Source organism: Silurus meridionalis, chromosome 21 (assembly GCF_014805685.1).
Source record: "Silurus meridionalis isolate SWU-2019-XX chromosome 21, ASM1480568v1, whole genome shotgun sequence".
Lineage (NCBI taxonomy): Eukaryota > Metazoa > Chordata > Actinopteri > Siluriformes > Siluridae > Silurus > Silurus meridionalis.
In genome coordinates this window covers 16,170,811-16,303,310 of record NC_060904.1, presented here as the reverse complement: position 1 = coordinate 16,303,310, position 132,500 = coordinate 16,170,811, and the positions used below count along the sequence as shown (strand labels likewise).

The window sequence follows — 132,500 nt, the reverse complement described above, 5'->3', positions numbered from 1 at the left end:
ATACGCCAGTGTTTAATTACAAAGAGCTTGATTAGCCGCGATTAGAGGCGAGACACGTTGAAGAGTTTAAAGAATGACAAGCGTGAGTGACCTTTATTCTTGTTAAGTGACAAAGAGCTCTAAGGCGCAGCTTCCTGCCCTGTATTTTTGTCCGATCAGCAGGGAAGCCACTCTCTGGGATGCCTTGTTTGGACTTCTTGTTTCCTTCCTGTGCTTCCTGCATGAGACTCTTCACCTAGGTGGGAGCATTGTGTGTAAGTATGTGTCTGTGTGTGTGTGTGTGTGTGTGTGTGTGTGTGTGTGTGTGTGTGTGTGTGTGTGTGTGTGTGTGAAAAACAAGACTCAAAAGCTCTAAAACGCACTTTGGCATTTGTAGGAAAGCACTGTGACCCATTGTAGAGCAAATGTTAAGCTAACCGTGGGAGTTTGTGTCCTGAGGAAAAAACCGAAGACGTTTTTTATTGCCCACGCAGGTCTACAGTTAACTCTCATCTTTAATAGGAGTTGTTTCCATATGAGCCATATGATGTCAACCTCAACAGTCTGTGAAGGATTGTTTGATGCTAACCCTTAATAAGTGATGACACTCCACTACTTGATATGGGGTCAAATGTGAAGTATGTGATCTTGGAATTGGCCAAAAGAGCAAATGAGGAGGTGAGGGAGTAATAGGAAAGATGTACCTGTAATGTAGGTATGATTGGATAGTTTTTATGAAGGGGTTGAAGTGGCGAAGATTGGATGGAAGCGTGTGAGTGGGAGGTTGGTGGTATAGTTTGGGGGATAGAAAAGGTTTACAAAAGGCTGTCAAATTTGATTGGTTTGTCAAAGGAAATGTGTTTATCCCAAACCGCAATAACTTATAAGTGTAAAAAGTACCTGAAAATCATATTTGAGTAAAACTATAGCTACCTTACTGTACACCAAGTGGAAAATCCAATATAGCTTAAATAAAAATCTGACTATCTAAACAGAGCTTTACTAGTCCTAAACACCAAGACCCATGAAAATGAAAAGCTAAAAACTGTTGATTTGTGAGGTTTTGTTTACTAAAATACGAATCAAATTCTACACCTCAGGAATGCATTTACTAAGATCAACACAACAACCTTTACAACATGTCAGAATGAAAGAAAAATCAAACAAGTCAATCAAAAAAAGAGAAGCAATATTTCAAAAAAGGTATCTTGAGTTAAAAAAAATAAAATGACAAAAATAGATAGAAAATCAATCGTTTTATATAAAGTAAAACCAAATATTCAGAAATAATTGGGATTTGATGAGCCTGTCAGTCTCAGAGATTATAAAGCTACAAAGTTTAGGTTTAAAAGATGAAGGGAGGTGGTAACTTAGTGGTTAAGGCATTGGACTGTAAAGGTCTTGAGTTCAAATCCCAGCCACACCAAACCACTTCTGGGCCCCTGAACAAGGCTAATAAACCTATAGCTCCTCAGTGTGTTGATGAGATAAATGTAAGTAGCTCTGGATAAAAGGGTCTGCCAAATGTAAATTATTGTTCATATCTTTCTTACAATTTTGTACGAATCAACATCAGTATCAGTACTTTACTTCACTATTTCTTTTTCGGACAACTTTTTTACTTTCACTCATTAAATTATTTACACAAATATCTGTTCTTTCTACTTCTTACATCATACAGTAACAGACTCGTTACTTTAGCTTTAATCTATTTGGAGAAATGAAAAATATTTTTTCTTCTCATTGCACACCATTTTCAGCCCATCAAAATATTTCCTGTCATTGGGTGGCTTTTTTAATTTACCACTGGTGTATGATTTCCTGGCTCTCACACACCACAGACGTAGACTAGTTAACGAAACTAACAAGTCGTCTGAGGTTAATGTGGATGAGACAGAGGGAGTCAGTGATGTAAACATGACTGAGAGCTGACACATTTCTGATCACCTGATCATCATCTTTTATCTGCATGTGTTCTATATGGTGGATGTTCAGCCTGAATACATTCATTAGAGAACAAAAATCTTTTTATATCTATATATAAATTTGATGTGAGGTTTAGTTACCAGCATGACACTAAAACAGGTAGTAATAATGACTACTTTTTACTGAAGTATATGTCAGAGCCTGAACTTCTTTACTTTACTTGGGTGAAAAAGTGTAGTCAGAACTTCAACTTTTACTGCAGTCTTTCAAAACATGAGAATCTGCACTTCTACTTGAGTGAAGAAAGTGTGTACTTTTGCCATTTCTGCACTTAAATAGACTTCATGAATATTATTATTATAAGTTCTGGATGAGCGGTTAACATGACAACAATTAAGTTTTTATTGACGTGATTTCGAACAATGCCAGATGTCTCTGGAAAAAAATCTACCCCATACTTCTCTCAGTTCTTTTCTTTGGTCTTACTGTATATAAACCATATATAACAAATATAAAAAACTATGATTGCCTTGTAGCTAGTTTCAGTCCTGATGAACTGCCTTCAGCTAAATGATTTACATAAACTGATTTGATTGGATAAACAGCAAGTGAGGCTCTACTACAGAAGCTGCAGCGATTCACGGTAGGAAAATTAGAGTCGCCGAGGTATGACTTTCATTCATTTATTTCATTTATTTTCAAATTTTATTGTCCCACTACAGTTGTTGTTTCAAGTATATGGTTTGGAAATGCCTGTAGGCAGTGTTAAATGTAGTACATCACTCGATGACAGCTTTTTTTTTTTTATCAATACTATGTATTATTGTATGCAAATGTTCAGACATCGAAATATTAGTGTGGAGAGAATATTAACAAATTAACAAATTTTTCAGTCAGTGCATGTCTGATATGGTTCTTTTGCTGAAAAATCTTTTTAGAACATTTCTGACAAAAAGCATTCAAAGGGACAAGAGACAAAAATCCATCCGCCCAACATCTCCAGACCTGGCCATGACCATGCTGGGAACCCGGCCCCGGCCGATGGAATTGCCATGGGAACCGGCCCCTTGACAACCATTTCATACAAGGCAGAATAAAAGGCGACAATATCTCTCTCTTTTGCTCACCCCCCTTTCTGTCTCTACCCCCCCACCTTTCTCCTCATCTCTCTTCTCTCCTTTTCTAATTCAGATTTAGCCAGACAAATCATTTCCTGCATTCATCGTGCACCTTTTGCTGGAATATTCCTGCGGCAGAAACAGGTTTTATGCACAGGCACAGAAAAAAAAGTCTATAAAAGTGAGGAAAGAACTCAATAAATGAAAAAGACCACACATAGCTAGTTTCTTTGGCCTAGCATGTGAACATTCCAGTGGAATAATCATGGCATGATCTAAATTTGCTCCCAGTCATGTTTATTTATTTATTTATTTTTTAATAGGGCATGTGGAGGCCAAGTCGGTTTTCCTCCCTCGAACAGGATATTGACATCTCCTTCTTAAACATTACCAGATCAATACAGCTGCAATTACCTTGACCACCCATTAACCATTCATCTTTTGAGAAATATCTGAGGTGCTCGCTTTCCCTTTCATGCTTAACCGTCAGTCGCTCGCTAAACAACTGCAGGCCTACAGCTTCCTCACACCTTTTTTGCTCAGACTGCCTTTTAATATTCCATCTCATGACAAAGTGGCGAGGTTTGCGCCCAGGGCCTCCGTCAGCACGTCGGGAAAAAGAGGAAGCTAATCTTCCCTTGAACCAAGAGAGCATAATCCATTCAAAGTGGCAGGGCATAGCGGCAAGGGGCAGAAATAGCCATTCATCTTCCGTCAAAGCGCCCGAATAAGCCGACTCTTTTTTTTTTTCAAGCCATCTGATCTGAAGTCTGTCTTGTAGGAAAAGAGTCAACTTCATTTTCTGCTGTGGCCGGGCCCAGAGTGAGGAGGAACTCTGCGGGAGAACCTCTGCCCTAATTACACGGACCACAAAAGCTCTCGCCAAGACAAGGGTGGCAAAACAAAAAAAGGAAAAAAATTTACAATACACTGTATATAAAGGAAAAAGGTGTCAGTCATTTCAAAGTCACTTCCACACAGTATGGTATGGTGCAGTACTGTTTCAGATGCCAGCAAAGTTGTCCTATTTAGCTTAATTGGGTGCGAGAGGATTTCTGATCCTAATTGGGTTATCAAAATATTGGAGGTTTCCGAGCGATCCGTTAATCACATGCCTTGGAAAGCAAGGACATCTGCCAAGCTCGTAGGTAACGACGACTGGAATTAATTAGCAAACAACACCAGACTTGTAACGAACAGCGAATTTTTCATGACTCATGGATATAAACCTGAAACAGTGCTGTTAGCCAGAGATGGACAGACGGAACAGGCGGTTAATGGGTTTTTATTGCCTTTGGGTGGTCGGAAGAGACCTTTTATGGCAAACAGTCAAGCTGGCATGCAAGCTGATTCATCAAAACGGATCTCCTACTTTAATTGCGGGAAAATCGATGTTCATAGCGGTGCGTAAGGCAGTATGGGGAATCCGAACTGACGTCACGGACACGTCAAACAGGAGAAATGTCTGAGCTGGACATGGTAGCAGTGAATGTTTTCAACATAAGCTTTTGGAAGATGTATATTTTTAGTATTATAACGTGTTGGCTTATTTTGTGCTGATTTTTTATTTTTTTATGTATACTTACTTACATTTTTGTGTTCTGGTGAGTACATTTGATGGGTTTTTTTGTTATACAAACAGGACATTGCCTTTGGGATTTAATCTTGTACATTAAAAAAGCTACAGTACAATGCCGATTCCGTTTCCAAATGTTCTGAAAGAAAAAAACAAACAAATCTTACCTTATACCTGAAGTTGCACATCATTTGAACACACAGTACTTTGCACCTTTCCTTGGAAAAAGTGTTGTAATGTATTGTAAATGTAGTAACTGTACTTAAGTAGTTTTTTGGCTACTTTTTAGTTTCAAAGCTATAAGCAATTTTCACTCTCTACCCAACGACATTTATGATTCAATATATGTACTTTTTGCTTCGCTATATTTTGACAATTATCGTTACCATTAGCATTTTGCACGGCAGCTGTATCTGCTTTGGCTTGTATTTATTTCACAGAAGAGGCGATATTGCCATTATTTTATTTGTCTATTGAATACTAATGGTTTCTCTACTTTGTAATATTACAGTCGTTTTATTTGTTCAGTGAAGATTTTTTAACGACGTGTTTGAAGAGGCTGTTTTGTTGATCTTGGTAAATGCAAGGATTTATTTCCTCTTGGTTTTTTATGGTTTCCCACCCACATCTCCCCAAAACGTATCAGTCGGTCTTCTGGAAACACTAAATTTCCTCTGGGTGTGATTGTGTATCTATATGACTGATCTTCTCCCCAGGGAGCATGTACAATAGTGTTCACAGATTGATCACAATCCTGATAAATATAAAGCAGTGTTGCCATTGGGGTTGTGCTAGAAAATGGTAGTCGTTTGGGTTTCTACGTCTCTGTAGAAGCTTTGCAAGACTTTACGGAGCATAAAAGATCACCACATTTGAAGCGAGAATGCTTATTGAGTCCAAAATGTCTCACAGCTGACTGTAAAGATGTGACAGCAGTTGACACGACGCTCCAGCAGCACAAGCTCCTCTGTGTGCATGGGTTACTGAGAGCCAGCACGGGCGAACACAGCCTGCCTCGCAGGCAGCTGCTGGAACTGATTAATGACAGTTTGCCCTCTCTTGCCCTCTTCTCTACTTTCTTTCTCTCCACTTGCCCACATTCTCTCACTCTCCCTTTATCATCTTTTTCCAGTTCTCTTTTACCCTCAGCTATTCTTTTTCTGAAATACCCTTGACCTCCATTCTCTTAGCACTAACAAGGGCAAAGTCGACAAGAAAGGCTTGTTAAAAAAGTGAAGAATGAAAAAAAAAATTAAGAAGACCAGCGGAGCAGTCGGGTCTCAAAGCTGACGTCCATATCACGCTTCGTTCATGTGACTCGCCGAGAACCAGAACGTTCTTCTGTGAGAGATTTAAGTGTGTGTGTGTGTGTGTGTGTGTTTTATGTGAGAGTATGTGGGAAGTTATGAGGCTTGTGGCTTGCCATGGCTGATCATCAACAGTGATATGCCCTTCATCGAGCACCTCCCTAATGGTCTTAAGCCTAAACAGATCTAAAAATGTTTCGGATCCGAATGAAATCGGATTAAAACGATCTTGAAAATTGCTCACGCATGGAGCTGGTGTCCAATAATCACTTTTGAAAATACTATTTTATGAAGAGTCGCTTTTTGAGCGTTTCACCCTTGAAGTGAGAGAAAACTTATTTGGGATCTTTGGGTCATTTGCAACTATTTTAGATGTGCACACACACACACACACACACACACACACACACACACACACACCTGCATTAAGCCGTAAACCATGGAAGAATTGTAAGGATTATTGATCAGTGCCTTTGGTATTGCTTTGGATAGAAATCAGAAAAGGGCACAGTTTTATATCTTTAATCCGAATTTTAGTAATTTTGCTGTAATTCTTTAGGACATTCATTGTTAAGCTATAAGACAGCGTGACGATTTTGCAAAGAAAAAAACTTCTGAGGACTCTGAGGAGTCTGAGAAGAATCCTGTCATGCACGTCGAGATCTTACCTGCTTGGCCGTGAGAGATCCACAGGTGCGTAAAGTCTCAGCAATCTGAAATCTTCACCTCCAAGTTCACAAACAGCATGAAGCAGAAAACCCCCCCCAAAAAAACAAAAGAACGTGGAATGACGTGTGTCAAAAAAATTCCCAGGTTCCTTTGTGAAGTTCTGGAGCTCCAGATTAGGAGAGCGAGTCCGTGGTGGGTTCCTCGGTGGGCACTTTTTTTCGTGCGGCTCTGTTCACTCAGAATCCCGCTGGTTCGAGTTGTGCGGAGGAGCTAAGCGGAGCACGGAGAGCTCACTTCTTGCGTGCCTGCGTTGAGGTCATGCTCAAACTATGCCTGCGCTGTGTTCTGCAAGCTCAGGAAAACCACATCCTCTGACATCTCTACCTCCTCGCTCCTGCTGCGCTCCCTCTCTCTCTATCTCTCTCACACACACATACACACACACACGCTCTCATTTACTCGCTCGCTCGCTCTCGCTTCAATCGTTCAAGATGACAGACCACGCTGACCCAGACGTTGCACAGCCCCTCCACCCGCTCTCTATTCATGCTCTATCTCTCTCTCTCTCTCTCTCTCTCTCTCTCTCTCGCTCCCTCTCTTTCTTTCTCTCAGTCTGGCCTCCTCCAGCCGCCGCTGCAGTTCCAGCCCACTGACTGAAGAATACATCTGAGGAGGAGGCACGAGGTGAGAGAGAGAGAGAGCGAGAGAGTGAAGGAGGGAGGAGAGGGGAGACAGGGAAGAGGGAAATGCCTGAAAGAGGAGGGGGGAGAAGAGAGGTGGGGATTTGACTAAGGAATTTTGGGACTCGGTTGAAAGTCCAAAAACCAGTGGAAATCATACAAAAAGCATAGAGTAGCCTGGAGCCAAAACAAATACAAAATCTTCGGTTTGATACGTGTAATGTTTTGAGATTACACACCACGCCACAGGAAGTTCTTGAGGTGAATGACATGCATGCAAGCACGCATACCCTTAGTAGAAACCTCTGCACACACACATCACAGAAGCACTTTCACAGAGTGACCAGGGCTCTTGGGTGGCACTGGGTCCCCTGTGGATGGGGTTGTTTAGAGCAGTGCTTCTTTGGTGCAATGTATTTTTTATAAGCTCCACATGAGACCCCCCTAGATCTATTATTCAGACCAATCACTGAGAGAAGGAGGTCGTTACGAAAAGGCTAAATGGTTTGTTTGATTCGTATGTTGGTGACTGATGTTTAAAATTAAGAACCAGCATGGGTTTGTTAACTCTTTGAATCACATCAACTCTCAAATACACTGATCAGGCATAACATTATGACATTATACCATTAGAACTGGTGAAGTGAAAAACACTGATTATCTCTTCATCATGGCACCTGTTAGTGTGTGGGATATATTAGGTAGCAAGTAAACATTTTGTCCACATAGATGATGTGTTAGAAGCAGGAAAAATGTTCAAGCGTAAAGACAAGTTGGGAATAGCTCAAATTGCTGAAGACGTTAACGCTGTTAATGCTCGAAGGGTCAGGACTGTTTTGGCAACAAAAGGGGGACCAACACAATATTAATAAGATAAGATTACGACTGATCAGTGGCCATAAAGTTATGCCTGATTGGTGTATAACTAGAATTTGTGTTCATTCGGGTGCCAGATGTCCACATACATGCATTTGTCAAAAGTCAAAACAATCAAGGTTTTTACGCATAGAATATTAAGGCTTTTTATGGCTTCCGTTAATCCCAGTTGAATCCAAATCTCAAGTTACAGTCCGTAGACAGTTTCATGTTACAGTAGAGTAAAGCAGAGTAGAGTGGAGACGAGAGCACTTTAATAATTCCTAAGGGTACGTTTGGTGCCACAACAGCCATAACACATGAGCAACATGGAAGATTTAGGCTTAACAGTCCACATGGCTTTAAAAGCACACAAATAAATAATATACACACCGATCAGGCATAGCAATATAACATTACTGTATAACATTATGATTTTGACAAATTGTGAGGTCTAGACGGGTAGTTTTGGAGTTTCTCCAAAACTACAGCTCTTGTGGGATGTTCCTGGTCTGCAGTGGTCAGCGTCTATCAAAAGTGCTTCAAGGAAGGAACAGTGGTGAACCGGCTATAGGGTCTTTGAAGGCTGGTCCGTGTGGTCCGATCCAACAGACGAGCTCCTGTAGCTCAAACCGCTGAAGAAGTTCATGCTGTTAATGTTTGATGGGTCATGACTGTTTTAGCAGCAAAAGGGGGACCAACACAATATTTTGCAGGTGTTCATAATGTTATGCCTGATCAGAAGATGACTGTACATTTAATAAGAAGAAGTAAATTGCAGAATATCTGATTTTAAAACAATGAAGTTACTCTACTGGACTGCATCCCTGCTCCTGTTAACATTCCCAACAAAATAACCGAAACCCGTACAATCTGTACAGTTACTTCCATCGTCAGTAAATGAAACAGAAATGATGTCGTGATGATCATCTGGCACTAGCACATGTCCCTTTCTGGAGCCCGAGGATAACGAGAGGGTGATGATCTCCCAGAGAGTAATTACAGCTAATCATTCCACAATCCAGCAAGTAGTAAAGAGCACTGCTTGTTTTGCTAATTAAGAGTGAACATGTTATGTGCATGACTTGGTGTATGTTGTTACCATGTTATCTGGACCAAAGTGGTGGGAATTAGTAATGGCTCTATTAGGCAGTTTTTCTAAACTCAATGCCAACAGAGATTGTTTTTGTTTTGTTTTTTTACACCAAGTGAATAATCGAATCTGATTGGTCAGAAAGTGGATTTCTTTTCACACAATAGCTGCAGTTTATACTTATGCTAATAACGTTCTAACATGTAATTGGATCTAATAGTAACTCATTTATGGAGCATTACATGGCATTTGTAAACATTTGTTGATATGTTGATAACTGAAGCTTGGAGACATTTATTGAACATTTTTAGAAGGAGTCCCCAGTATCAATTTGCACTATAGAATGTTCTTTGCATTTAACTTGAATTTTGTTTTGGATTCCTTGAATTTAGGGGTATTGAAGGTGCTTTTGACATTGTGATTTATCAAGTGATTTGAGGACGTAAACAAGGATGATGTCCCTATGATTTAGATGTCCCAAGTTGGAAAAATGAAGATTATAAAACACCAGTTTTGTCCTGGGACTCACTTGCTGAAGAGTTGGTTTGGTGCATATACTGTATGTCTACTTAAAAATAATGTGGTATCAGTTTCCAAGATGGCACATGGTAGAAAGTCTGATGCCACACTGCCCCCTAGTGTTTGAAGTTTATAACACCAGGATCTAGCATCAGAACCTCAAAAAGGTATATCTTTTTTTTTTTTTATTATGGAGATGTTTTTTGTTTCAGTTACCTATAGCATCTTAATGACAAATTATATATAAGTTCTGCTACAATAGATCGTACAAATCAAATAGGGATTAAACATTGAGGATAATTTGAAAGGGAAAGTGACGATTGAAAAAATGTTTGAAATAAATCCGACATTGATCCAGAGCTTCAGTTTCCTGGTTTGAGTGTTTTTAGATTCTTCTGCTTTTGTAGCCCATCTGCCTCAACATACTTTTCTGTTCAGCATGGTTGTAAAGGTCTAGCTTATATCTATATGGAGTTAGCTTTGTGCACAGGTTTGGGTCTCCTAGATCAAGTGTACAATTGTGTGTTTCCAACTTTGTAGTATGATTTTGGGAAGAACCACAAATGGCGGGAAAATCACTTTGGTCCATATACTGTTTTTGCCATTTTTGGCTTGGCAAATTTTGTATTGTGATTTTTGTACATAAAAGATTAAGCGAACAGAAACCATATGATGATGAAGCTGTGGTGAGAATGAACCCATCACATATGACTTGGTCTTTAAAAGTAATCATACGGCAGTCATCAATGAAATAACTCTTATTAACCCCAAATAAAGATCTTCCTCCTCAACATTTTCTTGGTTTTAGTTGAATGCTGGAGCCGTGGTTTGCAAAGAACATACAAAGCACGCATGATATCTGGTTAAATATGGTTAATATGGAGAAATAAAATAAATTCTCAACCAAATTAGATGTACAATGGAACACCAATCATTTATATACCATTATTATTTATACAGAAAATAGAGAACCACAGAGACATCACAAATAAACAAGGTCAAGGAAGACACATACCAGGAAGGCTGCTAAGTGGCCTACACCAAGGAAGCTGCTGGAATATCTGAGAAGATTTTTCCACTTTTTCAGGTCTTAAATATCCAATTTGTAATAATGACATCATTCCTAAAGGTATTTTATGGAGAAAAAATAAATGCATATCATCAAAAGAAAACCATATCATCCATAACATCATGCATCATAATTTATGCAGAACTGAGGCTTTTTCTCACAAAAGGTTACAGATAATGTAGGTCTAGTTCAATATGAAATGGAAATTCACATTTCAGCAAGAAAGAGACCCAAAGCATTCAAATCAGCAAAGGAACCGCTCAACCCATAGAGGATGAATATTTTTAAAGGTCTGAGCCAGAACCCAGACCTGAATAGTAGAAAGTCTGTGGGAGAACCTTACAATTTGGGGAAATGGTTGCTTAGTGGTTAAGGCTTTGGACATGTGACTAGAAAGTTGTGAGTTTTAATCTTAGGACCTCCAAGCACTACCAAGCCCATGAACACAGCCCTTATCTGCTCAGTCAAAGGAATTAAAAAATGTAAGTAGCTCTGAATATGTTAAAATCCTTAAATGTAATGGATTTTGAATGTTTTTGTAAGAAAAAGTGGAAAATATTGACAAGGCACGATGAACCGTGCTGATGCACTCTATACCCTCCAGAACTGGTGTCCCTCAGATGAGAATGGATTCCATTTGAGTCTCAAGATTTCTACCTAATATCATCATTGTTCCTTGCCATTAGCGCCAATAGCTCGCTTGTTGGAGATCAACGTATGGACCAATGTATGTTATGACAATCGGTTAAAGTGCGAATCGAAAAACTTTTATTAACCCACAGAAGACTGAGTGAAGAAAAAAAAAGCAACCAGTGCTTGAACAAAGCAATAGTTTATGGGCGTGTGTACGAAGTGGCATCAAAACATTTCAAGACTAGTTTTGTAATTCTCCTACAGATGGCAGCACAGGGCTGCACGCACAGTCACAGGGAGCACCGACCTGTGACCGATGCACAAAGACATCGTCCTGTGTAAGAGGACTATTGTTGACGAAGATAGTGTGTAAACATTGATAAATACTTTCTTGTAAACAGAGCTTTTTAAATTTTTATTTTTAGACAATGTTGTGAAAAAAATGTCCTGACAGGATTTTTCTTGAAATCATACAAACCTTTCATTGGAACAGGGATGTGTAGACTTTTTATATCCATTCAATATCTCGGGGATGAGGATGTTTTTTATAACATCACATCAGAAGGAGATTTAAAAGAAGGATTCTATTGTGACCTTGAAAAGCAATCATAAATAAACCTTCAGCCGTACCATAAGACAGAACGTCCATTTATATGATAATGAAAGATGAAAGGGTTCGGTTGCTGAGTGTAATGTTAGTCCATCTGCGTACAAGCGAACCGCTCTTTCGTCTCGTCGTCGGGTTGTGATCCCTGAATTGATTTCTTTTTGACACCCGACTCGGTGACAGCGCGTGCAATCGGTTGTAAAATTGTCACCGTGGCTTCTGTCAGGTGATGCATCGGTTAAAACACAGACACAGAAAGAGGATTTGGGGAAAAAGCAGAGGATTTTGAAACCCTTTTTTCAAGAAGAAACACATATTGCCACTACAAATAGAATGTTGACTTTGGGAGGTGTGTGATGTCTTTATGAAACATGGAGACTGTACTTTTTAAAGCAGGGAAAAGACATCAGATAAATGTGAATGGTATTATATATGTATCCTGGGCGAAATTAAGATGTAATTTGTAATAAAATTAAATATTGAGAAAAATAAAAAGCTGGAGGATTATTTCTTCTAATATCATATACACTACATGGATGAATGTATTTGGACACTCATCTTTTCCAGCCATATGTGGTCCTTATTCAAACTGTCACCACAAAGATGGAAGCATTCAATTACATCTGGTATGGTAACATGAAATTTTCCTGTGATTTGAACTAGAAAACCCAAATCTGTTCCCACATGACAATGCCCCTGTGCACAAAGCAAGCTCCATGAATATTTACTTTACATGGGTTGAAGTGGAGGATCTGAAATCTGGAAGCTCTAAAATCAATTCTATTGAAAGCCTTTGGAATGAATTGGAACACTGACTTCATCTCAGGCCTCCTCACCTCACCTCTGTTAGTTTCTGATGTTATTAACACTCTTGTACCAGAAGGACCAAAGAATCATTTTAAGAGCCTTGCTCAAGGGCCCAAGAGTGGCAGCCTGGAACAGCACAGCCAGGACTTGAACCCATAACCCCTGGGTCCAAAGTCCAATGTTTTAACCACAAGGCTCCACTAGGCAATGTTTTTAAGATTTTCTCATTTTAAAGTGTAATAAATAGTTTAAATATAAAATTGAGTTTTTCTTTGTAAAAGGTTTGACGTGGTTCACAGAGCCAAACTGAGTTTTTCAGTTTCAGCAACATATTTTCCAGTCGAATTACTTTTCAAAAGATTATTCTAAATCCAATAGCAAAATATTTAATATAAAGAAAAATGTTATAAAATTAAAGTAGAGACTTTGTTTTTCTTCATTTATTTCATGGGAAACACTATAGTGTGCATGCATTTCTAATCTGCAATATGGCTTTTTTTTTTTTTTTAACCATTGCCTGGAACATTATCAACACCACAATCTATTTTTTTCCTCAACCAATATCGTGCAACAGAAATGGTTCTACAATAGATGCACTCTAGATGCACTTATGGTTTCCTTTTGTTTTTTGTTTGCAGAAATTGATTACATGTAATTCTGATTATTTGCTTTTAAACAAGTTCTTGGCTGATGCTGAATGTTTTTAAGCCAAACGCAGACTGACATGGACTTGCTTTGTCAATCTTGGATCTTGTTCCAGGTTGAGCCTTATATGATGTGTATTAAGGAAGCTAGCTGGTTAGGATAATCCACTTAAACAGGTTTCAAAACTCCATCAAACCCTTATAAGAGACACAATAAACAAAGCGAAATAAACTGGAAGGAAAACATTAACAACTTGACAAACTTGATACAGGCGTAAACAGCGATCAAGTCAGGGAGCTAGGCCAAGGGCGGAGATGACGCAGGAGCTGGAAGAATGAGAGACAATATTTTGCATAATGGTCTGGTATTTAGTCTTGTATAATTAGAAGATCAAGTGTCCCTAATTGAAGCCTGTAAAATTCGAAACAAATTTGCATTGGATTAGTTTGTGGTCCTGGCCATGCTCAATTACATCTGCAAACATCTGTTCACTCGAAGGATCAATCCTGACTGACATTTCAAAATATTCTGTCTTTTGCACAGTTTAAGTGCTAATAAGTGCACTTTTAAGGAACATTTAAACTGAGATAATGATGTTTGCCTAGTCTGATTTAGCTGTTTGAGTTTTCACTGTATATCGTAGATATTACAATGGTTTTCAGTCAAAACAACAGCGCTGCTCCCCTCTGCTTTACATATCTCCAATTGTGCTTACTTTTCTTCAAAAATGACATGTAGACACAATGACTAAGCAATCATAATTATTCTATGTGCAAACACATAATTATGCGACAATAAATTAAATGTTACACTCGTGCCTTGAGGATCTACAGTAGTGTCTGAGTGTTTGTTAATGTAGTTTTACACTTAAAATTGTGTTTACAAAAAAATGTCAGAAATTAAAAATGCAAAGAAAGAAAAAGAAAGAAAGAAAGAAAGAAAGAAAGAAAGAAAGAAAGAAAGAAAGAAAGAAAGAAAGAAAGAAAGATAGAACGAACTAATTGGCAAGCAGGATCTACTTTTTGACTTTACTTTTTGACTTCATTGAGAGACATCAACGAGAGACATGAACACTGCTAGAAAGAAAGAAAGAAAGAAAAGAAAGAAAGAAAGAAAGAAAGAAAGAAAGAAGAAAGAAAGAACAAACTTATTGGCAAGCAGGATCTACTTTTTGAGTTTACTTTTTGACTTAACTGAGAGACATCAACGAGAGACATGAACACTGCTAGAAAGAAAGAAAGAAAGAAAGAAAGAAAGAAAGAAAGAAAGAAAGAAAGAAAGAAGGAACGAACAAACTTATTGGCAAGCAGGATCTACTTTTTGACTTTACTTTTTGATTCAACTGAGAGACATCAACAAGAGACATGAACACTGCTAGAAAGAAAGAAAGAAAGAAAGAAAGAAAGAAAGAAAGAAAGAAAGAAAGAAAGAAAGAAAGAAAGAAAGAAAGAAAGAAAGAGAAAGAAAGAAAGATAGAACGAACTAATTGGCAAGCAGGATCTACTTTTTGACTTTACTTTTTGACTTCATTGAGAGACATCAATGAGAGACATGAACACTGAGACTGAACATACAACCATCCACAGAGGTTCTCATTTCTCTTTGAGATCTGAAATTGATTCGGCTATTGAGAAAACTCGTATTTTTTTGAATGCTTTCTACAACAATGCTGCACATTTACAGAATAATTCTTAAATATACGTATGGAAAACCTCCTTTTTAAATATGTTGAACTTGGCCACGTTATTTCAGATCTTATTAAACCTGTGCATGAACTCTTGCAATGTCACTACATCATAACAGCTGATAAGTGAACTATCTACACTGTAGTAACTACTATATTATATGATAATCTAAATGTGTACCTGAGATATCGCTGAGTCACGTGTTGACTCAGTACATTAAACAGGTATGAAAGCACATAATATTCACACGGTTGTTTATATGAAGGTGAATTTAAAAACCAAAGATTAAGAATGCATTCTGTATGATTTACTGATCCATATAGAAACAAATGTACATAATATAACTGAAGCAAAGTATTGTGCAAATACGAAGTTCATCAGAGTGTAACTTCATGATGGAATTTACAATGAAAGTTTAACATGCACTTTGGCAGGTTCAGTGACCTGTGCAGAAATATATAAAGTTTAAGCATGAATGCATGCAAAGTTCATCATTAATCACTGTGAGCTTTTGGGTGTAACTCTGCTGCCATATAGTCTAATGTATTTGTTAGCTTTTTTATCAACGTAATCCACTCACTCTAACTGGGTTAATACTGTACATAGGGTTGGTTTCACGCCCATAAAGTATTTGCTAGAATTTATGCCTGTTGTTTGCTAACTGGGGCCACCTCGCTTTGTGTTATTAAGGGCGGGTCATCTGAATGTCATTTATGTCAAGAAAGCCTGTCTCGTGTGCAACACTCAGCCTATAAAAACTCTCTCTGAAGTGCCAAGACAGCAAACCCTACTCATCTAGCATCACAGGTACTCTTACTACTTATACCTGCATTAACTATTTGTATTAAAATAAAATTAAAGTAAATTTAATGCATATAAAATAATCAATTATTGCTACTGTTATTAGCATTTAAACATAGTGTTCATTGAAAAAGTTATTGTACAATTCAAAACTTATTAAAATTTAAGGTAATTGAAGGATAATATAAAAACAAGTGGTTTCTGTTAAATCAAATTTTAAAGTAACCTTGAGTAAAAAATATTGCATTTAGTTGTTACTATAATGTTTCTTTTCATGTAGAGCTTCAGACATACAATTTACAATAAAAAAAAAAATTGCAAATTTCGACATTTTTGCTGTCCACCTGTAATGTGGCATTAAATGTTACATTTAAATATACGTCATATAACATATTTAAAATTACATACACTTTAATGTAATTAACCTTATGCATTACCCTCTGTGTATAAATATCCTATATTTTTACATCTAAAATACTCACTGTACTATTCTATCAAACATCACTGCCTCTCTCTTAAATTTACCGCTTTATTTTTTTCTTATTGCAATCATACTTTATATTTTGTTCTCAAAATTTTGACTGTTACCTTGTAATAATTTTTAGGTTCAATGTGTTAATAAATGTTGTATGTAAGTAGCAAGATTTTTCATTGTTGAAGTTGAGATTTACCTCAGGTCTTATTTGAAAGCAGCAACATTATTGTGTTATGTTCAATTACACAAATTACATGTACATTGCAAATAACATTCAATGTATGTAAATAATTAACATCTTGATTAGGGGATTATTTTTCTTTTATTATTATTATTATTATTATTATTATTATTATTATTATTATTATTATTATTATTATTATTCTTTAATGCATACATGATTTATTCATTTTAATATACATTTATTTTAATGTGATTTCTGGTTCTGTATAACATGTTTTACAGAAATCACATGTGTGTTCCTGTACTTATAATGTTCCAGCATTGCTTATATATTTACTACTATCTTGGTCATTATCTATAGATTATCAATAGTAATATTTTACTGTAACCTGGTTCTTGCATTTATGCAAATCAGCTACTATATTTTCAACTTAGAATTCTTTTAAAATTTGTATGTTGAATGTTTAATAAAAAAAAGCTGAACATTCCTAACTTTCTCTCATCAGTTAAAAGAAGAAGCATAAAAGTCCAAAAAGTTATAAAATTATATGCAATTATCAATCTAAAAATGTTTATTTAAGCCATGATTTAAAATGTTCCTATGTATACCTGGTGTTTGTTCAGTACAATTACTATGTACGTCAAATCTACATGTCTGTACACTACATTAGCATTGGATTCTTTTTTATCTCTGAAGTTATACAGGGTAAACTTCCAACTACCCTTTTAACCTTCTTTGTGCTGGCTCTATTAGTTATCAGTTGTGCTTCTGCAAGTGGTTGCTTTTCAATGTACCCCATGTTTTAACAGATTTGCAGGAAACTGCATGTTTATATAAAGCATAAAGATCTTAATTTGAATGAATTAATATCAATGTAGGCATTTTTTGCTATCATAAAAAACGTGGTGAAAGAGGCATGTGACTATTCTTAGTAAATGCCCTCTGTGTTAAATATGTGTTGTGTATTTCATATTTAAATTTAAACGCATGTATTTTAATGTTGAACTTTGCAATCTGCTACCTTAGCCAGATGTCCCTTGGGATGTTTGATCTCAATCGGACTTCTTGTTAAAATACAGGTAAAATACGAACAACTACCCTAGTCTCCACGCTACTTTTTGTTTACGGTAATTGAATATCCAACACAACAAGCAAAGTATGTAGCAATGGTCTACAATGACTATATATTGATCTATTTAAATACTGTGTAGTTACCAGTACTAACATACCAAAGTGCTACTGAGATACCAGTGTTGTATGTAATACAATATAAGTGTTGTATCCTAAATTTCATAACACTGTTGAGTAAATCACACATAAAAAGTTATTTTTTATATCCGTTCTCTGCAGGAGTTTGTTTGTAGGATAAAGACATTTGGCAGAATGTTTCTCCGGAGTCTGTGTGCACTCGCTCTGCTTCAGATGAGCTTAACCTGCAGTGTGGTAAGTCACTATAAATGCACTGAAACAATGAATTCCATTATTAAAGACCTTTAAAGAACTATCATAGAACCTATACTAATAATCATATAACAAGGTCTCTGAGTAGAATAAGAAAAATGGTCATAGACATAAATGAAGATGGACAGCTGTATTGTAACTCTTGTTATTAATAGAAATATTTTAAGTCCAATGTTTATTTTTAATGGTAGATTTTTAATGTTTTAAGTTCAGAAATAAAGAATGAAAAATATCAGCTAAATATGGGTACTTTATATACTGCAGTTATCAGACTCTCGAATACTGTGCAGTACTATTACATTAATTTAATGTTATAGTATAGTATGTAATATGATTTACATTTCTTGGGTTTAACAGTAGATTTGGGATAACAAGCTGAAATTTAATGCGCAAAAACAAAACAAAAAATCCTTTTGTTAACATGATTGATTATAAAGTAACACAACCACTATGCACCTCACAAAAAGCTGCATAATCAGATATTATATTACTGATAACTAATAACTTTAAAGAAAAATTTAATGTAAAGAAAAATATTATGGAAATAATGTGAAATGGTACAATATTATAATATGTAGATAATTGTTTTTTTCTCATTCTTGTCCTGGTGGCCTCAACAGCCAGGTAAGCCCTAACCCTACTACTACGACTTACATAATGTGAACTTGTATACCAAGCAAAAGATAACTGAATCAAAGTCAGAATTCTTTGCACAATTTATAATTTACGATTGCAAAAATTGTTGCCAAATTAGCATTCTATTCAAAATATGTATGCAACCATTTGTTGGGAACCAAGTTTTCTGTTGTTTTTCTGTCTCACAGATCAGATCTGTACAACCTTACAGGCAGTGCAGGATGAAATCGTCAACATTCACAATATGTTTCGGAGACAAGTTGATCCACCTGCCAGCAACATGCTTATGATGGTAATGTGCAAGTTCTCATTTTATAACTTTCAGGATTTTTTTTTAACTCACAGTGAAAGTCAACCGACTATATTTTTCCTGGCCATGTTATTAGGAACATTCAACCAAGAATTTTCAATTTTTTCTTGGCCACTCAAGTCATTACCATATTCATGGAACCAGTTTGAAATGCCTGAAAGTCACAATATTAGTTTAACAACGTTTTGTTTCACAGAGTGGGATGATTTAAGTAACTAGTACACATCTCTCCTAACAGAGCTGGAGCTCAGAAGTGGCTGCAATAGCTCAGAAGTGGGCGGACACCTGCTCCATGGAGCACGGCCCACCCAGCAGCCGCATGCTCGGATGTAAGCCCATTACATTTATTTGCTTTATTTTACAGATTCTAAAATTAAAGCACTTAAAGCGTTTGAATCAAACAATCTCTTTGATTGCTCAGATCTATGTAAACAATTTTTTTTAGCTCGGATAAGGGTTACTTAGAGGTTACTTTTAAGTGTTTCTGTTTCACCGAGCTCACATTACAGCTCCAGACATGATGAATTGAGAATATATTTCAAGTTGACACTATTTTCCAGTGGACCATTGGAGCAAATTACTTTTAAGTTGGCCATGGAAAAGGAATCGTAATTGAAAGCTGATGTGAGGGGAAAATGGTTACTGACTAAGAATGAATAGAGTGAAACCAAGTGTATTTCTTTAAAGCAAACAGACTGACTTGATCTGGCAATTAGCTGTGGGGACAAATTTGTAAAAATAGAAAATAATTGATTAATTATAGAAAATTAATGATGGAAATAGGAAATTGATTTGGTTATAATTGTCATTATTGATCGGTTTGAATATGTCTTGCCCTTCTTCTGAATTCTGGTTGTTCAGAAAGACTTGAGACAGCATGTAGTAACTAAATTATAAGCCTTAAGACTTTAAAGACTTAATTCTCATTGTAGTGAAACAACAAATTTAGTTTGGAAGCTCTCAGAGCTTAGCAGCAATAAGAAAATTAAGAATAAACAAAAGAATAAACAAAAGATAATTGCTCTAAATATGAACAATGAAATATATGTGCAGTGGAATTTGGATCTTGGTGCAAACAGTAGAGTGCAAACAAGATTGTCAGATTAAGAACATGTACAAAAGATTATCATTATCTAAACAAGTAACAAAAAAAGATTGTTTATTTGGTAAGGTTTTCTCTCAGGAGATGCTTATTTAATATCACTTCGAAAGAGTCTTCAGTGTCAGAGTGTTGTGAAAGTCAAAAAGTAAAACTATAACGAAATCACAGAAAAGATCAAAAATGTGTTTTCTAAAATCTTTGTAACAGGACAAGTTGTGTTTATTTGTGTCAGTAACCAAAAATGATGAAGGAAATAACTGTTTATAGCTGCTAAAATCAAGCAGAAAAAAGGAACTTGCTTTTTTTGCAGATGTTCTACTCCATTCAATGTAACAACAAACAGATAGAAATATAAAAAAGTTGAGGTTTTTCAAATTAAATATTATAATAATGGTTGGGAAATTAGCTTATATAAGAGCAATTATATCAAATTCGGCTGTTATAGAAATATAATCATGGTAACAGTGACTCCATTCCACATCTTCCCTCAGCAAACTACAAAAAATGTTTGACCATTTTCTTATAACAGCACACCTCTTAGTGTTTTATTTCTCACATACAAAAGATTATCTGTAAATGAGGTAGCCTTAATACAGTACATATTTTTTTAAACACATTAGTATCTTGTTTTGTTTTCTTTGTCTATGCAGCATATGAAATGGGTGAAAATCTGCTCGAAGGCTCTCCAGTCATTTCATGGACTGACGTCATAACAGAATGGCACAGCGAAGTGGCTAATTACAACTATTCCTCAGGGTCCGGCAACGGGAAACCCATCGGCCACTACACACAGGTCAAGATTCTTGACGAAATTTAATTATTGGGTTCGGAATTGAGTTCACGTCTCTTTGAACAATTTTCCCAGGAGCAATAATTGGTATATGGAAGGTTTATTGCACGTATATTTGATCAAACTTAGACGTACACTGTGTCCTCGCAATATTAAAACCAGTCCATTACTATAATGGCTGCAGTTGTGTCGCTATTGTGTATTACAATCACAGTAACAATGACTATTTATTATTTCACTTGATCATCTTGCATTAATATGTATTATTATATGCATATTAAACGTTAATTTCTGCATTTAAACACACAACATTTTTATTTGAGCTGCGTTGCGGGGACAACCATAAGTTTCCATCAGTATACTATACATTCGCAAAAGAAATCTAAGCAGTATTGTGTTTCGGATTCAAGGTGGTTTGGTTCGGTTCCTATCAAGTCGGCTGCGGTGTGGCAAAATGTGGAGGCGCCTATTTCTACGATTGCCAGTACTATCGGCGTAAGTCCTTTCTCCTCTCCATGCACTACATGGACAGATCTGCTCCATCAAAACATACTTTAGGAGTGTTCTTAGCTCAACTGACATTTTGCAGATAATTAGCTTTTGAGGTTTTTATTGTTTGTCTTCTGCAAACAGAGGGAATTACAGAAGTGTGGCACCATACACTATGGGAGAACCCTGTTCGGCCTGTCCACAAGCATGTGACAACAAATTATGTAGTGAGTAACCTGTTGTTGTCTTAATATATATAGATATGGCAAACATATACCCGTGTCAACATACCACGTCAAACCTGTACTTTGATGTATGGATGGACTGGTCATGCTGACTTTAATCCTTATCTTTTGTCTTTTTTTTTCTAGCCAATCCATGCACTTATGTCAACACTACAGCAACTGCAAAGAGTTGAAAGAAAATGCCCCGTGTTACCCGGACCTGAAACTGTATTGCGAGGCTGAATGCTTCTGTACCACCGAGATCGTTCCTACTAACTAAAACTGCCAGGATTATCTACGCTACCTCTCCTTGTCATTTTCTTTAAACTAATCGAGACATTTTATACTTTATTCGGATGTAGTAAGGTGAATTCATATAATATAATTAGTATAAATGCATTGACTTCCAACTGAATTTTAGTTTAGACTGTACGGTTTGAGCAGATTATGACTTGTTTGAGATGATCCCAATAAATCCTGGCTGAAATCTATAATCAAGTGTGTTTTTTTTATATAAATATCCTGTAACAATACATCTACCAGGAAAATCTCATTTCCGAGGTCTGTAAATCAGATTGTTCCAGCTCAAACTAGTTAGCATCCTGAGTTAGCATGACATACTATGTGTTTTTGTTTGTTAGTGTGCAACATTTTTATCTTTTGTTCTCTCTATTATGGCTGTCCTTTGATTTGTGGATTTTTAGGCAAGTGTCATAAATGTGGGTATAAAAATGTCTTGCATTGCACTCGTACACTCGTATTGTAGCTTCAACGGACCACTCGGGTGATAAAAAGGTAATATATGGTTGTTAAAAATGAGAGTTTTTGATGTTTCAGATGTGATTTGCTCAGGTAAAAAGCGTCCTTAAATTCACCATGTTTTTCTGTCAACTCAGTAACACGAGCCACGTAAATGTCAGATCGATTCGTGCAAATGATCTTTATTGTGATATTAAACCAATCCCAGGCTGATTTTCTGTTATTCAGCTATACAGTGCTACAAGATTAACAGTCAGCAGACGAATGAATAACCAATAACACCAATACAATACAATATAATACAATACAATCTATGATAATAATAATAAAATTACATTGACTTTTAGTGCTTTTTAAACATCTCATTTCACAGTTAGTCCCCATTTGCTCTAATAATAACCTTCACTCTTCTGGGAAGATGTTCCACTTGATTTCAGTGTGTGCTTGTGATGATTTGTGTGTGATTCCCTCAGATACAAGATTGTTAATAAAGTCAGGTACTGATGTAAGTGAGGTGAGGAGGTCCGGGGCACCGTCAGCGTTCCCATTCATCCCAAATGTGTTCAGTAGGGTTGAGATCAGTGCTCTATAGCAGGCCACTCAAGAACTTCCTCTTCACACCATGTAAACCATATCTTCATGCTTTGTGAACAGAGGCACTGCCCAATAATTGTGTATATATACTGATGTTTGTACTGAGTTAGTAAACACTTAAATGCTTGATACTTATTTACGATAATGTCTCTAATGTATTCTTAAACTTTGTTATCGACTCGTTGGTCTATTTTGCATAATGGTTTCTTACGCTACACGCAATGAAGTTCAGCTACCTGCTGATGTTTGTGCACTTGTGTCCCCTATACCTCAAGAGAACAATGCAGCGGTACTTTAGACATTCAAACCTGTCCAGCTCTCTTATCTTCTCATTAGATTAGCTTCAAGCTTTAACTTTCATGCTTATTCCACCATGAATACCATCACGCTCATCATCTCGTGAAGTTTTCCGTTACATAGCTGCTCCTCGAAACGAGACTACAGATGTTCTGGATATAATATCGGTCTTCCAGTCCAACCAGGCAAAATATAATTGTGAGTTGTACTGTATAATTAAAACAGAATGCCTGGAAGACAATGGAAATGATGCAAACACAAAGTGCATTTCATAGAAACAGAAACAATCATTTTCTTTGGGAGAGCGGAAGAATGGAATGTGGTGTAAGTAATGACACGCAGGAACATTTTGTTCCCAGTTTAGTGAGTTATTACTGTGTAATTGGTGCATAATAATCGATTGTACTACTGCAGACATCCACCAGATGACCCTATTGCACAAAATAGGATTCAGTCGGGCATTAATGTATACATTAGGGTTACAGGTCTTTACTTGTAATACATTATATTTAATTCTTTGCTTTCTTCTATTAACTCATGGTCCAATTTGCGATCAGCTTCAAATGTTGCCAGTTTTTGCAACGGTACAGAGAACCATAAAAAGACCATGGATGAGCACTTTATTCTTATTTTTTTCTACTGCTAATTGTTCTCAACGCTAAAATTCCTGAAATATTTCAATTTTCCACAATAGCGCCACCCTCAGGACAATCAGGCTTATCTCTACTGCTTAGTGGGGCTGAGTATGAAGTGATTGGGTTTTAAGTCTGATAAACATATTAGTTTTAATAAAGTGGAAGAGGAATTGGAAGAAGAAGAAGTAGAAGAAGAAGAAGAAGAAGAAGAAGAAGAAGAAGAAGAAGAAGAAGAAGAAGAAGCATAGTTGTTGCTTCATTTTACAGGACCTTTGGTTCGATCCGGATCTATCACTACAGTCTCTAAGGAGTTTCCTATTCAAGGTGGTGTCTGACTTTGTGCACATTTTTCTCAGAGTGAGATCTGAATCCATCTCAACCCTGCTTGGGGGCAGTGGTGGCTCCTTTGGTGAAATCTAAAGGTTATTGAAAAGAAGGTCAAGGATTCAAAAACCCAGTCTTTACGTCCAGTGCTGTGGTCTGACCCAAACTTAACAAGAAGCAAAGAAGAGAAGTTCACTGTAAAGTGTATGTGACAGATAAAGGTCACTTTTTCTAGCATGGATTCTGAAGGTGAATGAACGTCATAAGTACTTGGGACTCGAGACAATACGGGGTCCCTAATTGAGAACCATCATTCTATTCATGATTTGCATTGCAATATGGGTTACCATGGGTGCCAACATTCCCCTTACTCTGCTGTTCAACAATGAAATGACAAAACTACTAAAAGTTTCTTGTTGGACTTTTAATCAGAAGGTCATGAGTTCAAATCCCAGAACTACCAATCTGCAACTGCGGAGGGCCCTTCAGCAAGGCCCTTAATCTTCAATTGCAAACTGGTATAACTGAGAGAACTGTAAGATAACTGCACAAGGGCGTCTGCCAAATGTCACAAATGTAAATGTAAAACAAATGCTCTTCACAAACCCATATAACGAACATCACCTTACTCAATTCTGATTCGTTATAATCCTTATTCAGGCAGCCAATCAGCGTGTCAGGAAGCCACAGAAAGGCGGGATCAAGGGTGTGCATTTGCATACTAGATAGTATGTCTAAGTAGAGCCCTAGTCGTCATGACAACGACCCGCACTCGCATACTAGCATACTAGAGAGAAAAAAGAGGAATTACAAGGTGGGCAACGCGTTGGAGTGAGGGAAGAGAGAATTTGTATTTTATTAACACACACACACACACACACACACACACATATATATATATATATATATACACAGACAAACACTGGGCTTCTATTTGTCTTATTTATAGATATATATAATAAATAATTTACAATTTATAAAATTGCAATGTTTCCTTAGAAACTACTCAAAGACTCAAAGGCTGCCGGGTGAAAGTTGGATTTTTACTTTCGGTTTGTCTCAGTGGATCACGGCGTGCGCACGTGAGCCTGTGTTTTCTCTCTTTCTTTCTTTTTCAATTTTTTGGATGTTATTTCCTGGTGAGTTTTATTAATTTTTAGTTGATGTTGCTTGCACGGAACATCTTCTGACGTCTGTGAAATATTAACCATTTTTATAGATCTTGATGGTTAATAAAAAGTGCCAAGTCTGGTGCAACACGGGGCTGCGCGTGCGTCCATATGAAACCTGGACTTTACATGATTAATTGTTTTGATTCGTTTGAAGGGTTTATGGGAAGAGAAAAAAAATGCACGAAAACAAAAAAAAAAAAGTCAGAAAAGCAAAAACAGTGAATTGAAATGAGAAAATGAGTGTTTTGTTGTTTTGGACTCTGGGGGATGAAGCAGGGGGGCTGTTCGTGATCCGGATTCAGCAGATGGCAGTAGCACGGAGACTTGCGTTCATGCTGGATTCAATGCTGCTGAAACAATAAGTCTCACACCAGCACCAGCACCAAACACCAGCAGGAGCAGGAGGAGCAGCAGGAGCGGTGTGGTGAAGGAGAACTATCTATTAAAGGAATAATATATATATTAGATTATATATATTATATGTTATATATAGACACACATCGTATGCATGGAGTCCAGATGCGGCGGCGCGCGCCAGAGGTTCTCCCCGCGTGTGTGAGTCAACGCGAGCGCAGTCGCGAACGCGCCCCGGCGCGTTGGAGATAAAGACCCCGGGCACCGGTCCCACGCTCCCCCCACACCCACCACCACCACCTTCCTCTTTTGCGATCGACAACCACGCCACGGACTGTGGGACTCGTGCCGGGCGTCGGCCCCGCGCTCATGGCGGAGAAAGCAGGAAGCGGCGGCGGCGGAAGCGCGGAGGAGCCCCCGCAGCGGGAGCGAGAGATCACCGGCTCGGTGTCGAACGGCGATTGCGGGCTCGAGCCGGAGATCGGGGGATCAACCGGCGCGGACAACGCGAACGTAGACGGCAAACCTGGGATACCCCGAAAGGCCAGCATCATCAAGGTGATGGAACACATGCTTTATATGCACACACACACACACACACACACACACATGCACACACACGGCGTGCCATTTTGTCTTTATCCTCAGCACCAATGAGTGTCTCTTCTGACCATGATGATGATCATAACCATGATGATGATGATGGGGATGATGATGAGGATGGGAACACCATGCTCAACCCAGCCCTACCAAGAGTGTGTGCATGATTTGTGTAACATGATGTTCTCCTTCGAGAAAAGATCTCACTATTCAGGGAACTTATCAACAACATCGTGGTGGTGGTGGTGGTGGTGGTGGTGGTGAGGGTTGGTGGTGATGTTTCGAGTCCCTCCTAACCTCCTACTAATTATTATTAGATAATACAATACAATATAATGCAGTTCGGCTCAAACAATACAGTGAGTGCTTTTTATCCATTTATGGCTACATTTCATTGAATTACATTTACGTTTTTTTTTTACGATTTCGTCTCCTCATGAGCGTCCCGCTTTCTTTGGAAAAAACTAAATAGAAGGTGCTGATAAACTTGACAACAACCTTAGTGATTAAATAAATAAATAAATAAACATCCTCCGTACCAGTCCATGTGGACCAGATGTTACTACAAAAACACGGTGCTGATGTCAGAATTATACATATAATATTTACACCGATCAGCATAACATTATGACCACCTGCCTAATATTGTGTTGGTCCCTCTTCAGTCAAGGCCCGTCCAGCGTTAACAGCATTAACTTCTTCAGCAATTTAAGCTACTGGAGCTCGTCTGTTGGATCGGACCACACGATCCAGCCTTCGCTCCCCACATGCATCAATGAGCCTCAATGACCATGACCCTCTCATCGGTTTACCATTGTTCCTTCCTTGGAGCACTTTTGATAGATACTGACCACTGTTGACAGCCCACAGGAGCTGCAGGTTCGGAGATGCTCTGACCAGGTCGTCTAGTCATCACAATTTGAAGAGATAATCAGTGTTATTCACTTCACCGGTCGTGATGTTATACCTGATCTGTGTATATTTCTATATAAAATTATTAGATACATACACACATATACACACATACGTCACAGCCGTATTCATAGCCCTCCTGTGATTTTTGCGCCATCGCGTGTCGTCATCCTTTTGGCCGCTTTTAGGCGAGCGCCGCATTTGCTACACTGGCAAAAATTCGTTGCCGTCCAATAATTGTTTTACAGTGACGATTTGATCTGTTACAAATCACCTACTGTTGAAGTGTGTTCATCTCCCTGTCTGCCTTTAATGTACATGTTTGGCGACTCGGGTCGATTTTACGTTTCGTAATATTAATTGAATTTAATATTATCTGTTTTGAGTCGAAGTTTTGTGTGAGGTTCGTACAGTGTTTATGGACGTATACACTCGGTAAGCCAGGAGTGTATTTGTTTGTTTGTTGTTGTTATTTATCCCTAGCTTGAAAAAGCCTAGCTTGAAGGCTTAAAGCCTAGCTTGACTCCAAGCATAATTTGAGGCCTAACCTATGAGAGGATGAGTTGCTGCCGTCATGCATGGTCGGGAGTGTCAGATAATAGTACAGATGGCAGACGTTAACAGTAGTGAGCTTGATCCGGGAAGCAAATGTAAATGTAGTGAAACAAGTAAAGACCTCACAGCCAACCGAACATGCACAAGACAGGAATACAGACACTTTTCAACAGACATCGTTTTCTGAAAAAACAGTGCAAACATTCTCATCGTAGCACCATAAACTCATGCCAGCATTATGGACCATATTACAAGCTGTACTACAAATCAGAAAGGGTTAATCCAGAAGCCTTGAGGTGTCAAGCAGACCATAATCACTGTGTGAAAGTGTCACGCAAGCTCTCAAACATCTCATTGACTGTATCTGGTAAGATCTACAACTGAACAGGGTAAAGGGCCTTGCTCAAGGGCCCAGCAGTGGTTGTTTGGTGGTGCTAGGATTTGAGCTCATGACCTCGAGTCATGCTGATGATTGGCTTTAGCAGATGACCAACATTATAATCTGTTCATTTCAGGAAAATCTTGAAAAATTTTGAGCTCATGATCTTCTGTTTCAAAGTCCAGTGACTTTGAATCGCAACACGGTGCTTCGTTTCAATTAACGCTTTTCCCAGTAATCCTGCCCTCGTTATCAGTCTGGAGTTTACCCAGTCGTCTTTACTGACAAATTCACAGCAATAAATGGTCGGATGCATCTCTAAACTCCTGTCTGTGCGACTTCCAGACCTCCAGCCATTTACACTACCGTATTGTATAAACTATACTGTATTTATGTTTGTGGCAGCAGACGCGTGGGCAAGTTCGCGAGTGGAGGGCGGAGCATACACTGCTACGTTCGCCTGTCACGTGAAAACGTAAATATTTGTACAATTTTGTTGTATCGCTATCGCAAGAACGAAAAATCGTAATCTTAACCTCTATGACTCTAGGGCTACCTTTATTAATATTAATAATATGTAAATTATGCACATTATGCACAATATGTAAATTATAATATTAATGATATGTAAATTATGCACAGCAAATACACTCTGTAACCTGCTTATTTAAGGTTGTAAATCTGTAAAACACTCCAGTGTTATATAGCCCATTTTCTTTTGTTTGTTTTTAATTACTTTCTTTAAGTGTTGTTCCCAATCCAATATTGCTGACAGTGATAGATAATTAGACACAAAAAGTCATCAAGTGTGTAAAAAAAAAAAAAAAGCATCTGCAACGGAAAACAAATAAACCATCGTGTAACGTCGGAGCCAAGCCAATTACTAGGCGTAATAAAAAATATACAAAAAAATATTTTTTTTAATTATTATTTAACAATAAAATCAGATAAACATTATCTTTTCCAACACCTTTTTTAACGATTCGAGCATGGAAAAGTTCAAGGTCGTCGCTCAAAGTTAATTATCGTGCATTTTGTATAACCGTCAGTCAAGAGGCGATGGATGTTAAACCTTGCGGTGCGTCAGGGGAATGCCGGATACTCTCTAGGGAAATATGGCAGGAGCTCGACTTTGCATGGGGTGGCGCGGAGAAGACGCGTTGTTTTCGAGCGGGCGTTCGGCATGTCCGCTATGCAGACAGGAACAGTGAAGGTCAACGCAGGTTATAAAGGAAGTGGTGAAACAATGAAGACAGGAAATACAGAAACACACAGGAAGATGACTTCATTTTTTTTTTTATTTAAACATTACTGATTGAAAACATTTGCAGTATTTTTTGCTACAGGAGATAGCGTGTAGAAGAACGAGCAGTTTTTTCAGTCCGCTCATTTTGCACGCACGTGAGTCAGTGGCTGAGATTGGCAGCGTCGCACGATACCTTAACCGTCGCGATCACTTTTTCAATCATGAGCCATTTGTGGTGAATCCGTGTTGCGATGCCATTCGTTTGCTACCCAGTGTATTGTTGAGACACTGTTTATGCAGTAATATTCGAGGCAGGAAATGTTTTTTTACTTCCTCATGAAGAGCACACGGGTGCGACCTTGAAATGGTGTTGAGACCTACTTCAGCATGTTGTACTCGGGCCTGGTGGAACATTCGAGGCTTTCTAATGTTAATCCAAAGTCACAATTTCATTCAGACATCCTTAAAAAAGCTGTCCCAATTCTCAGATAAATATGATTTATTTTTACAATACAGTATACGCATCTGTACATGGATGCGTTATTGCACAAGCCTTGTGTTGTAACTATGGACTAAAACCCATTAGGGTTGTGATAGCAAAATAAGTTACTGTTACCACACCAAAGTTATGAAATAAGGCACTCACACTTGTGGGTGAAGAAGCAAATCCTTAAAGCCACATTAAAAAATCTTGTGGAAAGCCTTCCCAGAAGAGTGGAGGTTATTACAATAACAAACTGAATCTGGTGTGGGATGTCCACCAAGTACATACAGACGTCGTAATAAATTCTGTGACAACAGTATGGTATTGAAGTTCTAAGAGGTCATGCATTATTCTTTCTTCTTTTCTCCTGATCACGACTTTATTTTCTCATGATTTTGAGAGTTATTTTCTAGTATCACTACATCAAAATCACAATATTACTAATGTTTTCTCGTGATCTCTGACATGACAAAATTAGTTTTCCCGGGTATCACGACTTTGTTTTCTCGTGGTCTCAATGTAGAAAAAAACCCGTTTTGGCGAAAATCTCACGCCTTGTGAATGTTTCTGGTGTATGTCATGGAGTACGTGTTGGTGCCTGAAATCTCCATCAATGTTAATTATTTCTCACAGAAAATATGGACTTTATCTCTAGTTTGATTGAGTGCCTGATAAAAATAAAAGCGATCGCGATCATCCATGGTGCTGCGATGATGCTGTGTTTAGAACACGCTCTTACGCAGAATACACAGAAAAATGAAGTACGGTTCACGAGGAAACCACATATGGTATCCCGATATCGCAAGAAAATTAAGTCGTGATTACGAAAAAACGAGAAAGACAGAAATATTATAATGCATAAACTCTTAGTATGGTCTTCTTGAATTCTCGCATGTGATTGGTTAGGAGCTGTGCATCATTTTAATGCAACACAGTGATACAACATTTTGGCTGTAAGCGGAAAATTACGCAGGTCGCATCGTCTTATATTTTACTCATGCGCAGTACAGGGACGTAATAGTTTTCAGACATTACAATGTGGATGAGCAACTTTTGAGAAGCGATTGAAAAAGAAAACGTTTTTAGACGGATAAACACTTTTCAAATGTATTCGGATTAGTGTAGACAATGTGTGACGCTTTCCTGGCATGGAATGTGCATGGAGTGGGAAAGGGGAAATTAAATGCTGGTGATGAAACAGCTGTTTAAACTGCTATAATGTAAGAAAGAACATGAACCAACTGGTCTCTCGGATGTTACACAACAATATTTCAAACTATAAACCATACAGGTGTTGATTCTGTCGTCGATCGGAGTGCGAGGTCTGTCCTGTGGTATTCTATACTTACAAGAACATGCCAGTCCTGGCTGTGACTTCATATTATTTGTCCTTTTTTTTTTTGTCTGTAAATTTTTCGTTAAATTATAACAATAAAATGTAGCGTGTGTAGTGTAGCGTAGCATTTCTGTTAGATTTAAAAGTGAAAGCAGCTAGTCATCATGTATTTAAAATAGAGTGCTGATACGCGAATTTTGCGGAAAGAATCTGACAAGAACCGTAACCTCCCACCTTTTATGCTCACTTAAAGCGTCTTATATAGATCTTCAGAACTGCATACATTGACGAGCTAGCATGATAGAGATGCAGGACAGAAATGAGATTTCAAACGCAAAGGCCGTGTGTTTCCTCTGTTTTTTTTTAACCGAACCACTAGACAAGAAGAGCTTAGACAAAAACATTTGACTCGTGCAAACCAGGAAGAGGAAATGCTTTCACTGTAGCCGATACTTTGTAGTAACACTACTCTGTTTTCGTAGAGATACACACGGTTTCCTGTGGAAAATGTGTGCGAGCGACTGAAATGTCACATGAGTATCAGGACCGAAACACACGTTTTCACGACGGCCAACCTGATTCGAATATTGATTATAAACAGATCAATAGTTCCCCAGGCTTCTTCATTAGCATAAAACGTGTGGTATATTTCACATTTTATTTTTGATATATTAATTTCTGACACTTTAGCTTTTGCCTCGCAGACCTTTAGAAATGCGATCCTTTCATCTGACGTGCCAAAGGACACGTTAAAATGACCACAACACTGGTTACTTCATCCTTAATGGAATCAATATGTACAACTGTAGAATAAAAAGCTTCTTCCACTCTTGACGGAAAAAGCGAAGCAACTTAATGATTTGTGAATGTGAAAGCAATGATGCGATCGAGTAAAGCCGCAGAACCACGATCTACGTCTTGGCCTCGTCTCGGCTGCTGCATGTTGAAACTCATCCAGTCAGCGCTCAGACAGATGTGGAGTATCATTATCACTGATGTCTTGTAAAGCCCTGGAAAGCTTGAATTGATCTTTTCCATCAGGAGAAAAGGTCTTGACAACAAGCCACATTAACTTGTTTGAGTGCTTTGCTATATAAATGCTAAGTTCACAGTTTTGAACTTAGCTCACTCATTGAACCAGTCAAATCTTTTCTCCCTCTCTGACTCGGTTTCTTCGGTTTACTTACCGACTTACTCACTCAGTCACTCAATGACAGACTCACTCATTCCAGCATTTAAATCTTACTATGACTTCAGGTATCATATGATAATGTTAATGGAGACATGATCAAGCGCCAGATGGCGTTGGTACGGTAAATGATCTTAATGCTGTTGAGAACAGAAAACATGCAACAAGTAAAGAGAATACACACAACATAACTATTGGATATGTTTATAAAATACTACACAATATACACCGATCAGGCATAACATTATGACATTATAACATTAAGAATGGTGAAGTTAATAACACTGATTATCACCTCAGGGTTGATGTTAGAAGCAGGAAAAATGTAGCTCTTATGGGATGTTCCTGGTCTGCAGTGGTCAGTATCTATCAAAAGTGCTCCAAGGAAGAAACAGTGGTCAACCGGCGACAGGGTCGTGGGCAGCCGAGGCTCATTGATGCACGTGAGGAGCGAATGCTGGTCCATGTGGTCCGATCCAACAGACGAGCTCCTGAACCTCAAACTGCTGAAGAAGTTAATGGTGTTACTGCTCGAGAGGTCAGAACTGTTTTGGCAGGGAAAAAATACAATATTAGGCCGATGGTCATAATGTTATGCCTGACTGGTAGCTATAAAGTTATGCCTGGTCTGTGTTTTTTTGTAGTGCTGTGGATAAATACTGCCTGCAATAAATCATATTTAATGTATGTAATCTGTCCTTAAGAGCAGATCAATTCTGAAACTTCTCAATGAAACAGGTGAAGGATCTGAGTTTTTCAGCCGTGTGATGTCAACATGATGCTCACATGTCCGTGTGCTGATTTGCATGTTATCTCATCGCTTTTTGTTTTCAGTGAGAATTCAGTAGCGGGGACATAAGTTTCTTTTTTTGTTTGAACGATATAATTATTTATAGGTTTACCCCCTTTTTTTTTAATCCTACATTCATTACATGATGTGAATAAAATTTTAGCTAAAAATCAGAGTCTTTCAATCATGTGAATGTCCTAGCAAACGCCATGGTAGTTGAATGATTGATATATTTGAATGTTTGCATCCTTGTGCAGATTCAGGATCAGGGTGATCAAGCTTGGCATCTATCTCTTTGAATTTTCTACCTATATCTGCTCCAAGGGCAATTTTAGCTAATGGAGCAGATTGATGCTTTTGTTGTCGCTTTCTGTATCTTTTGACCACATTTAAAGCCACAGCCGGTCCTCTTAACCCAGTACTACATGATGATTATGGATCTACTCAGTGGCGTTTCTGAGTAAAAACTAGAATGGTGATTTGCATAAACTCTAGCGATTAGGGAGTTAATGTAGAACTGCGGGTGTGCCTTCGGTCGGTCAATATGTATCAACATCGGTAAAGTTAGGCTGTAAAGCTGATGTACGAAGCAGCGGAAATTACGAAGCAACAGAAATTGTGGCTTTTTAAAAGTCTTATCAAAAGTTCTTATCAGAAATCATGAAAGAACTGTTATTTTATTAGTTTTAGTGAGGTTCAGGTTTCCCTTATGTGTGCACTTTTATGAAACATTGTGAATCTTTATTTAGTCAGATCTGCTGCACAATGTAAAAGACCTTAATATAACCATCTAAAATTTTTTGGGTAGGTTTTAAATCTTCAGGACAGAATAAGTCTAACTATTAGAGGTCGAACGATTCATCGTTTTTGCTGATTTATCTGCACCAATAGTTGATTTATAGTTGAATATCCATACAGATAGTTTTTCAGGGTAGCATCCATTGCTGGAGGGTCTGAGAAGGTCCAGTGTCATTATGAAAGCGGCCTCTAGAGGTGAATGACTAACATCATGCACTGTTTTTTTGTTTTTTTCGGACGTGAGGCTACACATTGTATGGAGAGCGCTATGTTATATTTTATTTTAAATATATTACTTATTTCACTACATTGATTAATATTAAGAATATATCCATATTTCTTCAAATTAGCACATTTCACGATTCAGTTCTGTTCGGTACTATTTTACTATGTTGGTTTTTTTTTTAATTCAGTATCTATTTTAAAAACTATCAATTGATTATTCGGGTATCAGCAAGTACTATCAGAACTAAATATCAGTAAAATCCATTATTGGTCAACCTGTAGTAACTATAATTGTTTATAGTTAAGTATAAACCATAATGTTTTAGTAAATGTGAAATTCATTGCCACATTGCTGTAGCACATGCGGAATAGTGCTACTATTGGAAAATATCCATTCCAGGGCAGCAACATATTTATTTATATCTGCATAGGTGATTATTACTGCTACCCTAGATTTCCTTATCTCAGTAAACCACCATCTTGATACATTACCATGTTGCCATTTTGTTTATTAATGGTCTCCAGGGATGATATTCACACCTACTGTCTCTGTTCAAGTCATTAAACGACAGAAATGGAAAGATAACCGTGTCGGAAAGGAACAACAGGCCTGACCTTATTGCGGAGTTCAGGAGCCGAGCGAGCTGAGTGAGTTAGAGTTTCTAATTAAAGGAGCAGACATGGTCGAGCAAGTCGTTTGTCTCCCGACTCAGAACCGCATCATCCTTATCAATATCCACGAGAGGATGCGACCATGACACGTCTTCTTACCAGACACCTTTCAGAAGTGCGGTTTATTTTTGGATTAGAGTAGATGCAGGTTTTGGCAACAGGAGGACAGATTTAATTGGAAAATGCAGCCAGTCTTTTGTAATAACACATTTTTATCTGACACGGTAATAATTTTCCACTGGATTTAGTTTCTCAAACATTAATTAGCCAGCGTATTGATCCGGTGCGCATGTTTACCAGGCATAATGTAAGTAAAGGAAAAATTGTTAACACTTCCTGTTCTCACCAAATGAGTCATCCAAAAGTCTTTCTTCTTAAGAAATTTATTTCAGCCTGAATCAGAGTGTTGCCCAACAGAGGCAGCCAGAAATTGGAGGCTTTTTCTTGAGCCATGACCATACCGTAATCTTGACTAAATCCTATGTTTGTAACTGAATTGCAGAGTGCGTTTTTCTTTTTTTTTCATACTGTAACTCTGCACTGTAAAAACACAGCTTTAGCCTAAAATTGTCTTGGCACAGCTATTGCGATAAAGTAAAAATACCCCTGCACTCAAAATGGTAATTACTAACTGGTGACTTTGACTCTGATTATATTGATTGGTATTTGGGTCATGCTCGTTACCACAAGGTCCATTTTCGAATATTTTCCACGAAGAACCGATTATGCTGCTGAGAAATTGTAAGGTTCATGTAAGGATAATGTTTCCTCAGTCTTGTCAATCATCTTGAGAGAGTCTCGTAATGAAAAATTAATCTGAGATCCGAACTGTTCTTCCCGTTGTGTCCTAAATGGATGTGTCCTAAATGGGTGGCTTTGTTTGGCCTCATTTGTCAGAACCACAGTCTGAATGCTGACCATGCAGAAAAAAAAGAAAACCTCCAGAAATATTTTTAATGTGTTTGAAGCAGCATGTCCTCATTTGGAAACAACAAAATGTCTGTTAATGATTCAAATATTTTTTACATAACAGTTTTACAATTACAAATGTACATCATATGAAGTTTGTGGACACCTGAGCATAAGCTTAGCATGTGCTTGTAGTACATCCCATTCCATATTTAGTCTCCATTTGCTCTTATAATAACCTCCACTATCCTGGGAAGATGTTCCACTAGATTTTGGAGTGTGCTTGTGGAAATTTGTGCTCAGTCAGCCACAAGGGTGTTAGTTAAATCAGGTACTGTTGTAGGTGACATGAGAAGACCTGGACTGCAGTCAGCGTTCACATTCATCCTAAAAATTTCAATAGGGTTGAGACCATCATCCACTTTAAACCATGTAAAAGCATATCTTCATGCAGCTTCCTTTGTGAACAGAAGCAGTTTGGGAAAGAATTTCAAAGGTTTTTTTTCTCTGTATTATATCAATTGTATTAATATTGATCTGATCCTGTAACCAAAGTAAATTTTGAAGTTAGCGGGAAGTGGGAAATGTAACATAAATTTACTTGTTTTTGTTGTTATATTAATATTCAGTTGTATTTGCAAGTATTTATTTTTTTTTTTTTGCATAAAAGCAGTTGTTTCTTTATTTTATAGGTGCTGTAAAAAGGCCATTTTGGTAATTTATTATTTTTTTTAAACTATTAAATGATTTGAGATTTCAGCTAAATGTTTTAATTTCAGAATCATTTCAGAAAAGTAAAAGTGTTTTTTCTAATCACATTTAAAAAAAATTATTTTTTTAAGTTAGCAGTTTGCTTAAACACAGATCAGAAGAACGAAGGCTTTTTGTACAGGTGCGTCTCATGTTTCGAGTCCGTGTCGCTAGTCAGAAATGGTAACATCAACAAACCAAAACATAAGCGATGGTTAATTTATAGACAGGTTTCATTGCGAATAAGTATTTCAGGTAGATCCTGTTGTCTCCACGCTATGACGCTAACACTGGGTAGAACCGCGATTTTCTCCTAAAACAGGCTTCCACGAGGTATTGAAAAAGTTCTCTTGAGAATTTTGACAAGATTGTATCACATGATCAGTGCCGATTCATCATCTTTAGTGTTGAACCACATTCCAGAGTTAGATTTATATCTTGTGAATGGGGAGGCTGCTAAGACTTATTGACCTGATCATAGAACCAGTTGGAGAAAATGAAATTAGCTGTAGCATTCAAACCATGCCTGATTTGGGTTTATGAGCCTCATGTGTCCTAAGAAACTACCAGCTCCAGCCGTTATTGCTCACAGCTAGCTTGGGTCTATGGATTCATGTTGCTGATGCCAAATTCTTGTCAAGTTTTTTTTAATCTTCAACTGGCAAGACCTCAGAGTCCTGCTCTTGGCTAGTTGGAGATATATACTTTTCTACTTTTGCATTCCATCCATCAGTTACGACATACTTTGGTGGCTGAGATGCTTTTCTGCTCACCACGTCTTTATAGAGTGATTATTTAAACCAGTCCGGACGTTCTCCTATAGTCTTTCTAATCAACGAGGCATTTTAGCTCACAGAACCACTGTTTTTTTTCCCCCTCGCCAGAAACTGTGAAAAATCTTGTTTTGCAGAGATTTCATTGAATCTCTTGACATATCTATGCCACTTGATTGGTTGGAAAGTTGTATAGTGTATAGTGTTCCTAAAAATGTAAGTATTTCACTTATATTACAGGTTCTTTTTACTAAATCTATTTTTGTGTCACACATTTGTTGCTGTTTAAGCATTTCAGATATGTCAGGAATTTTTTTTTTTTTTACACAGAAAACACGTGACAAGCTTGATGCTGGAGATTAAATTTGTCTCTATATGTGCATGTAGGTTAAATGGTTCATCCTTCACTGTCGTTTATCATTAGCAAATATACATTTCTGGAAGTGCTGTGTATTTTTATGGCATGTCAACCGTTTGGTGTTTTTTTGCAATTCCACACTGTTTCCTCCTGTATCCCGGGAGCCACGTGTTTGAGCCGTATTTGGACCCTTCATCCCTACAATCCAGGAGCAACCAATTTTGAGCTTCCATTTTAATAACCTAGCCATATTTTACACAGTATGTCTTGTCAAAGATGTCATGATGGTAAATTAATTTCTTGCTGCCACTTAGCAGATAAAACTCTGTGGTTAAACCGCATAAACAGCCTTCAGTTAAAACCGAACCGCACTGGGAGCGCTTCCTGAACGACCCTTTTTCTTTCCCTCAATAAATAATGTACAGCCGTGAACATCGTGTTTTTTTCCATTTGCTGTTTTTGTTTTGACGAATGACAAGCAAGAAATAAAGTCATTTGGCGAAACTGTGCACCACGGTTATGTTGACACAAAGTCCCCTTGTGTTCAGCTTCCTGTAAGTAAATATGATGGCGATGTTTGATTTGATTTGATGCAAAGTGACATTAAAACGTCATGTTGAGCTCGTTTTATTCTTAGATTTTCCTGTTCGCCCCCCCAGGTACCACCCCCGGTACCACCCATGTGGTTCTACTTTCTTTCCGTTCGGTTGTAGAGCAGGGGACGCAAGAGAATGATTAGATCTGATTAAATCTCTGGACCACGCGTTATTTTATTTCATTAGGATCTCACGCCCTAGGAACTCGGGCTTAATGAAAACCTGCGATGTTCAGGTCTAACAGGGATTTCATTTTCAGCCTCGACTCACACGCCACTAATAATAAACCCATCCATGCGGTGATTTTAGGTTAATGAAACATAGTGTTCTTTTTTTTCCCCGCCGGGTAAAAATTAAAGGCCGTTGCTAAAAACCGTAAAATGACAAGATGTGATGAAGGTCTGAAAGAGCTGCCTTGTAAAATCTACCTAATTAGCAAGTTTAGTTTTTTATGAAAATATGATGTCATAGCAACTTATTGTGATGTAAAACTCAACCGGGGCATCATAATAATTATAAAAAGAACGAACTCAATTGTTTTTACAGTTTTTAGCACTCTGATATGTTGCACAACCCGAGCAGCAGTTTGAAATGATGCGCTTGGCTGACTTCACGTGTCTGGGATTACGCTCGTGCTAGCTCCAGTTCAGCATCGTCGCTGACTCGTGGGTGGAAACTGGCCAGGACTAAATTAGAGAGAAAACATTCAGGGGGAAAAAAAGCACACACTTTACTGTATGATGAATAAACAAATAGTCAAAATTGTTTCCAGAACAACAACAGGTGTTTTTTGCATTCATCAGTAGTGCAGTGGAAATTCATTAAATCTGCACTTCGAAGGCGATGCATTTGCAGAGATTGTGAAGAGAAGCTTATGCAAGCTGCGGTGTTACATTTCGAGTTACTCTGTGGGAGAGAGAAGCTGCGATGCTTAGTGCTGTGCCAGTCACTGGCCAATGCTCTCAGCTCTAGACTCGGCGTCCTCCTAGATTTAATGAGCTACTTCTGCCCAGAGCAGGACCCAATTTGGAGCGGATACTAGTGCACTTTAGGCGCATTATGAGCCTCTAGAGAACCCCCTCTTTCGGCTCAGGTGCGTCCAAGGCAGCTGGACATGTTCATCAGTACCCAGGTTAACATTCCTCATGGGAGTGAGAAGGATTTTTCTCTTTTTTTGTAAGAACTTACAGTGCATATGAGGCCTCAGTAACTGCTGTTCAACCTTATATAACCTAACGAGATACGTACTGATGCACTTAATATCACCAACATGCAACAGCCAATCAGCCTTCTGTAATTATCACAAATCTTTCTCAGATTGTACCACAAACCTAAAATGGATTTTATTTTTCAGCTATGCGGAAGTGCGAGTTTATCAATACTCAGCTTGAAAAAGATGATGTCCTGATATAGGTCTTAAATTTTATTTTTGCTGCCCTGAAAAAGGTCTTACATTTGACTTGGTGGAACCTGCAGAAACCCGGTTTGAAAACAAGCAGCTTCTCTAGAAAAACAAATGCATGACGTTGTCCTGGTGTAATTGATGCCTTTATCTCTTATACCCATGCTCTAGATGCACATTCGATGCACTTTAGTGTGATTACGGATGCCCAGTGGACATTAGAGGCAGATAGACACTAGTCCCATGTGAATTCCTCAATGGACTTTGCAGCGAGCCGGAAAAAAAACAACTCTCGATCCATTAGGAATTTTAGAAATGGTCTCTCATCAGTGTTCCCTGCGTTCCCAGTACCCACTGGCTTTTTTTGTCATGCTGTGTTCAGCTGTTGATGGGTTTGATGACACAACATCCGCCATGCCCCCCTCCCACCACCCTGGGTTTGCGTGCAACATTATACAAGGTGCTTTCTTATTTTGCTTGGAAATTCATCTCAATTCAATGTGAAATTTGGGAGTTTTTTTGGTTGAGAAAAAGAAGAAGCCAGGAAACACCAAACATGAAAATGAGCCAAAATAACTTAGCAGTTAGCCGAATATTTAAGGCAGTTCATTTTGAAAAAGTCCCAAGATTAAACCTCTCAATCCCAGCCACTAAGTCAAAAACACTACTTAACACTACTCAAAAAGACCACACTGTACATTCAAACGATTCCATACTGTTACTTACATTGTTTCCTACGATGTCTGTTACTGTTGCTGCCTGTTATTGTCGCAAATCGTCTTAGTGTTGCACAAATTACAACACTTTACCTCATGTTGCCTTTTTGCACGTATCTGTACTACTGAGATATAGTAGTTGAAAATCAGGTTTTGGGCTCATGATCATTTTAATATCAATCAGTGTTTGAATAATTTATATCATTCTATTAATAGAGCGGTGTGCTGAGAGTCACATTAGAGTCAAAAAATGAGTTGATTAAGTAAAGAGTCTTATGACAAAAATGATAATAGGAACATTATAGCCATAATAAATCATAGGACTTTGGATACTTAAGAATATTTGCAGGCAAAGACTTTAGTACTTTTACTCAAGTGAGCACTTTTACTGGAGTTTATCACTACTTTTACTCACGTACATGATTTGTGTACTTCGTCCACCACTGATACACAAACCTCATTCCAAATAATGCCCTTCTGAGGTTAATGTCACATTTGTAACTTGTACCCTATTCTTAGGCAACAGCATTGAGCTGGACCTGTACCTCATACTTTGCACTTGTACACTGCACAATGACATTAAAGTTGAATCTAATCAAATCTAATCTAATTTAATCTAATCTAATCTAAATTACCAGCAAACCCGATAAGTAGGCCATGTGACACAGGGTCAAGCTACACAGGTTTCTCACCACAATTTCCTCTTAACTCCGGCTTCATTACCAGCTAAAATAAAAATCAGACTCAATGCAGTGATGTGGAAACAAAAAGCTCTATATGCTATGGCTATTGTGTTTTAGTTTTTGGACACCTGGCATGTGCTTTTTAAACATCCCATTCCACATTTATTCCCTATTTGACATTATAATAAACTCCACTCTTCTGAGAAGATGTTCAACTAGATTTTGGAAAGTGCTTGTGGAGATTTGTGGGGAGCTTGTAGAGCATCCGAAAGGTGTCTAATAGGGGAGAGGTCAGTACTTTATAGCAGAAGATCTTTCACTCCATCCCATGTAGGAATATCATTATGGAGCTGGCTTTGTCTGCAGGTGCACTGTCATGCTGGAAGAGGTTCGGATCTCCTAGTTCTGATTCTACTGTAGCACATCCAAAGACTCTCTGTGCAATTTCAAAATTGTGGAAGAATTTACAAAGCAGGAATGGGATCTTATTATTTAAAGGTATCAATCAGTGGAAGAGAATAAGTGAATTACCAAACCATTAAAGGCACAATGGTAGAAAATTAAGCTCATCATCAAGAGGAGAAAATGGCCCAACGCAATGAAGTACCCGGTGTCTTCTCTTAAGAACAAATCTACCAAATCCTGGTCACTTTCTCGGCACAATTGGAAAACTTACACTAAAAGGACAAAAGTATTAGAACACCTGACTTTTCCAACCAAACATTATGGTGTTTTGCACGCTCTACACACACTACGCAATTTTACCACTCTATTTCTTGTTAAAACAACCCCGGTAGCTCAAATACCCCGGATTCGCTTCATTGTTTGTGTGTTTTACCACTTCCTGTTGTGCTGTCCATGCGACGGTTGTTAACATGCTGTTGTTTTTCTCAATTTGACCTTAATGTAAAACTGAAATAATATCACTATTGCACATGTTGAATTTTACACACAATAAACCTGAACGTTATCACAATGTTATCAGAATGTTACCACAATGTTTAAATGATTTATTTAAGGAATAAATTAGGAAAATAATGAACAAACTTTTTTTCAACTGAGGTCTAAAGTTAGAGACTGGAGTCTCATTTTCAAAATGTGTATAACATCACAATTTATTTATTATTAGATTTGAATTGGTATTTTAAATCCGTAATCATAATAATTATAAAATTCATTAATGTTACATTTGATTTTATATGAACTCATTTGTTGCCTAATAATTATTTTAAGTGATTTTTTTTCATCCGTAATTGTAATTATTATTAATTTCTTACACATTGATTTGATATCAACTCATATTTTGTCTATTCATATTTCTGGATTTTTTGCATTGATTTTATAATGAATATACAGTGTTTTTCCAATACATGGTTTATTTATAGATTTTTCCTCAGAGCTGCATTTAATTGAAAAAACTAAAAGTAAAATGGGGTATATTCTTCTATCAGAACGCAGACTTGAGGCAATCTTTACGCTAGGGCTGTTTACAAAGCAGGAGATTGTGTTCACTTGGCTAGTAACGAAATCACGCGTGTAATCCGTTCCCAAATGCAGCGCTTATGTAAACGTACAGAAATAGCCTTTTTGTTAATAATGAAATTGCTGTGAGAACCATAGGCTGGTTTTACAGCATTGTTTCTTGAGCCCAGAGACACAAAGGCTTTCTTTAGACGCCATGAGAGGAAATCCTAAGGAGGACTCCTAATGAGGAACCAACACTGCTTCCAAATACATGGCCGCAAGTGAAGGTCCATTGTTTAACAATGATTTCAAAAATTTTATTGTTTGAATTATAAAAAACGTCCGAGATACAAACTATTTTTGCTGAACTAAAGGTTTTATAGAATTCTCAGGATCTTTTTTTTTTTCTATTTAGATTATTTAGGAAAGTTGCTCTGAAAGGGAGTTTCTGCTAATTTGTGTAAAAAATACAGGACAAAAATAAAAAAATGAATGGTGTGGTAACTGAGTGGGTCAGTGAACATGTTTCGTGTTAATTTTGACATAATACTAAAAGAAAAACGTGTTTATTCTAATATCTCATACATTATATGAACAAAAGTATTGGGACACTCGTCTTTTCCCACCATATGTGGTTCTTTTTCCGATCTGTTACCACACATTTGGGAGCAATTGTACCTGGATTTTCCCACCACTTAAATCTGGGGACCCAAACCCATTCCAACATGACAATGCACCTGTGCACAAAGCTAACTTTTGGTTATTGGTTGGAGTAGAAGATCTCTTTCTATAGACTGTCAGCTCTATTGAAAAACCTTTGGGATGATTTGGAATGCTGACTGCACCTCACCTTGATCTGAATTTACTAACACCCTTGTACCTACAAAATCTAGTGTAACATCTTTCCAGAAGACTGTAGGTTATTATAAGTGCAAATCGGGACTAAATGTGGAATGGGATGATTAAAAAGCGCATATGGATTTTATGTTTGGGTATCTATTTACTTTTTGAGGGTAGATTCTATAGGAACATAAAATTTTTTATAAATGTTCATGAGGTGAAGTTTTCTGTGAGAAAATATGAGTTCAACATCTTAGAAAGACATCTCCTGTGTCAGTGCTGTGTGATAAAAAGTTTTCAGGACAGAAGAAGTTTAACAGTAACTTTGCCTGATGCCACTGATGATTTTTTTGTAATTTATGAATAAATTTTGAAAAGTTTTAAACGACTTTATCTAAAAGAAATTTTTTCCTTCACAGTATCCGGTCACATGTCTAGTCAAAGGTTTTTGATCTTTTCTTTACTGCTTCTATACAGTGCCGTATTTGCAAATTGAAACCCTTCATATTTTTCCTCTGTCATTTGTTAGCTGCTTGTCTTGTGGTTTGCTCGACACATGCCAAAAGAGGATTTCAACACACCCTTTAACTTTAATCAGAATTCTTTGAAGAAACTAGGCCAGATGTTCGCCGTGCTATTTCAGTGTCTTTTATGACAGACTGCAGCAGCCCAGATTGCAGATGAAGGTTCGGTTTTCAACGACTGATTTTGATCGAACAAGGCTTAAGTTGTGTTGCATTGGGATTCCTTCCACAGGGATGAAAAAAAGGTGTTTCACCAAGCCTGATATTTATTTAAAACACCATTCTGAAGGGAAAAAAAAAGTAGAACAGCAGTTTCTGAAGAGATTTGTGCAATGTTGACCGAGTTCCTCTGATGAAGCTTGTTGGAAACAGGCTCTGAGCAAACGTTATCTACGCGGATCTGAGAAAATGCTACCTCAGACGGCCGTGGTTTGACACGTTTGGCACACATTGCCTTTTTTGACTGCTCTGATGAAAAATAAGGTGCTTGTATAAGCTTTTGGATTTTAGGTGTAATGGGGATTATATAACTGTTATGGAACCAGCCAGCCTTTTTCTCCACAACTCTCATTCCAATTACAGCATTCTATCTCATATTCTACCTTTAATTCAAATGCAGGCTACATTTGAATTAGAGAATTTCCAACCTAGGAATGAAACAAAAAATGAAAGAGTTTAGAAACTGACGTCAAATCAAAAGCGCTGAGCGACCCTGTATATGCTAGGTTTTTGTTTTGAGATCGGCAAACTAAATTTAGGATACAACATATTTATGTGAAATGTTTTTATCATTCAAAGGAGAACATATGATATGATAAGAAATATGTAATTCCACATAGAATTTGAACAAGAGAACATTGAGGCAAACTGTTGGTTTGGACAAAAGACAAATTCCTTTTTTTTTTTTTTTTTTTTTATCAAATATAGGGATATGATAACTCAGTGGTTAAGGCTTTGGGTTGCTGATCAGAACGTTGGGGGTTTAAACCCTGGTTGCCAAACTGTCACTTTTGGGGCCCTTGAGCAAGGCCCTTAACTCCCTGTTCTCCAGGGCCCTGCACTCTGCCCAAAGTACATTACAGCAAAGTGGGCTTTATTTACTTATCCAATTCCCTCTTATGATCCTAAGTACAATGAGAAAATTATTTTCTAAACAGAATTGATAGAAAATCTTTACTCCCAGATTGATCATTGAGGCCCATTGCATGAGCGAAATTAGATCCCAACTGCATACAAAATGCATAAAGAGTAGAAACCTATTTTATAGCTGCATACTGTTTTTTTTTTTACTCTACCAACTTTGCAGGAGGATAATTTTGTGTCCTTGCATATCTATAATAAAAAATCCCAGGTCATGGGTCTACCTGAGTCAGCTGTATCTGTGTTGACAGAACCCGGGGCACCTGGAGATAAAGATTCATTTCACTGCCATCTGAGGTTGCTGAGATGAAGTCACTAGAGGCGTTTGGCTAAAAGCAATTAACGGATGAGCTGAATCACTGGTTGCTGTCGGACCATGACAATGATTATACACACACATACACACATAGATTTGTTAGCTATTTTTTAGCCTACCTCAAAAGAACAACAAGATAAGATTTTCATCAATGCAAATGCAAATTATTTTCAAAGACCTTTTCTATTAATAAATGCCATCAGATGCTTTCGGATTACACGTCTAATCCCTGTGCTAATCTCAGAAGGTGATTTCTAACAGGAAGTTAAGACTTCTTTTTCACTCAGCCAAGTGGGTTGGAACACACATGCTTTTGTTGTGGGCTATTATTCTCAAGCCTATCACATGGACAGCCCAAGGCTTCGATGGTGACTTCTTACCATGGAGGACTTTTCGCTCACAAAGCCGTACTTGTTTTGCTCGAGGTCGGTGTACAGCCTTTTGGTTGATAAACACTTACCTGAGTACATATGCAGAAACCCTGTACTAATTAAATGCCACAGCCGGAGGTGCACGAATGCAGTAACTTTATTGTCCGTTATAGTCCTAAATTATACATGGCAAATAAAAGTGGTGCAATTTGACAAACATGATTATATGTTGACATGTGTAATCATGAGAAAGGCTGAGTTTACGGTTACTTCTACAAAAAAAAATAGTGAAAAATGGAAAACTCAAATGAACAATTATACAAATATGCATTACAATAATGAACGCTTGAGACCATGGTCAGGATTTTAAGCCCCAATGTCGCCAAGCTGCCATTTTTGGGGCCCTTAAGCAATGCCCTCCCACCCTATCATGGCTTACTCTGTGCTCTGCTCCCAGCTTCCTCTGGGATATACGAAGACAGAATTTCACTGTGCTGTAAAGTACAAGTAACAAATATAAAAGCTTTTTTTTTCACCTTACATACGATCATATTATCTACAATATTTCTATCTAGCGAAAGAATCTTAGAATCAGGTGTCCATGTTTTTTTTGTCCATATGGTGTGTATTGCCATTGTGGTATATATAATATTGGTAAGGTTTAATTCCATTTATTTATTTTGTATAATTAGTGTCGGAATTTGGGATACACAACCCCTGTTTAGGTTTAATTTGTTTCTTCAAAATTCACTTACAGTCCGTTTTTCCTCAGCGGAGAGTAAACAACGTCTATACGAATAAACATGAACATTACCACTTTGTTGTGTGTAACGACTGCCCGAGTGCAAAATGAAGAAACGATGCTGGATTGCATGAAGTATTGAATCAAAATTGCGCTTTTAGTATGGCTCGTGTGTGTGGGTGTGTGTGTGAGAAACGCATCACTTCGCGCTTTTGGGCATGTCTGGATGAATGGTCTTTATGCTCTGGATGGAGACTCGTCATGCTTTAGTCATAACTCAGTGTGACAGGGACACTAAGTCAAGGCTATGCTTTTTCTCTTGGGAGACCTTCTACTAACATCACTGCATGAAAGAGAGGGACAGAAACAATAGAAACTATTTTTTGTAAGGTTTATTTGGATTTTAAATGCAACCAAATGTCAGTCAGGTTATGAATAGTGCAGCATGTGGAGGACGTATGTGTGCTCATCTCTTCTGAAATGTGAATAAAAAATTTCTTGCTAGAGCTGGACAACTTGCATCTCAAAACGGTTCTCAGTTCTTACGAAATGCATTAATCATTAAGTAAAAGTTATGTGCAGATGATCCCTGGTTATGATGTTACGACTTATTGTTATATATACTATAATTACTGTACTATAGACTATACTTATATTTACATTTATCAGCATCTGGCAGACACTCTTATCCACAGCATTTTAATAATCACATTTATACAACTGGCCAGTTGAGGGTTAAGAGCTTTGCTCAGGGGCAACTTGTTGGAAGATTTGAACTCTCACAGAAGAATTTCGCCCAGAAGACTAACATCTTAACCACTGAGTTACCACTTCATTGCTTATGCCTTTGAAATACGGCTTGGATTTCAATCTTCTTTTTGCCACAGCTGATTATCCTTCTCCATATCACTCTGTCCTCCTACATGTCTTCACTCACCACATCCATGAACCTACTTTTTGGCCTTCCTCTTTTTTTCCTGCCTGGTGACTCCATTTTAAGTGTTCTTCTACCCATATACCCCGTATTCCTCCTCTGCACATGAGCAAACCATCTCAATCACGCCTTTCTCACCTTGTCCTCAATTTGACTGCATGTGTATATTTAAATGAATGAACTGCTCTTTGCTATGCACCTGCATCCACCTGACCTCTCTTTATGCAACATTAACACTATGCTGAAGTCCTTACTTAATGTTTAATGTTGACTTTTTGAACGTGTGTAGGTGTCTAATCCCATGAAAGGTCTAATCCTATGACTCATTCCTCACTCTAGAATCTCATTAGGTCTGATTTCCACCTAAAGGAGATTATTTGATTGAAAACTAAATTATAACCTTCTTTCAGAGCCTCCTTATTTTCCTTCATATCCCGGGAGATTAACTTTCCTATGAGCACTCACAGCTTGGTCCTTGAGGATTAAGTTACTTACATCTGTGAAGCTATTTTAAGTAGTTTATAATAAATATAAAATATTTGTATCAATATTAATAGCATTGATTAATATTACTAATAATATCAAGAAATTCAGTTAATATAATTGAAATTATGTATACTAATAATGACACCATGTAATTATTTTCTTCATCAAAAAGAAATGAATACATTGTAGGTAATATTGGTATATACACACACATTTTTTAATATATATTAAATAATTATAACAATTTCCCTGTGGGATCAAGAAAATATTCTGATTAGTAATTTAGATTTTTTAGTCATAAATCATGGTTGATTAAGAGAATAGAAAAATATTTTATTAAAACGAATAAGCTGCAATTCAAGAGTTTATTGTCATATTTACCAGAAATGTCTGTCAAAACACAGAGTGAAATTTTTGAGGCAGCCTACGGCATAAATTATTAAGGAAATAAAGAAAAAAGACACGCCGTAAATTACAATGAAATAAATTGCATATACAGTATAAAGCATAGCCAAATGTATTTGTTCTGGCTTGAATCTACTGAAATATAATTCCTATTCTACACTTTAGATAATGAACCTAAAAAAGAATTTAAGTTTAGCAGTATTAGCAATATTTGTGACTTGATTCATTCGTTTAAGCATTTGAATAATTCTGAGATGAAGTTTTATGACTGCAGGGGGATTACCTAATCAGGAGAATCATGTTTTTTTTATATACAGACTCTGTTTGCTTGGCGTTTCTTCTTTGAAGGCTCAGTAAACTATAGAATGTAGCTGTTGATGTAATGCTACAGCTACAGTAGGCAGAAACAAAGCTGGTTCCACTTACTAGTCATACTTTCACACTAGTATGTGTATACAATATGTTTTATACAGTAACCGATTTACACTTGTCAGTGTCACGGAACTTCAGATGACTATTTTGGTTTCTACTTTTTTAAACAGAACCAACTAAGTTTCTTAGAACATGATTTTGGAAGGCGCCTTAAAAAACAGGAACTGGAACAATTTGGTACAGGATTTGAAGGCATTGGACTTTTTCTGCAGAAGTTTGTGGGATTGTTTAAATTGACATTTATGACATTCGGAAGACAACTTTATCTATGCGACTTACAATTATTGCATTTACACAACATGAGGATTAAGGGCCTTGCCCAAGAGCCCAGCAGTGATACCTTGGTGATGCTGGGATTTGAGCTCACAGCCTTCCAAACAATAAACACTGAGAGTGTGTGATTGGTTAAAATTTGATCAGAATTTTATGCTGGAGTCAGCTGAGTTGAAAACGATCTAATGCTGGAGTGTGTAGGATTGGCCAAGAATTTGTTCTGAAGTGGGCTGTGTTGGTCATAATTTTATCCTGGACATCATAGGATTGGTCAAAATGTTGTGCTGGAGTGTATGGGATTGGTCGTAGTTTCTTAGGAGTGAACAGGACTGAGCAGAATCCTACATAAATTAGAGCTACATTAACTGATGAATTGATTCAGCAGCTGGAATCAGGTGTGTCTCTGCTTAGTTTGGATGAAAACCTATAGTCATGTAAGAGCATGTCCACACTAATACGTTTGAGTTTGAACACGCATAATTTTCTCTCCGTTTTGGCTTTCCGTCCAAATAGCTTTTCAAAAAGGATCAGTTTGAAAGCCGATATGTGGACTGTGAAAATGAAGGCTTTCCAAAATGATGACGCATTTTTAGTCATTGCCGCGTTTCGTTAAGTAAATAAACGGCAGGCGGAAATGATGCAGGTCGATTCATCTTACCTTTTGCTCATGCACAGTACATTGAGGTAAGCGTTTTCAGACATTCCAATGTGGATGAGCAACTTTTAAGAAATCATTGAAAACGGAAGTGTGGGTGTGGAGCGTTTTTAGACAAAAACGCCGTTTTCAAATTTACGGAATAGTGTCGATGTAACCTGGGAGGTGGTAGCTTAGTGGTTTAGGCATTGGACTTTGGATCTGAAGGTCATGAGATTAAATCCCAACCACACCAAGCTGCCACTCCTGATTTCCTGAGCAAGGCCCTTAACCCCATCCCTGCTCAGTTGTATGAATGAGATAAATGTCGCTCTGGATAAGGGCGTCTGCCAAATGCCGTAAATGTTTTCTATGCTGATGGAACTGTTATTGACAAAGAGAATGTTTTGTACAGCTTGGCAAGAGTTGGAAATTCTGTTGAGGAAATAACAAAACTCCTTAAGTCTGTATTGTCAGTCTCGACGGTTTGCAGAAAAAAATGGCTAATAAATATTGTCATGTGTATCAATATGAAGGCAAGCTCTTTTTTTAGTTAACTATACTTACTGTAAACTCTGTCTTTTTACAGGATGGGTCAAGACAACGCAAAGAGAGAAAAAAGACCGTCTCGTTCAGCAGCATGCCCACAGAAAAGAAGATCAGTAGTGCTAGCGACTGCATTAACTCCATGGTGGACGGTTCCGAGTTGAGGAAAGTTCGGTCCAATTCCAGAGTTTACTTTCGCTACTTTCTGCTCGATGCAGACATGCAGTCTCTCAGGTGGGAGCCATCAAAAAAAGAATCAGATAAAGCAAAAATTGACGTAATATCCATTAAGGAAGTGCGAACTGGTAAGAATACGGACACTTTCAGGACCAACGGTGTTTACGATCAGATTTCCGAAGACTGCGCATTCTCGATTATTTACGGAGAGAACTACGAGTCTCTGGATTTAGTCGCAAACACAGCTGATGTAGCTAACATTTGGGTGACAGGGCTCAGGTACCTGATATCTTACGGGAAACACACCCTGAACATGATTGAAAGTAGTCAAAACAACTTGCGCTTTTCTTGGCTCGGGGACTTCTTCAATGAGGCTGATGTTAGTGGCAGCAAAAGTATAAGTTTTTGCATTGCTGTTCAGCTGATCAAAAAATTGAACCCTGGACTGAAAAACGTGAAAATAGAACTTAAAATCAAAGAGTTGCATAAAGCAAAAGACAAAATCGGGTCTCATGTTACAAAGGAGGAATTTATTGAGATCTATCATGACCTTTGCACAAGGCCAGAAATATATTTCTTGCTCGTTCAGTTTTCTAGCAACAAAGAATTTCTTGATACCAAGGACCTGATGATTTTTTTAGAGGCAGAACAAGGCATGGCCCAGGTTAGTGAAGACACAAGCTTAGAGGTTATTCAGAGGTATGAGCCATCAAAACAGGGCAGCTTAAAGGCTGGCTGTCATTAGATGGATTTACAAACTACCTTATGTCCAATGACTGCCACATTTTCGATCCGGAACAAAAGACAGTATGCCAGGACATGAACCAGCCGCTATCACATTATTACATTAACTCATCTCACAATACTTACCTAATTGAGGACCAGTTCAAGGGTCCCTCCGACATCACTGGGTACATCCGTGCTCTGAAAATGGGATGTAGAAGCGTGGAGCTTGATGTTTGGGATGGGCCTGACAATGAGCCAGTGATTTACACTGGTCATACTATGACGTCGCAGATTGTCTTCCGCAGTGTTATTGACATTATAAACAAGTACGCCTTCGCAGCCTCTGAATTCCCTCTGATTCTGTGTTTGGAGAATCACTGTTCCTTAAAGCAGCAGAAAGTAATGTTTCAACACCTCAAAAAAATCCTTGGCGACAAAATTCACACCGATCCGCCCAAACCCGAAGACGGCTACCTTCCCTCCCCCATTGACTTGAAAGGCAAGATTCTTTTGAAAGGAAAGAAACTAGGGAGTGCCTGCACAAGCTCTGAAGGAGAAGTGACTGATGAAGACGAAGGGGCCGAAATGGCCAAACGAATGAACATTGAAGGAGGGGAACAACAGACTGTTACTCAAGCTAAAAAGTTCCAGCTTTCCAAAGAACTCTCTGATCTGGTGACCTTGTGTAAATCAATTCAGTTTAAAGACTTTCAGACAGCATTCCAGAGCCAGAAGCAATGGGAGCTTTGCTCGTTCAATGAGGTGTTTGCTAGCAGGTGTGCTAGCGATTTTCCGGGTGAATTTGTAAATTACAATAAAAAGTTTCTTGCTCGGGTGTACCCTAGTCCAATGCGAATCGACTCAAGCAATATGAACCCTCAGGACTTTTGGAAGTGTGGTTGCCAAATAGTTGCAATGAACTACCAAACACCTGGTCTGATGATGGACTTGAACATTGGCTGGTTCAGGCAAAACGGCAACTGCGGCTACGTGCTTCGTCCAGCCATAATGAGGGAGCATGTGTCTTATTTCAGCGCAAATACTAAAGATTCGGTGCCCGGTGTATCGCCACAACTTCTTCACATAAAGATCATCAGTGGGCAGAATTTTCCCAAACCCAAAGGCTCAGGTGCCAAAGGGGATGTAGTAGATCCTTACATATATGTCGAGATCCACGGCATCCCGGCTGATTGTGCAGAACAAAGGACTAAAACTGTCCACCAGAATGGGGACAACCCCCTATTTGACGAGAGTTTCGAGTTCCAGATTAACCTTCCCGAGTTAGCAATGGTACGCTTTGTTGTTTTGGATGACGACTACATCGGGGACGAATTCATTGGTCAGTACACTATTCCAGTCGAGTGTCTACAGCCAGGTTTTCGCCATGTTCCCCTTCAATCATTAACGGGCGAGGCGCTTCCTCATGCCTGGTTGTTCGTCCATGTGGCCATAACCAACCGACGTGGTGGAGGCAAGCCCCACAAACGAGGGCTGTCTGTGCGGAAAGGCAAACGGAGTCGAGAGTACGCCACCATGAGGATACTGCTTATCAAGGCGGTGGATGAGGTCTTTAAGAGTGCCATTCAGCCACTTCGAGAAGGAACTGACCTCAGAGAGAACATGCAGGTAGGAAATATTTCCATTTACTTTTTTGATGCAGTGGGCAACTCCAAGCTCTGAGCTCATAAATGATGGCTATAAAATTTTGAAGAAATATGAGCTGCAAGGGAAGTAGGAATCTAGTAAAAGTCTTTGGATTTATGTGGAAGCCAGTTTCTCTTTCCACCGTGAACCACAATCAATATTTATTCTACTAATATGTCTAATTCAATGGCATCCAAGATTTATTTTAAGATTAATTTCTTAGTTGGATTTTTTCTGGAGCTAGCTTTTTTAGCTTTTGTGCACATTGTCAAGCTGGAACAGGTTTGGGTCTCTTAGTTCAAATGAAGGGGAATATTTTATGCTATAACATCTAAAGACATTGTATACAATTGTGTGCCTACAACTCAATTACCTAAATTTTCTTATATTAATAATATTAATCATTTTTAATAAACATGAGCACCTGGTATTATATTTAACCTCGTTGATATTCTGTTACAGTTTTTACATGAAACATGTGGTTAATTTTAACAGCTGTTTACACTCTCCGCATCCTGTGAAAACAATTGACTCGCCTCGAGACTATAACAAATCCAAGGTGTCCAGTCGGCTGCTGCCAAGCTTCCTGTTATTTATTGGGAACAACTTGGCCCTGCTCTTGACGCAAATAATGTGTTTGCAAGCTTTGTATGTTCCTTTTACGTTTAGTCACAGCTTTGCTCTGAGAAATCTTGCAGGTAACCTACTTGAAACCACTTCCTGTTGCAGCTGTAGTTTTTACTTTCATTTAATTCACAGACAGTTCAAGATGTTCAAGAGTTTACTTATTGCAACAAAAAAAAATCAAGAATAAGGACAGTCAGGTCGTTTTACTGTCTTATTATCAAATGCATGTCTCTTGCATGCAGAACTCTTTACCATGTGACGTGGCCTTTGTGTGTTTCCCCAGAACTCGATAGCTTCGTTTAAAGAGCTGTGCGGTTTGTCAGCAGTGGCCAATCTGAAACAGTGCATCCTGGCCCTGTCTTCTCGTCTCACGGGTGCCGACAACAACCCACTCGTGTTGTTCAACCTGAAAGAGCAGTACCCCATCTTGGAGGCCCAGGGGCAGCTTCCTGATGTTCTGAAGAAGATGATGGCTGCATATGAGATGGTGAGGATCCTTGCAGTGATTTGTGAAACTGAATAAAGATTCAGGTTAATTGATCCATACTAATTTTACTCATCCATGCTAGAAATACCCTTTTTTTTTTTAAGATTTAACATCAGATCATTAAAAGGCTGCCACCATTAATAATGCAAGAAGCCTAAAAAACATAAGTACACAAAGTCCTTTTTAAGGCCATCTAAAGATGCCGCAGAACCACAGAACAAGCTTTATTCTGCAAAGAATGAAACCAAAAAACAGGCAAGGTGGTCATTTACACCTATTTACCTCAAGGGCCTATGCAGAAAAGCACTTCCTCATTCTTCTCGGTGTCATCGCAGAGGCCCTGACATTTCAGGCAGATCTGAAATTACCAAGCACCAGTGGATGAATCTCTTGCCTCAGGCACCCTGGAACGAGCAGATTACATGTCCAGGGTATCAGTTTTTCATTCTCGGTTCGAGTAGATTCAATAGGCTGTTATTAAAACCAGGAACAGCTTGTAAACCTGGATTTTGGTGCAGCAGGGGGACATTAATCACAACATCGCTTAGAACGAAATGAAGTCGAGATGTTAGAATCTGTACCAAGGTCCAGTTTTAGACCTACTTGTGTTTAATACAGCAGTTGTTTTTTTATAATGTTTTCTTAGTGTTTGTGAGGGAAGCGAGGTAGTTACACAAGAGTACAGCCATTATGCACTCTATAACCCTCTGTAAACTTGAACACAATCAAGATGTCATCGTCATCATCTTCAGTAGAGATGTTATCGTGAGAAGATAAATGTGTTTGTTGTGACTGGCTGCATACACCAGACCAGGCTTAACTTTCAAGCGACCAATTAGGCATAACATTATGACCACCTGCCTATGTTGGTGACGATTTTTGCTGCCTCGTCGCACATTAAGAGAGTTAACTTCTTCAGCAGTTTGAGGCTACAGGAGCTTATCTGTTGGATCGGATCACACGGACCAGCCTTCGCTCCCCAAGTGCATCAATGAGCCCATGGCTGCCCACGACCCTGTCGCAGGTTCACCACTGTTCCTTCCTTGGAGCCCCTTTTGATAGATTCTGACATCAAACTCGTTCAAATCCTTCTGATTGCTCATTTTGACTGCTTCTGACATCAACTTTGAGGACAGAATGTTCACTTGCTGCCTAATGGATCCCAACAGGTGCCTCATGATGAAGCGATAATCAGTGTCATAATGTTATAAATGTTATGCCGGGGCAGTGTATAATGCAGCTGGTTAGGTGAGGAGGTGGTAGCTTAGTGGTTAAGGCTTTGGATGTTGGATCTGAAGGTCATGAGTTCAAATCCCAGCTGCATCAATGATATAAGTCACTCTGGATAAGATCTTCTGCCAAATGCCATAATTGTACCATAAACATAAAACAGATTTTATTTTTCAGCGATGGGGAAGTGCAAGTTTAGTGATACTCGGTTTGAATTTAGGACTCGGTTAAGGCCAGTTGCTTACAGCGTATTTGTGTGGTGTTGTTTTTTTTTTTATGTCAAACAAGGTCTTACATTTAATTCGTAATGGTCTTGAAAAGGTCATAGAAGGTTTTAAATTTGACTCGGTGAAACCTGCGGAAAACCCTGTAATGAATTCAGATCATAAGTTATGCAACTGATTGATTTTATATTTAATGTAACATTCGAGCCACTCCAGTATCGATCGCTCCTTCCTTTCAGATGCCGGGAACGAATTTGTGCTTTGTGGTAGCTGAAGGTAGGAGAGATGTGAAGGAGGGATATTAGCATAGCCGTAGCATGACTTGTCAATTATGTATTGCTTTTAGGACTTCCCAGACTTGGAACTCTTGATGCATTTTCAGTCCTGTCAAAATTAACCCATAGACATTGCCCTAAGCCTTTTTTTTTAAACAGCCCAACAACATACTTAAAAAAAAAAAAAAGCTAGCCTTGGGCATCAACTTTGATTATTAAGTAGAATTTTGATGTGAACAGAGCACTCTAAATCCATTTATCACAAATGCACAGTTGGGACTAATATATGGATGTGATTTCCATTTGAATAATGCATTTAAGCAAATGCAAAATGAAATCCAGGCAGAGTGCCTCATATTTTGTATTGTTCCCAGTCCCAAAGTTGCTCCTGGAATGCAGATCTACATCAAGCCATTTATATTTGGCATGAATGTCCTTCTTCACAAGTATTTGTATATATGCTATAAAGAGAAAAATCTGTGGACACCTCACCATAAGATTTGTATGTGGTATTTGTAACATCTTATTCTACATTTAGACCTCATTTGGTGTTTTTGCACTGCAACTCGTTGCCTTGTACTTGTACATGTGTACTGACATAAAGTTGAATCTAATCTAATATATTCTAATCTAATCTAATCTAATCTAATAACTTCCACTCTTCTGGGAAGAGGTTCCACTAGATTTTGGAGTGCGCTTGTGGAGATTTGTGAAGATTCATTCAGCCAAATGGGTGTTAGTAAATTCAGGTACTGATGTACTTGAGGTGAGGAGACCTGGGGTTGTGTTCCAATTCATCCCAAAGGTGTTCAGCAGGATCTCTATAGCAGGAGATCTACCAGGGAAAGCATATTTTCATGAAGCTGGCTTTGTGCACAGGGGCTTTGTTTTGCTGGAAAAAGGTTTGGGTCTCCTAGTTTAATAATTGAATGAAAAATGTAATACCACCGAAAAAGGCTGGAAAATGCAGGTGTTCCAGTACTGTCCATATATGTGTTTTTTCTTCTTGTAATTTCGGCAGTAATTTCGACATAATCTGTAAGTAAAACAGTTGAGCCACCCAAATTGCAAACTTATCAGCAGTTAGGTGATGTAATAAAGGAAATGTTTCACAGTGATGAACTCTGACTTGGTATTAGCTTCACAGAAAATCATTTATAGTTCCTAGTGATTAGCAATACATATTCGCTTATATGAGAGTTTAGAGTCTGTTTTAAGATGTCTGAGTTACGAGTGATATGACTTCATTTTGCACTAGATCAGAGGCAAGGAGCAGTATTAATGCTAAACTGCTAAGCTTAATATATCAAAACTATGGAATGCCAATCAGGTACAATGTTAAATACATAGATATGACACTATTTATTGCTAAATAGTTAGCTAAATATCATTACCAATGTATTTATTTCACTTTCACATTGAAAGTGACCATTTTAATTTAAGAGATGGACTGAATTTTAATGATCACTTGTTTGTCTGGTCAAGATTAACATGAGATTGGCCGAAATTGTGTATGTTATATCCCTTTTAAGTATCTTCATCAACCAAATCTAAATATGAGAAACATTCTCATGAGATTATTGACTTCCCCAGACACAAGGCCGACAGATTCCCAGTTGCTATTAAGACTTCCAGTTAAATGTAAAACACATTTTTTGAGGAAACATGGGCTTTTCACCTCCCAACGGTACATTTCTAAACAATCCCACAACTTTAGAAATAAAAAACAAAACAAAGAGATAAATACAAAAGCAGTCTAAAAAAAAATTTCCAGTCAGACATCAAGCGCAAATATCTCTGTTCGTAACCCATGAGTATAAAAAAGCAACCGCTCATCGCTTTCAACATTCAGATTTATACATCCCTGAGGATGAGCTGCTCGCATTGTGCTTTTATCCAACTTGTGGGTCAAACGACAATTGCAAACATAACCCGTTACTTCTCCTTTTTTTTTTTTGCAGGGCCTCCAGTGTAAGACGTGCCTAGGCATATATTTTTTTCCGCATTCTTTCGTAATTTAATTAAGAAGAATGATGAATTCGTGATTTTACAATCAATTAGATGATTCATTTTCTTATTATTGCGTAGTTGTTAAATCATATGCACATTAGTGTGACCTTAAAGCCAGTCGTCTTTTTTATAGTTTACCAACTACAGAGACATGCTTCCATCCCCTCCTCCTTCATCTCCTCCTCTTCTTGCTTAAAGTGTCCTGTGCTATAAATACCCTTTGCGTACTGCTGGGCCTGCCACCAAGGCTGTAATTTCTGCAGTCATTAGAAACCTAATCGCAGTAGACACGTCGGCCTCGAGACTGTCGCTGCAGCTGTGGAATGTGACTAAGAGCAGCTTCCATGCCGCCCATCGCTCTCCTCGGCCTCCCAGCGTGACTGCTGGGAAGGAACCACATCAGACACTGCAGATCTGGAGACTGCGGTCCTGTTTGAATCAGGATCAAGTCCGGGTTGAACGACGCAGTTGGGAGTTCTCGGTTGCGAAACCTCACCGTTAACAGTGTGCGCTTCTGTCGTCTTGTTGGATTTGGAGCCGATAGCGTGCAGTTTTTTTCTGTGCCAAACAAGAGCAATCGTTGCCGGTTAACTTGCGGATCAAGAGGCCGACTGTGGTCCGTTGTAGCCTCGCCAGAGACTTGACAAAGTAGCATTGATTGATCCACGAGACACGTCGAGAGCAGCCTCTTGCTTTTGATGGGCTGCCGCAGAGCCTATGCTGTAGAACAGCTGCTTTCCTCTCTCTCTTTCTGCTATTTCTGCTAGAGACGTTCTGCTATTTAATAAGCAACCTTATTATGCTTTTAGCCACTTTGGGAATGTACAAGTCAATTAGTCTAACCTGAAGATCAGCCCCCCTGGCACTAAATGAAGCGAAGTTAAAAAAGCTCCATGTCAGAGTGGAAACGAATGCCTGCTCCAGTTTTGTCTAATGCACCATTTCTTATTCCAGTGACGTTAATTGCTCAGGACAGTAGCACCTAATGCCCCGTAATTAATGTCTTGCCACCACAAAGCACTTTCTTTTCCCAGCTGTAAATGAACCATTGATAGTCTGCGCGATTGATTATTATTGTTATTATTAATAATAATATTATTTTCATTTTTTCGCCTGGGTGTTACAATATTTCCAGTTTCTGTCTCACCTAAGGTGTTCAAAAACACTAGGGGCGAAAAAAAGCTCCCTGGGCACAGTTTAACGGCGATCATAAATTCGCGCCTTCCATTTTTTGAGTAATTCCCATGCCAGGGTAAGAAGCTTGCTTTGTCAGCAAAAGGGAGAGAAAATAATGCCACCATCTGTGTCGCCAGATGCTTCGATCCTAATAAAAGTGCTTAGAAAAGAAAATATATTCTACAATATAATATATAGTACATGTCATGTGGGGTACTGTACAGTATATCTGAGGAGTAAAGCCTAAGTGTACATTATGTTATAGGAAAATAATGAGCAACAACAGGAGGATGTGATGCAGCCAGGTACTGTTAGTACTGCATTGTAATTTTGATCTATTTACGATTGCTTTTAATGTGGTGGAACATCTCACAAACGGGTTAGTGCTAACGAGTAAGTACAGCGCACATGCACTGAAAATCACAAATGTATTTACAAATTGAAATCAGAACCGTTATGTACCTTTACAGAATATCCCAAACATTTAACATATTTAAATATTGTTAAATATCATAGAAAGTGAAACTTTTGTAGGGGGGTTGGATTTATTCACACGTTAAAAATATTTATTTATAAGTCATTGAGCACCCCCATATTACCAAAATGGCATGGTCCTCATTTTAAAACACCTTATTAGGCTCTTTTCTTTTTTCTTTTTTGACAGATAAAAAAAACAGATTCAATCAGACAAACCTCAAACACATTGGTGATTGGTGGAAAACACTGCTGGGCCCTTGAGTAAGGCCCTTGACCCTCAACTGCTTAAGTGTATGAATGAGATAATTGTAAGTAGATATGACCCTTCAAGAGCCCCTGCATTTGGCACAGCCTGATCTTAAATGAGGTGGTATCAAATCAATTCGAGACTAGTTTTGTATCAGATGGCAGTAAAAGGCTGCACTCACAGTCACAGGGAGCACCGACTTTCATAAGTTATTGCGCCACAAGATATCAGTGTGCTCTGTTTCAGTCCAGCGTTGCAAATAAAGAGCCTCAGAAAGAGAGCCTCCAAGCAGAGACGAGTGGAAGGGTCGCTGAACAGTAATTGAGCGCGGGCAGGCGCCAGAGAAAGGCGTCCCAAAACCGCAAGACTGTGGGTGGGCCGTGGCGTGGGAGGAAAATAAAAGCTCCGCTTGGTCTTTCTTTCTTCCAGCGCGCAACCAGTGGGATTTGTTACAGACACCATTTTGAATATCAGCGCAAATCGCAGAATGTGCTTGACACGCTCTGAAAAAAGACTTCCAGGACACGTTCCTGAAGTGGCAGGAACGCTGGGAGCGCTGTATTGCAGTACTTGTATAGTCAAGGCGACTATTTTGAAGGTTGATAGTGTGTAGATAAATAAAGTACTTTCTTGTAAACAGAGCGAGTCTCAAAACTTTTTGTTACCACCTCGGATATAAACAACCAGCAACGCCACCCAGCCAAACTATACTACACCACAGCACAGCACACACACACACACACACGTGCACACACACACCAGCAACTGGTCCGCAAGAATATTTTCAAAAAGAAACCGGTTTGTGGTGTACTAAAGTTTAGAAACCGCTGGTGTACCGTTTGCTTACACATCGTTCTCATAGATGAGCAGGAGCAGCACTGGTATCTTTCTACATCAAGTAATAATGCAACCTCCTCGTTGTAGGCTCACAGCTAATGAGCCACCACTGTTTCCAAAACCGCTGTGTGACAGTTTGATTGTTGTGATGGGAAAAAAAACCAGATTACTTTTTTTTTTTTTTTTTTTGTATGAACACGGGCACTTAATCTGCAAGTCACCGTTTTTATTCCAACCATTGTGGGGTTTTTTGTTCGTTTTTTTTCGGCAGTTGAATTCTGTAAATAATAGAGGATTGCAGGTAAATATGGAAACATCGACGGATTTCAATATTTCTTAATTCGACATTTATTAGCTGAATATTTCTGCTCTATTTCTGTTTTAGAGTTTCTAAACGTAAAGCATCTTAAATGTCAGACAGAAATGCTAAAATATAGCACTATAATATAACCACAGGAAGACAAACGGCCATTGGCCCTGGATCGGGTTGCTTGAAGTGCATCTCTCTGAATAAGCTCTTAATATCGAGCATGCGGAGGATTATGGGTAATTAACAGGGTGTGGTGCCTCTTTAAACAAAGCAGCATTTTGCACCATGCATCTCATCTCACTTTCTGGTTTCATTCAGACTGAAAAACATGCCTGATTTGATCACTGTTCTCTATAACCCTGGACATTTCAGGCTCAGTGGCATCAAATGTAATTCGTTACTGTACTTAAGTAGCTTATTCACGTTTCTGTACTCGAATATCGTACTTTTCACTCAACTAAATTGTCGAATTCAGTTTTATTTATGAGGATAAAAACGTAACTGGTCAAACACACAGCGATCTACCAATCAGGGTCGAGCGCTCGCTCTGTTTTAAACTTGTTTTGATTGGCGCTCACACATCAGCATCAGTTCCACAGCAAGCAGAACATTTAGACAGGAATAAATGATGAAGAAACTCCGGACTCGAACTCGCCACAACTCACGTGATCTAATTTACGCAGTCGGTGTGCTGAGAGTCACAAAGTCTTTTCACATAAACTGAGTTGAGTCTTGTGACAGAAATGATAATAGGAACATTATACCTGTAATAAATCATAGTATTTGGGATACTTAAGTACATTTGAAGGCAAATACTTTTGTGCTTTTATTCAAGTGAAAGTTTAAAGGGACACTTTTACTTTGCTGGAGTCACATTTTACAGAGTGGATCTCTACTTTTACTTTTCTCACCAGTGCTCGTCACACCCAGAACAGGAAACCACTGCTATCTTAACCAACTGTTCGACACACAAGCATGACGTTGCACTGAAGTGGTTTTGCTCTTATTTTTTTTCAGATGATCCAGACGAGCCGGATGCTCTTGGAGAACTCAGACGGTGTCTACGAAAGGATACACCAAGTGCAGAAAGCAGGTGAGCGTAGGGAATTAGAGTGAGAGAGGAAGAGAGACAAGAAACAACGTGTTCCATGACAGGGCACTTTTCCCAGAGCGCTAACGATTGCCGTTCCAAGAGTGCAGAAATGGACAAGTCCACACACAAACACGCGCACACACACACACACACACACACACACACACACACACAAGCACAAAGTTCAACAAGGGGGTAAAGAGAAATCTAATTACGCTTCATGGTTTGTTATTTAAGCTTTCTTTCCTTTTTATGATCTTTTCCTAATAGAGTGATGACCTGCTTTACAACGTTTCAGAATTCAGAAGTACTTCTTTTCCCCTCTGTTGTCTAATTAGGGTTGCAAAAGGGTAAACCTGCATCGCTCGAGCAGGCGCAATGCTATCAAAGCCACGCAAACCTGCGACGAGTTGAACAGCTGCAAACCTCAATCGGCCGAGGCGAGCTCAAGTCGTGTTCACATGAAAGGTGACTGACGCAGAAGAAAGGCGCAGTGCCTTTTATTGGCCGTCCGTTTCGTTCCTAATCGCCTTTCATGGCCTCTAGGGTCCGGTTCGCGTTTCGACCTCTTTCACGGGCTTCGCTTGTGGTTGTCAATGTTGTTGTTTTTGTTCTTTTGAGCTGCAAAGAACAGAACAAAAACGTGATGAATAACGGAGCGAGGAAATGGCACGCTAGCACTAAAGCTTGCGCTCCGGCCGTGCCGTTTTGTAAAGCGGTTAATAACAATAGCCTGGGGAAAATTTCTGTTGGTGTAAGACGTGGCTTGACACGTTGGCCTGCTGCAGCACCACATTAAAGTAGAAACATGCTTACGGGATTGTGGAAATTTCCTCTTGTACGAAATGCAGTACTGTTTAAGGGAAAGATTAATGTACAGATATTACAAAAAACTTCAAATGCAAAATGGTGAGGGAATAAGTGCTTATAGAGCTGCTATAATGTACGAGGTGGTTTAGAAAAGTTTTAAGACTTGCTCTGTTTTTCAAGAAAGTACTGTATTTATCTACATTTACATATTATCGCCTTTAAAACAGCAATACAGCGCTCCCTGCGTTCCTGCCCCTTCTGGAATGTGTCCTGGAAGTGTTCTTTTCAAAGTTTTCCAAGCACCTTATGCGATTCACCCAGGATCTCTTCACTGCGTCAAAACAATGATCTCTCAGCTGGATCTTTGTCTCGAAGTCCTCGGATGTCCTCAAATCTGGCGAGTAAGGTGGGTGTGGAAGTGAGACCTTCGCCGATCATCATGCATGAGTTGCCGAATGGTTTCGACATTTTCGGGGGTTGAGATCGTTGGTCTTAAATTCTCGTCGTCTTCCAGTGATGTTCCTCCGCTCTCAAAGACACCAAGTCTGCAGAAGACGCCAAGCAAAGTATGATGATGAGACGCTCAGCCGCAGTAAGACATTCGAATGGTGTAAACGTTTTAAAGATGGCCGTACCGCCATCAGTGATGATCCCCGTTGTGGTGGTTCCCAGGCCACTGCATTATTTTCTTGTGAATTGACAAATCTTTTTATGCCGAATCTTTCTGTTAGTTAAACGCTGGGATAGTTTAAAAATGCATAGAATTTTTTTCCTTTATTTTTATAAAACTCAAAAGTCCCAGTTTGGCTTGAATGTCCCTTTTTAAAATAAATACATTTGTTCTTTTTTTTTGCGTATTCCTATCAACACACCACAATTCGAAAAAACATTCCCGCATTAGCTAATAGACTGATCTGTTTACAGCATCTGAAGTTCATGAGCAATCCCGTTAGACAAATGAGTTCCTTTACTAGAAATAAAAGGAATAAACAAATGACAAGTGAACCGTAAGTCTGTGCTGAACATTACAGAGTCGAAGTCTGTCAAAATATTCAGCCGCATTCAGTTCCTGTTTAACACTTTGCACATGTACGTCGCGAATAATTGCTTAATAAGCACTGGTCCAAGCTGACGACAGTGAGCTGTAAATGTGTTTGTTATACAGAATGTAAAACAGAAGGCGTTTATACAGGCTTTTATCGCAGCTTCAGAGTCCATGGTCTGAGAGAAAAAAATGTGCTTTGAAACTCTGCCAGTGGTCAATAATGTAAAATAAATGATAAATAAAACCTGTAAGGAAAAGCCGGTTTTCTACAACACAAGCCTGTTGGAAGACTGTAAGACGTACATCTTCGTTCATCTGATAATGTCTTGACTTAGCCTTGTCAGTGGAGGAGCACCAGCCAAGAAATAACACATCACTACCTGGTCGACTGTTGCTGTTGCTAGGTTACCGTGACTGGCAGCTGATCAATCCGACAGGTCGGCAGAGGTTCCCATCGATTTAGGTTGATGGAACTGTCAGAACCGATTAAGCGTTCACACATTAAGCTCTTTTTCTACCGCGAACCCAGACATTTCTTTTGTTAATCCATTTTAATTGACAGGTTTTACCATTAAAATCTTCATCTTTCAGTTCATTACATTGAACTCTATTAAAAGCTACTCACATACCAACCTTTTCTCCGGTAAACCGTGCCACTCTCATTTACAATATAACTCCATGTCTACTAAAGAAAGACAAATGCTGTTGCTGATGTTTATTTTTCTACTCCTTTACACAATCACCTTGAAACTTCAGCCGAGAAGGCAGCAACAGAAATGCAAACGAATGCCTTTTCTTCCATTCAGATTACATTCTTTTTTAATCCATTAACTAAATAGAAGACAAGCCGAACCTCGTCCATTTACGTCGTATGGTATCAGACGGCCTGTCAGTCTACCGTGCTAGCGTTCACTACAGAACTTCTGGGTGACCAGCGAACACTGAGAGTAGGAGTGATGGTGTGTTAGATGTGCACCAGTCATGATGCAGATGGAATGCATTAACAATGTGGTACGGTCTCTCACGGATAGCACGATCTACCTAAAAACTTTTAGGGAATTGTTTTCATGGAGCTTTATGTTGAAATAATTATATTTATTGATTAAAATATAATTATTATAAATTGAAGTAAAATGTTAATACTGCACAGTACTGTATACATAGCATTTTTGGGGTGGCGTCCGTATATCATGGGCAGGTTTAGAACGTAACCACGGCGATAAACTGGGAATTACTGTAATACCGGTAGCAGTATTAGTAAAAGTTCTTGTAGTGGTGGTATTTCTGGTAGCAGTGTTATTTTTTTGTAGTAGTAGTAGTAATAGGAAAAGAAGTAGTAATAGTAGTTGTATTACTGGCAGCAGTATTAGTATTATTAGTTGTAGTAGTAGTATTGCTGGCAGCAGCAGTACAGGTAGTCCCCAAGTTACGATGACTCGACATTTTTACGATGACGATAGCGATTCGACAATACAAAAGTTTCATGCCAAAAACAAACGTAACAAAGTATAAGTGGTACAATATGTTGGCACTAATGTTTTGCTAAATTATGTACTGTAATTGGTTTAATCATGAACCAGTGATGGTACACCACCCCATACTGATCATCATTTTTTATGATTCCTGAGTAGGCTAGGCCACATTTCGACTTACAATATTTTCAAGTTACAATAGGATCATTCTAACGCATCTCTATTGTAAATCAGGGACTACCTGTAGTAGTAGTAGTAGTAGTAGTAGTATAACAGGCAGTGTTATTAGTAGTAGTAGTAGTGGTATTACTGGCAACAGTATAAGTAGTAGTACTTTTAGTTGTAGTACTAGTTCATGTAGACCAGCAAAGATCTTTGGTTAGAAGGACCTGGTAGACAACAAACATACAAAGTTTTTAATTTATATCAGTAAAGATTATTCAGTGCAACCTCAAGGGTGCAACAGTGGCATTATGAGTAAGTAAAAAAACGAGCATCTTTGTGCTATTTGAAAAGGAATGTGATGTTATGTAACCTTGGGAATTTAACTAATGCCACATCAGTAGTTCTCCAGAGGGTAACAAAGCAATGTCAGTATTACACACTTGTACAGCTTTGCCTCTCTGAGTGATTCAGAAGGCCCTCGGGGTAATGTGGAATGCCAAACACAAGATACACTTGTTGCGCCGTAATTTCATTTGGATGCCTGGTGTCTCCTAAAATAATACTTCAGATGTGTCATTTGTAAGAAAGCTCTCTAATTCAAGCACAAAATAAAATCAATCTCTGCCAGCACTTTCGACAAAACGAGACGTTTCAGACGGCGTTTCATCAGTTCACCGGAGGAATGGGTTAGCAAGGCTTGTTTTCACGCTAGCTAGAACCGCCTGCTTAATTACAGAGCAGTTCCAAACGACATGACCAGTGCATAATGTTCTATGGTTGGAATTCGCTGGAAATGTTTCATCAAGGGCTCAAATGGAGTTTCGTTTATAATGCTCAGGAAGCACAGATCGCCTTAACGACTTGCGCTGTTCAGCATTACTTCGATTCAAGGATGTTTTTGCAGGACCTGAGTAAAATGCAGGAAGCAGGAATGTGTCTGAGGTCCATTTTAATCGACTTTATAAGAACTTTTTGAAAGAAAATGCTAATTATCCTGGTTCCATTAACTGCTTCTATGCAAATGTTGTGCAGAGTGAAAAGAAGATTAGATCATTGAAAGAGCAGTATGCAAATAGAAGAGCTTCCTTCTGAATTAACACTTTGATTTGTGCAGTTGTTTTTTTTTATTATAATTTTATTATTATTAAAGTACAAAATGTTTTTATTTATTTTTAGTTAGATTTCATGTTGTGAAATGCCCTTTAAAACAAGCTAGTTTATGTTGTCACTTACATTACAGCAGCTGTAAACAGCCATTCCCATATCATCCTTAATTTTCCTTCAGTCCTCTATCCTGAAGATGTTCCCAGGGTGGAATCGTAACTTGAAAATAAATATGTAAAGAGTAGTATAATGTCATATATTAATAATTTAGCTAAACAGAGCAATTTGCAGTACCCTACTGTAACTATACAGTATATATATAAAAACTATAAACTACTGTACAAATGATACAGTATAAGTGTATAAACTATAAACTACCGTATAAACCATACAGTAGCAGCGGGTGCGTGGATGAGAGGGCAGAAGACAGGAAAAGTGGATGGAAGGATGGAAGGAAAACAATAGACAGGAAAGTGGAAAAAAGGAGGGCGGAAAGGAAGGAAGGGAAACAATAGACAGGAGAAGTGGAAAAAGGAAGGAAGGAACGAAGGAAAGAATAAAGGAAGGAAAACAATAGACAGGAAAAGATGAAAAAGGAGGGAAGGAAGGAAAATAATAGAAAGCAAGGAAGGAAGGAAGGAAAACAATAGACAGGAAAGTGGAAAAAGGAAGGCGGAAAGAAAGGAAGGAAGGAAGGAAGGAAGGAAGGAAGGAAGGAAGGAAAATAATAGACAGGAAAAGTGGATGGAAGGAAAATAATAGAAAGGAAGGTGGAAGGAAGGAAGGAAGGAAGGAATGAAGATAAAAGACAGGTAAAGAGGAAAGAAGGAAGGAAATAAATAGACAGAAAGGAAGGACGGATGGAAGGAAGGAAGGAAGGAAATAAATAGACAGGAAGGAAGGAAGAAGGAAGGAAGGAAGGAAGGAAGGAAGGAAGGAAGGAAAGTAGGAAGATAATAGACAGGTAAAGACGAAAGAAGGAAATAAATAGACAGGAAATGTGAAAGGAAGGAAGGACGGATGGGCGGACGGACAGCTGGTGTTGTGAAGCAGCGAGTGACACTAGACATACAGTACTTCAGAGTATAAGCTCTTATAGTTCTATAGTTATTATGCTGAGAATCTCAGCTGATTTTCTGCTGGATTGTACCACAGGTTTGGTTTGGACACTTGAGTTCTTCAGAGCGTCAAGGTGAGACACTCGGCGTGCGACGAATGATTTTAAAAACGTGTCATCGATTTAATGCAAATCTCTGATCTAACTTTTCGCAATTTCCATTTTGTGAGAGTTTCTCAGTTTTCCTTGGATGTAAGCGTCTCTGTACAGAGCATGCATTTACTGCAGAGCTGCGTTTGAATTATGCGTGGAGTATTTCCCACCCTCGTCCTACAGTATGTTGCTAGGCAACTCCTGCCACGAGAGGCATGTGCTGCCAGTCCCAATCCTCAGCACAGTCATGCGCTATTAAATCCGGCAACACCTCTTCTCGCTTATACACATCGCAGAGGTTAACACACATTAGACCCGATCAGTAATCATGAAGCGTGACATTCAGGTTCCCCCGATAACGTCTTCATCTTGTGAAGATGATAAATCACCTGCCCTCAGAGAGACCGCGGCGTCATTGATCAGACTTCTCAGGGACAGCGTAGAACTCGTTTATAGCACAGTGGTCAAGCGCCTTGAGTTTTGAGATGCATTTTGTTTTTTTTACTTTTTCAGTTTTTTTTCTAGTCCTCCACACTCACACACACACACAGACCGATTTTGACCCAGACGCATTAAAAAAGATTAGAAAGCATTCTCTCAGCATCTATCATGTACAACTGAGAAAGAAAGGATGAAAAGGTTAAAAAAAAAGGAAATAAAACTCTCTAGGTGACAAAGCCGTTCTATTTTTCCTGCTTCGTCACTAATACTGTCTGAAAGGATTCCTTGTCTTTTCTGCTGTGTACACACTCTTTTCCTTCTCTATGCTTTTTCTCCATGCTATATTCCTTTTTTTGGTCGTGTTTTCTTACCGTACGAGTGTATCAGCTACCCTTTTTTTTACATGTCTTCTTTGCCTGAACACTCCAGATTTTTCACCTCCATGCTGGATTTTTTAAACAGCAAACACAACATGGTTGAGTGGAGACACATGACTGGCGCTAATCCTAACCAATGTAATAAACTTTTTTTTTCTGTAACACGATCGGGGAAATGCAATGCCATACAATGTTCATACAAAGTCATGCTGGATGCAGATATTTTTATTTATTTTTTGGCTCAGCTGCCAGGAGAGGTTTTACAATGTCTATGGGAAGTGAGGTGGGTGCAAAGCAGCCGGTTTTAAACTGCTGATGCTGGCATTTTTGTTTTTGGTTACAGCGGAGCTTCGAAAACCACATAAGAGAAATCAGTATAGATGCATTAGTGAGATACACAGATTTGCATTGGTGCATCGGCATTAAAGTTTACGACGCGATGCATTGATTTTTCAAAAGTGTGCATCAGATACACATTGGCATTTGTATCACATTGCATTGTTTCATATATCTAATATATATATATATATATATATATATATATATATATATATATATATATATATATATATATACAGTACAGACCAAAAGTTTGGACACACCTTCTCATTCAAAGAGTTCTCTTTATTTTCATGACTATGAAAATTGTAGAGTCACACTGAAGGCATCAAAACTATGAATTAACACATGTGGAATTATATACATAACAAAAAAGTGTGAAACAACTGAAAATATGTCATATTGTAGGTTCTTCAAAGTAGCCACCTTTTTCTCAGATTACTGCTTTGCACACTCTTGGCATTCTCTTGATGCCTACTTTGAAGCACCTACAATATGACATATTTTCAGTTCACTTTTTTGTTATGTATATAATTGAAAATAAATAAAGAAAACTCTTTGAATGAGCAGGTGTGTCCAAACTTTTGGTCTGTACTGTATATATATTAGATCGATATTAGATCATACATCGAAAAATCTGATGTGAAGTTTAGTATTTAATCAAAATCACACTGTTACAAATGAACACTCAATGTATGAGTATGTTGTTGCTAAGGCAGTCGTTCGAATAAAAGTAAGAAATAACGTTCCTGTTTTTCTGCTTTGTTTTTTCCAGCTATGGAGTTCCATGAGAATCTTAATACCATGGCAGTGAAGGAGGGCCTGAAAGGCAGAAAGCTCCACAAGGCAGTGGAGAGCTTCTCCTGGAACATAACTATTCTAAAGGTGAGCACTGCATACACTGTATCTCTTTCTTTCTGACCTTTTCTTTTTTTTCTTATCTTTACTCCCTATTTACTCCCTCAGGCTTTTTCTTTACGCCCCCTCGTTTTCTTTTGCTCTCACTTTACACTCCTGTACAACTGAACTGCCCAGGGCTACACATTCCTTAAGTTACTGCTACCTCTTCTGCAGTATGCTACCTGCCACAGGTATTATTTATGGGAAGTTGTCTCCCAATAGGCAACACGAACCAGAGGTTTGAGTTATTTATTTATTTTACAAGAGAGTTTTTTTTCTTTAAGGGTGGATTAATTAGGTTTCATGTTCAAGATATTAGTTGAAACCCCTTGTGGCCTGGCATGGAACTGGCCAGCAACCACCCAATGCATGATTTGTTGTTACAGTAGCTGGCTTCCTAACTTGGAGCGAAAACATACTCAAGCCGTAACACGGCGCTTTGCCGTTGTGCCATTCATCTAAACCGTTTATCTGACATTTCACACACTTCTGTCGTAAGACGCTTTCAGATTCCGACGATCCAGCTCGAGCCGGTCTGAATGATGAAGCAGATCTCTGTTTTGACACCAGGACAAACTAACAATGATATCCCCAGTCTGAAATAAAAGAACCAGCTGCTTTCTGGGGTGTTTTAGGATAATGCAGGAAAGGCAGCTGTTTTATCACAGCATTTCAATGTGTCATAATAGATGCAGATGTAACGTGGACAGTGAGTGGCCGTGGAGATTTGGTTCACTCGAAATTGAAAGTTTCAGTGGTCTGCCCTGTAATTAAATCCACTTAATGATGAATATATGAGACCTTTCCACTGTAATAATGACTACTTAGCCCTAAACACAAATCGCATTTGCATGTGCTAATTAAACATTACACTACGTGCGTAAGCCACCCTTCGATTAAAGCGCACTCGTTTTCCCGGAAGGTCATTCCTGTTGTTTATCCTGGCAAAGAACTTTACATAATTAATTGGAGAGCGTGGCCAGAGAGAGCGAGTCAGTAAATGGTTTTCAGGTTGTTCACCAGTGAAATCTGTCAACTTCGCAGAGACTTTAAGTGCTACAGTGTCTTGTTAGATTGGATGGATGTTCGAAAAATCTATTCCTTCGACAGTTTCAGTATGTAATGTGCCTGAAGTTCAGCACTGATGGGTTTTTTCCCCTCCTTTCTTATTGAATTACACATATTTGTTTTTGCATAGCCAGTTTGCAAGCTGCATTCTGTTGCCATAGGGATACACAAAATTTCAGTCATTACGACTGTTCTTGCTAGTGTCCTAATAGAACAATAAAAAAAAAAAAAAATTTCATATCTGGTTGTTTTTAATTGAATTTTTTTCTTCAGTAGAAACACTAATAATTTAATCAAATGACAATTTTAGCCTTTTCCTGATTCCGTGTTCGAGTAGCTTTGTATGCGTCTTGCATTTCTCCATATGTATTGCTGAAGTCCTGTTTCTCCATATGTAATGCTGAGCGTTTCGCTGCTGTGTCTCCAGGGTCAGGGCGACCTGCTGAAGAACGCCCGGGACGAGGTGCTGGAGAACCTGAAGCAGGTGCATTACGCTGCACTCGCCTGCAACCTAGCCAAAGGGGCAACTTTGTCGGGCTCTGAGTCCAGATTCCGGCGCAGCCTGGGAGCCATTCCAGAGAGGGTGTCCAGAGAAGAGGACGCCAGCGATAATGAGGAGAACTGAGGGCTTGTCAAATTTTTCCAAAGCCCTGCTGAGATTGTGACATTACAGGAAAGAATAGAGTGATTCAGGGATCAAGAAGAAGCCAGGCTGTTAAATAATCGGTATCTCTTCTACACTTTTTACAGTATCATTCCATACGTTGGGCCAAAGTGCCTCAACAAACTTCACCAAATCCTGCCCCAATCCCCAACCCCAAACCTCAATCCTCAGGACAGGATAAAAAAAAAAAAAAAGGACTACTTTTCTTTCCAGAGCCTGCTGATTGCCTTGCTAGTGTGCTGGCACAGTGTCGCGATTCACTGCGGTGTTGAACTCAGATGTGCACTTAACGGAGCCTCGCTCCGGGACCTTCTCGAAGCACAACACATTTAGAGGACCCAAAACTGGAGCCGAGAATGATTCGAAACGAGAGAATTGAGAGTCGAGCTGTTTACAATGACAAACTAATTCATGTTCTGTCTGCCAAAAACAGTATGTGTATGTATATAAAATATAAATATATGGAGATCTTTTATGTTTTTTCTTTTTTTTTTTTTGCTACGTGCACCATTTTAACGGAGGAGATTTATTTTGTTAAGATGAACAGCGTTGTAAAGAGAATATTTTATTTGTGCAAACACGTGCGAATGTGGAACAGAAAGACGAAGGTGTGCCACTCATGAGTCGGTTGACGAAACACACAATACCATCAAACACAACCGACTAGGATACAAAATGTGTTATAGGTACGTGGTTTACTCCTAGTCACTGTTTCTGGTAATGCTTTGCCTACACGTTTGCTAGAGGAAAACATGTTCTCCGTGTGTTCTGCCAATGCTAAGCCTGCCAATCCCCGGTGTGCATCTCCGGCTCATTTCGTTGGTCGTGCCGATCTACTGTTGCACCCAGTGAACCACTCCCGTTCCGATTTCATCGCCCTACCAGAACGCCAAGAAACGGAAAACAATTTTGTTCGATTCGTTTCCGTGCTGTACGAGTCAGTGTCTTTTTAATTGTAGTGGGAGAATCGGGTTAGTTTTGAAACAAACAAACAACAAAAAGCTGTTTTGTTTTTATGCCGTGAACTCCTGAAAGCTCTGAAATAAACCGTGTTGAATACATCGCCTGTGTCTTACTCTTGACTCCATGTATCTATCTAACAGTAAAAAACATCACATTGAATTTTTGTTGTTTTTTTGTATTGTTACACAGATTGTGAGTAATTGGTGATTTCTTTCTTTCTTGTCGAAGTTGCAGTGTGGTACTGATGCAGGTAAAAGGTTTGCTCTCTCTGTATTTTTTTTACTTTGCTCAGATTGACTACTTTCTGTTTAACCAAAAGTCTAGAGCTGGATAAAGTTTCCATGCAAATGTTTTTTTGGCTCCATTGAACCCAGCTTCATGTCATACTGTTTGGTTTGGTTTTACAATGCTTATAATTCAATTGGATGAGGTGTGTGTGGGATGGAAAACATACTCATAAAACTCTTTCATTAGTCAGGAATACGTTACTGGTAAAGAACGTTCATAGACTTTCGAAAAGTGGGGTTTTGTGAGACAGAGGATGTGGAACCAGTGCTGAATTACTGAAGAGGTTATTATATAATAAAAAAGGTATAATATATGCCGATCAGGCATAACATTATGACATTAGAACATTATGACTGGTGAGTGAATAACGATGATTAACTCTTTATCATGGCACCTATGGGATGGGTGGGGTATATTAAGCAGCAAGTAAATATTTTGTCCTCAAAGTTGATGTGTTAGAACCAGGAAAAATGGGCATGTGTTTGTGACAGATTGTGATGACTAGACGACTGAGTCAGGAGTATTGGTCCAAGGAAGGAACAGTGGTAAACTGACGACAGGGTCGTGAGTGTCCGAGGCTCATTGATGACGAAATTGTTGTTAATGCGTGACAGGTTAGGACTGTTTTGGCATCAAAAGGGGGACCAACGCAATATTAGGCAGGCGTCATAATGTTATGCCTGGTTGGTGTAAGTATTTTAAAGCATTTTGTTATCATAAGAGTGGTAGCTCATTGGTTAAGGCTCTGGGCTACTAAATAGACCCCGCCTTAAACTTATGTTCTGCAGGGGTGCTGTATTATGGTTAACCCCAGGTTCCTAACACTGCTGGGGTATGTGAAAAAAGAATTTCACTGTGCTGTAATGTACATGTGACAAGTAAATAGCTCCTTACAATTTTTGGGAGGTGGATCTAAAAGTCGTGAGGTCAAATTCCAATCACACCAGGCTGTCACTCCTGGGCTCCTGAGCAAGGCCCTTAACCCCATATCTGCTCAGCTGTATGAAGGAGATACATCACTGCTCTGGATAAGGGCATCTGCTAAATGCTGTAAAATTGTATTTTTTGCTTAGAAATTCATCTAGTTGGAATAAATGCAGCTCAATAATTCTATCCAATTTTTGCATGTCAGTTTGTCAACTCGGGTCTACAAGAAATGCTGCAACGTTTCAGTCCCTTCTTGCAGATTTAGTGTCAACTCGCTTTCTCATTAAAATCAAGATAACTTGGAAAACCCATGTCAGTCAGGACCGTTTGTTTTGTTTCACACCTGAGTGTTATCGCTGCTTTCTCACCTGCATGAAAAACCACACTGAGGGGAAAAACACACCAGGGTTTCATTTACCCCGACTGAACCTGTAGAAGGTATGTGTGAAAGCCCTCTAAGATACAGACCTCTCTGTATGCAATCCAATCTTGGCACACGAGTCGATTGAACTTGTGACTACTTGCATTATAAACTGGGAAACATGTGGCACAAGTTTTATTTTTGTACTTCAGTACTGTAACGAGAAGGTCGAGATCAGCCTTGAGTACAAACGGTAAATGGCTTTTATTTTTGAGTACTTGTCAAGGATGGACGAATCAGAGGGTCTTTCTTTTGAATGCAAACTGCACTAAGGAAGTTGGACAATAAAATATTTAAAGATGTATGGAATAATAAATTCTCCTCATGAAGTACGAAATCAAAATTGTAAATCAAGTCGAGTCAAAAAGCTTTTATTGTCATTTCAACCATATATTGTTGACACAGTACACCCCTGAATAGAACTTGAAATAAGTTTCTCCAGAACCCAGGTGCTGCATAAAACAACATAGAGCTATATCACACGGCATAAAGTGCATCGTATGCAACCTGGTGCAAAGAGTGCAAGACAAAAGACTAGACAACACGAGACAACCAGGAGAGAAAACAGAGCACTGCTGTCAGCGTTTTTAATGTTGTTAAGCACTTGGTGATGACACCTTTGAGAAATGATGCACACATGCACACACACACACACACACACACACACACACACACACTCCACCTGGCACACACACACACACACACTCCACCTTCAGGCATTTTCGCTGAATAACACTTGGCATGTACATGTGAGCTTGCAAAACTGCCGTAATAAATAATAGATGCAATGAAAGTCTCAAACAGTTTACTGTCATCCAGGTGAAAGCAAAACGAGCCTTTTTTGTGTTTTTTTTCTTTCCCTGAGAGAACTGAGAGTTCTACAACCTTCACACAGGATCGGAGTGGATCTGGCAGGACAAACACGGCTGCTATTGACCGCAGCGCTGTTCACGGCAGGCAGTGGGGGAAAAAAGCCTGAGGGTGTCTGAATATGGCTTGCTGTCACTCCGAATAAAATCACACTCTTGCTGTCGCCTGTCCTCGGCCTTTATGTGCCACTGAGGGAGACTTCACCTTATTTATGTGGCTACACAAACCACAGGGACGGAAAAAACGGTCGCTGTTTCTTTTGATATCCAATACCAAGGGTTAAACCTAAACCTAAAGATGCTTGGAGGAGACACTAATCCAGCACTGTTGTACTCTCGAAACATGCTCTAACCTGTGATCGACTGGAATCTAAATAATTGAAGAAATTATTTATAGGGTTGGGGACTATATTGTATGGTTTTAGATATAGTGGCATTGAGTAAAAGACAGGAGGTGGAGCTGGAGGTAGCAGAGCTGAAGATGTTGAGGTTTTCGTTGGGAGTGACGACGATGGACAGGATTAGAAACGAGTTTATTAGAGGGACGGCGCATGTAGGACGTTTTAGAAACAAGGTAAGGGAGGTGAGATTGAGATGGTTTGGACATGTGCAGAGGAAGAACATGGGGTATATCAGTAGGAGAATGCTGAGGATGGAGCCACCAGGAAGGAGGAAAAGAGGAAGACCAAAGAGGAGGTTTATGGATGTGGTGAGAGAAGACATGCAGGTAGTTGGTTTAAAAGAGGCAGATGTAGAGGACAGGGGGGTGTGGAAATGGATGATCCGCTGTGGCAACCCTAATAGGAGAAGCAGAAAGAAGAAGAAGATTTGTAGGTTTGGAAAAATTGCAAATAAAATCATGTTAGCTTTACCAGTCCTGTTTTTTTTTCCTTCTGTTTCTCTGCAAGTTTCCATCAGCTTTTACTTACATTTATGAATTTGACAAACATCCTTATCCACAGCGACTCATAACTGAGCAGTTGAGGGTTAAGAGCCTTGCTCAAGGGCCCAGCAGTGGCAGCTTGGTGGTGCTGGGTATTGAACTTGTGACCTGCCTAGCCAGAGTTGACTGCCTTAACCACAGAGCTACCACCTCCCTTTACACATCTGAGAAACCTTGAAGAGGGCTTTTGCATGAGGCAGTTGATTGATGGGAAGGAAACGAGAGGGCGGTGGTTGGTTGCATTAAGGTGGCCACAGTTTGTTTTATTCTGGTACAAAAACAAAAAAAAACAGATGAGGCTTCCACAAATAACTTGCATTGCACAATCAAATACTACAGTACAAACTGCTTGGATGGTTTGAGTTTCTGTGAATAGTTTGGTGGGAAAAAATCACGGTGGAACCGTTTTTCTTTTATTTCCCTACTGTATCTGTGTAGAAAATCAGAGGTGTATCTAGGAAAGCTTGGCCCTTTTTAAAGCTTGTTAAGGTGGTCAATTAAATAGTCGTTTTGCCTTTTAGATGATCGGCAGAAGACAGATGCATCCATCAACTGATCTCTTTGGTCTCCTGATCTTTTCAAAATCATCAAAAAATTTTCAGGTGATATTTAAGTTGAATATTAAAAAAAAAAGAATTAAAACGAGCTAAAGAAAGAAAGAAATTTTTATATTATAATCCAGGCACTAAAAAGAGGTCCAGAATTATTTTTTTTCCTTTATGATAAATGGGTCTGTCCCTTTCTAAATGTTATTACAATATGAGACTCTAAAGCTTATAAGGATGACTTTGAGGAACACTCGTAGCCGGCTGGTTGTCAGTGTTGTTTTCGAAGTGGACTAAATTAGCAAGGCAGAGATTGTTCCTGACTGCAGGTTTGGATTCTGCATCGGATCAACGCAGTTGAGTGAGCGGAACATTAACAGAACCGGCCAAACACTTGATAACAACGTGAAATCTTATCCAAACACAAAGAGTGCCAGGATGTAGCTCTGCCAAAAAGGCCCGAGTCTGATTTTTCACGTGTGTGTGCATGTGGCTGGACGTGTATATCTGCTGGCCTAAGTGAATTCTGAACATCAGTGGGTTTCATGCCTGATCCTGAATATCCGCACTGGTGTGCTGCAGATTATAAAACTAAGCACGTGTGCGTGCGTGTGTGTGTGTGTGTGTGTGTGTGTGTGTATTCTCACAGGCCAACACTGAGCATATTAGTCAAGTCTAGGCACATAAATTCACATGCTGACCTGGTACCCAAGCCAACATCGATCTCACAATACATTCATTTTATAGCATGGCTTTGTGGTGGCTCGATGGCATGCTATAAAATGAATGTATTGTGAGATCGATGTCCAAACTGACGTCCGATCCTGGGACCTTTTGATTCTACTGCTGATAGTTTTGATTCCCTCATAAACTCAGACTCTGTTACAATCAGCCTCTTTTTCTACGAATCACACTGCCTTTTGTTTAAAAGCCTGAGTCCCTCCCCACCTTGTAGTCTGCCCTTGCTGGCTCTTAATTATTACCATGGCTTTCTCCGTGAATTTTCCCGTTCCCTTTGACTGAAGAGGAGCTGCCGTAGCATGTCATTCAAATCTCCATGTTTACACTTTAGAGCCCTAGAGGCAAACGTTAGCTGTTTTAGATATTTATTTATTTTATTGAGGAGTGTTTCACAATCGGATCGCTGTTCACCTGAACTTTCTTTGTCACCCTGTCTCTCTATGATGTTCAACTTTGAATGCAAACAGCCACCAAGTAAATGCCTAAACATACTGTTAAATAGTGGTGATTTTTATGCCTTTTCATTCCAGGATAAAAAGTCTTTTTGGGCAACTTCTACGCCTTAAAAGAAAAAGCCTTAAGTGTGTGTGTCTGGCTTTTTGCAAGCATAATAAAGTCTCTGCTTATGCTTGTCACTTCATAAAAGGTTTAATGTGGCATGAGTATGTGCAAACATCCATTTTCTGCTTTTAGTGAAAAGCGCCATCCAAAGAGTCGTCATCCTAAAGCTCTTTTTCGAACTCACAGTAAACTTGTGACCCCACCAGCGGAGAAGAATCTGGGACAGGAATCGGATGCCTCCAGCGCAGCATTCTTTTGTGCTTTCCCTGTTCGAACACCAAACTCGAAATAAGCATTCGAAAGAACCGTTAATGCCGGGAACACCCACAACAAAGCGTGTCTTCTCACCAAGACTGGAAATACCCATTCTTTACATATGCTTTAAATATGTTGACTTAAAACCGTAATCCTGTGGGGGTCAAAAATGCATTTCAGCCTTAATAAAAAAAAAATCTAAATGAATTATCAGGGGCACCAAATCTCATGCCATGATTTGTAGCTTGTAAAAGGCAAGGGTCCCAATGCCAGCTTTAGTGCATGATGGTAAAAATCATCACCGGCAGTTTCAACCAATTAGGTGGCGCAAAACCAGCCAAAACAAACAAACTCTTCGATTTAGTGACTTCACGTTAACCCTCTGGGCCATTTTTCTTCTAAAAATGACAGTCCAGGGATTGTACTGTAGCAAGGAGGATGTTTTAACCAACAGAGCCACAGATTAACGGATGGATGGAATTTCTCAGTCAATAATACAATTCTTCCTTGTTTTGGAAAAACAGTACGGGTTTCATTTTTGGGAGGAAGCTACAATGCTTCCCTTTGCAGCACAACAGAGCTCTGTTTGCTCTAATGCTGCCATGGTGGTTGACATCAAAACAAGACTAGCCTCACCTGATATCCTGGTTAACAGAGGGCAGAATGAATTTAGTGGCTTCTATCACTGATCTACTGTAGACCAAAGATCTACTCGATCCTGATGTCTGTCTCGTCTTTGTTTAATCATTGGCGAACAGCGGTGGACAGTATTGAAGTAAATGTAATTGGTTACTAAACTAAAGTAGCTTTTTTCACGTATCTGTACTTGACTGAAGTATTTCTAATTGGGGAGGCTTTTACTTTAACTTCACGACATTCCAAAGTCAAATATCTTCCTTTTTACTCAAATACATTTTGCTAAATCAGTCGTTTCTTTTTATTCATAAGCAAATAAAAACGGAAACGGTTAAACATGCAGCGTTTGACCAATCAGGCTCTGTTTTGAACTTGTTTTGATCGGCGCTCGGTGTATCTACTGATCACCAACATACAGTTCAGCATCAGTTCAACAGAACATTAAGAGGGGAATAAATGATTAAGAAACTCCAGACTCGAACTCACCACAACACGTGACCTCGTTTTCACAATTTTTTTTTAAGATGTTGAAAAGAAGATTTTGGGCTCATGATAATTTCAATAGAAATTGAACAGTGTTTGTCTTTTTACATCACTCAGTCTTTTTACATCAAGTCATATGACAAAAATAATAATAGGAAAAATATAGCCATAATAAATTATAGTAGTTTGGATACTTAAGTACATTTGAAGGAAAATACTTGTGTACATTTACTCAAGGGGACATTTAAAGGGACACCTTTACTGAAGTTATATTTTACTGAGTATCTCAACTTTAACTCAAATACATGGTTTGTGTACTTCATCCACCAGTGTTGGTGCAGCATTTGAATGAGGAAGGATGTTACTGAGGTTACACAAACAGTGATAGCATGTATTTTGGGAAAGTCACCAGACTTGCTAAGCAGTTTTTATTTCTAGCGTTTCCAAACAATCTGGTGGAACAGCACAGCATTTTTTTTTTTTTGCATGGTAGCTCAAAAGATCTCTGTAGAATTCTACAACAGAATGTTAGAAAGGGCCCACTGTTTCCACTGAGGCCTTTTTTTTCACACACTTTCTATGCACTGGAACGAGAAGAGGCTTTAAGGTGGCCACTTTTGAAAGCATTGCTTGTCCGGGATTTAAAAAAAAACGTTGCAGACCTTTTAGCTTTTCAGAGCAGCTATGAGCACCTAGTGACGTCTAGCTTTATTTAACCTTCTGACCAATCAGGTCACATGTTATGGAGCAAGCAAGAAAAACAAACACAGAGGACAGACGGCCAGTGATAAATGAGTCTTGGGCTATTTTTGTGACATTTCACTGGTACACACCCTAGTCATGTAAAGTATAAAGTCAGGTTAGATTTTCTGCCCCAAGAGCTACAGTGAACGCAAACAACCATCTTATAACTAAACTTTTCATGTGTGTTAATGATATTAATGAAGCCAATCTACAAATCAAGGTATATTGTATCCATTTTTGTGTGGGTGTGTGTCGCTTTTTTTAATCATATCCCACATTCTGAACAGCACTTCATTACAAACAAACCAGAAACTGTGAAAACATGCTCAAACAGCATTACAGTCTTTTTCACTATCGTGTCAGGGATCAGATTAGGTGTTAGCATACAGTACGATTAGCAGTGTTTTAGAAGCATACAAGTTTTACCATGTGAATGAAATACATCCTTCTAACAGAGAACTATGAACTGAATCCTGACTGGTAGTGGACTGGAACTTCTCCAACACATTGTCAATCTACACCTCATTCATCGAGCATTATTAAACTCCAATTTGCACCTCGGTAAAAAAGCGAAAGGGAATGCTGCGGAGGAATCGTGACACTCATGTTTGCCTACAGCTCGAAAACACTTCCCACGAGAGGGAGGCAAGAGCAGTAAATGTTAACGTGCGAAGGTTCAACCCTCTGTTTCTCGAAAATCAGCTCTGAGTCACTACAGGCAGGCGAGAGTTGGCTCGGATCCATCGGTTTTTCTTCGTCACTGACCACAGGACATATGAAGATGCGGCCCCTATCTACACCTAGATCTACTGAGGACCAGACTTCAGTGGAAAAAAAAAATGCTTGCACTAGATGATGCTTTTCAGATGGTTTCAGAATCACCAATGCTGCTTTTGCTTTTGAGCTTTGCATGTAATCCAACTGTAAGCAGCTGCAAGGTGGGCGAATGAAGGACCATAAGCAATACTTGTAAAGTTGAAACATTTAAAAAAAACGCCAAGTGGTTATCTGTTTATCTGTTTCTGGTTGGGAGGCAAGCAAGAAAAAATGACAGACAAATTGATAAAGTAAATCCAAAAAAAGTCACATTATTCTGAATGCAACATTTTTCATTTTTAGTTTTTAAATGATGCAGCTGTAAACAACTGAAACGTTTTGGAAATGTTTGCGAATACTGATTTTAACTGCATCCAGTCAAGGCAATGACAGATTTTACTTTTTACTTTTTCTCCCTCCAAAGCCATAACTAAGGCACAGATTTGATGAAGCCATTTAAAAAAGTGTTAAACCATTAACTAGAACATTAAGTAGGATAGTTTGTTAATCAATTCTAACTAGGAAGAGTGTTGTGATACCAACCTACCTTTTTGTCATACCGGAATTAAAATGTATATATATATATATATTTAATTAAGAATTGCTCATGCTGTGGATCTTGGTGTTGAGTATGACGTTGGAAAAATCCCGTTTGTGTTTTCTTTCCCATGCACAAAGTTCCAAATGCTGACCCAAATGAACCCAACTATTTAAAGTAACAGCTTTGGTTCAAACAGAATTTGATTTAATTTGGAATGGATTTGATGGATCCACAACAACAGCCTAAAGATCCATGAAATTACTGAGAAACTCAAGAACTTGGATAGACCTGAACTCTAATTAATACCAACCGTATACTACAATGGCTCAGGACCACAGGTTGGACTTAATCACTTATCACTGCACACAACAATAACAATGATTAAACTATAATGAAAGGACATTCGCTTCCACCCAGATGAGGATCGTTTTTCTTTTAAGTCTGGATCCTCTCAAGGTTTCTTTTTCATGCCATCTCAGGGAGCTTTTTCTTGCCACAGTTGCTACTGGCTCACTCATTACGGACAAACTTACAATTATATGGGACAAACTTATACATTCTTTTGTAAACACTTTATCTCTGTAAATCTGCTTTTTAGACCATTTCTATTGTTAAAACTGTTTAAATATGAGGCCTGGGGTGCAGTTAGTGTTCCAATTTATTCCAAAAGTGTTCAGAAGGGATGAAATCAGAGCTCTATAGCAGACCACTCAAGATCTTTCTCTCCAAAACATGTAAACTATATCTGAATAGAGCTGGCTTTGTGCACAGGGTCAATGCCATGCTGGAACATATTTGGGTTTCATTCAACTTATATTATACCACATTCAAAGGCGTCCTACACAATTGTGTGCCTCCAGCTTTGTGGTAACAGTTTAGAGCAGAACCATATATGGCAGGAAAGGTCAGAGGTCTCAATACTTTTGTCCATATAGAGTATATTTTGCTACCACAATGTTCTAAAAAAATGTATTGTTTCTGGTAATCTGGTATCTGTTTTATAGCAAGAAGGACCTGACATTCTGCTAGTTTTTAGATATTGGTGTATAAAGAGGTTCTTGTGGATATTCTCCAGTCCTGACAGAAGGATTAAGACAAAGACTGTGGAAAAGGGTTCGAGCAAAACCACTACACTGACTGTGGTGTCTAAAGTGCAGGTTCAGATCATCAGTTGTTATTTCTATTCTTGCCTTAGCTATGAATATAGCAATGCAAACCCTCAAATATCCCTCTGTCTGTCTGTCTGTCTATCTGTCTGTCTGTCCGTCTGTCTGTCTGTCTGTCCGTCCTTCGGTCTTTCCATCTGTCTGTCTGTCCGTCCGTCGGTCTTTCCATCTGTCTGTCTGTCGATCTCTATGTACATTATGGGATTTTGAGGTGATCTATGATGTGATTCTTTTGCGAAAAAAAATAGAGGAGTACATCATGACACATAGTGAAGCATAAAATAATGCAGTTTATACACAAATATGTAATCCCATTGGATACCAAACATACAGTCCCATGGTGTCCAGCTTCTACTGCTCAGGAGGGATCTTGAATCTTGAAAAGACCCCTTAGAAGGGATCTTTATACCTTTAACCCTTTGAGCTAGCATAGCTGTCAATCGGTTTTCCTTTTTTTTAGGGCATTTATCTTCCATTTAATGGCTCTACCAATGGAGAGAAATGACTACTAATAAAACACACAATTAGAGAAGCACATTCCAGGATTTGAACCATTATTATAAACCTCAGAGACGCATTGGTCTTAAACCACTGAGCTACCAGTGACAATAGGCTTCTTTTTTATTTGTTTTAGGGGTTATCTTTTGTTTTACACCATCTGCAGTGGGATTTACATAAATTGTGTACACGACACGACTCAAACCTGAACACTGCAACAGAAGAAAACACACACACACACCCTGCTCACCGAGCCACCAGGGCTTTTAGATGTTTAGTCTCTTTTCGAGGTTTTATTCTACAGCCTGGGACATGTGTCTTAAAACTCAAGATAATGTGAAGGACAGAATTCCTGAGTGTCTGTTCACAAACCATGTGTACACAAGGCTTAAACTGCCCCTACGTAATACACAATACACAATACACACTCACCTACCAGGTTTTTACTATAACATTAGAACACACCAAACATAGTGAAAAATAAAGCTGTAAACAGGAGCCCAGGCACCAAGACTCGGTAAGGCGCACATGCTCCAAGCGTTCCCGCCACTTCTTGAATATCTCCTGGAAGTCTCCAGGAGTCAATGTGTCAATGATGAAAGCGCAGACGTGGAAATACACTGGCACCAGTTAGCACCATTAGTCTCGAAATGTTTTGATACCACTTCGTGATGTTTGGACTCCATATGCAGTGGTGGAACTCTCTTACTGTAGAAAGAAAGGTCTAGAAGAACAAATAGGTTGTTAAGATGATATATGTGAGGAAAATTGGACGTAATTTGGTGGAGGAGAAGCAATAATGCCAATTTTACTTCACATTAACAGCATGCTATTGTATGTTTTAACCAGTAGGTGGCATTTGTTGCCTAGCCTCAGGTCATGAGCTGCTTAGCAAGTTTTGTTGTAGCATTGCAGGATCACTTCCTGTTTGGTTGCTATATTTTTTGGATTTGTTTGCCTATTAATTTTATTTTCTAAAGTATTCAAAATGATTTAGATAACAGCTTACTTTGAAGATGAGGTGCACCAATATTCGTAACAATTGGAAAAGATGTATAGGAGGAGAAAAAACAGTAGCGTTTTTTTTTTTCTTGAACAAAATCCAAGATGGTGGAAAACCTTATTACACATAATAAAGGCACAATAAAGGCAGAAATTGGCACAATCGATTGTCTAAATCTGGACACATGACCCAAAAGCTATAACCGATTATATATTTATAATTAGGCCCAAATTTAAGCCACAAAAGTGTTAGCAGACTTGACCAAATATTTGGTCTAAATGTTTCTTGGATTCTCCACACAGTGTCAAATTTCACAACTTTTTACCAGATTTGTTGCCAGAAGATGAAGAAAGAAAAGAAGAAGAAGAAGAAAAGGTACAGTAACAATATGGTACTTACTCACCATTGGTGCTTGGCCCCCTAATTACTTACGCACAGTATTTTATGCATATAAAAATAATCTCTTTTTAATAGAAAGTATTTAGAATTATAAAATACATTTTCGATAAATGTGCTGAGATTTTTCTATTTAAATTTAAATGTTAATTGCCATCTAAAGGTTATTCAGTTGTTCTTCCTGCTTTCAGTCAGTATGTGAAACACCTTTTCACTATAACCCAAATATATAAAACATATATATATATATATATATATATATATATATATATATATATATATATATATATATATATATATATATATATACACACATACATACACATTTTTATTTATTTTATTATTTTTTAGCAGTTTGACACAACGTAGCTGATTTTTAGAACTTGTCTTTTAGCGCCCTCTGCTGGTGTCTAAACGAAACCGCAGGTGTCTATTTACCTCAGAATCCTGTTGGTAACTTCTCTCTACCACAAGGTTTGCAGTGTTGATATGCTTTCCTGCACATTTGAGTTAGTGTAGCCTTTCTGACAGTTTGAACCAGTCTGGCTGTTCTCTGGCCTCTCTCAGAGTCACAGAGAAGAGTATACTGCTCCAGAGTACACACGAAATGGACAAAAAATAAATAAATATGGACACTAGACAACAAAATGTGTGTGTGCTTTGTGTACATCCCATTCCACATTTAGTTCCAATTTGCTCTTATAATAATAACCTCCACTCTTTCGGGAAGATGTTCCTCTAGATTTTGTGGAGATTTGTGGAGATTCAGGGTTTTAGTAAAGTCAGGTACTGATTTAGGTGAAAAACTCACCCCACAAGTGTTTAACAGGGTTGAAGCTCTACAGCAGGAGATCTTTCACCATATCCCAACCATGCAAAGCATATCTTCATGGAGCTGGCTTTGTGTATATGGGCATTGTCATGCCGAGACAGCTTTGGGTCATCTTGTCTAAGTGAAGGTAAAATTGCATGCTGCAGCATCCAAAAACATCCGATACAATCATGTGCCTCCAGTGGTAATGGTTTGTGGAAGAACCACATCTGGCTGGAAAAATACGTTTGTCTTCATAGTGAATTTGTCTGCTTTTAGAAGTGATTTGCTTCTTGTTCAGTAGAAGTGTTTGCATGGAGTGTGGGAGTGGAGATGATTGTGCTGCAGTTCATTTCTTATGGTTCCTGCTGCTTTCAGGTTGTCCTGCAACTGTTTTCAAGCGATCAGTAGTTTGATTTGGGGATCATGTTGTTAAACCTTGTGCAGGGAAAGTAGTCGAGTAGTTGAACAGTTTATGGTTGAATAGTTGAGTAGTTGTAGCACCATGAGATGTTTAGGAAGCTCTTTCTGCTGTCATATATACGGAACGATACGTCTGTATATAAAATATAACACAGCAATACTGTTGATCTTATTTTCTTTTTCTCCTCCATCTGCTTCTTTTTTCTTTTTCTTGTTCTTATCTTCTTTTTCTACTTCTTCTTTCCCTTTCTCTTTTTCTTTATCTTCCTCTGCTTCTCCATCTTCTTCTTTTCTTTCCTCTTCACAATCGACTTATTTTTTCTTCTTATCTTTCTTCTTTTTCTTCTTCTTCCTCTTCCTCTTCTTTTCTTTCCTCCTCTTTTCTTCTCTATCTTCTTCTTCTTCTCCATCCTCTTCTTTTTCTTCTTCTCAATTTACTTCTTTTTATTCTTTATCTTCTTCCTCTTGTTTGGTTCTGAAACAATTCTTGTTTGTAGAAAAAACATTAGAATATAATCACACATTCGATGATCGGTCCGTTTTCTGCTCCACTAGATGGCAGGTGGAGCTCAGAGAAAGTGTGATTTTGTGTGTGTGTGTGTGTGTGTGTGTGTGTGTGTGTGTGTGTGTGTGTGTGTGTGTGTGTGTGTGTTTCACGGCGCCCCTCCTGAGTGTTTGTGTCTAATTATCTCTGTGGTCCACAGAGAGACGAGTCTGACACCTGTCTGTTCTCCCAGTACACTCTCTCTCTCTCTCTCTCTCTCTTTCTCTCCTGCAATCCCTTTATCATTATTCACGCTCATCACTTCAACACACACACACACACACACACACACACACACACACACACCAGTATTAAAAAGATCAGACTGGGTTTCTCAAGTTTGACCGTCTGTAGGAACACAATTAGAACATTTCTTTCTTTCTTTCTTTCTTTCTTTCTTTCTTTCTTTCTTTCTTTCTTTCTTTCTTTCTTTAATTTTTTCTTTCTCTCTCTAAGTCTGTCATTCTCTCTCTCTCTCTCTCTCTCTCTCTCTCTCTCTCCCCCACCCCACAGAAGCTGCATCCCTCTATCCCCATCAACACTCATCTCCTCTACGAATGCTACGTTTGCAAAAGCACGCTTCACAGAGTAACCTTTTGGCGACTCCCCCAGCCTGCCACGCCTGCCCATGTTTTAGCTTCCTAATCATCTTAATTACCTTTTGTCCTGATGACAAGACGTGCTTTTATTTATTTTTTCTTTTTTTTTTTTTAATCCTTAACATGACCTTTGACCTCGAATGTGCGATGGTGGGAAATGAGCGACGGAGGGAACGAGCGTCTAGTTGACGAGATTTGACCTGAGATTGTCGATCGGTGGCGAATCCGCGCCTCCGTTCACTTCGAGCCGGAGAACATTGAGTAAATAAATAAAGAAATAAATAAATAAACACGCTCACAGAGTCCATTAAAATGGAAGGCAGCGCCGGGGTGACTTTAGCTCCTAATTAAAAACAGATGTGTCCATTTAATATTCTTAATACTTGGAGGGAGACAGACAATCACTGCAGAAATATCTATTTGCCTCATTAAATTGAGAGGCTTGATCATGATGAGGGAGAGAATAATGAATGAAGACGGGCATATTTACCAGGTTGTCTAAATAGAGTTTGCCAGGAGAGAAGCATCGTGCTTCATAGAAAGAGAGAGAGAGAGAGAGAGAGAGAGAGAGACAGAGACGTACACGCGGGCGGCCTCGCAACGAGAGGGAGAGTTAATGTTTATTATGACTGACATAATGAAAGCAGAGCATGCTGACGAAACAGAAAGGACATGTTTAGGTAAATCACGTAGCTGTCAACGAACAAGCTAACTCCTGCTTTTCATTTAATTGTAAAGGCGCGAATATGTTGCATACAAACCATGTCCTGCTCGATGTCGGAAAAGCGTGGGAAGCGAGTTTCTCTCACTGCTGCCAATCAATCAATCAATTATCATTGATTACCTGGTAAAGAAATGGAGTTGGGTTTTTTGAGAAATCTTTCCTTGAAAAATCTAAGATGTGGTTTAGGACAAGACTTCCTGATAGATAGATAGATAGATAGATAGATAGATAGATAGATAGATAGATAGATAGATAGATAGATAGATAGATAGATAGATAGATAGATAGATAGATAGATAGATAGACAGACAGACAGACAGACAGACAGACAGACAGACAGACAGACGGTGGGAAGTGATGATCTGGAAATACTTCATTACTGTACTTAAGTCGATGTTCCTGGTATCAGTACTTTACTTCCCTTTTTTTTTTACTTTCACTCATTACATTGTTTACAAAAATATCTGTACTTTCTGCTTCTTACATTACCGAATTTTCCAAACTATAAGCCGCTACTTTTTTCCCACGCTTTGAACCCCACGGCTTAAACAATGAAGCGGCTAATTTATGGATTTTTCTGGGGTTTTTCCCGGTTTCACAAACTTCAAGCCAAAAAACTGAGCCCCAGAACATTAGACCAATAAAATTGCTGAACAGGTTCAGGTGAACCAATAAAACTCTTAATATTAAATCAGATGCGCTCCCACTGAATCGGGCCGCACCACATCATAAATATGGATGATGTTCCTCTGACGTTTGACCTGCCGCTCACTCGGACTGTCTACCTTTTCACCTGTGTTCTGAGCTGCACGGCATTGGGAGAAAAGCTTCACCGATGGTGATTTTTAAACGCACGACGATGCCAAAAGATAAACTTTCGAGAGAAATTGTTGTGAAAGGAAGGAGGAAGACAGTGAACAATGACTTTCTTGGTAGGCTACTGTTTAGATACAAGCCGTGCAACAGACACTGTCTTTCATTAAAGCCTGTGTAAAGTTCATTAGTTTCAATGTAGACAGGTAGACTGGTGCGGCGTATTTATGTTCAAAATAAAAATCTTTGTCAAAATCAGTGGGTGCGGCTTATATATGGGTGCGCTTAATAGTCCGAAATTTACGGTACATTTTTTCCTTTTCATTGTACCGTCTTCAGCACCTCAACCTATTTTTTGTCATTGCAAGAAATCTACCACTGGTGTATCATTTCCTGTCTCTCACACACTACAGGCGTAGGCTAGTTTACGAAGCTCACAACAAGCAAAGCAGAAGACAACAGAAGTCTGAGGTTAACGTGGATGAGACAGAGGGAGTCAGTGATGCAAACATGACTGAGAGCAGAGACATTCCTGATCACCTGATCATCATCATCATCTTCTCTCTGCTTGTGTTCTATATGGTGAATGTTCAGCCTGGATACATTCATTTGTTACCAAAATTAAACATTTCTTTATATCAATATATGAATATGAGGTTCAGTTACCAGCGTGACACTAAAACAGGTGACTACTTTTTACTTAAGTACATGTCAGAGCTCAAACTTCTTTTCTTTGCTAACTTGAGTAAAAAAAGTGCAGTCAGAACTTTAACTTTTACTGAAGTCTTTCAAAACCTGAGTATCTGCACTTCTGCTTGAGTGAAGGATGCGTGTACTTTTACCATCTCTGTGATAGACAGATAGACAGACAGAGTACTTTACAGCTTTATTTAATCTATTAAACGTTCTAAGTGCTTTTTCCACAGCAACTCCTCATTTGCTATAATAACAACACACTCCACACTTTTGGGAAGATGTTCCACTAAATTCTAGAGTTCGCTTTTGGAGATTTGTGGAGATTCATTCAGCCACAAGGGTATAGGTGAGGTAAGGAGTCCTGGGGTGCAGTCAGCATTCAGTAGGGTTCTATAACAGGAGATCTTTCACTCCAATCCATTTTTTAATTCAATTTAAGCTGAATTTTTGGGGCCCTGAGCAAGGCCCTTAACCTTTAATGCTCCAGGGGGCGCTGTATCATGGCCGACCCTGAGCTCTTACCCAAGCTCATACCTTTCTTCACTGGGTTATTTGAAGAAAGACTTTCACTGTGCTGGAAAGTACATCTGACAAGTATAAAGCACCTTTTTGTCTTTTTTTATACATTTTCTTTTTAATAGCGCCACCTGCAGTACCGGAGCACTTATATACGTGACTGCCAAACAGAAACAGCAGCTGAAAACCCCTCCCCCCACTCCTCTAGTGTACTGTATGTGGTCACTCAGGTGAAACGTCCAGGTTATAAGAGAAGCTTAGATAAGGTCGTGTTTCAAAACGCTGAGTAACCCACACGTTGGTCTAAAAGGCAGCCACGACACTGCATCAAAATATCAATTAACGGCAGCGTAATAAATGTCAGAGCGGCACATTAGGCCGGACAGATGAGAAGCGCGAGAGGCCCACCGCCGTCTCCTACCATCAGCTAATGTGTCATTCCATCTTCAAAACACCTCAGCGTGCGATCTGAGGATTAATAGGCCTAATTGCCCTTCGGATTATGACGGATAATTAGTCCGGTAGATGAAAGTGACACTCGTTAATTTTCACACACCTCCTTTGTGTACTTCTTCGATGGATGAAAACACACAAACACAGAAATTGCACTGGAATGTTGTGATGTGTCTTGACACTTGACACAGAACGCCTGTAGACACACGAGCAAACACACACACATACACACACACACACCCATGTCGAGGGACGTCTTTTCACATCTGTCTTACTGGCATCAGCAGAAACACTGAAGATTTTGGATGAAAGTGTGAAAGCTGATAAATATTCAATTTGAATTGTTCCTCTGTCTGATGTTTTATCGTTTCTATAGTAACCTTGTATGATAAATACTCTGTAATTGTTGGTAATGATAGGCTTATTTGACATTTATGAAAGGAGTCTCCGGTGTGAGCGCTTTGTGACGATCAGCTGTGAAGGTTTAACATTGTGTTCCTGTAACACTGCTGTAACATGGCGAACCCTGCGCTCTGACCCCCTGCTTCCTAACATCACTGGGATATGCGAAGAAAGAGTAAAGTACGTATGACAATACTAAAGCACCTTTCTTCTTATTTCTTATTCTTTTTTCTTATTCTTTTTTTTATAGCGCCACCTCCTGTACTGGAGAACTTATATGTGGCTTCCTAACATCACTGGGAGTTCTTTTTTCTCTCTCCATAATATAGGCATCATGGATTTTCTTCATGAAGATGTCTGATGTGAGCTTTAACTCAAGCTCTTCTGCATCTTCACCTTACCTTGACCTTATGAATCACGCTGAGGCACCATGCTTGTCTCATTGGATAACCGCATACATGAGCAAGTATACTGGTGCTCCTGTTGAACTGGATGGTCAGTATATATTCAATATTCCTTATAATTGTTGCTCTTTGACTCACAAGGGTGCAAACAAACTAACTGGTATTTTTGAGTTGTTTAATTGTGTATTTTTTTCTTCTGAAATGACAAAACTCTTGGGGGGGTTTTGTACACTTTTACGTTCCCATAAGAAAATATACTGCTGAGAGTCACACCATCTCTAGAGAGACCAGGTTCATTAGCGAGCCTGTGTCTGGAGGTGTTATTATTAGAATTTGAACCCTCACACACACACACACACACACACACACACACACACACACACACACACACACACACACACAAACACTGCCTCCCCTTGGTTGTGCACAAAAACCCTGAGGCCCCTGTAAAGCAGCTGGGGTGAAAAACTAATACCTGCACTAATACTGAGAGTCAGGATGAGCTCATGTCCACAGAGAGAAAGAAAGAAAGAGAGAGAGAGAGAGAGAGAGAGAGAGATCAGAGTGCTGCAGGGCAGAAAGGCATCTGCACTTGATGGCTGTAATTAGTAGCCTGTGACAACAGTGCACACCAGAGATGAGCATTCAGAGATGCAACACAGGGACATGGCACGCCTGACACACAGCAATAATTATTAATAATGCAAACAATCATCACATTAAATTTTTTCTATTAATGAACGACCTCCACGGGAAAAAGGGACTCGACAAGCATCTCAGCGGGTTTAACGCTGCGTTTTACAGCACTGTTATGCATCATATCAACACCTTTGGCAAAGAATAGTATATTCACATAAACTTTACCTTGTCGCCCATGACATCACTTCCTCTCTCTCTCTTTCTACATGTTTGATTCCCAAATGTTCTATAAAAATCTTATGACACGTGAGAGCACACATCCACATTTTATTTCTTAGTGTTGCTCAAGAGCAAAGCATAGCTTTCTGCTTCATAATGCACAGAGGCTTATGATTGGTCACTGTGTTTGACAGGAAGATAAGGTGTATGCCTCTCCCACCCAGAGAGCTCTCTTGGACTTCCTGGCTTTGGTGTTCTCCATGACCAGGCTGATGATGGATTGAACACGGTTCTGTTGTGAACATATTCATTTCACAATTATTGATGTTTTGGATTATTTAATTATTTCATTAAGACTCTGCGTAGGCTGTTGATGCCACTTTAAATCTTCCACTCCAAACAATGTATAGCATTAGCTTCATGGAGCTGGATTTGTGCACAGGGGCATTGTCATGCTGGAACAGGTGCGGGTCTAATAGTTCATGGATAGATAGATGAATAGATGAATAAACAAACAAAGAAAACATCTTTGGCCCAATTTATTTTTCTGGAATTTTATATAGGTTTATATAGCTATAGCAGAAATACAGTATGATGCACAATGCGATTTCTATGGCATGTTTTTGGGACCCTGCAGAAGTTTGGTGTCTGAGGATAACACAGTTTTACTTTTATACTCAGGAGGAAATATGATGGAGGAAACGGAATCACACCCTTGGTCAAGCAGACAAGAATGGCATTTTTTCATCAACTTCAACGAATCTAATAGATGAGCTGAATCAGCACTCCGGGTCTTTCCACCCTAAAAAAAAACAAACGCCGACAACAACAACAAACAACAAACAGAAGCTGGAGAAAGGGGATCGCGTTCATGAGGGACTCGGCTGCGACACAGTATCAAAAGTCGAACCCTCATCGCATTGCGCCATGGGGCTGATGGGATATCTCTTGGGAGCCATTAGCGTTTTCGATCGGGGAAGAGGCTCAGGGGAGCAAGTGCAAATCGCGAGAGTGTGAGAGTGTGAGAGAGAGGCAGAAAGAGAGAGAGAGAGAGGAAGAAAAAAAATCCGCTCGTAACACACTAACAACACCTGTCACCCTCCGCACCTAATGAGGGACACAATTAGCAATTAACAGAGTGATCTGTCAGCAGTGATACCAGAGTCCCCGGTGTTCGGCCTGAGCCAACTGGGAGACACACAGCTCTTAATCAGCGCTAGCACAGATACACACACACACACACAAACTAACACACATACACATGCTAACCTGCTCAGCAAAATTGTTGGTTTTCAGTTGTTCACAATACAATTAAAGTAAAGAATAAAGTAAAATAAAATACATCAATCAGGTAAAGCATTCTGAGTGGTGAAGTGAAGAACACTGATTTTGTCATCAAAGTTGATGTTAGAAGCAGGAAAAGTGGGCGAGCGTAAGGATTTGAGCGAGTTTGACAAATTGTGACGTCTAGACGACTCGGTCAAACATCTCGAAAACTGCAGCTCTTGTGGGATGTTCCTGGTCTGCAGTGGTCAGAATTTTTTAAAAGTGCTCCAAGGAAGGAACAGTGGTGAACCAGCGACAGGGTCGGGGTCAGCCGAGGCTCATTGATGCACGTGAGGAGCGAAGGCTGGTCCGTGTGGTCCGATCCAACAGACGAGCTCCTGTAGCTCAAACTGCTGAACTGCTGTTGATGCTCGACAGGTCAGGAGTATTTTGGCAGCAAAAAGGGGACCAACACAATATTAGTTTTATATTAAGTAACAATGCTGTACAATAAATGTATTTAATCTTAACAATCATCTTAATTATCTTTATTATTTCAAGCATTTGTTTAAAGGGAAGCAAATGTATCTGTAAAATTTTAAAATCCCATCCCAGATCTTGTCACCATTTCCTGTTAGACTAACCACCACTCTTCTGGGAAGATGTTTTACTAGATTTTGTGGAGGTTTGTACTCATTCAGCTACAAGTGTGTTAGTAAAGTCAGGTAGTGATGTAGGTGAGGGGAGGAGGCCTCAGCATTGACATTCATCCCAAAAGATGTTAAATAGAGTTTGAGCTCTATAGCAGGAGATCTTCCTCTCCAACCCATGTAAAGCAGATCTTCATGGAGCTGGTTTTGTGTGCAGGGACATGTCATGAAGAAAACTCTGTGGTACCAGTTTGGAAAAAAAATACTTATATATATATTCCTTATAGTTTAATACAACTTTTTATTTTGCGATCAAAACAGCCATGATTGACTGCAGATCCTGCTTTTTTTTTGCATTTTAAAAACATAATTGAAGACTATCAGGAATCTCGCTCTACCGTATAACAAACATTATGAAGCTGGAAAGCTTTAGGGAAACAGAAAGATCCCAACTATGTATGTGCAGAGCCTGACTCAGAGGCACAAGCACCTAGGAGCGATTGTATCGAACCCCGGCCCATGCGACACACACCTCCGGCATGGCACTCGTATCAGCCGGCGAGGTCAATAGGGAATCGGGTTGTTGAATCCAATTTCGAGTTTGTCTTTCTCGTATGGGAGAAAATGCCATATGCTGCGTTCCCCGATTCCAGCGGATGAATATGGATGAGCTCCGAATGAACGCCTCTCGCTTCTCCGACTTTAAAAGAGCTCGGCATTCAGGAGAGGGAATAAACACTCAATCCTTTCTCGGTGTTCAGTCAGTGCAGGATGGAATTTGATGCTCTGAGTCCCAAAAAGACAGTCCTGACTATACATCAGCATATTACACTAATTAATTAGAATTAGGCATACGATGATCAGTATGCAGTAATGGAGAACAGGTAGAGCAGGTAAGAAATAAAACGCTTTGAAATGGGATGTGAGATGGGATGGTTTGATGGAGCAATGTTACTGTTACTACCTGGACGTTGTTTACTTTCCAATAACTGCACTTTTAATTTATTTCATACTACAACAATGTGTCTTTAAACAATTCTAAAACAATTTGAATATTTTACAATCCTTATTTCTCTTCTCTCTCTCTATCTCTCTCTCTCTCTCTCTCTCTCTATCTATCTACCTACTGTGGTGCCAGTGGCCAGTTCTTCTGCCTCTTTCTTTTCTTCAAATCCACCCAGTTTCATCCAGATGTCCATTCAACAACCTAAAGACCTGTGAAGTTCCTGAGCAACTCAATAACTTTGAGGATGGATTTAGACTGTAATTAATATCTACAGCCTGCTTCAAAGTTTGGGACCACAGTTTGCATGAACAGTTCTGTATTTAACCACCAATCACTGAACAGCAATGAGACTTTTCTTTTTCATGCCATCTAACCTTCTGCTATTTTTCCTTTCCACATGCATTATGAATAACCTGAAGGAACAAACTGATAGGCACTAAATGTATACGTTCTTTTATATAACTTTATGACCGCTTTATATATGAATTATATGATATATGTATTAAATTTATTTATATTATAATATAAAAATTATATATATATTTACTAACACCCTTGTGACTAAATGAGCACAAAATCTCCACAAATGCGCTTCAAGATCTGGTGAAACATCTTCCCTGAAAAGTATTACACTGGTCTACAAGGAAAAAGTCTCGGAGATGAAAGAATTGAAATTTTACAAGAATTGGGTAACTAAATAAAGAAAACGTGTGTTAATTGGTTCCAGTTTCCAAGATACAGCTTGATGTGAGATTCTCCAAAACTTCTGCAAAATGTGCTATAGCAATGAGAATGATGCCACACCAATCATTATAAAGCTATCTATTTATACCAACAACATCAATTTCTATTAATTTACTGGGTTTTTTATGTAAAATGAATTGTGGGTGGGTTGGTCCCATTGCTGTGTAGCTTCCCAAACTATTAAGATACAACCCCAAAATTATAACATTTTTATAACAACTTATAAAATAACACGTAAATATCAGACAATGGCAGAATACAAGATCAGATGACAAGGTTCCATCTTTATTCGGTATCTAAACAGAAATTTTGGGCAATGACACTTTCACAAACTACCACATGTTACTGTATGATGTGTAGATCTGAAAAAGACAAATGTACTTTGCTGTAAATATGCAATTAATAATATTCTTAAAGTAAAGATAAATTAAAAAATCTTTTGAGAGGTTATGAGGCATCATGGTCATGGCAAATATTCTCGCCTGTGTATAGATAATATAGATAGTTATCATGAAATATCTTGAACAATTTTGCCAACCAGCACCTTTATCACCTGTATTCTAATTTATCTACCGTATTTTTCAGACTATAAGCCGCTACTTTTTTCCCACGTTTTGAACCCTGCGGCTTAAACAACGAAGCGGCTGATTTATGGATTTTTTCTGGGTTTTTCCTAGTTTCACAAACTTCAAGCCAAAAAACTGAACCCCATAACATGAGACCAATGAAATTTCCGGACGGAAACGAAAAAACGCACCTCACCTGTGTTCTGAGCTGCATGGCTTCGGGAGAAAAAACTTTTTTTTTAAACGCACGACGATGCCGAAAGATAACCTCCCGAGAGAAATTGTTGTGAAAGGAAGAAGGAAGACAGTGAACAATGACTTTCTTGGTCGGCTACTGTTTAGATACAAGCCGTTGTAACGTGTTGAGTCTGGGTGAAGGGAGAGCTCGCTAACTCCAGTTGCAACAGAAATCATATAAGCACAGACAGGTTTCCAGGACTTGTGCTTTTTTATTTTTCTTGGCAACAGCGTTACGGGTTAGTCAAAGAAACTTGTAAATGAGCATCAGAAAATAATAAGGACATATTCCTCGGCCTTGCACACATGCAGTAATACCGGAAAAATGCAGTTCCAGGCTATTCCCAAAATACAGCTATGCTCCTAAAGGAAGTGCAACATATTTCACCCATTACACCATGTGTAACGTGTATTTCGTTAAAGCCTGTGTAAAGTTCATTAGTTTCAGTGTAGACATTTGTATTTGTAAAAAAGTGCGGCTTATATATGGGTGCGCTTTATAGTCCGGAAATTACGGTAATCATAATATGTAAGAAAGTAATACAAAATTGGAGTAAATGTGGAATGGGATGTTCAAAAAGCACGTATCTTACTGTCGGGTGTCATTTAGAAATGGTCTTGGATTCAGGCCCATCGCAAGTCTGATTGTAAAATCTGATTCAGTGACATTTTTAAACACAAACATACACATTACAAGTCAAACAAGTCCAGAGCTGGTCAGTACTTGGAATAAAAGCTATGATTTTGTTCCTCCTCTCATTGTACAGTAAGTGCAATTGCTCTGTTAATCACTCCAGCACAATAGAAGAGGTGTGGTTTTGTCCTTGATGTGCCCGAGAGTTGGGGTGTCAGCTGCTCCCTCCCCTGTAGTGTTCACTGCATTAGCAGGGCGTTGTGTGCACTCGAGAGGAGTATGAAGAGCAGCAAGCCTCTCTTTCTCTCTCTTTCTATCTTTCTCTCTCTCCAAAGAACAAGGAGAGCACTGTAGCCTGCAGGTGCACCGCAACATCTGGTGAAGACAAGGAAAAAAAAAAAAATGAATATGCTTGACATTCGTCAAATGACAAGTTTTAATTGGGCTGCGTCTATGTGTGTGTGTCTGTGTGTGCATATGTGCATAGCTGTATGAGCATGCTTTAAATTTGCCACTGATAATAAAGTGGGGATTTTTAGAAGCATTGCATACATACATGAAGATGCAATATAATTTTTTCAGTTTTTTTATACTTTTTTAATAAAATATACCCCGCAATCAAATTAGTCGCCGAGAATAGCACAAATCTCACCCGTGCATCATGGAGAACAATTATCCAAGGTGTGTACTGCGAGTGTAGCGTGTAGTCTCGGGCCTGGAGGTCATGACTGTCATTCCTCTCAGTGTGCCACTTCTGTTGATGAATATCCAGGTAGCCGGGACTAGCAGTGAACAGCTGACTGAAAGCAGTGAAGATAAATCCTGCCCCCTTCTGCTAATGAACTGCGTTTAACAATAAACTGCGTAAAAAAAAAACCCAGAACGTTTCATTTTTAAGAAGCTCAATGGCAGCGACGCTACTCACTCACTCTCAATGAAGTGCCGACGGCCTTGAGTTTCCGGCTGCCGCGCTATCAATCATGCGATGGAAGAACAAGCAGATCGATCAAATAAGCTGCTCGGGTGGGAAGGGGAGGGGAATAAAGCTAGTCATTCGTGGAAAGACGAGAAGGGAGCGAGTGCAGTGTTCTCAGTGTGAGACTAGTGAGCTTGTGAAAGCCAGAGTGAGTGATTACGACCAGGGTCAGGAAGTGCTCCATCACCTCTGCCTCTGTCGGAGAGAAGACATTTCATAATTTCAGGCATCTGCTTTCATTTAGTGAGCAGTCGTTTATTTCCAGAGCACCCATGTCATCTTATTTTTAAGGTGCACAGCTTTAATGTTTCCAGTGGATTCCATGTGACAGGAGTCTATGATAGTACCTTCACTTGATCACTGCTTAGTTTTCTACTCTACTCACAACCTTCCTCCTCATGTCAATGTCTGCTCTGGTAGAACTTCTCACCGTTAAAGTTTCACTGTACCTTTGATCCAGCATTCAATCCCCATTGCCCAATCCATTCTTTGTTATTCTCAATCTGTTCATCTCAAAACCTCGAAACAGGATAATACCTCATTTTGACGTATTCAGCACCAAAGCCCTGACATGGATCCTTTATCTTGTCCTTATACAGCACCAAAGCCCTGATATGGCACAATCCCTCCATCTTTTTATACAGTACCAAAACCTTGATATTGGTCAATCCTTCTACCTTGTTATTTATACAGTTCCAAAGCCCTGATATGGCACAATCCCTCCATCTTTTTATACAGTACCAAAACCTTGATATTGGACAATCCCTCCACCTTGTTTTTTATACAGTTCCAAAGCCCTGATATGGCACAATCCCTTCATCTTTTTTATACAGTACCAAAGTCCTGATATTGGACAATCCCTCCATCTTTCCTTTATACAGCATTTGCGGCATTTAGCATCTGATGTGGGTCATTCTGTCAAACTTGTAGTTATACAGCTAAATTATGATGTCATCAAGTACACCTGGGCATTTTCAATAATTTTCTGTACCCAACCCCTAGCATGGATCAGTCTCTCCAAATTCTTCCTTTCTGTGCTTACAGTACTAAAATCCGAGTACACATCAGTCTGTCCATCTCAATTATTCTTTCAGTCTTTCATTGCAGACCTAGGTGACTTTTTATTCTGGTCTGAAATCTTGATATGTGGTATCTATCCATATCTATATCTCATCTATTCTTTCTTTCAAATAATATCAATCTCTGCATCTCCTCTACTCTGTTAATCAAGATTCAAGACCTCATTTAACTCTCTATTCTCTATTTTAAATGCATCACCTATTTGTTCCTAAGCCCCAAACTGGCACCGCCAACGTTTCTTATTAGGTTACACTGGGTCATTTTAAACATATTCCCAACTGCACAGCATATAGGTCCCATTTATTTCAATTGACCACCGTGTCGACTGATTTTTCCATGCAATTCTCTTCAAAAGTCTATATTAAAATTCAAGATTTTATTGAGTGGATTTAAACAGCCTTTGACTTGAAGATTTCTGGAGATGCTCCATCAGCTTCATCTTAGCATTAACTGCCTGAGGGTGGCTTTGTTTCAAGAGCTATTGGTGACAATTTCAACATGTGGAAACAACCTGAAGAGCAATCACAGACATATGCTTCTGTTCAGTTCACATTCTGAAGCACCGTGTAGCATGGCCAGGGCCAGATGTTACAGCTTCTCTGATTAACTGTATCCACGACATGGCTGCTAACATAATTAACAATTAGACAGCAAAGAGTTGCAATGCACCAGACACAGTAGGTCCAACTGCACATTAAAAAAATGGTACACAATTGAACTGAGCAGTTGTTACTGTAGTTAAGGGCATTGACCACTTGATAAAGACCAGAAGTGGTAGCTTGGTGGTGCTGGGATTGGAACTCACAAACTTCTGAAACAAAATAAAAACTGACCAGTACAACTACATCAGTACTATTATGTCAAAATGTGTTATCATTTACGTAATGTACACTTGTGGTCTACGGTGGTTGATCCGTCTGATGCTGAGAGCCAAAGACACTTGTCTTGTGAATCTGATTCATGTTGCCTGTGACGAGTTGCATGTAATGTTCTGTAGTATCAAAGGTCAGGACATGGAATGCCCAGCTTTTATTTTATGGGATTTAAAACAAAAGTAGGGGGGCAAAAGTATAGGAACAACACTTTTCCAGGCATATGTGGTTCTTCCTCAAAAATCTACCACAAAGTTTGAGGCATGCAATTTGATAGGATGTCTTTGGATGCCGTAGCGTTAAATTTTCCCTTCACTTGAGCTAGTAGACGCAAACCCTGTGCACAAAGCCAGCTCCATGAAGATATGCTTTAACAAGGGTTTGAGTGGAAGAGCTTGTCTGGTCTAATAAAGAGCTCGGATCTCAACCCTATTGAACAATTTTGGGATGAATTGGAATACTGACTGCATCCCAGGCCTCCACATCGCACCAGTACTCATTATAACCTGACTAACACAATTGAGGCTGAATGAGCATACTCCAAAATCTAGAGAAACATCTAGAAAGTGTAGTGAACTTAAAGTTGCAAATGTCAATGTACAAAACATTGTAGGTTTTTTCTTTTTTTTAATAATACAGATAACCTAGGTAGTAGCTTAAGCAGATGTCTCAAAACATGATGCTAGAAAAACTGGATTGCTTGTGTGTTTTCTTAGGTCTCCTGTCAGTCTTTATATAGACACAACCCACACACTTACCTGAGGAAAGGAGCTAGGACTCAAGGCTTGACTAATATTGATGTATGCACCTTTATAACACAAGACCCTAAACTAGTACACATGCTTGTTGCGGCTGTTTTATTCCAGTATATTCAATCCTATATGCTATCAAATAATATAGAGGATGCACTGCAGTTTTGAGACTGCATACAACTGATTGTATTATCGTGATTGATTTAGTAGGCGCATTAGTTTTCAGTCAACATTAGGTTATAATAAGGGGATTTTTTTTGTACTCCATTATGGTTTTTTAACACCGAGCAGGGTTTTGGAAGTGCAGGTTGTAACCAGTAGGTGGTATACTTCTCACATAGTACAGCTTGCAGAGTCTCCTTGGAAAAAAACACAGTCTCTCTGATCATAATGAAAATTTCAAAATCTTGTTCCGTCATTAAAAATAAAAACTAACATCTGTTGCGAAGATATTTGGATACATTTGTGTCACCTTTGGGATTTTTACTGGCTAGAAATCCTTAACGATTAACGACAGCGTGAGGCCGCTAAAGGACTGCGCTCGAGCCATTACGGAGATAATGGAGATCAGTCTCTGTTCTTAACAGCAGTGTTAATATGCCTGCAAACCTGCTCTCTCTCTCTCTTTCTCTTTCTCTCTCTCTCTCTCTCTCTCTCTCTCTCTCTCTCTCTCTCCTGTACTGAGAAAGATGCAGCACCAGGAAGAGAGAAGCATTATTTTACTGCTAATATACCATACCAACACCCACAGGGACAGATGAGTGCAGGGAAAATGATAATACACTGCACATTTCTTCATTAAGATGCTATAAGAGGCTGGCAGACTTTTTGATTATACCAAGGATGTGTGTTACCATTATCAGATTCCTACTTCGAATCATTTTTAACCCATATGTTCAGTTTAAACCAAAACTGACCCATTTTATTAAAGTGTAATTGGGCTCTAAAAGTAAAACAAAGTGGAACAGTGAAACCTCTATGTTCTGCTTAAAATCACATGCCACTCATTTGGAGAGTGAACCTAAGGACTAATGCAATCCCTAAGAATGTCCTGTGCTCATTTATTTGCATATTCCTTGGTCATATACATATATAAATAGAGTGAAATAGAATTTAATCATATGTTCAGGTCATTTTCGACATGAGTGCTTGCCCTTACCACCTGTATATACTGGTTATATCACCATGAGAGAAGGAACTATACAATTACTATTACATTACATTTAGGGCATTTGGCAGACACTTTTATACAGAGTGACTTACATTTATCTCATTCATACAACTGAGCAGCTACAGGATTAAGGGGAGGCTCAGGGGTCCAGGAGTGGTAGCTTGAAATGGCTGGGATTTTAACTCAAGACCTTGGGATACAAAGTTTCTTTAACCACAAGCACTTCCATGAATACATCATCAACATAAAAACATTATCCATTTGAATTCCTGGTCCTCAGGAAGTATTTGTTCACATGTATTTAAACAATGACATAGGACAAGGATTCATCCTTAGTACCTGCTTGGTCAGGGCCAAGATAGCTTTAGATAGGACATTGGAGTGTTGGAGAAACAGACAGGTCCAGACAAATATAGGTGGCTTTAATGTCCACTTCAGGTTGAAATCCAAATACAGACATAGATATGGATATTTAGAGCACAAAACAAAATAAAGATAGCGTCATTGCACCATCACACCCCCAATTACCAGAAAATTATAAAAAATATAGATAAAAATGAGAGCCAGTGATTGATTTTACAAACTAAATAGGCGATATCTATTGTAAAATAGTCAAAAAGAACATAAACCTGGCAACCATGTTAGTCTAATGCAGTGAAATAAAAAGGATTCATGAGTAAATTGTTATTGGAGTGACGATAAGAAGTGGTTATTAAGGAACTGAGCTGTTATGCTACCTACTGGGCATCGACCCTCCGCCCTCAACATGAAAAAAAATCTACTCATCCTCGAACGAAGGGCTCATTTATTAGTGCTAAGCGTCTCAATGACAGTCTAAATGGCGAAGACGTCCATGTCACCCAGCTGGCTGTCTCCGCGGTAACAGGCCCCCGAGAGGAGCGCTCGGGTCACTCGTGTCTTTGCCGTTATCATTAAGCACCATTGATTTAATGAATACATCATTTACGGGTGCTTGGACCTTCATGGCCTGCTGCCTCATTATGTGCAAAGCAAAACTAATATGGAGAGCAACCTCGAGCTCACCTCCAGAGACACTCTTCTTTTTTTTTCTTTTTTCTTTTCCCAGACATCATTCCATCCGATCGTGATTAGTTCAGTACAGGAGAGAGCACATCGTCTTTCTTGCTCTAGCGCAGGTCTATTTGGGGGGAGTAGATGATCAAATTAAAAAGCGCCCGTCCAATAACTAGCTCTCAGAAGTGGGTGGCAGTGTGATGTGTTGCAAATACAGAAGAGTCCAGAAGTATGAGGCAAATAATGCTAAGTATTGTAGGCATTTATTGATAATTGATACAATTTCATCTACTTTTTTTTTCAGAAAATAAAAGTGGGATTGTTAATGGGCTCTTGGAACCTTCTAAAGGAGAAGCCTCTGTAATATAGTTCTAAAGCAATCTCAGACTTTTTCTAATCAGGAACCTTTTTAACTGTGAAAGAAGTTCCATAGACCTAGAGCACAATCCAGCTATTCAATACTATAACATGTTGTCTATTCAGTGTTGGTTTTTATTTGACCTTTCTTTTAACTTTCACATTCACATTCAATCTATGTTGACATTTTCAGGTCAACCAGACATAACGTCTAATTGAATTTCAAAAACATCTCACAGCCACCCACTGGCTATACCTGGCATTCCATGCAACCGATCTGTAAAGCATTATAATAAGGGAAAAGACAAAGAGACACTTAAAGAGACAAACAATTTTTAGGACATATTTAGACATATTTAGAACCTATAGACAGATTCGAGTTGACTGAGCTGATTGACTTTCCTGTCTGTAGTTTTGGCTCACTTTAATAGTATGCGTTTCTGATATAGCATTACTATACCTGCACGTCTGATTTAAGTATGAACTGACCAAAAAAAATATATTCACTTTGAATTTACTCTTTCTATTGTGCTATTGCTGTGACTTTGATTGATACACTCTATTGGCTTGATAGTCAGTTTATTCCCTCCACTCCGTCTTCCTTTCGCTGTCTTTGCCACTATTTATGCTGAGAGTAAACTGAGACTTCTGTGCCTGCATGTCTGTAGACGTTGTGGAATGAAATCTCCATTCATGTCCCCTTGGTACCCCCCCTCCTCAATTTCTAATCTGGTTAGTGCCAGCGCTGCCCCCACTCTTGGCTCGGGCTCTGCCAAGGCTGCCCACCTTCCGTCTTCCTTCTCTCTCCCTGGAGGGGGGAGGATGCTCGGGCCCGTCCTAATTCCCCTCTCTGCGGGGAAACAATTAACGCCTCCGCTCTCAGCTTTATGGTCAGAGAAGCAGCTGCTTTGCTGCCTTCCCTGGGCACATTTATGGCTGGAGAAAGAGTGAGGGAGGACAAGATCAGCCCTATCCACGCCCCGTTTTTTTTTTTTTTTTTTGCTTATGCCACGCCAGCGCCTACTTACTCACCTCGAAGCATGGCTTGTCACCGCGCAACGGCCCTGCGTGGACAGACGAATCCCACTGACAGACCCGCCATGCCTTCATAAAGAAGATCTATGAACGTGTGAAGGTGTGAGTAATGCTTCACATGTAGGACACAGAACCTGAAGACGTGCCACAGAGCAGCAAAACAAGGAGTGCTTATAAAATAACTACAGATTGGCTGGGCTTGTTATTGTGAGTCTACAAGATTTATGCCGGTGATTTCACAATCATGAATTGGAAATGCATGCAGGACTTGTAATACCGGCGTTGGCTGTGAACGCTGTTAGGAGGAAATGATGCAAAAAAAAGCAACGCACTATGCGTGCAAATCGGAAATCTGATCTAATTGTGGCCAGTAATGAGCATCTTAGCCATATTATAGTTGATTTATGATTCCATAAGAAGACAAAGCATCTGACCTCAAGCGCAAACTAAGTAAAGACTACAGGAGCCTGGTTGTTCTTGTGTGTCTGCTAGGAGTGTATCACAATGCCACTATCTGTTTCTCTTTAATGCCCCAAATATTGATATCTGAATTTGGATCTAAACACGGTTTGGGACGTGGCCTAAACCAGAAGGCATTTTTATTTGTTTGCAATTTCAGATGTAGAAACGTGTGTGAATGATCTCTCAACTCTCTTCTAGTTCCTCAAACCCATCTACATCACTTCAGTTCATTATACATCCCAACATATAAACACATTAGTAGAATAATTTTGACCAAGATGAGCCTGACCAGGCAGTTACTAAGGATCAATGGTTGCTGCAAACTCGTTGCATGCAAATGAATGTGAACTCGGTTTGTCCTGCAAGATCTTAAGACTCATATCATGTTCACACGGACCTCCTCCCATTTCCTTCGCTTACATAAATCTTTATCCTATCCAGCAAGACTGTTACATTTAAAATCTCTGGCATTTTGGCAGACGTCCTGATCCACAGCAACATACATTTATCTCATTTATACATCTGAGCGGCTATGGGGTTGAGGCCCTTGCTTAGGGCCCCAGTAGGGGGTAGCTTGGTGTCGCTGGGATTGAACATATAACCTTTATCAAGTCGAATGCCTTAACCACTAACAAACAACCTCCTCACCTGCTGTCAAAAGTCACAAAACAAATAGAAAACCTACTAATTGTTTGTGTGTCTCTTTAGAACCGAATCTGCAAGAAGAAACTATGATTTACGGTTAAAAAGCTACAGCACAGGAAGCAGGTTTTACACTGAGCCTCCTACTGCAAGGTCTTTGTAACCGAGATGTCATTAATAATCATTGCAATATTTCACAGGGCAAACTGTAAACAACACTGCACAAAGAGGTGCCATTAGTGAAGAGACTTATGATAGTACAGTATAAGACAAAAATAGGCTAATGTGTTTAAAATGAGTTATTTAGGAGGATGTTTCTCTTGTCCTTCTTGGTGGGTGTGTAAGAGAGAGACAGAGAGAAAGAAAGAAAGAAAGAAAGAAAGAAAGAAAGAAAGAAAGAAAGAAAGAAAGAAAGAAAGAAAGAGAAAGGAGGGGCTTTCTCCATCTAATTATTCTAATTATCATGGCACACTATGAAAACGTGATTAATAACACTGAAGATATTGTTGTGGCAATTAGCCATATGGTGGTGGGACCCTGCTCTGTCACGATTTTGCCATTAGCATCTCCTTATGTTTGTCAGGAGCATGCACCCATGACGAGCTCGACTCTGGCTCACCTTCCTCCATCCACCTGGGAGAAACGCACAGGCCTCCGAGCTTCCTGCTTTGCTGAATTTTTTATGCAGAATCCAGTCGGATTGGGGACAAACGTCACACAGAGCTAAGGAGCGAGAGCCGCCGGAGTCAGCAGTTCCCAGATTTGGCGCTTTTGTTTTGAGCTATCAGAAAGAGATTTCCTAGTCAAACAAATTGGATGATGATTATTGCCTTATTGGGATCCTGAAGATAGTCATGGAAATGCGCAGTGTATGTTTAGACAGAACGCTAAAAAACCAGCTGTACCTTATTACCAGCGTCTGGTTCATGACTCAGAAGAGGAGGGGAAGAAATGTAAAATATTGATCCATGACTGTAACTTTAGAGTAAATACTCATATTAATATGATTGTAAAGCTATCTATGCTTTTTACAGGCAGGACCAGGTAAAAGTCTTAACAGAGATGAGGATGCAGGTTTAAATGGAAGGTTCTAGAGGTTTTTGGAGGTGGCAGCTCAGTGGTTAAAGCTCTGTGTTACTGATCGGAAGGTTGGGGGTTCAAGCCCAAGCTGCCACTCTTAAGTCTCTAAGCAAGGCCTATAACCTTCTGTGCTTCAGGGGTAAGGACTGTAACATGGCTTACCCTGTGCTCTGACCCCAGCTTACTTACATCGCTGGGATATGTGAAGAAAGAATTTGTAGGTGGTAGCTCAGTGGTGGAGGTGGATCAGAAAGTCACAAGTTCAAATCTCTGCAAGGCCAAGCTGTCACTGCTGGACCCTTGAGCAAGGCCCTTAACCTCCACTGCTCAGTTGTAAATCACTCTGGATAAGGGTGTCTGCCAAACACCCTTGTAAATGTTCTGGGGAATTGTGTTGGTAAAACCAGGTGGATGGTAAGTGGCTCCACAGTGCTTAGGCATTGATCCAAAGAGAGTTGAGAGGGTGGAGCAAGGTGCTAACAAACTAGTGGTTGTGAGAGACACTTAAAATCTCCTCGTTTCAAACCAAAATTAAAGTCCAGAGTAGACCAATAGCTTGGTGACTCGACGAGTCAGTCAGGTAAGGCCCAGACTTTGCACTGACTGAGTGAATGCAATGACTGGATTCTTTAGAGTGTGCAGGTGATTGGAAACAGGTAAATGCAACTCATAGTACGGGGATGCAGAGAAGGTGGATGAGTCAGGTGCCTGGGTTTCAGCCATGTTGCATTACAGCATGGAATTCTGTGAAATTTAAATCCTGCCATGATGTGACAAATATGAGAATGTCTTCTTTTTCTTTGGGGCATGATTTGATTTATCCGCTGCAAGGATTTCAAGACGGTGGTTTGTTGAACTATAAAAAGCAGGTCCACAGTTTTCACCTTCTGAACAATCATAGGTTTAGTTGTTCAGTCTGGTTTGTGTTCATCATCAAATTATTGGTGAGAAAATATTCAAAAGCAGCACACATCTGTATTAAATATGGGTTTTGTGTCAATGAACATCTTAATGACATCAGAATAAAAATTGTCATTGTTAAAAAAAAACCCAAGATAGTCAATATGTTTATTAATGTTGTCAATATGATGGCACATGGTTTCAGTGATTTCCTGATGCAAACTAGGGTTTGGATTACAATGATTGAAAATACACAATTTCTTCTGTATGTCATCTATGAATTTCAACAGCATAAATGTACACATTACTGTATATGGGATATTGATTGCACGAGACCAGACATGAATTCAAACTTTTACAGTTCTTCTCAGTTGCTTTGGAGCGTTTTCAGATCAGAAATAAAATACTCAAAACTACTTGTTCAACCTTCACATCATTTAATCATTTGTGCATAAAAGCAAATCTAGTGATCAGTTGTGATCACAATATATCATACCAGTTTCACCTGAATAGTCGTAACCCCCAAAACAGTTAGAGGTTTGTGAGGCTAATAAAAACAAGGCTTAAATTTGATAGGGAGCATAAATATTGGACTGTGGAGCAATGGAAAAAGGTCATGTGGTCTGATGAGTCAGATTTACCCTGTTCCAGAGTGATGGGCATCAGTGTTAGAAGAGAGGCGGATGAACAGATGCACCCATCAGGCCTAGTGCCTGATGTACAAACCTGTGGGGGCAGTGCAATGATCTGGGGTTGCTGCAGTTGGTCAGAGTGAGGTCAGCTGACTACTTGAATATACTAAAGACCAGATTATTCCATAAATGGATTTTTATCCCTGATGGCATGGGCATATTCCAAGATGACAATGCCAGGATTTATCGGGCTCAAATTGTGAAAGAGTGGATTAGGAGCATGAGATGTCATTTTCACACATGTATTGGCCATGACCTTAACCCCAATGGGAATCTTTGGGATGTGCTGGAGAAAGCATTCCGACTCTCCCAACATCAATACAAAATTAATCAATATTAGAATGTGTGACTTTTTTTTTTTTTTTTTGGACGGGCAGTGTATTCAAACGACACAGACTTTTATGATGTGCCCTACGAGTGACTACATGATGTGGAGGCTGAACAAGTAGTTCTGAGAGTTTCATTTCTGATCTAAGAAATTCTCCTGAGCAACTGAGAAAAACTGTATTACTTTATGGTTATTAATTGAACAATGTAATATGACAAACAACGGAGATCTGTATTTCTACTGTAGATTTAAAACCTCCGAAAACCTCAAACCGCTCTTTCACCTTCGAAATCGTTTCATTCGAGCTTCACCCAAGGCAGAGACAAAGAATTTCCTCCAAACCCCTTAACGACCCTGACTTGCCAACATAAACAATACACACGGAGCACAGAGAGGGGAGGAAAGAAGATGCGAATGGCAGATTGAAATAGTTCCAGACCATACCGGGGACTTAATATAGGCTTCAAAAGAGGACTGGGAGATGGGCTTTTCATCGGATAATTAAAACAGCAAGATGGATTCTGTAATTGAGTGAAAAAACAGGATCTGAACAACATCTGTGCAATCCACACAAATCATTTCAATGAGAAGCAGAGACTACAATAAAAACGCTCAGCCTTGAAGTCGGAGAAGCCGTCAGCTCCATTCGGGCGCAAGAATAGGTGCGTGATAACGGGCCACCTTATAAACTTCCTCATTCACCTTCATATTCGGAGCAGAGTGATTCAGAGGTCACAATTTGCATCATTTCACTTATCACTCGTCAACAAAAATTCAAGTCGGTGCATAATTATTCAAGTTTCAGTTGATTAAAACTAAAACAAATCCATTTTTTATATGAAATTGTTTGTTTGGTTCATTATTTCCCACCTTGTTATGACATATATATCTCATTTTAATGCCACCATATGTAGCCCCATAGCACAGTGCTAATTGCTGTCATCTCTTCTAGTCTTAATTAACACTATAGCATGAGGTCCATTACGCTTTGAGCTCTTTTATACCACATTCTCAAATCTGATTGGTCAGCCACAATAGGTGTTGATTAATTTTCTATAACAGCAGTTAGACATTAGTCTCAGCTGCGAGACAAAAATTGCAGGTTTTTTTATTCATGTGCGTGTTTTAATATTATTGTTTCTATAGTAACATTTTACACTTGACTTGCATGCTGGATGCTACACATAAAAAAGAATTAATCGTTTAACTAACTTTAATGATCGCACTTTAGATTAATCTCACAGGATGCGATGTTGTCTGGAGCGCTGCTTCCTCACAGCTTTGGGATCTCCAGTTCGATCCTGAACTTCCTGAGTGGAATAATATGGACAAAAGTATTGGGACACCTCACCTACATCAGTACCTGACTAGTAACACCCTTGTGGCTAAATGAATCTCACACAAATCTCCACAAGCACTCTGCAAAATCTAAACATCTTCACAGAAGAATGGAGCTTGTTATAGCAGCAAATGGGGACTGAATGTGGAGTCTTATGGTCATGTGTCCACAAACATTTGTCCATAAAGTGTATTTTGTAAAACTCAATTATTTTTATTGCTACAGGTCTATGCTTGTGTCTTCTTTCTTCAGCAGTGCTAACTACAGATTATTTTACAGTATGTATGCATACTGTATATGTGTGTGTGTGTGTGTGTGTGTGTGTGTGTGTGTGTGTGTGTGTTTCTGGTCTCCATCACAGGCTGTGATTGAGAAACCCTTGGTAATACAGCCAGTAAATCTTTTCACAATAACACCAAACTAAAAATCACACCCTCCACGTTTACCTTCAAACCCTGATGTTTGTCCCCATGACGTCTTTCGTCCCCGTGAGGTAGACGTGTGAAGGTGGTGATGTTTCCATAAAGCGATAAAAATACCCCCCTGCACTCTCCTCTCACACACTCCCACACATTTCTATACACTCCCACACATGCACACTACAGTATTTCATACTGTATTTACAGGAAAGTTTCCCTTTGACTGTGTATTACAGTAATTCTAAAGCGTATTATCCGGCGTTTATCCTGGAGCAGGTGCTCTGACAGATACAGTGAAGAAAACAGCATGGAACAATAGTGAATTATTTCATTAGTGTAATAGTCCAGTTTGCTTAGACAGGAGCTACTGTATGCTTCTCTGGAATTTATTAGTTTTACCATAACATTTGCTTTTTCAAGACCTGACAATGTGTGTGTGTGTGTGTGTGTGTGTGTGTGTGTGTGTGTGTATATGAATTATTCTACAAGGACCATAGTTGATCTTCACCACCAAAAATTGATGAACAGGTGAATTCACTTTAATAATGAAAAAATTGGGATGAAAAAACATCTAGTCCATCAGCCTAGGGGAAGTGGTAGGTCGGTGGTAAAGGCACTGGGTTACTGATCGGGAGGTCAGGGGTTCAAGTATTGCCAAACTGCCTCTATTGAGGCCCTTGAGCAAGGCCCTTAACCTATTCTAACATTGCTGGGATCTGTGAAGATGAAAAAGTCTAGATATGTTGTGAGATGCTTTGCTGCACACCATGGTTGCACAGAGTGGTTATTAGTTCTTTGACCCCGTCTGGTCATTCTCAATGGACCTTGGGATGAAATATATAATTTGCACTATTCTGTTTAAACTGTAAGACTTAAATCCAGTCATCTGAATGCAGTAGCACTGTCATGGTCAATAGTCACTGAAAGATCTTTCTTTCCTATTGTAAAGTTTAATACTGAAATAAAAAGATGCTCGTGACCTACTGTATATCAGTATCGCTTTTATGCATTGTGGTTCTGAATCATGACTGGCTCATAAAATGCAGCTGGACAAGCATGAATTATACTTCTAAGTTAATAGATAGATAGGCAGACAGATATAGACAGAAAGAACATATACTGCAATGAAACATAGTAGCTTTGTTCAAATGAACAGTATTTTACTAGGCCATCTTCGATATTCGTTATTTTTTACTTACGATGGGGTTGTCGTAATGTATCTCCATCATAAGTAGCGGACTACCTGTATATATATATATAGTAAATAGCAACACTTTTAGCAGTAAATATGTGAGCAAATAACAGTATGTATGGTTAAGTTCTCTGTGTTATAATTCAAAAAAAAATTTATAGTTATAAAATAATGCATCTATGTAAAAAACAATAGTTCATATGCTATACAAGCAAAAGACCAAATTCTGTGAATTGATGAAGAAACCGTTTTTTTAGAAAGATGTTTCTCTTCAATATTGTAAAGCGGTCTTTGAGACTGTAGTGACACACATGCTCACATTGAAGGTCACTGTGTGGCCTGTTAGCATCTCCACACACCGCGCTGCAAACAGCCAAGTTTTTCATGTTCAAAGGGTGTAAACGCATCGATTTCCTGAGAAGCGCCGAGACTGATCTCTCACTGGTGTTTCAAAATGCTAACCACAAACTGTCAGATTACACAGTGTCGCGTCTATAGTGCTCAACACGTGCCTAACAAAGTGCTCGTTAAGACCCCAGGCTTGTTCTCTCTCATAAACATGCTACGTTTCGCTGCAAACCATTGTGCGGCCGTTGAAAAGCCGTGATGGAGGGTTTTCAGTTAAGCGGCCGTCAGGTGATGCATTCCCCGCTGTCACAACACACAATCCACCAATCAGTGCTGCACATTATGCAGGAAGCACATAAATACAGTAGGGATGACAGATGAAGTGTATCTGGATAATTATTACTCAGCGTCCTGACGGTTCGTCGTTGGCGTGATGAAGCGTCTTGGCCCAGGAAGTGAGGAAAAGCGTATTAATAAAACACCCGGCAAACAGGGACGGCGCTGTTACGTCAGATTTAGAAAAAATTACTGTTTGAGATTTTACTAACAATTTACATCAAAACTAGCTGAAATGACTAACAATAGTTTGGCTACAGGTTTTAATGTGCTCTCGTTTCTATAGTAGCAAACCATTTACACTTGTAAAGCAGATGGCCTATACAGTATAAACCTTTTCTAGTTGTTGATAAAGTAAAGTTTATTGAAGGTGTCTCCAGCGCTAGAGCAAAAAATAACTTTTTGTTTTATTAACTTGAAGAAAAGGGAAAAAGAAAGGCTTGTGAGGAAACTGTTTAAAGCAGCTTTAATATAAATGAAGATGCAGCTTTGGTTTATATATATATATATATATATATATATTAGTGAAAGTGAAATGGACAAAACTTTGTGGGTTAGTTTGTTCTTTACGAACATCCCTTTCCACATTTACTCTTTATTTTGTGTTATAATAACTTCCACTCTTCTGGCAAGATGTTTAACTAGATTTTGGAGGGCGCTTGTGGAGATTTGTGCTCATTATACTACAAGGGTGTTAGTAAAGTCAGGTACTGATGTAGGTGAGGTGAGGAGGCCTGAGGTGCAGTCAGTGTTCACATTCATCACACATCTCAGTAACAGGTGATCTTTCACTTTAACCCATGTAAAGCATATCTGCATGGCGCTGGCTTTGTGCACCGTCATGCTGGTACTGGTCTGGGTCTTCTAGTTTAAGTTAAAAGAAAATGGATTGCTACTACATCCAAAACGTCCTATACAACTGTGTGCCTCCAACTCTGTGGAACAGTTTGGGGAAGACTCACATATGGGTGGAAAAGACAAGTCTCGCAATACTTTTGTCTATACAATGAAGATGTAAAGATAGCTCTATAGATGATAGATAGATCTAAAAGCTCATGTTTCTCTCCTCAATATATTACAATTGTTATTTTTGGCACTCCAGGGTGAGAAAATGTTTTGTAATGTTTGAGAGAGTATATTTGACCACCATCACCACCGGGGCATCATCTCAAAATGGTTGAACCAAAAAAACAGCGAAACAGCCAATCGGTCTTTGTGGCCTTTCGAAAAATAAATAAATAAATAAAGTCAGACGAAAATGTGGTCTAAAGTAGGGTAATAGGAAACGCAAGACAATGTATTTCTTAGTAGAGAGGCCACACACACTCTAACACTCACTTACATAACCGTAAATAGAGATATAATATATAAATATATATATATACACATGAGGACACATTTACATACATCATATGGACATCGTATTTCACACCTTGGTAAAGAAACCACAAGGGTTTGTAACTTTCCGCTGAACATGCAGTAGTTCGGTTCACCTTTCACAGCTCTTAAGAAGAACAGGAAGAAAGAGCTGTTGCATATATTGGTCATGCTTTTGTCTCTTTTTGTAACTTGTAAGACTTGAGGCTTGAATATATTTTTCTGGTGTTGTAGTCGATAGGTCAAAACTTTGAAATAAAAATTGGTCTTGATATCTCAGTTTATTAAATTTTTTACTTCTGAGAAATATTTCAATTTAATGAAGGACCTGACATTTTGATCGAAGCAACAATGTACTAGACTATGAATGTGCTGTATATTCATCCTGTAGTTTATAACGAATATTAAGCATGCTTTGAGAAGTCGTAGCATTGCTGTTAAGGTTCTATGCTAGAAAATGTACTCAGAAATTATTGAATCAAAACTATACATCACGTGTTTTCCTTTATCCAGTCAAAATGTACTCGAAGTGAAATACTTGCCACTGTTACGTGAACTCGTGTCATGAAGTCAATGTTTTTCATGTGAAATCAAAACACGTTCCATCTAAAAATTTCCTCAATGAGCCACCGAGAAACAACTTACAATCTATGTTCATTTGCTTGACTAATGCTAAACTTTTATGCTAGCGAACAAATCCAAAGTAAAATATCATAAAAATATTTACTGCTAGCTAGATTTTGATTTGAGCAGCCATGTTTGCTAACGGAACTAATGCTAGTATTAGCAAAAAAACAAACAAAAACAGTTTAATTTAGTAAGATATAGCTAGTGAGCTTGAACAGTTCCTCATTATAGTTTTTTAAATAAGATGGAGTTCATGGCTATTATGGAGGTAATCAACATACTATATGGATAAAAGACTGTATTGGGACAGCCATATGTGTGGGTTTTTTTTTTTTTTTTTACAAACTGTTACAACAAAGCACACAATTGTATAGGATGGCTTTGGATGTGCTAAAAAATAATTTTCCATTTACTTGTAGTAAAAGACCCAAACCTGTTCCAGCATGACAATGATGCTAAGCACAAAGTTAGCTCTATAAAGATATGGTTAACATGGGTTGGAGTGGAAGATCTGCTCCAATGGAGCTCCAGGCCTCCTCACATCACCTACATCAGTACCTGACTTGTAGCTAAATTAATCTCACACTCCAAAATTTAGTGGAACATCTTCCCAAAAGAGTGGATGTTATTATAAAAGCAAATGGGGACTAATAGGATGTTCATAAAGCACATACCAATCTTATGGTCAGGTGTCCACAAATTTAGTGTTTTAGGCTGATTAGGATAAAAGAGATGATCTAAGGGGGTGAATTCTCTCCAGGTTTGACCTGGTAAGCACGGTGTAATCCAGCTTTATCACTCAGACCAGATAAGAAGCTTCTAAATAAACTCCTAGCTGCAGTTCGTAAACTTGCAGAACTGTTTAACCAATAAGAATAATTTAAAAAGCAAACTTCAACATAATGAACCATTTAATCATAAATGACAGTTTGGAATTGAAGGTATTTTGCTGTGTCTAAAGATAGGTCAATGAGGAGTGAGTGACAACTTCTGATGTCAAGTCTAACAAACGCTAATAATGTGAAGAGCAAAGATGGACGGAGAATGGTAATTTAATATTTCTCCCGAGAAGTAAATATCAAAACGAGGTCAAACTTGCAACATATATGGTATTTTTGTCTTTCCTGACAGGCAGTATATATATATATATATATATATATATATATATATATATATATATATATATATATATATATATATATATATATATATATTCCTTGCATCTTTTTTATACCATAGTTATATTGATACAGTTAATGTTTGTAAAAGAATTCTAAAAAACTGTTTCTATTACTTCTGGGAAACAAACAGCCAAAAAACATGTCCAAAGCAACTACCAGCATTCAGCCATTTCCAGTCACTGAAATTTTAATGTAATTCACCTGTTTCCTGTTATGTGTGTTCTATTTTCCTCTTTATAAACGCTCTTGTTGTAGTTCCTCTTTGTGAGGTATACGCTCAGTTCCCTAGGTTCGTCACATTATTTCCTAGGTGTGTACTTTCTGGATTTTTACTCTGCTTACCTTGGATGTCCCTGTTAAGCTTCCGATCGACCATTGCATGTTTTTACTCGGGTTTTTGCTGTGGATTCTCCAATGTGTGTGTGTGTGTGTGTATGTTCCAATACTTTTGCATGTTCCAATACTTTTGAATATTCCTTATTTTTATGACTTGTTACTTGCATTCCGTGGTTTTTGTAACATTCTTTTTGTCTATGTCTGTGATGGTTTGGTTAATAAACCACCAAACCCTGTAAATCTGTGAGCTTCTGAACACTGAATATTATATAACTATATTTTAAAGTTCTTTGATTTGTTTTACTGTTTAAGAACTCTGCACAAAAAGTGAAATATAAACTTATCAACACAATGAATACAAATCACTCAAATACAGGTCATGAGCTTTGGGTAATGTTTACATCAATAACAGAATAAAATTATTCTCAATAAATTTGACAGTAGCATTCTTGATTGTGCCAGACGGGCTGGTTTTAATGTTACAGAAAATCGTCTGTAAAAATCTCTTGTGTTTATAAAGAATGGTACATCCAGCAAGAACAAACCAGGAGATCAGACAGAAAACACCTTGCTGGTAAAATTTCGTGGGATTTTTACGTCAGAGTCTTGATAGTTTATAAGAAAATTGCAAATAAAAGAATAAATCATCCAGAAAGAGACAAACAGGTGGTCAGAGGGAAAATGGTATATTGGTGATTCGAGTTGACAGAAGAGCACCACAGATGCCATATTTGCTTTGAGAATGTTGATGGAGAAGTATAGAGAAGGACAGAAGGAATTGCATTGTGTATTTGTGGATTTAGAGAAGGCGTACGACAGGGTGCCAAGAGAGGAGTTGTGGTACTGTATGAGGAAGTCAGGTGTGTCGGAGAAGTATGTAAGTGTGGTGCAGGACATGTATGAGGACAGTGTGACGGCAGTGAAGTGTGCAGTAGGTACGACAGACTGGTTTAGAGTGAAGGTTGGACTGCATCAAGGATCGGCCCTGAGCCCTTTCCTGTTTGCAGTGGTGATGGACAGGTTGACGGACGAGGTCAGACAGGAGTCTCCTGGACTATGATGTTTATGGATGATATTGTGATTTGTTGTGAGAGTAGGGAGCAGGTTGAGAAGAGCCTGGAGAGGTGGAGATATGCACTGGAGAGAAGGGGAATGAAACTCAGTAGGAGTAAGACAGAGTACATGTGTGTGAATGAGAGGGAGGGCAGTGGAGTGGTGCGGTTGCAGGAGAAGAGCTTCAGAAGGTGGAGGAATTCAGGTACCTGGGTTCAACAGTGCAAAGTAATGGAGAGTGTGTTAGAGAAGTGAAGAAAAGAGTGCAGGCAGGGTGGAGTGGGTGGAGAAGAGTGACAGGAGTGATTTGTGATAGTAGGGTATCTGCAAAATTGAAAGGGAAAGTTTATAGGACTGTGGTGAGACCTGCGATGTTGTATGGTTTAGAGACAGTGGCATTGAGTAAAAGACAGGAGGTGGAGCTGGAGGTAGCAGAGCTAAAGATGTTGAGGTTTTCGTTGGGAGTGACGAGGATGGATAAGATTAGAAATGAGTTTATTAGAGGGACAGCGATGTAGGATGTTTTGGTGACAAGGTGAGGGAGGCGAGATTGAGATGGTTTGGACATGTGCAGAGGAGGGACATAAATTATATTGGTAGAAGAATGCTGAGGATGGAGCCACCAGGTAGGAGGAAAAGAGGAAGGCCAAAAGGAGGTTCATGGATGTGGTGAGGGAAGACATGCAGGTAGTTGGTGTAAAAGAGGCAGATGTAGAGGACAGGGTGGTGTGGAGACGGATGATCCGCTGTGGCGACCCCTAATGGGAGCAGCCGAAAGAAGAAGAAGAAGAAGAGGTGATTCGAGTTGACAGGAAGGTTTATAGTGAAATAACCACTATTTATAGCAATGAGGTTCTACATTGTGTATTTAAACCTCTCCAACAAATGTTGTGTCCATAAGAAGAGTTTGGAAACACAGCATAGAGTTTTGAAGGTCTCACATAATGAGACACAGCAATGTCTAAAGCACAACTATTAAAATATACCTTATATAAACCTTAAATGTAAGATCTTCAGTGGCCAGATAGAGCTCTGAAGTCAACCCTACTGAACGTCTTTGGGATGAATTGGACCCCTGACTGCACCCCAGGCCTCTTTACCCTACATCAGTACCCGACTTTACTAACACCCATGTGGCTGATGAACACAAATGTCCACAAGCACAATCCAATCTAGTGGAATATCTTCCCAGAAGAGTGGAGGGAATTATAAGCACAATATATACTGTATATTTTGAAGATTCTACCAGAAAATACGTGAGCAGTATTCATGCTTAGAGTCTATTAAATGTGTCTCCTGCTGACTAACTACTTGACCATTTTGACTAAACCATAAGGTTGCTGTCAAAAAGTTCCCAAAGAAGTGTGTCCGTAATGTCTCCTTCCTTATGTGCCTATAACTCAAACGTAATGAATTGCTTACTATGTATAGAGCTTTTGCAATTTCCCCCAATGATTCATTACATCTTACTTTTAAATGAGCTCTTACAAGGCAGATGAGACTTTATGACTGTTCTCGAGACTCCTAATATTGTTGACTCTAGAACAGAAGTTTTGGTTGTTTATATTGGCTTTTTCTCCCTCAATTTTATTTATGATTTATGGTGGCATTGTAATTAGCCTGGAGGATGCACTAGTGGTTTATGGGAGGAATCGTTTTTATATCCTTATATAAATCAGCACACTTATAAACCACCATCCAATTAATGACAGGCCTCTATATGAATGAAATCTCATTTTAATGTGCCCAAGTGGGCGTCGATGCTTACTGGAAGCCTGCGGAGCTATTAATAATTGTAATTGTAATCATTTTAAAAAGGGGGAGCCGTTTCTCAATCAGAAATTCGTCAATAACCCATGTAACCCCGAGCAATGCGTAAGCCTATCATGGGAAACAAGAATGTATACCGCATGTTTATCTTGGGATAATTTCTGCACAGCTATCGGCTCTTCCTTTTTCTTTCTTTTTTTTTTTTTTTTTTTGCCTTGTATGCGAAAGCACAAAGCATTCAAAGCCGCCATCAATACACTCAGAGCATATGTGCTTTGATTCGCCTCTTTTGTTCACGTGTGCTTTTGTCTCCTCATTGAAGTTTTGCCAACTAAATCATCAGGGGAGCAAAAATATCGCATTCCTTCCCTTTAAAGTAATTGTCCTTTCGAATTTATCAGCTGGCAACATGTGGCAAGGTAAAGAGTCACGTAACGTACCGCATCGTGCGTACTTCTGAAGCGACGTGTTTACAAGCCCTGTGTGATTGTGACGTTATTAATTCATTAACAGTATGTACTGTCCCTTTATATTGCATCAAAAAGAGCATGGAAAACGTCGTTCATTTACAAGGACTAAATATTTGATGGATAAAATAATACATTTAGTGAGCTGGGAAAGTAGCGAGAAGGTTTCGTTTTTTTTTTCCTCAACCAATCAACATGTTTAATTACAGAAGTGCACTTTTACCCAAAACAGTGATATTTTGTTAATGTTATTGTATAATGTCATAGAATACCTCATATTCTGTATACTGCACACATTACTCCCTGACCTCCTTATGCTACATAAATTTGTGCACACAAGTAACAAGTAACTGTTTTGCATAATACACTGTAAAAAAAAAAAGCGTATAAACGTATGCTGCATCAAGTGATTATTTTAAAAGCTTATACATAACAAGAGATATTGTTAAATGAAACCAAGTCATTAATAACTGAAACCTGTAGTTTTTAACAACCTTGAAGGTATTCCCAGAGGTGTTGAGTACTTGTTGGCTGCTTTTCCTTTACTCTCCTCTCTGACTCATTCCAAACCATCTCAATTGGATTTAGATCGGGTGATTGTGAAGGCCAGGTCATTTGAAGCAGCACCCCATTGCAGTGGGTGTTGTAATAATTATAGGTAGTAAACTAGTGTTAATCATGCATAATGTATTGACAAAATGATTTCTATTTATTGAATATTTATGCCATTTGGCAGACTTCCTTATCCAGGGCAACTAACAAACTGAGCAGTTAAGTGGATAAGGGCCTTGCACGAGGGGCCAGCAGTGGCAGCTTGGCGATTAGCAGTCTTAACTTGATTAGAAGTCTTAACCACTGAGCTGCCACTTCACCAGTCATTTTTTAGGGTGGTTTTCTAGAGATCATTAAAAAATCTTCTCGTTTCACAGGAAATCTGTTACAACTTTGGAGATATAAACTATGCACTGGTATATTTACATAAACCAAGTCTGAATATGTATAACTTTCCTTTGAATATTTATGTTACATATACCCAATTATAAAGCAAAAGTACAACAAAGGACAGTCCTGAACCTTTTTGAGGCAGTACATTATTAGCAAAGCTACTAAATGTACTAGCTAAACCAATAAAAGGAAAGAAAAGGAAAAGAAACTTAACAAATTAAAGAATTGGTTTTGCTTATTTGAAATGTATGTCTCAATTCTACAGCTTTTTAAAAGCCTTAAAATGTAAAAAAAAAGATAAATAAAACAGACAAAAAATAACCTGTTTTCTTAGTATTCAGTTGTTTCTTCTTTTTTTCCTCTTCTTCTTCTTCTTCTTCTTATATATTTTTTATAGTATACATGGGCCAGGATTTTAGTATCCAGTGGCCAAAGGCTATATATTTTATAAAAAAATCTGGTGCTATTATTTGATTATTACTTATAAATATTCATTCAAGTATTTCCATAATTTCCAGCACTATTTCAATGTTTTGTACATTAACTACAGCAGTATAAAATGATACACCATACATCACTTTAAGTACTTTTAAATTGCCGGAAAATGTTTTTTCAAATGTGATCACAATTAATTTGAAGTTTATCCCACAACAGGAAGACACGAATGAGTGGGGAAAAAAAGGATTTTCCGATTAACAAATGAGAAACAGGAAGAAAGACCGAGGCAAGACATCGCGAAAGATCAGAAATGTGCTCTTTTTCCTCCCGTTTTTCCTCCACCGTCGTCGTTTCCAGCAATCGCTTTGGAAGCTGATGCTCTGTATTGGACCATTAATCCCCGCCTGCCGGATCCTGGCCAGGTAATTACTGTTTAAAAATATTTCATCCCATTCTCTGGCTTGGAAACAAAAGGAAAGGACAAAGGCGAAGCAGTTGCAAACAACGACAAAGGCCCGCGTTAAATGCTCTGCCGGAACCGGGCGCTATTGTTTGCACAATGTACAAGGTGTCTGAAACAGCAATCGTTCACTGTTTCATATTCAAATGGTGCAGTCATGCTCCGGTTTCCTGCACTCACTAGTTAGGCCTGTTTCATTGTGATGAGAAAACACACACAAACACAGGAGCCAATTCTGCTACAAAAGTTCATCTTTTGGGTGATTCTTCGATCTGGGTGCCATTTGTTTTCCACAGCATTTTTGTATTACTACACCATAACTACACTTTACCTTGAATAATAATCAACAACATACCGAAAAGCTTTTTAACATTAATGTCTGGATGCATTTAACTCATGCCCAAAACATCCTTTTCCACAACTCACCCATTATAGATCATTCATTTGCACATTCTATTTATTTAAATAAACTTGGACACAATTACCCCCATGCAATATTTTGACTTTTCGGGAAAACTGTTGTAACCTTGGACTACACGTGGGCATATTTACATAAACCAACTCTAAATATGCGTTACTTTGCTTTAAATATTGATGTAACACATGTCCCAAATCCGACTCAATCATACACAACAAAAAACTGTCTCAAACTTTCTCTAAGATGATACATTCCTGGCTAGCTACAAACTATACTACAGTAGCTAAACTAACTGTCATTAAAATAAGGAAAACAAATGAAAAAATGCATTTGCTTTTTAGTAAAGCCCCGAATCTTAAACTTTAATACATGCAGCTTTTTATTTTATTTATACCTATTCATTGGACACATTTACCCTCTATGCAATATTTGGTCTTTTCAGAAGTCACAAGTTCAACAGGAAGTTGCATCATCCACATTTCCTTTTGATAACAGGAAGGAAGAAACGTTCTCTTAATTGTGTTTCTTAGTTGTCAGCAGTATTGTGAGATTTAAACATCAATTTTAAAGTAAATATATATAAAGTAAAATATATTAAATATATATATATACATATCTATATGTTTCAAATAGCACGACAGTCATGGAATCACAATTTAACAACACAATATGATTTTTAAGTAGTCATCAATAAATCAATAGTAATTATTCAGAGAAAAATAGATATTAATACGTTTAGAAATTTTTATAAAAAAATATATAATACAGTAAATCCTGTAAATTCTACTATAATTTTATTACAATAAACATTTTTATTTGAATGCTAATTGGTTAATTTAGGTTGTGTTCTTTTTTTTTTTTTTTTTTTGCAATAAATGCAAAATATTTCAAATATGCCTAATTTTTACTTTCTTGGCATCTTTGTTTTTAGAACCCGGATGTAAATTTATAAGTCGTCCATCAGCGCATAATCCATCACTGGTTTCATCCAAAATTCTCTTGCAATGTTATTCCCTGCAAAAAATCTTCAGATGCTCAATGCAGTACATCTCTGCCTTGCCCCAGCATGCCCTGCCCCAATGCACCTTGACCCAGCATGCCTTGCTCCAGCATGCCCCGCCCCACACCACACGCCTAACCTTGCTCTTCCCACCCTGCAACTCACCACACATGTTCTACTAGATGGATTGTGATCTTTGAATATGTTGCTTTAGTTCATATCATATTAATCATCATGCTTATCATGTGTGCCACTGGCTCCAGAGTCTACGTTTCTTCCTAAGAAAAGACCACCAATTAAATTCACTTTTTACCACCAATGAAATTAGCTTTTTGATTTGGATGTTATATTAGAAATCTTGTGCCTTTAGGCCATTGATACTGTGAGATTTTGATTGCTTTAATTTGTGTGATTAAACGAATAGAAAAACATTAACAAATAAGTCGTTTTCTCTTTCTTGTTTGTGGCTCAGAAACTATAAAAAGCAATTTTTTTTTCTGCTTTCATTATTAAATTCAAGAAGGAATCAAGCCATCATAATTTACATTTAGCTTTTCAACTGTGGTATAAAAACAACAACAAATGAACGTCATAAATGGCCCCAGATTCTATTATAATTCTTTTGTCATCTATATTAAACAATTTTTTTATTCTATTTTATGTCATGACAAGTCGAATAAACCACTCTTACTGCATGGTTGTATATGCGACAAGAAAATGCGAATGAATTTGCATTTGTGAACATTCTGTTTGCTGGTGTTATTTCTTGCCGCCACTCGATATATTTCATTTAAATGTAGCCCATTAGCACTCGGTAGTAATTGTTGTCTCTTAATGTCTAACACCTGATATTCACTCAATTAGCCCGGTCCCTTTATACCATATCATCATTCCGAGAGCTTTCAGCCAACAACAACAACTTTCTGTTCTCCGACAAGTAAATAATAAAGGAATTCTGTTCCGTACATCTCATTAATATATTAAATAAACACAGCTCATGGTAGTGGACTTCACAGAATCTTCAACAATAAACATTAGAACAGTTTAATTGTATGGGATGTGACAGTACGTGTGTTGCGAATGACCTGAGCCTTTTCGCTGACTCAAAGATCTGAAGCTAAAGTTTAAGAGAGTGTCTACAGGTTTGAGTCAGTCAGCCGAGGATTTAGAAAAAGTTCCACATTTTATTCGTCTAGTGAAAGAAGGAATTCTTGCTTACTAGACTAACTTAACCAAACCCTGCTAGCAAACTAGCTAGAAATTACTGTGAAAAAAAGCACTATTTAGCTTAACAAACAAACAAAAACAAACGAAAAACTAAAAGTATTAGCCTGATGATAGCTATCTGGCTAGCAAACATGCGAATTTTGCTAGCAGAAAATACATGAATGCAACAATTAATCTATTGATTGATATCTGCCTAGCAAACATGGGTTTGCTAAAATTAAAAAAATGCAAAAAGAATGAAAAAGAACTCAAATAAAACGATTCACCTAATGTCAGATATGTGGCAAATAACCATGCTTCTTTTGCTAGCAAAGAAACAAATAAACCAAATACTCCTAAATGGTTTAGCCAAATGTTAGATATCTGGTTAGCAAACATGCATCTTTTAACTAGCAAAAACTAAAAAGTTTAGCCTATTGTTATATTTATGGCAAGAATTATTATTATTATTATTATTATTTTTTAAGACATAAACTTAAGCTAGATATCTGGCTAGCTTTTTTTTTTTTTTTTTTTACTTAACATACATGAGTCAGTTTGTTAGTTTGCATGTTACATGGCTGGCTAGCAAACATGCATCTTTTAACTAGCAAAAACTAAAAGTATTAGCCTGATGATAGCTATCTGGCTAGCAAACATGCAATTTTGCTAGCAGAAAATACATGAATGCAACAATTAATCTATTGATTGATATCTGCCTAGCAAACATGGGTTTGCTAAAATTAAAAATGCAAAAGAATGAAAAGAACTCAAATAAAACGATTCACCTAATGTCAGATATGTGGCAAATAACCATGCTTCTTTTGCTAGCAAAGAAACAAATAAACCAAATACTCCTAAATGGTTTAGCCAAATGTTAGATATCTGGTTAGCAAACATGCATCTTTTAACTAGCAAAAACTAAAAGTATTAGCCTGATGATAGCTATCTGGCTAGCAAACATGCATCTTTTAACTAGCAAAAACTAAAAGTATTAGCCTGATGATAGCTATCTGGCTAGCAAACATGCATCTTTTAACTAGCAAAAACTAAAAGTATTAGCCTGATGATAGCTATCTGGCTAGCAAACATGCATCTTTTAACTAGCAAAAACTAAAAGTATTAGCCTGATGATAGCTATCTGGCTAGCAAACATGCAATTTTGCTAGCAGAAAATACATGAATGCAACAATTAATCTATTGATTGATATCTGCCTAGCAAACATGGGTTTGCTAAAATTAAAAATGCAAAAGAATGAAAAGAACTCAAATAAAACGATTCACCTAATGTCAGATATGTGGCAAATAACCATGCTTCTTTTGCTAGCAAAGAAACAAATAAACCAAATACTCCTAAATGGTTTAGCCAAATGTTAGATATCTGGTTAGCAAACATGCATCTTTTAACTAGCAAAAACTAAAAGTATTAGCCTGATGATAGCTATCTGGCTAGCAAACATGCATCTTTTAACTAGCAAAAACTAAAAGTATTAGCCTGATGATAGCTATCTGGCTAGCAAACATGCATCTTTTAACTAGCAAAAACTAAAAGTTTAGCCTATTGTTATATTTATGGCAAGAATTATTATTATTATTTTTTAAGACATAAACTTAAGCTAGATATCTGGCTAGCTTTTTTTTTTTTTAAGACATAAACTTAAGCTAGATATCTGGCTAGCTTTTTTTTTTTTTTTTACTTAACATACATGAGTCAGTTTGTTAGTTTGCATGTTACATGGCTGGCTAGCAAACATGCATCTTTTAACTAGCAAAAACTAAAAGTTTAGCCTATTGTTATATTTATGGCAAGAATTATTATTATTATTATTATTATTATTATTTTTTAAGACATAAACTTAAGCTAGATATCTGGCTAGCTTTTTTTTTTTTTACTTAACATACATGAGTCAGTTTGTTAGTTTGCATGTTACATGGCTGGCTAGCAAACATGCATCTTTTAACTAGCAAAAACTAAAAGTTTAGCCTATTGTTATATTTATGGCAAGAATTATTATTATTATTATTTTTTTTTTTTTTTTAAGACATAAACTTAAGCTAGATATCTGGCTAGCTTTTTTTTTTTTTAAGACATAAACTTAAGCTAGATATCTGGCTAGCTTTTTTTTTTTTTTTTTTTTTTTTTTTAAGACATAAACTTAAGCTAGATATCTGGCTAGCTTTTTTTTTTTTTACTTAACATACATGAGTCAGTTTGTTAGTTTGCATGTTACATGGCTGGCTAGCAAACATGCATCTTTTAACTAGCAAAAACTAAAAGTATTAGCCTGATGATAGCTATCTGGCTAGCAAACATGCATCTTTTAACTAGCAAAAACTAAAAGTTTAGCCTATTGTTATATTTATGGCAAGAATTATTATTATTATTTTTTTTTTTTACTTAACATACATGAGTCAGTTTGTTAGTTTGCATGTTACATGGCTGGCTAGCAAACATGCATCTTTTAACTAGCAAAAACTAAAAGTATTAGCCTGATGATAGCTATCTGGCTAGCAAACATGCATCTTTTAACTAGCAAAAACTAAAAGTATTAGCCTGATGATAGCTATCTGGCTAGCAAACATGCAATTTTGCTAGCAGAAAATACATGAATGCAACAATTAATCTATTGATTGATATCTGCCTAGCAAACATGGGTTTGCTAAAATTAAAAATGCAAAAGAATGAAAAGAACTCAAATAAAACGATTCACCTAATGTCAGATATGTGGCAAATAACCATGCTTCTTTTGCTAGCAAAGAAACAAATAAACCAAATACTCCTAAATGGTTTAGCCAAATGTTAGATATCTGGTTAGCAAACATGCATCTTTTAACTAGCAAAAACTAAAAGTATTAGCCTGATGATAGCTATCTGGCTAGCAAACATGCAATTTTGCTAGCAGAAAATACATGAATGCAACAATTAATCTATTGATTGATATCTGCCTAGCAAACATGGGTTTGCTAAAATTAAAAATGCAAAAGAATGAAAAGAACTCAAATAAAACGATTCACCTAATGTCAGATATGTGGCAAATAACCATGCTTCTTTTGCTAGCAAAGAAACAAATAAACCAAATACTCCTAAATGGTTTAGCCAAATGTTAGATATCTGGTTAGCAAACATGCATCTTTTAACTAGCAAAAACTAAAAGTATTAGCCTGATGATAGCTATCTGGCTAGCAAACATGCATCTTTTAACTAGCAAAAACTAAAAGTTTAGCCTATTGTTATATTTATGGCAAGAATTATTATTATTATTTTTTTTTTTTACTTAACATACATGAGTCAGTTTGTTAGTTTGCATGTTACATGGCTGGCTAGCAAACATGCATCTTTTAACTAGCAAAAACTAAAAAGTTTAGCCTATTGTTATATTTATGGCAAGAATTATTATTATTATTATTATTATTATTATTATTATTATTATTATTATTATTATTATTATTATTATTATTATTATTATTATTATTATTATTATTATTATTATTATTTTTTAAGACATAAACTTAAGCTAGATATCTGGCTAGCTTTTTTTTTTTTTTTTTTACTTAACATACATGAGTCAGTTTGTTAGTTTGCATGTTACATGGCTGGCTAGCAAACGTTTCTAATAAATAAATCAATAAGTAAATAAATATATAATTTTACATATCTGGATAGCAAACATGCTTCTCTCTTTTTTGCTAAACAAAGTAATAGCTAGCTAGCAACCATGTTTCTATGTTTTAAGACAAAATCCTTGAATTAGCCTAATAAGAGAGCTGATTTTTAAACAATGTGTAAATTAGTTTAATGATATACAGCTAGCAAACATCCTACAAAAAAAAGCACACAGTACAAAGATTAGACAAAATGTATGAGTTAGTTTAATGTTGTAAAACTGGCTAGCAAATATTTTTCTCACAAAAACATGAGTTAGATTACTTTCAGAGAGATGACTAGTAAACTTCTCTACTTTTAAACAAAATATACGAGATAGCTTAATGTTAGTTAAAATGCTTTTTCAACATTTAGCCTAATGTTAGGATACAAATCGTTCCTTCGCTTGAAAAAAGAAAATATGCGAGTTAGCTAAACTAGCAGTCATGGCTACAATAGCGGTAACTAGCTGACTGACGCTAGTACAGCGCTCTGTTTAAGTGGCTGGTTAGTTTTTCCGGATGGTGTGATGACGCAGCGTCACTGATTGTTTTACACAACAGCACATTCTGAACTTGTTTAATCCTTTTCCACTATTGCATCGGCAACAAGTAACAATTTGTATGAACATGTACTTTTTATCCATTTAGAGCTACATCTAATGTTGTGGAACATCCGTGAACCAAGTTATCACTTATTGTATACCAGCTATAAACAATCGTTAATTCATCAGCCTCTCTATTTTATTCTCTTTTTTCTTGAAGTTAATGACAAAAAAACCCAGCATTTTGTGATAATAAAGAGAAAACTGTTTTCTAATTCAATTACGTTCATTTATAAGATTAAGGTATATTTTTAGTTTATAAATAATGATCAAGATTCGACGTGAAATAATGTTTTATTAAAAAATAGCGCCTCGGTATTTAAAAACAGTGTGTTAAGTGAAAGTAATGGCATTAACAATTTCGCTGTAATCAATTATTTTTTAGTTCTTTCCAAAACCTCTGTTTAGTGTTACACACTCCGATATTTTACTGTGTGTCTCACGATAAAATGATGACAAATGCAGATTCAAATCCTCCCTCAGGACTTTGGGCCTTGGTGATATTAGAGTCAGTCACTCAAGTCATTCAGCGTAAGAGATCGAGAACAACGCACATTACCCGCTAATGCTCTGCCTGTCATTAATAATCCCCGCTGAGGGAAGGCCTCCGAAGGGCCGTTGGCTCCTCGTTGCCTACACTCGGTGAACTTTCCGCCAATTTGCACGTGGCCGCCTGTGTCAGCGCTCCTGATGGTTTAAGCCCAGGTGTGCCGGCGGGTAACGGGGGAAATCACGGCGCGCTCGGGCCCTGCACACGCCAAATGACTCCATGTTTACAATGTAAAAGGAATAAACAAACATGCTGATGATGAGGAGGATGCGAGAGACGTTCTTTCAAATCAGGCCTCAACTTTGAATGATAATTATTAGATTTCAAATAAAGTTAATATAATGTATGTACAATAATGTGAAACTGAAATTCTGTAAAGCAAAAAGCATCAAATATACAGCAAATCTTCAGGTTTTTTTTTTTATCTTAAAGTGCTGGGCTGTTTTTCCTACGTACACATTGTGTTTACCGAAGTACACTTTCACCACAAGACTTTATTTTTTTATTTCCAAAATGTTTCATCAGTGTGCGCTGAGCGTCTTACATTAACCTGTTTTCTTTGCGTCTAAAATGAAATAAATACATTTGATTAATAATAATAACTAACTCTTGAGATTCAATACAATATTGTTACAATTAAACTATTATCCTGTTTGTTAAAAAAAAAAAATCATATATATATATATATATATATATATATATATATATATATATATATATATATATATATATATATATATAAATTTCATAGGCACTCTATAGGTCACTGTAGCTCTAAGAGACGGAGCTCCATGCCCTTTCGCTCACATTGTTCTACATCCCACACAGCATTGGTGATGTTTTCATCTGAAAATGGTCAACTGCTGCATGTTATTATATCATCAGACCGGTATGCGCTTTCTGAATATCTAATTCTACATTTAGTCTTTAATTTCTCTAATAATAACCTCCACTCTTCTGGGCAGATGTTCCACTACATGAGGCCTGGGGGTGCAGTCTTCCAATTCATCCCAAAGATAAGGTCAGAGCTCCATAGCGGGAGATCTTCTACTCCAACCGATGCTCTAATCTTCGTTTTCTTTTCACATGCTTCCTATATGGATTGGTAGGCCCCTCCCACCCAGAGAGCATGTCCACTACAGTAGAACCAGGTACAGTATGTGAAGGCTGTGTGATCAGCATTGGTGTTTTTCAGTGGAAAACATCTGGACGGCTTTCCAGACACCTCCGACCAATCATTTTCAAGAATCCAACTGCTCTATGATATCAATTACTATAAATGCTGCAGAATGATTGGCTGCACAAACAGCCCTTTGAAAGAAATATCCGTATTCGTCGATTTGACGTCCTCAACTCACACCTCTGTTAGTGCTTTCTCTTCACCGATGGACATTTTATTTATTTATTTTTTATTTCACACTTTGCACATTACTTTTCAGCAATTTGTTCGGCCACTGAGAGTTTGTGCAGCAGATGTTGGCAGAGTGTAGGTTGGATGAAAGGCTGCGACTGGCGTTCCGTCCGGATTACGGAGGAACTGGAGGAAGTGAGCCAACGAGGGTGTATGGTTTAAACCCTACGTGTTGGGTTAATACCAATCAACACACACACACACACACACACACACACACACACAAACACACACAGGCCCATACACAGTGGAATCCTTAGGCTTTACCACCCAAAAGAAATTATCAGGGGGAAACAGCAGGGTTTTGCAAGATGTTTTATACAGCACACACACACACACACACACACACACACACACACACACACACACACACACACACACACACACTTACATGCCCATCACAGCTACTTTTGTCTCAATGGTTTCATCTATTTTTGTACCATTTCCGGTAAATTGATTGCCAGACGAAAAAATATAAAAAAAGAAACCTGGATTTTTTTTTACTACTGCACGACCTGAAGTGTTTAGTTCCTTTTACAAGAACACGTTGTACTTTTTTTTATCCGTTTCTTGTTACATTTAACGTGCTGCAACATTGGAGAAACAAGTCGATTCAAGTTATCACTTACATTATAGCAGCTGTAAGCACTCGCTCCCTCTTCAGTCTCTCATCTTCTTTTTTTTGTTCTTGATTGCGTTCACAGTGGTGAAACCACAGAGTGGTAACCCAGATCCATCCTGAAGACTTGTATGCAGTGGAAAACCTGTAGCTGCAGCTTTACCACTGACCGTTATAGTGTTGACACTGGAGGCTCCTTTCATATATTTTAAATTAACATCTTACAGAACTCTATAGGAGGAAAACAATTTGATGATTTAAAAAAAAGTTCATAAAAAAAAAAAATTAATAGATATAATTTACACGATTGTGTGAGATGTAACATATCTCGCACAATCGTATTTGAAGATTGTTATTGAGAATTTGAATAAATAAATATAAAAGAAGTAAAAATTAAAACCTTTAACGCAACACAAGTCCTTTTTTTTTCTTGAAAATAAAAAAAACAAACGATAAATCGTCGAAAATTAATTATCACTAAACATTTTTTTTTCAATGATGCGTCAAGTCTCAAATCAAGCAACACAATCCGCCATAATGCACACATCCGGCAATTAAAACCGTCCGTGTGGAAACATAGAAAAATAGGTATGTCATTTAAAACACCATAATTACTTTAAAACATTTGATAATTTGTCTTCATGCACTATGAAACTTATAGGAAATTGTTTTTATGGAGTTTTATGTTAAAATAATGACATTTATTAATAAAAATAAAATTATTCATTATAAAAAGAAGTAAAATGTTAATACAGTACATTACTGTAAACATAAAATACTGTACAGTACATGCACTCACTATAAATATGATACATTGTACTGTATTTCTACAAATGTACACAAAATTCATTTTGCTATTTTCTTGCAAATATTTTCTGTGTGTGTTTAAATCGTGTGGGAGGAAGATTTACGGCTAAAACAATAAAAAAAGGATTTTGAGGTGGCGTCTGTTTATCTGTTTATTACTTTATTAAAAACTTGAACGTATTAATTTAAGGTACATTTAAAATAGATGTAAATGTGCGATTGAGTTGTGATTAATCATGAATTAACTCATGACAGTCATGCAATTATTTATATATACTGTATATATATATATATATATATATATATATATATATATATATATATATATATATATATATAAATATAAAATATTTATTTATTCATTTATTTATTTATTTATTTATTTATTTATTTATTTATTTATTTATTTATTTTTCAGTTAATGGTTGCTCTGATGTGATGTGAAAAGTATAAAACCTTCCCTTTTCTCTCTTTTCCCATAATTTTTGTAGCAACAGATAAATCTGTCAGCTAGATCACAATGGATAAACTTGAGAAATACAAGCACAAAACAAGTAACTGAAAATACAAAATCTGAGATCGGCGTATTGCCGCCCGAGGCCAAATGTCTGTTTTTGTGTAGAGCTGTTTCGTCGTAGAAAGATCACTCATGTCTTTCTGTTTGCTTGTCTATATTGCACAATTTTTGTTCTCTTTTTATATTAATTACTTGGAATGTATGTTACAGTTACATTACACTGTGGTAGCAGGGAATGACTTTTCTCTGTCCTTTGTATTGTAAAATAGTCCATATTGTAGCTAGTGCATTGGTACATTTACACCAAAATCAGTGCAACTTCATTTGGATTGTACTACATGCTTATACATTGTCATGTAATGAAAATAAAACTGTGAGGTATATGTGAGAAAAAAACGTATGTACAAATGTTTGTGGCCACCTGAGCAATAGATGTGTATGTGCTTTTTGAACATCCCATTCCTCATTTCTTCCCTGTTTTAATATTCTTCACTCATCTGGGAAGATGTTCCACTAGATGTACATTTACCTTTACATTTGCGGCATTTAGCAGACGCCGTTATCCAGAGTGACGTACAAAAGTGCTTTGAGTCTTCAGCAATGAATAACACAAGATTACAAATTTTATATAAATATAACTTAAGATCTACAAAGCAAACTTGGAAAGTGCTTAAGTATTTCAGAAAGAGGTAGGTCGCTTAAAGATAGCCAGGGACTCCACTGTATGGACAGATGTATACACACACACACACACACACACACACACACACACACACACACACACACACACATACATGTTAATAATATGTTGAGATTTTGGACTGTGATCTGGTTTCATCATCTTCCACTGCTTCAGAAGCACTTTACACAACACACACACACACACACACACACACACACACACACACACACACACACATACAGACGTTGAACGGCTTTTATCTAAAATGTTCTGTTTCTATAGAAACTTTGTGTGCGTGTGAATGTATTTGTGCATAGGTGAGTGTGTGTACGTGTGTGTATTTCACAATTCTCAAAGTGCTGGGACTCTGAGAGCGTGCATTTCTTGCAAACACACAGACGTACACAACGTGTTTACTGAGACCTACACTCTGACCACAAGACTTTCTTTATTTCCAGAATGTTCCATCAGTGCATGCTGAGTAACTCTTCCGTTTACCACTTTTCAATTTCAGTTGTTGCATGAACGGAGAAAGACGCTAAACTCCTGGAGAACGATTTTTTTTCAAAATGAGAATCACATATTAGATATGGCTGATGTTAAGACTGAATGGACAGAACTTATGGACAGAAGAATATATACATGTTCAAAGGTATAAATCTAAATATAGTAATATAGGTTTTCACAAACAAACTAATAAATAAATGGATAGAATGTTAATAAAAAAAAACATTTGGCAAATGTCAAAATGTATTTATTTTTTTACAAATGTAACTTAAAAAAATATTATTGATAATAATAATAATAATAATAATAATAATAATAATAATAATAACAACAA

The 132,500-nt window shown here is 38.3% G+C and overlaps 3 protein-coding genes across 5 annotated transcripts in view; 2 read left to right on the top strand and 1 right to left on the bottom strand.

The window, feature by feature from the left end:
- The window catches only part of LOC124403618 (raftlin-like), a 96,905-nt gene extending 89,648 nt beyond the window's left edge, over window positions 1-7,257 (bottom strand). For 2 of the 3 annotated variants that reach the window (XR_006928919.1, XM_046877294.1), the window contains exon 1: window positions 6,575-7,256. The gene's annotated coding sequence lies outside the window, so the exon portion shown is untranslated. Of the gene's footprint in view, window positions 1-6,574 lie in introns of all 3 variants that reach the window. The other variant, XM_046877295.1, reaches the window with a different exon arrangement.
- Window positions 7,258-15,963: 8,706 nt separating this feature from the next.
- On the top strand, window positions 15,964-22,134 carry LOC124403620 (cysteine-rich venom protein TEL1). The gene is made up of 10 exons (XM_046877296.1): window positions 15,964-15,975; window positions 17,655-17,707; window positions 17,979-18,071; window positions 18,710-18,713; window positions 18,914-19,017; window positions 19,274-19,364; window positions 20,788-20,930; window positions 21,338-21,422; window positions 21,561-21,643; window positions 21,788-22,134. Exons 3-10 carry the CDS (start codon window positions 18,012-18,014, stop codon window positions 21,881-21,883), a joined length of 666 nt encoding a protein of 221 aa, XP_046733252.1. The 5' UTR covers window positions 15,964-15,975; window positions 17,655-17,707; window positions 17,979-18,011; the 3' UTR covers window positions 21,884-22,134.
- A 3,159-nt stretch (window positions 22,135-25,293) lies between these two features.
- On the top strand, window positions 25,294-72,451 carry LOC124375280 (inactive phospholipase C-like protein 2). Its single transcript, XM_046833418.1, is given in 7 exon segments — window positions 25,294-26,333; window positions 50,299-51,154; window positions 51,157-52,784; window positions 53,713-53,916; window positions 61,720-61,795; window positions 69,534-69,643; window positions 71,154-72,451. Coding segments are annotated over 7 exon segments (3,261 nt in total). The 5' UTR covers window positions 25,294-26,144; the 3' UTR covers window positions 71,352-72,451.
- The last annotated feature ends 60,049 nt before the right edge of the window (window positions 72,452-132,500 follow it).

Bases quoted from the DNA above. Each gene is read 5' to 3' on its own strand.
- LOC124403620 (XM_046877296.1), top strand. From the start codon at position 18,012: ATGTTTCTCCGGAGTCTGTGTGCACTCGCTCTGCTTCAGATGAGCTTA. The intron at 19,365-20,787 runs GTAAGCCCATTA...TTGTCTATGCAG, and splicing joins CAGCAGCCGCATGCTCGGAT to CATATGAAATGGGTGAAAAT. The intron at 20,931-21,337 runs GTCAAGATTCTT...TTCGGATTCAAG, and splicing joins CCATCGGCCACTACACACAG to GTGGTTTGGTTCGGTTCCTA.